This window comes from Eptesicus fuscus, chromosome 2 (genome assembly GCF_027574615.1).
Source record: "Eptesicus fuscus isolate TK198812 chromosome 2, DD_ASM_mEF_20220401, whole genome shotgun sequence".
Lineage (NCBI taxonomy): Eukaryota > Metazoa > Chordata > Mammalia > Chiroptera > Vespertilionidae > Eptesicus > Eptesicus fuscus.
This window is the reverse complement of record NC_072474.1, coordinates 78,187,503-78,331,681: the sequence shown is the minus strand read 5'-3', so window position 1 is coordinate 78,331,681 and position 144,179 is coordinate 78,187,503. Positions and strand designations below refer to the sequence as shown.

The window sequence follows — 144,179 nt, the reverse complement described above, 5'->3', positions numbered from 1 at the left end:
TTTTTTAATGTTTATATTGATTTTAGAGAGAGGGAGAGGTAGAGAAAAAGATAGAAACATTGATGAGAGAGAAACATCAACACCAGATATATATTGATCAGCTGCCTCCTGCACACAGATGGGGAATCCAGCCCACAACCCGGGCATGTGCCCTGACCTGAATCAAATCAGCGTCCTCTTGGTGCATGGGTCAGTACTCAACCACATGAGCCATTCATTGATTTATGACTGTTGATTTTCCTGGACAAAATCAAATTCTTCAGATTTTTCATGCATTAATAACACTAAGCAATATGGAAGTTTCTTAAGTCATCTCTAATTTCCATGAATCATTATTTTATTACAAGAGGCCCAGTGCACGAAATTCGTGCATGGAGGGGGATTGTCCCTCAGCCCAGCCTGTACCCTCTCCAATATGGGACATCCCTCTCACAATCCAGGACTGCTGGCTCCCAACTGCTTGCCTGCCTGCCTTCCTGATTGCCCCTAACCGCTTCTGCCTACCAGCCTGATCACCCTCTAACCACTCCGCTGCCAGCCTGTTTGCCACCAACTTCCCTCCTCTGCCGGCCTGGTCACTCCTAACTGCCCTCTCCTGCAGGGTTGATCACCTCCAACTGCCCTCCCTTGCAGGCCTGGTCCCTCTCAACTGCCCTCCCTTGCAGGTCTGATCCCTCCCAACTGCCCTCTCCTGCTGGCCATGTGTCCACATGGGGGCAGGATCTTTGACCACATGGGGGCAGCTATATTGTGTGTTGCAGTGATGATCAATCTGCATATTACTCTTTTATTAGATAGCATAGAGGCCTGGTACAGGGGTAGGGGCCAGCTGGTTTGCCTGAAGGGTGTCCCTGATCAGGGTGGGGTTCCCTTGGGGTGTGGGGTGGCCTGAGCGAGGGGCCTGTGGTGGTTTGCAGGCCGGCCACGTCCCCTGGAAACCCAAGCAGAGGCCCTGGTATCTGGAATTTATTTTCCTTCTACAATTGAAACTTTGCAGCCTGGAGCGGAGCCAAGCCTGGGGCTCCCTCCGCAGCCAGCAGCCATTTCTGTTGGGGTTATAATTGAAACTTTGTTGCCTTAAGCAGGTGGGCCTGGCCAGGGTGTGCGGAAAGCTTTGCTTCCCCTGTTGCCAGGAGCAACCCTGGCCTGCTCTCTCAAGCTCCATTCTGCTGCCGTTTCTGTTTGAATTTGTTTACCTTCTATATTTGAAACTTTGTAGCTTGAATGGAGGCTTAGGCCTGTCAAGGGCAGGCGGAAAGCTTGGCTTCCTCTGTTACCTAGGAAACCTTGCTCTCTGTGGCTGTAGCCATCTTAGTTGGGTTAATTTGCATACTCGCTCTTATTGGATGGTGTGTGTGGCTTGTGGGCGTGTTGGAGGTATGGTAAATTTGCATATTTTTCTATTATTAGGTAGGATATATTATACACCTGTTACAACTGGATTAGTGACTTAAGTTGGTCTAGTAATAAATTGGTTAAAGTCAGCCACGGCATCCATATAAATAGACTTATGCTTACCCTTTTAAAAACAATTGGTTTCAAAGGACACCCTGTAAATACAGATATGAAGGATAGTCTATAGATTTAGTACATTGAGAATTCATTCTGGCTAGATTGGTCTCCCAGGCTGCTGAATTACCTCTGAGCTACTCTCAGATTTGGTAGGCAAACCTATGAGTCAGGCAGATGAAAGGTTCTCCACTGAAATATGCAAGAATTCCTAGTTTTACTCTTGTGATGCTTCCTAACATTTTTGCAAAATATTTTTATTGGATTATGTTAAAAGAAAGCAATATAATACGTTTCAAGTAAATGAACTTTATTAACTTGTATCAATGCTATAGTGGCAAATTTGGAAGAACTAAGAGAATTTATATGTGGGAAGATCATGACTCTAGTAGGAGAGAAGCTGTATTAGATAATGTCCTCACTGATCCACTAGTTAAGATCCATTTTGCACACTTTCTAGACACGCTAAATTATCCACCTCATCTTGCTCTCATTTTATAGCTATTCCTCAGCAGAGTGTGTTGCTATTGTTTCCACTGCTTTGCCTTCACTTTGAAGGACTGGAATCTCCTTAAGTATACTGTTTCCTGACATAAAAATTCTAGGAATAAAAACTGTCAAAACCTAAAGCCCCACACATTTGCCCATTCTTGCCCATGAAGCCATAAATATCCATGCATACCAAAATTTGAGCCTTAACACAGAAGAAGAGTAATTATTAAATATTGCTCTCAAATTAAAATATATGTATCATTAAGCTGACCACTCCCAGTTTTTCCCTCATTTTCAGTGGAGGGAGCTACAGAAAGAAGCACACATGTAAAACTGGGGATCCAAGAGCAAAAACTTTAAATTAAATGGTAACTAACATTATTTTCTGTGAAAATATATAAGCAAAGAATTGTTTTTCTAATTTATGAAAGTGCTTACACAAACATTTTCAATAATAAATTTAGCTATACATGAGAATTTTAATGCTTGACCATGTCTCTATTACACTGGGCATGCATGGTGTGTCAGTCTCAGTTTAGTCAGAAAAACTGACCACTGCCTATATTAGGGGAATAAAAGGAATAAATATAGCACTGTATGTGGACAAAGCCAAATGGGTGGTGGGGTGGAGAGTCTATTCACATAGTTCTTCCCAGATCTCCTTATTATCAAATTTTCAACCTTTCTCCTTCAAGTCCTTGACCCTTCATCAAACTATTAGCCACAATTCATGAGTTAATGTAGGTTTATACTTCTGCTCATCCTTCTCTCCAAATAAAGTCAACAACCAAACATGTAGTTTAAACTACTTGGAGGATTTTCTTGCATTTGTCCACTTTCAAATTGTGCCAGCATGCTTATTAGCACCATCTGTAAACTAGATCTGATTTTATTTTCTTCTTCAGTCAAGCAAACATAGACAATCATAAAACAATATAGTTGATGTTCCATGAACATATGGGATACTTTTTTGGTACAATTTAGTTATACCTCCAATACCTGTGGCCCTGTAGACTCTCTTATTTCCAATTTTAACTTGATAATAGTGTACTGGTAATACCTGAAAATTTATGGCTTGATGGCTCAGATATTTAGAATTCAAGATGAACAGTTAGGTTGTGTGGCAATATGGAGTGTCCATGCTAAAACACTTAGTCTCTGAAAGGCACAAATGTTAATACAGATATGTTTTTCAACAAACAAATAAAACAGATTTCTACATCAGATGGCTTATATAATCTAATCCTTAGGTTATACCTTATATTTCATCTATAGAGAACTTCCTAATGCATTCCTATTTGTCACAGGCACTTCGTCTACCATAGGATCTGCAGTATCATTTGCCCAGTGTCAGAGCACTAGCCAGATTGAATCTCTTGCAAAGCTTTCTCTCCTGCTGAACTTAAAGCACATAGACCTATGGGTTACACTGTAAATAGGCTTTAGAAACATGGTGAAGAATAGAAAGACCTGATTTATTCCCCCTGTTCTTTCCCTGAAGGATTGCTCTATTTGCTGTGTCATGTGGACTTTGGTCAAAAGACACTGCTTTTTTCAAGTGGCCCTTTTGCCTACAAAACTCTCTCTCTCTCTAATATGGATATACTAGAGGCCCGGTGCCTGAAATTCATGTTGTGGGGGAGGGTCCTTCAGCCCGGCCTGCGTCCTCTTGCAATCCAGGATGCCTCAGGGGTTGTAAAGCCTAAACCAGCAGTTGGACATCCCTCTCACAATCCGGGACACTGCATGCACCAGTGACCATACTTTTCATACAAGTGAAAGGCATCTTGCTGTTGTATGGTCTACAACAAGCATGTCAAACTCAAAGGCTAACATGGGCCAAATAAACAAGGTTTACGTTTATGTGGGCCGCAAAAAAAAATAAAAACTTCAATTTTCATGGAAGAATAGGTTTATTTCGATAAAGACATGCTGAATAAAAAGGGTTGACATAAGTAAGTAATTATTTACATAAAATAATAGAATATTTTAATAAAAATTAATATTTTTTTCTTGGACATTAGGACACTGAATAACTTACCAGACACTGAATAACTGCACAAATTAATAAGTGTAACACAAATAAACCTATTTTTCTTGTTCTCCGAAAGTGAAATATTTCCTGTTGTGCACACCAAACAAGTCAGTCCAAAACTAATGACATAGTAATTGGCTGCTAAAATATTTGCTGCTAGTATTAGTGGAGAGAAACGGTGTGTCTGCGCATAAGGTGCGTAATGGAAATGAATGTAACACGATTATAGTAATCAGCCAGTGAATGTTGTAGTTCATTATTAATAATTATGTATAACAGGATATTGTAAATATTGTTATAAAATTTTTATTAAAACGTTTCTTACATAGCATTATGTTAGCTTGGTTGCAAAAATATTTGTTGTGGGCCACATGCAGTCCGCAGGCCATGAGTTTGACAAGGTTGGACTACAATATTACTGATAAAAGTCCTATTTAAATTTTGGTATAATTTGCACTTACTTGACTAATAACCATTTTTTTTTTTTTTACTTTATTGATGCTATAATTTTTCTGAACTATTATGTTCTATAATCTTTCAGAACTATAAATTTTCTAAGTTATTCTCTTGCTTTGATATTTTTGTCACAGAGGGATTTTAGTGATTGCTTTAAGTCAAATGTATAAGAGTAATTTAGATGATGAAATTATGATTTTTTTGTCATTTGAATTTCAAATAATTTTCCTTTGCATTTTGTCTGCCTTTTCAGCTCAGGTTAAGGAAGACAAAATGCAAAGGAAAATTATTCATTGTTCTCTAAGAAAAATTTTGATAATGACTTTTCCACTATTTGTTCAAGGCTATTATAGGTTAACTAGAGGCCTAGTGCACGGAATTCATGCATGGCGGGGGGGGGGGGGGTCCCTTAGCCCAGCCTGCACCCTCTTCAATCTGGGACCTCTTGTGGGCAGTCAGACATCCATCTCACAATTCGGGACTGCTGGCTCCAAACTGCTCGCTTGCCTGCCTCCATGATTGCCCCTAACCACTTCTTCCTGACAGCCTGATCATTCCATAACCACTCCCCTGACAGCCTGATTGATCCCTAACTGTTCTGTTGCCAGCCCAATTGCTCGTAACTGCCCTCCCCTGCCACCCTGGTTACCCCTAACTGCCCTCCCCTGCAGGCCTGGTCCCTCCCAACATCCCTCCTCTGCTGGCCTGGTCACCGCTAACTGCCCTCCCCAGCAGCCCTGATCACCCCCAACTGCCCTCCATTGCAGGCCTAGTCCCTCCAAATTGCCCTCCCCTGAAGGCCTGGTTCCTCTCGACTGCCCTCCTCTGCAGGCCTGGTCCCCCACAACTGCCCTCCCCTGCTGGCCTGATCGCCCACAACTGCCCTTCCCTGCCGGCCATCTTGTGGTGGCCATCTTGTATCCACATGGGGGCAGCCATCTTTGACCATATGGGGGCAGCCATCTTGTGTGTTGGAGTGATGGTCAATTTGCATATTAGTCTTTTATTAGATAGGACTAGAGGCTCAGTGCATGAATTCATGCATGGGTGGGGTCTGACAGTCCCAGTACCAATTGGGGCAGATCAGGCCTGGGACTGTTGGGAGGAGGAAACGGTGGGAGGTTGGCAGGGGGCTGCTCCAATCTGGGCCTGATCATGGCTGGGCTGGCTGGGGGGAGGAGCTGTGGGAAGTGGGCCAGCACAGCCCCTGAATGATGTTGGGGGGGGTGATTGGGGTTCAGTAGCCAGGGGAGGGGCCATGGGAGGTTGGCCAGCCAGCCCTGACCCCTGATTGGTATGTAGGGGAGAAGATTGGGGGTGGATCTGGCTGAGGGGAGGGGCCACAGGTGGTTGGCTGGCTGGCTCTGGCCCTGATCAGGGTGGGGGGACCAACCTGGAGTGGGGTCAGGCAGGTGGAGGGACTGCAGGAGGTTGGCCGGCTGGCCCCGCCCCCTATTGTGGTAGGGGGTTGATCAGGGGTAGGGCCTGCTGGGGGGAGGGCTGCAGGTGATCGGGATGAGGCCGGCCAATTGGCGACGGGACCTGCTGGAGGGAAGGGCCACGGGGGGTTGGCCGGCCACCCTGCCCTCGATCGGGCAGTTTTGCTGGCCACAGTGGGTATCATAGAGAGTGGTCATTTCAGTTGTTATGGCATTCTGGTCACTGGCTTTTTATATATATAGATTAGAAGCCCAGTGCATGAAATTTCGTGCACGGCGGGGGATGTCCCTCAGCCCAGCCTGCACCCTCTCCAATCTGGGACCCCTTGGGGGATATCTGACTGCCAGCACTTGGACATTCCTTTCACAATCTAGGACCACTGGCTCCTAACTGTTCATCTACCTGCCTGCCTGACTGCCCCCTAACTGCTCCACTGCCGGCCTGGTCACTGCTTAACTGCTCCCATGCTGACCTGATCACCCCCAACTGTCCTCCCCTGTTGGCCTGACCGCCCCCAACTGCCTCCGCCTCAGCCCCTGCCACCATGGCTTTGTCCAGAAGGAAGTTGGACATCAGGAAAATGTCTGGTCGACCCAGTCTAATTAACATATTACCCTTTTATTAGTATAGATGCCTCCAACTAGAGAATTAGATTTTTATTTTGTGTGCATATATCAATTATCATCACACATAATTTTGAATACTATGTCATTTTCTATTAAATGTCAAGAAGTGTCTTTTATTTTTGAAGTACGGATTGATTTTTTCTAGTCTCAAGTTTGCTTTCTTTAATTTTTAATATAGCAGTCAAACCTGCTATGAAAATTTAGATTTTTTGGCTTTTACTTATTTTTTTTTCGCATTTCTTCTCAGGAATTTCTTTTCATTCTGTTTTACATTATAGTGAATTCTTATTTACAGGAATATCATAGACTATTATTTTGCTGACAATAAAAAACAGAACTTTCTATTACTTTATTTTATTTCTTATAGTAAGAAAATTAAGAGAAAACCTTTGTTTTAAAGTCCTGAGACTAGAATCCCTTTCTATTTTTAAAAGGTTTTATTTTCTGGAAAAAAAAAAAAAAGAGTCTCTGGCATACTTTCCTCTCTTCCTACTTACTTATTTATTACAGAATATAAATCCCTCAAGCACCATGGACAGCCTTCATCTCCATCTGATCATGTCCTTCTCTGAGAGAATTCTCTTTTCTTACCTAAAACTCTATCTCCCTACTTCTGTATGCAGTCCACAATGGGAATATAGCCAGGGTTAATTTAGTGTAGTTATAAACTTGGACGATGTGGGTGGGTGTCTCCTGCTCCATGACTGGTTTCTCAGCTTTTGAGAAGCTCTTGGAATTACTCTGTATAGACCAGGTATAGTCAGCAGAACTATACGGGGTTTATAGCTTCTAAATCTTTTAGTCTCCATTTATTGTTATAATCCACAACCATAAATTTCCTTCTAGTCACTGACATCAAAGAGATTAGCATTAGTATTTTTGAAATAGATGCCTCAAAAGAAAAGTTGAGATTAGAAATTATTCTGGTAAATCAGATATCCCTTCTCCTTCCCCTTCCCCTTCCCCTTCTCCTTCTCCTTCCCTTTCCCCTTCCCCTTTACCTCTCCCTCCCCCTCCCCATCCCCCTCTCCTCCCCCCTCCCCTTCCCCCTCCCACTCCCCTCACCCTCCTCCACCCCCTCTCCTCCTCCTCCTCCTCCTCCTCCTCCTCCTCCTCCTCCTCCTCCTCCTCCTCCTCCCTTCTTCTTCTTCTTCTTCTTCTTCTTCTTCTTCTTCTTCTTCTTCTTCTTCTTCTTCTTCTTAATGGATTGGATCCAAATAAATGGCGGCTTTGTATTTCCAACCTACAGTGAAAGAAATGCAATGCAGTGTATCTTCTTTTTCTTAACTTTCTAATTACTTTTTTCTGCTTTCTGATACTGAATGAATAATAGGTACCTATTCTTTTTATTGCTTTGTCTATTCCAGTAACATTGTACAATATAATATGGCAATTATTCCCATATTGTAGCATAACTCAGACTCTTTTCTATTGCTTTAAAAACATTTTATTTGTTTTTGTCTTGGCAAGTTTTCAAGGATGTTTTAATGGACAGAATTCAAACAAGAATAACTAGTTTGCAAAATCTTCAGTTCTGAAATCCACCCAAGTTTTTGTCAAGCTTACATTTGTGTTTGTGACAGGTGTCCAGATTTGCAGCAAAAGTCCATGTGTCTATTTCCACAAAAGGTGTTGTGCAGGTTACCATTAAAAAGCAGACACATAAAAGATTCATCCAACAGTAGTACAAACACTAGGAACCTTATGTTCCCTAGAATGAATAGCATTAACTATTCTAGGAGCATTTCAATTTTTACAGAACAAGCCTAATGTTATAGAATGAATGCTAATTGTTACTTTTGCAGTGAAAGTTAGAGATTTGTGGGTTGTGGCTGCCTACAATGTCCAATTTCTCTGCCTAAATATAAGGCTATCACAAAATATTGCCATCTCATAAGAAAGCAATCTTTTGAACATAATAAATGAAATCAGTTTATTTTAACTTGAATAGTGCAGCAAGATAAATTGTCTAGAGAAGACAAAATTTCAGATTGATGCAAGTCTTGGCTATGCTTTTCTTTGGGGAAGTAACTGGGGAAATAAACTTTACCATTGTATTTACACTTGCATAAAGATACTGTATTATCCACTTGGGAATTTGTTTTCCAAAATAAACTAAGCCATAGATAGTATTGACAAATATTTTACATATAAAAATATGGTATCTAACTGTGTAACAATGTTAGTGGTAGAAAAAATATTTGACCAATATTAAGTTTATTAGTCATAAAATTAGCAATTATATTTGATCTTTTTTCTCAAAATGTAATCTTAGAGATCTGCATTTTAACTGTAAAAGTAATGATCCCTAATGTCTATTATTAAACGTAGCTTCTAACATTGACATAAGGTTTTCAATAAAATTATAGATTTGATGATTTTCTGAATATTTTTTCACTTATTTCTAAATAATAGACTGTTTTTAAGGAAGTTGTGGAAAGTAGAGTCCCTTTAAAAATTATTTGGAAAAATAATATTAAACAAGAATAACATTTTCTATAAATTTATATTACTGTTTATGCCTTTACTAAATAAATGTTTGAAAATGTATAATTATTTTCTAAAGTATATTTCATATTCTAAGTACTAATTATCTAAAAAGTAAAACTGTTCAATAAAAAGAGATATCAAAAATACTTAAGCAAGAAAATAAGTCTCTCTTGAAAAGAAAAGACAGAAACAAAATGTTTTCCCTAAGTTGAGATTTTTGGGATGTGTTTTAGTGAGAATCATTGGAAAAAATTTTTCATTTCTACAAGAAAATGAAACACTAAAGGGCAGTCTAATTCATTATTTTCTGTTACAAATACAAAGTATACTTACTGTTAATGGCATGTGACACTAAGTAGAGTAGATGGAATCATACATATTCAGGATTTTTCTGATCTCTAGAAAATATTACATATGTAAAATAAATTCAGAGTTAGATTTTCATTCTAGTCAAATTATTTTGTAATTTAAATTAAAAATACTCAATATTTTTACACATGGAATATATATCAATACCTTAATTATTTAGTACAGAGGTAAGCAAACTACATTTATAAACTGACTCCAACCCAACATTGGTTCTGTAAATAAAGTTTTAGTGGAACACAGGCACATCTACTTATTTAAGTACCAAAGGCCTGGTGCACGAAATTTGTGCACAGGGGTGGGGGGGGGGGGGGCTGTCCCTCAGCCCAGCCTGCACCCTCTCCAATCTGGGACACCTTGAGGGATGTCCAACTATCCATTTAGGCCCGATCCCAGTGGACATCCCTCTCACAATCCAGGACTGCTGGCTCCCAACTGCTTGTCTGTCTGCCTTCCTGATTGCCCCTAACTGCTTCTGCCTGCCAGCCTGATCACCCCCTAACCACTCCCCTGCCAGCCTGATTGATGCCTAAATGCTCCCCTGCCAGCCTGACCCCTCCCAACTGCCTTCCCCTGCTGGCCTGATCACTCACAACTGCCCTCCTTTGCAGGCCTGGTCCCTCCCAATTGCCCTCCCCTCCTGTCCATCTTGTGGTGGCCATCTTGTGTTCACATGGGAGCAGCCATCTCGTGTGTTGGAGTGATCGTCAATTTGCATATTACTCTTTTATTAGATAGGATCATTAGTGGCTGCTTTCTTGTTACAGTGGCAGAGCTGAGTCCTTACAATCTAAATTATTTACAATCGGGTCTTCTATAGGAAAAGTTTGCTAAACCCTGATTTACAATATTGTCTGGAACATAGTAGAATTCAAAATTATCTACTGTTTTGAAAAATATTAAATAAGTAAAATATCAGTATATAAAGTCTGATAATCAGACTTAACAAAAGCCTTCATAAAATGTTGTAGAATAAAAGTAATATTTTAAAGAAAGGCAATAATATATCAACAGTGGTAGAAATATGTAAAAATTTTGTTCTAATAATTATTCCTTTAAAAGCAATTTTTAAAAAACAAAATGTATAAAGATATTTATAACAGGATTTTATATATTTATAGAAATATTAAATGAAATGTGTATTAGATTTTATTCCCCACATGAGATAGTATATAGCCACTATAAATTATACTTAATAATATATAATTCTTAAGTATTTAATTAATATAAAAAGTCATTATATATAATTTTATATAGACAATTATTTCTACACCGTCAATAATTTTATATAATTCAATGACTATAACTATAAAAGTAAGTAAAATAGAATGATTATGTTAGTTATGAGGCTGGTGTTGTTGTTTTTTTTGATATTTTTATTGCATTCAAAGTGGAAGGGAGAGAGAGATAGAAACATCAATGATGAGAAAGAAAGATTGATTGGCTGCCTCCTGCATGCCCCCTACTGGGGATCGATCAAGCCTGCAACCTGCGCATGTGCCCTTGACCGGATTTGAACCCAGGACCCTTCAGTCCGCGGGCTGACGCTCTATCCACTGAGCCAAACCGGCCAGGGCGAGGCTGGTGATTTTATGGATGATTTTTTTCAAAGTTCTATTGTATACTTAAGATTACTCCTAAAATGAATGAAACATATCATTATCCTCCCAGTGTTTATAATTTTTATATTTAATATGCATAAGTATATTGACATTTGGACTATATTACATTAACTATCACAGGATTTTGTGTTAGAAATAATTGTATATCTTAAATGGTCTAATCTTCTAATGCATTTAAAACTTTTTGTGGAAAGTAACTAGTAAAGTAGTTTTTCATCCTCCCCTTCACCATTTCATTGACAAGAGCTTATAATCAAATACTAGGATCTTGAGCCAGAAAATAATTATATTTTATATATATCTGTTACTTGAAACTTATGTTGTTTATTTTTCATAGTGATGATCTTTTACATTATAAGATTAAAATAATGTATATAACTCAAATTTTCCAGTTTCTTATCTATGACATCAATGTATTTCAAGACGCATTACATGCTTTTCCTCAGTGTTTATAAGTGGATAGCATTGCAGGTTTTGATGAGACTCCATAGGCCCCAGTCATGTCTCCAAAAAATGCAGGTGATAGATGGCACTGAGGTCACTGCTATCGATCACATCTTCAAACTTACTAATGTCTACAAATCCTATTTACTGTTTTGAGATGCTTGTGATATGGTTTTCTCTTCAGAAAGACTGGATTCATGTCCTTTGTAAGTATCCATATTTGTTGTCTGGTTCTCATTTTTTTTTCCTCCTCCTTTGACACATGAGATCATCTTAAAATATTTTATGGGCAAGAGGGACTTTTGGCTCCTTATAAATTACAGAAATAGGAGTGTGGTTGCAAGTATCAGATATATCTACTTGTTTTAGATATCTGTCCTTTAAATTCTCAAGGGTATTTCTTTAAATCTGAGATTTTATGAGTAGAAAATGATTGAAAGGCCCAAACCCATAGTATAACATAAACTTACTTCAAGTTACCAGAAGTTAATGTAAACATATAGATATAGAACAAAATATGGAACTTGAGCAAATAACTAAAAACAACTTTAAACATTATTGTGAATATGTTATATACTCCATTTTTTGCAATGACAGCAAAAAACAGCTTGCAGTTAGTTGCTGAATTTGCTCCTTTCTTGTCCTGTTTAAAAACACACACAATATAATATACAGATTATTTATCATAGAATGTTATACTTAAAACCTTTATAATTTTAGTAACCAATATCACCCCCAAATTTTAATCCTATATAATAGAAGCCCAGTGACCGAATGGCGGAATGACCAGACAACTGCTTGACCAGTTGCAATAACCCGCACTGACCACCAGGAGGAAGATGCTCAATGCAGGAGCTCCCTGGTGGTCAGTGCACTCCCACAGTGGGAGTGCCGCTCGGCTGACCAGGATGAGGGACGCTCCCACAGCAGGAGCAGCTGCTCAGAGGGCAGGTCCAAAGCCACTCAGTTGACCAGAAGGAATGGCACTCCCATAGTGGGCCAATCCCCACAGGCCATTCCCCCAACAGTGCATGAATCCCATACACCAGGCCTCTAGTAAAAAAATCTATAATTATAAAAGCATAATATGGTAATTAGACAGGACAGCTGAATGACCTTCTGGATGTCATTCCAGACATCCTTCCGGACGACCTTCCCAACGAAGCTGCTGTGGGCAGGGGCTGAGAGAGACAGGCAGTTAGGGGCAACTAGGCAGGCAGGCGAGTGGATAGGGGTGATCAGGCAGGCAGGCAGAGGCAGTTAGGGGCGATCAGGCAGGCAGGTGGGACCAGGCCTAATCCAGCAGTCGGACATCCCCCAAGAAGTCCTGGATTGCAAGAGTGTGCAGGCTGGGCTGAGGGACCCCCTCCCATGCATGAATTTCGTGCACCGGGTCTCTAGTAAAAATAAAATGATAATCATTACTACATACTTTCACTTCTGCTTGTGTAATGACAAAGTTAAACTTGTTTTTTTTTTTTAAATATCAGACCTGTTAAGGAATTATGAAGTGTTCTTACTATTTTTGTTTGAAAATGTACAGTGCTGATCCTTTAAGTGTGCTTATTTTGCCTTATTTAAAAAGGCTGAACACTGTCACTATAGTGCTTGCTATTGTTATTGGTGTTAATGTTAAGTTAGACATCCAACTCAAATAGTTGTAATCCTATATAATAAAAGGCTAATATGCAAATAGACCAAATGACAGAACACCCGGAACAACTGAACAATCAATCACTATGACATGTGCTGACAACCAGGGGGTGTGCACGGAACATGGCGGGCATTGGTTGCAGCAGGATGGTGGAGCAGGTGAGCTGGGTTGCCAGACCAAGGCAAGGTGCCGGTCATTGTCATTGGGGCAAGCCTCTGGTGGTTACTGAAAATTCTTTGCCCTGCGTGCCATGGTCCAGCCCGACACTCACACCCGCTGACAGCACCAGAGCTGCTGCTTGCACCGACTGCTGGCGTTCGGTGCAGGCCCCAATTGCTTGGCAGTGTCAGTGGGTGTGAGCAGTGGCTGCTGACCCCAATCGCTCCTCAGGACTTCTCCACCTCCCCCTGCTCCTGAGGGGGAGATCGGGGCCGGCAGCTGCTTCTCGCCCCCGCTGCTGGCGATGGTCCCACTTGCACCTACTGCCAGTGTCAGAGCCACCGCTCAAACTCATTGCTGGTGCCCGGCGCCAGTCTCAATCACTTGGTACCATCAGCGGGTATGAGCAGCAGCTGTCGGCTCTGATCGCCCTGAGTGCTTCTCCACCTCCCCCTGCTCCTAAGGGGTGATTAAGGCAGCAGCTGCCGCTCCAACCCACTGACTGCACTGGCCCCACTCATACCCACTGCTGGCGCCGGCCCTAATCACTCTGCGCTTTGCATGGGAGTGGTGGCAGTGGGAGCAGGGTTGCTGGCAGACAGGGGACTATGGGCTGTGGTGGAAGGGGCCTGGCGGGGGCGGGGAGAATGGGCTAAGACCCGCCCCTGTGCCTACTGCAGCCTCACAGCCCACAGTTCCTTTCAAGGTGCATGAATTCATGCACTGGGCCCCTAGTCAAGACATAAAATTTTATTGCATATGAACCAACTCTTCAGTTTACTTTTCATTAAGAAGATATATTATTGACTTTTTGAGATGGTGGGGAAAATTATCTGCACTAAAATAGTCCTACACAATTTGTTTACATTAAATTGACTTAAATAAATTTCAGAGAGGAAAGTAGAGGGAGAGATAGATAGTAACATCAATGGTAAGACAGAATAATTGATTGACTGCCTCCTATACACCCCCTACTGGAGATTTATCCTGCAACATGGGCATGTGCCTTGACCAGGAATCAAACCTGACCTCCTGGTTCTAAATCTTAAATTACTAGTTGGGTAAAAAATATCTTAAGAAGCCAAGTAGAATTACATACATTGACTATGTATATATTTATTACATCTGAATGCATTCTATTTTATTAACACTGACAATGAAGACATATTAGTTTCCCAATAGCACTACATGTGTACTATACATTATCGACAACCTCTTTCTACATACATATATATTTAAATTAAATCTAGATTTAAAGCAAAAGTTTTGTCAAGTTTTCTCAGTGTTAAAATTGTGTTTCTATTGTGAAAATAAAACATCACTCTATACTTTGGACAAATAAATATGCATACTTGTATACTAAATGCAAAGCAAAATTTATATTTTTTATGAGCACACTCAGTTGTATAAACTCTAAATATGAGTTTTATTAAATGTGAAGACTATATGTCAAATAATTTTGTAAAATAAGAAAAATACAGGAAATATATGAGTTGTCGCTCTTTATGCACATATGTACAGAAGATATTATTTAATAAATCTAAGTCCATTTCATTTTGGTTCAGGCAGTATAAGTCAAAGAGTTTACAAATTGAATTAGAAGCAGGCACAATCATTCAAATATTTGTTATATGCTGAACAACAACAAAAACAAACAAAGAAAGAAACAAGCAAAATAGCAAACACTTGGGTGTTTGGATTATAGGTATAAATACATATTATAATTCATCGACACTGGATTTAAATGGACACTCCAACATCCACCTATTATCAACTTAGCATTGTAGTCTTATAACATTAGAGACAATATTAAAGAAACATATAAATGATACAATGGGGATTTTCTCTCCTATATACCTCCTACCTAAGTATTTAGGGTACACTCTTTGTGTTAGATATATGGTTGGAGGCAGTAGAAGTTTTATTTTGTTTTAAATCAAACAAATATCACTGAAGTTACTAGTACTTGGTTCCTTTCACATCTAAAAATAATTTTTCTGGTTTAAATTTCTATATAGTTTATTGAAAGTAGAGATGTTCTCTCCAAAATCTCTTTAATATTGTCTATATCATGCATGCTTTTACATATCAATTAATAATAGCATTAATCTCTTAGATGGGGATAATATACCGATAGTAGAAAGTGTCCAACTACTTTCCCCATCATAGAGAATTGTGAATACCACATTTTGGTTATTTCTTTTTATTATGTCTTTTCTTAAGATAACCAGATTTATATCTTAGGAAGGCCACATATTGCTGAAATGTAAGAATATCACAATGACAGATATCCATTAGTGAATGCTAACTATATGTTCAGGCTCTTTATTATACAAATAATAGAGGCCCGGTGCACAAAATTTGTGCACAGGTGGGGTCCCTAGGCCTGGCCGGCGATCAGGGCCTATCAGGGGGAGTCTTACCCAGTCCTGTTGGGTGGGGCTGCTGGGGCTGCCGTCCTGGACCTGGGGGCCTGCCAGCTGCCAGACAGGGCCTGCTGGACAGGGCCGGATGAATGAGGGGAGGGGCCATAGGAGGTTTGCTGGCCGGGGGGAGGGACCAGGGGAGGTTGGCTGGCTGTGGGAGGTTGGCTGTGGGAGCACACTAACCACCAGCGGGCAGCTCTTGCATTGAGCACCTGCCCTCTGGTGGTCAGTGTATGTCATCGCAAGCAGTTGAGCGGCCTTAGCATATCATTAGCATATCATGCTTTGATTGGTTGAACGGACGACCAGACGACTGGACACTTAGCATATTAGGCTTTTATTATATAGGATTATTTAACTTCATTTAATTCTCACAGATATTCAATGTAGGAGCAATTGTCTGCATTAGGATTTCCTAGATAACGAAACTAAGAATTAAAATGAAAATGTTATTTCATTAGAATTACAGTTTATAATTCGTGGTGTTGAATTTCAAATCTTGACAGAAAAACTCAGTGAGCATATTTTAAATGCCATGAAATGTGCTCGCTCAAGTAGGTTTTGATGATAGTTAAAGATTAGAAAGTATATAAAAATAGTGTTTCACTACTCCAGCACCTTTATGGAAGAAAAATTTCTACTGTATAAATGATTTCTTTATGTTATGATTTCTTTTGAGAAAGCTTTCCTCTATTCCTTCCTTCACCCATAACTATAAAAGTTATGTTTCTTTTCTCTTACATTCTTGGAATGAAATCATATTTCACAATATAATTGATAAGAACATCCATCAGGTAATTAACTCAAATATTTTTATTCTATGGCAAGCCACCTAATGGTGAAAAAACAAACAATATTATTGTTATTATTGTGAATTATTTTATTTGGTTCTTATTTATAGTCCAATCTGCCAAGTGTACATTTCTAAGTTATTCTTGCCTAGTAATGAGTGCATGGTAAATTAATGGATTAACTTACTTTTCTCCTCACTTAGTGTGTTGCTTACTTGTGGTGACTGATATTTTAATAAACTTCAAGTGGAAGTGCATAACAGAATGTCAGAAGCATCATGTATACTTTCTTACAATTATACTACTCATGTAGTTAAATAATAAACTAGAGGCCCGATGCACGAAGATTCGTGCAAAAATGGGCCTTCCTTCCCTTGGCTGCATGCAGCGCCTTTGCTCTGGCCGGAGCCGCCTTTCTGTCTTCCCACGCTGCCCAGAGGCCCGGAGTGTCTGGGGTGGTGCAGAACACGTGTGTCATCGCCATGGCAATGGCGCAAGTGTCCCACCCCAACCCCAGCCGCTCAGCACCTGTGTATGCAAATTAAGTCACCATCTTTGCTGGGTTAATTTGCATACTCACTCCTGATTGGCTGGTGGGAATCGCGAAGGTATAGTCAATTAGCATGTTACTCTTTTATTAGGTAGATATTTACACACATGTATTATCTTTTGTAAAAGGTATATTTTTAGGTGAAAATTCTAAATCTTCCTAGAATATAGCATTGAAAAATAGAGATCACTTATGTATATTTATCTAGCATCCTCTTGGAAAAACTATAAATTTTGAATTAGTACTACATTTCTGTATAAAGTTATACATAATTGAAGTAATATTTTTTTAAAAATTAATATTTTAGGAATACATATACTACTTTACATAAACTGTGTTGTCTATGAGACTGAAAATGTTTTAATTGAAGCCACACCAAAATTAGACTTCAATTTTCTTAATGATTATATGCAAAATTAATTCTATTATTCATAATATATAGCAACTTGAAGGCTATTATGTAATGTTTTGAATAATAGTTTAAATAATTAAGTCTCAATAAAATTATGATTCAATAAACAATGTTTCAAATTACATAACATCAAGTATAAAAATGAAAATATTCAGATTTTTAAAAATATCAAAATGGGATATATTATAACAATATTTAGGATATCCTAAAGGGTTTTTTTTTAGGACAAAAATACCCTTCTGTAAGTAAGTGGGAACTCTCTAAACTTCATTGTATATTTATGTTAGTGGCAATGAACATGAACAGATGGAGTGTCTTAAAATAAAAAAAAATAAAAAATAAAGTCCCCAGATCAAAGGAGCATATTCTCAGATGTGGAACAGAAATAAATTTGGGTGCATCATTCGAAATGATCAAAGAAAAAGGTCTCTAAGGTAAACAGAGTTATTTTTTGTTTGGTTGCCATAATATTCCTGGTAACTTGTCAGTCTTACTAAGAAAAAAGTGTAAAAATCTCTCTGTATGACACAGAAACATCATTCCTATACCTGAAGCAAAGTCACATTGAGCAAAAACAGTTTTAAAAAGAACTCAAGGAAGGATCTGAAGCTTTGGCCAGATTGAATCTGAAGGTTTAATAAAAAACTTGCCTATAACAGAGTGTTCAAACTCTAAGAAACAAGCAAGAAAGTTTTAAGGCTCAGGGATATATTTTTCAGAATATTTATTATTTTGGCCAGCTGAAGTCTCCATAAACTTTGAGTTGGGCAATGGCTCCAAGCTCTATCTTAGTTCTAGCAAATAAAATTCTACTTTTATAATTCAAAAATGCTATGTATTGGATTAAATTCTAGGATCAAGAAAATAATAATTGCTATTACAGCATAATTGGAATTACAAATGAATAAACATTTAGAAAGAGAAGTACCGCTTATATATATTTTACACTGTGTTTCTAAGAAAATCGGTGTGGGAATGATAAATATTTTTATCATCTAGGTGTACTTTATTATTCCAATATATGCAAATAAATATCTGACTAATAAATACTCTGATGTCAGATTTTTATTAATTATTAAATGTGCTTCATTTCTCAAAAATTCCAAATGAGTTAAGTTTTTCTGAATTATTATTTTAAACCCCTCTTTTCTAAAAATATTGACTCTAGAATTATCTTTTAATGAATCTCAAAAACATAATATCATTAAAACTATACATAGTTTCTCTTTATCCTTTTAAAAATATTTCAGAAAATTCTCATTGAACCTTGACTAAGTAGATTCACAGTCTTTACCATAAAACTATAAATCAATTGAGTCCAGTAAGATAATGCTGGCTACATGAAATCCATTGTCAACCATGTCACTGGTGAAATGAAAAACACACACAAATCTGTGCTAAAGGTAATATTGTAAAAAACACCCTTAAATAATGCCAAAAGAAATATGCATTGTGTATTCACGCTTCAAATGCAATCTTCAGAACATCTGTGAGCAATAAAAATCGTGATAGAACATAGCTTGTGACATTTCAATACTATTGTTGAGAACAATAAGAAAGTTGGATAAAATATTAAAACCCCCTTTCCTATGACATCTATGGAAACAGTGAGAACCAGAAGGGACAAGACTTTGCATAGTGCAGAATTATAGAAGGTAGGCTAAATTTCTAACTATTTTCTACAAGTCCTAGCTGTTTTCCTATGGACATTTGTCAAATCTTGGAATATGCAAGAGGTTAAAAATATATGGTTGTGGGTTGCTGTTCTTTTTGTTTGTTTTTTGTTTTGCCTGGAAAAGGGCTGTTACTCAAAGATACTAAAACCAATAGAACTTTAGGTGGTTTGTGCATTCTGAGTAAAGAAATTGATTACTGATAATTATAAATTCCACAGTCATTTCTCATACAGAAATCTACCAAATTCTAATAATATAAGGGTTAGAAGCAAAAACCTCAGGCAAATGCCTCTGAAAATAAACTAAATGTTTTATCAGACAACTTTCGGGAGTAAGAAGACACACAATGGAGAGTGGAAGCTAACTGAAGAAAGGGCTCCAGTAAATCAGATTTCCATTTCAAATGTGTGATTCTAGGCACAGGATAAAGGTATGCAAACTAGAATTAGAGTGAACATTGTCCCAACTATAATCCAAATGACACATCACTATTTCTGACTAGTTTAAGGTTATAACTTCCATTATATCTGCTTAACAAATTATAGGGTGAAACCTTTCTAAATAAAGAATCTGTCACTTAGAATGTCTATAAATGTATATATACAGCATCTGTCACTTAAACCAAAAGGATTAGGCCAAAAATAGAATGAAAAAAAGAAAAGAAAAAAAAAAAAAAAAACACTTAAAAATGACTACAGGCTATGTTGAAAAGGCACTATGTAATTTCCTATCATAACGAAAACACTTAGAATAGCATCAAGCAGAAAGCCAGCAATCCTACCCTCAAGTGTATGTGAAATTTGAGTTACATTTATAGAGTTATGTTGTAATCTATACTAATAAAAGGGTAATACGCAAATTGGTCAGGACCCCTCACAGTAATGACCGAACAGCAGGCTGCATGGGGCTACAAGACCGGCAGGGGGGTTAGTGAGGGACGACCAAATGACTGAACAGCAGGCTGTGTGGGGTGACCAGGCCATCAGGGGGGGCAGTGAGGAGTGACCAGGTCAGCAGGGGGAGCAGATGGGGGTGACCAGGCCAGCAGGGGGGGCAGTGAGGGGCGACCAGGATGGTGGGGAGGGTAGTTGGGGGTGACCAGGCCAGCAGAGGGGGGCAGTTGAGGGTGACCAGGCTGACAGGGGGGGCAATAAGGGGCGGCCAGACTGGTGGGGAGGGCAGTTAGGGGTGACCAGGTCAGCAGGGTGGGCAGTTGGAGGTGACCAGGCTGGCAGTGGGGGCAGTTAGGGGCAATCAGGCCAGCAGGCAGAAGTGGTTAGGGGTGATCAGGCTGGCAGGGGAGACAGTTAGGGGCAATCAGGCAGGCAGGCAAGTGAGCAGTTAGGAGCCAGCAGTCCCGGATTGTGAGAGGGATGTCTGACTGCTGGACATCCCCCAAAGGGTCCCAGATTGGAGAGGGTGCAGGCTGGGTGAGGGGACCCTCCATGCACGAATTTTGTGCACTGGGCCTCTAGTCTTAAAAAATGTTCATGAAACATCCCATTTAAATAGTTAAATATCTGGAAACTGTTTAAACCCATGGTCGGCAAACTCATTAGTCAATAGAGCCAAATATCAACAGTACAACGATTGAAATTTCTTTTGAGAGCCAAATTTTTTAAACTTAAACTATATAGGTAGGTACATTGTTATTAACTTAACATGAAGATTCGTGCAATAGACCTTCATTCACCTGGCTGCCTGCACCAGTTTTCTGCCGGCACCAGGGACCCAGGCCTTGGCTGTGGCCACTGCCTTCTGCCTTCTTTCAGGGTCGGGGCTTGGCCCCGGGTGGCGGCCTTGGGCTTGGACGCACCCAGCGTCCCTGCTACGGATCTTAGGAGCTGACCCCCTGGTTGTTGCCTGCAATCCGTGCAGGCTCCCTGCTGGTGCCCAAGGCCAGGAAAGCCTCCACCCGAGGCTTTCCCTAGCCGTGGGCTTCTCTGCACCCCAACGTCCCTGCAACGGTTTCCTGGTGGGTGTGGCTGGTGGGCGTGGCTGTGGGTGTAGCGAAGGTACGGTCAATTTGCATATTACTCTATTATTAGGTAGGATTAGAGTACCTGGTATTTTGTGGAAGAGCCACACTCAAGGGGCCAAAGAGCCACATGTGGCTTGCGAGCCACGGTTTGCTGACCACTGGTTTAACCTTACTGAGTTTAATGAAGGTCTGCAGTTCGATTCCAGTCAAGGGCACATACCTTGGTTGCAGGCTCCATCCCCTGGCCCGCTTGGGCATATGTGGGAGGCAACCAATTGATGTGTCTCACATCAATGTTTCTCTCTCTCTTTTTATCCTCTCTCTTTCACTCTCTCTCTAAAAAAAAAAAAGGAAAAAAAAAATCCTCAGGTGAGGATTAACAACAACAAAAAACCTCAGTGTATGCCACCAGTGATACTCCTTATATAAGATCAGACATCAGTCAGGCAGAGCTGTAAAAATATTGAGAGATTTTTAAAGTGTTTTTTAAAATATAATTCCTGCCATAAAAATAGTGTTTATATCAACATCACTTTAAGGCTTATATGGTAGTACACAAAAAACTAATAACTAAGATATTGCTCCTAACAAAAATTTATTCCAAATCAGAAATTTTAACTTCCTCATATTGATAAAAATAAGGAACAGAAATTTAAAATCTCACACTTGCGTTTATGAAAAATCAGTCACCTTGAAGTATTGCTATGTAAAAGTATTTTTAGTGTTGTGATAATAGGTGCAATTTATTACTCATTAATTTTCAAGGAATTGTAAACAAAAACCATTGTCAGTAATAAATTATGATTGTTCTATTCACATTAATTTTCTCCTTATTTCAAAGTAAGTTACAGAAAAGTCTTACATCATGTTTCAGATTCAGGCAATCCATTAATTATTCTTTGTTATTTCATTCATTTATCTATTTATTTTCATCACAAAGTAAACCTATCACACACAGGGTAGTTTTTGAAATGCATACCTCATGGATAAATGCCAGTATCCTTTACATATGAGAGAGGAGTTTTGTAAATAGAGGAGCTTATACATAAATATCTAGTTGTTAGTCTGCTGAAAAATGTTCTCTAGCCAGCCTACAATGATAAATGACAAAGAGATGATGCATCCAATGGCAAGATGATCAGTAGCCTGAAGAAGCATAAGAATGCAGTAGGTCACTTCCTTTATTAGAATCTTTCTCCCGCACCCCCCCGGGAATACCACTACTTGCAGCATTAGCTAAATTGTTTTTGAGCTCTAAGTCCTTGAGCAGATTTAATTTCCATGTCACCCAGTGTTCCCTTTGTGAAATTTTACAAAATTTAACCCAGTAATATTTTTAAAGTGCTACCACACTTTTTCTCCCTAAAGTAATCATATACATAGACCAGAACATAAATACAATTTCTCTCTAAAATGCAAAATGCATGAGTCATATTCAAATTAAATGAAACAATTACCTACATTTGAAAACATATCAGAGAATGTAACCTCATGTTCCCTATTCTATCCTATTTATTTATTTTTATTATTTATTCATTGTTTGTCAAGCCAGTAATTCACCTATTCATTCATTCATTCACTAGATGTAAATAAATAATGAAATAATTATTTTGGAAATGGGGATTTATCTGACATGTAGTGAATGACAATACGCTGAATTGGAATTATTTTTCTCCCCCATTTATTACATCCTTCAACTCCTGGAAACCTATCTCATGTTAGACCCAGGCTTTCCAGAAACTTCCCAATTCAAAAGTTATAGTTTTCAGCTCCTCTGTGTTGAATTAGGGCATCAGTTCACTGAGCTGCTCCTATAATTCTTCCACTAGACCTAAAATTTATAAGAATTTATGCACATTTTATTAGACCAGGGACCATTTTCCTAGCATTAACCTATTACATATACACAGTATAGTCCTGGAGTGAATGCAGTTGTCTTGGTTCATTTCCTCAGAGTGACTGAAAACAAACACGAAGTTAAGTCATCAGAACTGGGTTTGCACATTCACTCCATGATTGTGCAGATAAATAACATTTGGCAAATTATTTGACTTTGTATTTTTCTCATAAAATGTGCACTACAATACCTAATTGTATGACAGTTGAAAGGATTAAGTGAGATTATGTATGTAAAATGCCTAGCATGCTTTGAGGTTCCAGGGAATCCATTATTTCTACAGCCGCATGAGTTGCCTCATCCATAAAACTACTAAAATTGCCTCTCATGGGTGAGAATTGAATGTGATTGTGTATGGATAGATGATATTCAGACTAAAAATTGCTATATAAATGTTGGTCATTATTATTCCAGGAAGTAGCATGTGGCCTGAATGTTAAAATTGTCAACTTCATTTTCTTTTATTTATAGAAATGATTTGCATGTCAAGTATGACAATTGCCCAAGTTTGATAGCTTTCTATGTTAATTAGAGCCCCAAAAAACAACACTATTGTAAATACATGCCTTGAATTTGTTGACTACTTATTGCCATTTAATCTACTTTCTCAGCCTGTGAATATTAGATACCAATATCATTAGATTTTAATAATTCTTAAATCATATTTGATTTGATATTACATGGTTTATATGTAAATGAATTGTCCTATTGCTCAAAACATCAAATATTCACCTTCTTTTGCTATAATAAGTTCTTTTAAAATGACATATTTAACAGAGAGCTTTTGATAGTAGATTTCTTTATTCACATGTATACTCTTTAAATACCTTTACCTACCCAAGGTATTAATGTTCTCAAATATGTATATAGTAAAGGATAGGCAATATCATCTCTTGTTTAAAGAATGTTCTTAATGCCCTGGCTGTTGTGACTCAGTTGGTTGAGTGTCATCCCATGCACCAAAAGGTTACTGGTCAGATTCCTGGTCAGGACACATGCCTGGTTTGTGGGCTCAATCACCAGTAGAAGGTATGTAGGAGGCAGCAATCAATGTTTCTCATATCTATATTTCTCTCCTTCCCTCCCCCTTCCTCTCTCTCTAAAATAAATAAAAACATATTTAAAAAAATAATGTTCTTAGAATGCCTGGTAAGGCATAGCCTTATCAGTGAGGTCAACAAATAGCAAGGTTATTTTGGTAATTATGTGCTTACATTTTCCTCTGAGGATTTCGAATGCACTTGACTTAGATTGTTTTCTATATTATATTAAATAATATACAGTTAGGTTTTAATGCAGCTTTCTCTTCTATATAATTTATGATTCTTAACTTTAAAATATGCCCTGACTTATTCTCATATGGCAATACTTTAAACAAAGGCTTGAGGTAAAGGCTTTTTCTTGATTTTCCCTTTTGGCTTTTCAACATACTGTGGTAAACAGAATTCTAGTAGATAAAAAAGAATGGAAGGATTTATTTTTTTTTATATATAAGTAAATGAGACAAGGCATTATTTTAAGATATATTGTGGAGAGTACAAACATAAAATTTTATAAAATATATGTGGGAAGCCACTGCTTTCCCAATATTGTCATAAGAGTGCACCAAGGAACGCAGAAGGCTGATGGACCTTGAGCTTTAGCAGGGCTAATGCTATGCACCTATTGTTCCATGTTGAGATAGTGGTGGCTCGAAGCAATTTCCTGACCTAATAGCCTTAAAGTAAATGTTTACTGAACCTTACTGATCTTTACTGATCTTTATTGGACTCAGAGATGGTCTGTCTGCTACCTATTTGCCAGGCTTTACTAAGGGCAAGATGGGTATCTACAACTGAATAAAAAGTGGATAAGGCCAGGTTTTGGTGTGCCTCTCCAAGAGAGAGGTCTCCACCTGGATCCCCATGCCTTCTAAATTCATATTTCTTGTCTAGTGTTTTCATTTGTGCATCAGCCCTTTCTTCAGATCCTTAACCCCTGCTGTAAAAGGTCGTGGCAAATATATATGAAAAACATTTTACCAGCTAGAACATTCATAATTACCTATAGCCCTACTGGTGTGGTTCAATGGTTGAATTTCGACCTATGAACTAGGAGGTCAGGATTTGATTTCAGGTCACGGCACATGCCTGGGTTGTGGACTCTATCCCCAGTAGGGGCAGCCAATCAATGATTGTCTCTCATCATTGATATTTCTATCTCTCCCTTCCTTTCTCTAAAATGAATACTTTTTTTGAAAATTACCTATAAACCAAGGTATATTACTGACTGTCTAAAGTCGAATTATGCATGGTCACATTTGAACTAGCTAGATCACCCTCTTGAGAAAATATAGTATTTTCTGTGTCAGCTACACTGACTACGTGATCTAGATCATTATTAAACTCAATGCACCACATATTGAAATAGGTCTGCTCCTAAAGTATTATAAAGGAAAACATATTCTCCTTGATGACATTCAAAGATAAAATACACACTCTGGAGCCCATGATGACCCAACACTTAAAAAACATTGTTTAGGACTTGAAGTCTAAATACATCACACTCAATTCATTGCTCTGCTTTAAATTAAATGTACAGACCCATTTTCATTACTAAGTATATTTAGATCTAGAAAACATAATTAAGTGACGAAGTTTATATTTTTCACCTATTTAACTAAATATTTGTATAAAGTACATATGATAGTATAAATCTAAAATCTATATATATAAAACACTAATATGCAAATAGACCAAACAACGGAACAACCAAACAACTGAATAATCAGTCGGTATGATGTATGCTGACCACCAGGGGGTGCGCATGGAACATGGCAGGCATCAGCCATAGCAGGATGGTGGAGTAGGAGAGCGGGGATGCCAGACCAAGGCGGGGCACCGGTTGCTGTCATCAGGACGAGCCTCTGGTGGTTACTGAAAATTCTTTGCTCCTGCCCAGCACTCGCAACTGCTGCCAGCCCCAATTGCCCCTGAGGGCTTTTCCACCTTCCCCCTGCTCCTGAGGAACTATCGGGGCAGCAGCTGCCACTCACACCCACTGCTGGCACTGGCCCCAATCACTCCACACTGTCATCGGGTACAAGCAGGGCTGGCACCATTAGCACATGGGAGCAGCGGCGGGAGTGGGGCAGTAGGCAGACAGGGGACCAGGGGTCATGGAGGGAGGGGCCAAGTGGGGGCATGGAGGATGGGCCAAGACCTGCCCCTGTGCCCACCACAGCCTCACGGCCACAGTTCCTTTCAAGATGCATGAGTTCATGTACTGGGCCCCTAGCCTATAATAATAAAAGCATAATATGCTAATTAGATTGAACAGTTGAATGACCTTCCAGATTTCCTTCCGGACAAAGGAAGCCTCAGTGGTGGGGACTGAGAGAGAGGAGGTTAGGGGTGATAAGGCAAGCAGGCGAGCAGTTAGGGGCGATCAGGCAGGCAGGCGAGCATTTAGGGGCGATCAGGCAGGCAGGCGAGTGGTTAGGAGTGATCAGGCAGGCGAGTGATTAGGGTTTATCAGGCAGGCAGGCAGAGTGGTTAGGGGTGATCAGGCAGGCAGGCAGAGGGGTTAGGGGTAATTATGCAGGCAGGCAGAGTGGTTAGGGGCAATCAGGTAGGCAGACATGTGAGCAGTTAGGAGCCAGCAGTTCCGGATTGTGAGAGGGATGTCCGACTGCCGGTTTAGGCCTGATACCATAGGGATCCCTGCAGGATTGTGCCTAAACCAGCAGTCAGACATCCCCCAAGGGGTCCTGGATTGCACGAGGGTGGAGCCGACCCCCCTGTGAATCATTATTTTTATTCTAAGTATTAGGTTTCTATATTATTATTCTAAGTGTTAGGTTTCTTTATTCTAAGTGTCATTATTCTAAGTATTAGGTTTCTTTAACAGTACAGAATTTTTGTCTTTATAAATGAGTACTAGAGGCCTGCTGCATGAAATTCATGCATAGGGGGGTGTCCCTCAGCCCAGCCTGCACCCTCTCCAATCTGGGACCCCTCGAGGGATGTCCGACTGCCCGTTTAGGCCCAATCCCGGTAGGATCGGGCCTAAAGGGGCAGTCAGACATCCCTCTCACAATCCAGGACTGCTGGCTCCCAACTGCTCGCCTGCCTGCCTTCCTGATTGCCCCTAACCGCTTCTGCCTGCCAGCCTGATCACCCCCTAATCACTCCCCTGGCAGCCTGATTGATGCCTAACTGCTCCCCTGCCAGCCTGTTTGCCCCTAACTACTGTCCCCTGCAGGTCTGGTCACCCCTAACTGCCCTCCCCTGCAGGCTTGATTGCCCCTAACTGCCCTCCCTTGAAGGCCTGGTTCCTCCCAACTGCCCTCCCCTGCTGGCCATCATGTGGCGGCCATCTTGTGTCCAAATGGGGGCAGCCATCTTTGACCATATGGGGGCAGCCATCATGTGTGTTGGAGTGATTGTCAATTTGCATATTACTCTTTTATTAGATAGGATAGAGGCCTGGTGCACGGGTGGGGGCCGGCTGGTTTGCCCTGAAGGGTGTCCCGGATCAGGGTGGGGGTTCCCATGGGGCGTGGGGTGGCCTGGGCGATAGGCCTGTGGTGGTTTGCAGGCTGGCCACGCCCCCCGGCGACCCAAGCGGAGGCCCTGGTATCTGGGATTTATTCATCTTCTATAATTGAAACTTTATAGCCTGAAGTGGAAGCCAAGGCAGGCCAGGGCTGCGGAAACTTGGTTTCCTCCATTGCCAGGGGAAACTCAAGCCTCCTGCTCTCTCCAGCTCCGGGGCTGATGCCATTTTTGTTGGCATTTATTTATCTTCTGTAATTGAAACTTTGTAGCCTTGAGTGGAGGTCTTGGCCAACCAGGGTGTGCAGAAAGCTTGGCTTCCTCCATCACCAGGGAAACCCAAGCCTCCTGTTCGCTCTGTGGCCACAGCCATCTTGGTTGGGTTAATTTGCAGACTTGCTCCTGATTGGCTGGTGGGCGTGGTTTTTTGGTGTGGCAGAGTGATGGTTAATTTGCATATTACTCTTTTATTAGATAGAATTACTTTCTTCTTTAGATAATGAGAATGATATATAATTATGGTTTTTCCCTGGAAATACAGAACAAAATTCAATTGTTAATTATGTTAACCATATCCTTGTTCTCAATATAATTATTTGTCCACAAACTTATTTTTGTTTAATCATAAATCATGCTATTTTACATTTTATATTGTGCCTTGCTTCAAATTCTTTTTAGGAAGTAGGTAATATCTTATGTAATAAAAGCCTAATATGCTAAGTGTCTGGTTGTCGAGTCGTCTGTTCAACCAATCAAAGCGTAATGTGCTAATCATATGCTAAGGCCACTCGACCACTTGCTATGATGTGCACAGACCACCAGGGGGGCAGATGCTCTGACCGGTAGGTTAGCTTACTGCTGGGGTCTGGCCAATCGGGACTGAGTGAGACTGGCCAGACATGCTGGCCAACCTCCAGCATCCTTTCCCAACCCTGACCGTGCACTGGTGGGGTCCCTTGGTCTGACTTGTGCCATCTCACAAGAGATGTTGGAGAGCCGGTTTCAGCCCGATCCCGCAGTCCAGGCTGAGGGACCCCACTGGTGCACGAATTTGTGCACTAGGCCTCTAGTGTTTTTGTTTGTTTGTTTGTTTTTTAAATATATTTTTATTGATTTTTTTACAGAGAGGAAGGGGAGAAGGATAGAGAGTTAGAAACATCGATGAGAGAGAAACATCAATTAGCTGCCTCCTGCACACTCCCCACTGTGTATGTGCCCACAACCAAGGTACATGCCCTTGACTGGAATCGAATCTGGGACCCTTGAGTCCGCAGGCCGACGCTCCATCCACTGAGCCAAACTGGTTAGGGCTCTAGTGTAAGTTTTAAATGCACAATGAAAATTTTGGCTCAGAGTAGTAATTTGCAGACTAAATAAACTATAGCTGAATTCAACCTAAATTATAGAAACTCCTTTCTTCAAAAACAGCAACTAACATTTTAAAAATACTTAAAAAGTATTGGGGCATTGTGTTAACCAATTTATTTTAAATGTTCTAGTAAAACACTTTATAGATGTAAGAACTAATACCACCCCTAGTTTGCATACATTTAAGTAATTTTGAAGAATCTTCCACAATGTCATGAAGTGGTCCTGAATCTGAGCTCAGGCTCTTGACCATAATACCTATTGTAACCTAAGCTGCACATTCTACTTTGCATTCTTGATGCTTTGTTTGTTTGTTTTTAGATTCTCTGTGGGAAAATGTTTTCTGCTGTCCCCAATTAAAAGGAACCCTGTCTTTTAACAAAATTTTGCTCTTCCTCTAGGTCTCCTATCACATTTGCTCTCGTAGTGGAGTCCTAACCCACCCTCCAACTCTGGTCCCTGCAGACCCTCTATCCACAACAGAATCCCTTCCTCTCGCACTGTAGTTACCCCAGCAGCTTGTGCCTTCACATCTTGGTCCCCTAGCAGAATCTCTGCATTTCCGACACTGATCTCTTAGCAGGGCCTTAACCCCTCAGACTGATGATTTCTGTAGAGCCTCCTTCCCTTGTACACAAAAATCCCTCTGACCCGACTTTTTCAGCAAAATTGCTATTCTTGTATCCCAGCCAGAATCAATACTCCACAGAAAACTTTTGCAGAGACTTCTTACAAAGGTCCCATATCAAACTGTAATTAGGGCATGCTCTACCTCTCATTCCCAGCCTTCTCCTAGAATAGTGCGGGTTTCGTTTGTTTGTTTTGTTGATACTGTTTTTTCCTCAGGGAAACCTAAGTTTTGCTCATGAGAACTTTCAACTGATTGGATGAGGCTGGCCAAACTATCCAGGCAATCAACTTCATTTAAAGTCGTCTGATGGTAGATGTTAACCACATGTTAAAACATCAACCATGTGTATTATCAAAAATACTTTACAGCAACAACTGGGTTAGTGTTTAATTGAGTTACTAGTGACTGTGTGGGTAAATATAACCTATTTATCTTATTATTTAAATATTTTAAAGATAACTGACCTTCAAAAGGAAAGTAATAAGAATGTATTCAGTGACTGATTAAAAAATGAAGACAAATTGTCTGACAGCAATAAAGGCCAATACAAATGAAAAGAAAGTACGCTCTTGTAAGTTTATTTTTGATAATAAACATGAAGCATCATAATATCATTAAATTTAAATTGTACAAAGTTAAAGAATAAAAAAAGTTAAATGATTATGGTATAAATAAATTTTGCTTTGTTTCAAGCTGGATATATTCTATTTTTATAATTTAAAATATTTGTACTGGCACAGCTAGGACATTTTGGAAGAAAATGAATTTATGCTAAAAGTAAGAAAAAACAGAATGTTGTGATTTGCATACATACAAAAATAACTAGGCTTTGTAAAATTATACAAATTGCTATATTCTTATAGTAGTTTGAGTGATTATAAATTGATACCCTGTACAATTGTTTTGAAGATCTTGCTGTTGAGCACATTTAGAGAGAGGTGTAATTTTGCAGAAAAATTTTATAAATAAAAGAGCACATAAAACAATATAAAAAAAAAAAAAGAAAGCTTTAGGGTTTTGTTTGTATGCTGCTTGTATTTTAATCTGTCTCCATCTTGTGTAGATATTGTGCCTGGTTATCCAGGGCCGAAAAAGTTAGAGTGTTAAGAACCTGCAAGTTATCTTGATAGGGATCAATAGATTTTTAGCATGAGCTAAGTAGACTTTGGTATCTTACAGAAATGAATATCTTCTACATAGGTGTTCTACTTTAGAACGAGGTTATTCTTAAATGGTTCTCCTAAGCTTTTAAGTTTCAAATTATGAATGTAAGTAAAAGATCAAAATGTTGAACTGTATTAAATAGTCCCTCCAAAATATTAAATAGTCCCTCCAAATTTATTACTCTACTTATCTATTTTTACTTTGTGCCTGCATTAACAGTACTCAGATTCTGTTGAATAAAAACCAGTTGGATAGTAGCAGTCTATATAACTTAAATTACACCCTGTAAGTAATAAAGTCATAATTTAGAAGAAATTCTTATGAATTGTTTTATTAAAAGTAGTTTATTTAGTGCTTGCTGGATATTATACTATTCCAGTATTTATAAAGCTTGCTCTGCTAGCTATTAATTCATAGCCCCAAAATACAGCATATAAATTATTGTTCTTGTTGCATAGAGCATGGAAACATCTGTTGCTCATTAAATAACATTTGAATCTGACAGAATTTAGTTCTGCTTTGTAAAGTTTATTATACAAATTGTTCGCATGCTCGATTCAGAAGCTTCAGTAATATATTTCACTAGGTGTCTAAAATTATGCTTCTGAAATTTATAGTTATTTTGTCTTTAGAATTTTAAGAGTACTTTTTTTAGTGAGTTTGACATTAGACTTTAATAAAGTTATTAAAACCATAAGACACTCATCTTGAATGCCCATTTTATTTTATTTACCTTCATGAAAAACACAAAATAACATTGTAGAACAAGTGTTAGAACACTCAGTTCCCTACAGAATTATTGGTTACTTTGTGTGGTCTGAGAAAAATGATTACACATTGAGTGGCTTGATTTACCAATCTGATGGATATCTTTGAACTTCTATTTACAATGTAAATCTATTTATTTTTAACATTTTATAAATTAATTTTAAGTGTATATTTTATATTTAAATTTTTATAATTGCAATTTTTTCTAAGAGCATCAACATAATATTCTCAATATTCCAATATATTGGAATTTAGAATTAAATATCATAAATATTAAATATTATGTAAGTGCTAGTTATTACTGGACATCTGTATCAGTTTACTCTTAAGAAATAAAGTGCTTGTGTATTTGTCAATGAAGTGTAACATAGCTTGTTTTAATTTTGCTTTGTTTGTGAACCCCTCACCGTTTTTTGAGAAGAGTTCTTAGGGAAGTCCTGTCTTGCATCCATGGTGCCCTGTTGTATCATATACTACTAATACTGTGCAGCTCCATGTAGGTGTTGCTTTCCTATCTCTGGAAGGAGTAAAATGAGGAAAAAATATCAACCTATATCTCAGTTTCATAGGAAACCTTATTGTATTTATGAAAACTGTTGGCAGCATTGATGCCAGTTATATGATGTTACAAGTCAAAGAGAAGACTTCACAAATAGCTTATGGATACACTATTATTTTTTCAATTACTTTTCAGTTGAGCTCTGTTTTAGGTATATGCCAAAATGTTAACAATATCAGCACTTAATGATATCAAAAGGGGTAGGAATAAATTTGTATTTCCACTCAGGAATCATAAATTATTTTCTTAACTTTTTTTCTTGAGACATTTGCCCCTAATATCTTAGAAAATATGCCAATATTATGAAAGTCTCATAAGTATTTGAGGGTTTATAATATTTTGGTGGCAAGATCATACTTGTAGCACTCTACTAGTATAAGACTTACTTGTTATTAGTCTAAAAAAATACACTCATCTGTTATAAGTCATTCTTAAGAATGCAAAGTAAATAATAACTTCATTACCTAACAATAAGATAAGATAATTATATTTGAATCTGAAACACATTGAAATTTTAAAAATATCTCAAGACTTAATTTTTCTAAACTGAAATTGCCAATTATAAAATCATATAACCAAGAGAAACAAAAATTTAAAAAGCCCAGGTTTATTTTAAAGAATTTGTCATTTAAATCAGAAACCTAACAGGTTATCCCAATTCTGTTGTAGGCTTTCCCAATTTTAGCCTCCTTCATATTGCTCATGCACACCTCCTTTCTTTCACTGGTTACTCTCTGAAATGTAGGCTACTGTATTTTTCACACATTAAAACACTATTGTTAACATAAGCTTCTGGGAAGATAAAGTAGATGCACTACTCCCTATTCCTCCCACTGAGTACAGAGAAAAATCCTGGACATTATATATAAAACAAACAAGAAGATTCTGAGGAGTAGAGAGAAGAAGGAAAACAGCTAGGGCAATCAGGACCTTGGGGACTGCAGGGTAGTATGTTTCATAGGCTTTCTCTTCGCTTCATTTTTCTTAAGTCTTGTAGTTGAAACTACTGATAACCTTGATGTTTCTCTTTCTCTCCCCTGCCCTCTTCCCCTCGGTCTAAAATTAATGGGCATGTCCTTGGGTGAGGATTAAAATCCTACCTAATAAAATGGTAATATGCAAATTGACTGCACCTTCGCTATGCCCAAGCCATGCCCACCAGCCCAAGCCACGCCCACCAGCCAATCAGGGCAAGTATGCAAATTACCCAACAAAGATGGCGGTTAATTTGCATATGCTGAGGGAGGGAGGAGTGAAGACTGAAGACAACTTAGAAGGAAGAGGGAGGAAAAGCGGAAAGCAAGGTGGCTGCCAGAGAGAAAGCCCAGGTGGGGCAGGGCGGGGCGGAGCATGGCGGAGCGGGGCAGGTGGCAGGGGCGCTCGGGTGTAGGCGCAGCGGCCGCAACGGAAGCGGCAGCGGCAGTGCACGTGGCCGCAGCGGCTGCTTGCAGGATTCTTCCTGCAAATGGGCTACTAGTAAATATATAAACATAAATGTCACATTGGCTGGGGAGTCTGAAATCAAGCTTGGAAATGGAAAGGAATTAAGGTACTTCCAGGGAATTGAGTAATAGAAACTTCTCAACAGCCTCCTGGGATACTGACTCTAGAATGAACAAACTCCATTATGCATTGGTTCTAATACAGATAACTTGCCTCTAGGTAGCTGGCTGATTTCCCTGAGTTATGCTATTAGGAGCTCAAATGTAATTGTATTTGCTGACATATTAACTACCTCAGTGGTCTTGATAAGGGGAAGTCCATTTTGTTGATACCATCATAATCTTTAAGTCTGACTCTGTGGATGCTGTTTATGTTCCTGTCTGTAAATTCCAGTGGCGAGGGGGAATGAATGTTCAACTGGGATTCAATGATTGGACTGTTCTGATTTCCAGACTGTAAAGATCTTCTTTAACATTTACATTAGCAGAACTTTCGCTTATTCTGGACCTTTCTTAGAACAGCCAAGCTGCTCTAACAGAATCTCATAAAATGGGTCGTTTATAAACAACAGAAATGTATTACTTAGAGTTCAAGAGGCTAGAGCATCCAGGATCAGAGCACTGGTAGATTTGGTTTCTGGTGAAGTCTCACTGCCTGGTTCATGGATGGCTACTTTCCATTTGACCTCACACGTTGGAAGGGTCAGGGGAGCTCTCCAGAGCGTTTTTTAAATAAATCACGAATCTTTTTTATTCGAGTAGAGATGACCTAATCACTTCCCCAAAACCACACCTCCAAGTACCATCACTTTGGAGATTGTTTCACCATATGAAGTTTAGAGGGAAACAAACATTCAGTTTCTAGAAGGAGCTGTGAGGTCATTTTAATGTATTACCTTTTAAAAGCTCCTTGGTCATCCATATGCCAAATTCACTTTTTCATATTCCCTATCCAGTGCCTATAAGTCTGAATAGATACTAAATTTAGACAAACTGGACTCTTGGAAACATACTGAAAGTTTTTCACTTTTGTACTGCCCTTTACAGCTGCTTTCGTATTAGACTACAAGGCCAACAGAGCAGGGCCTAATTTTCCTCCAATAAAACTAGGGAGGGAAATTCCTATGTTTAAAGACAGGTGGAAGAGGCAATGGCTGTCCATGAAAGAAATTTGCATACTATCCATGCTTACACACCACTCATGCAACTTTATTCTTTCAGAACTAACTTTGATATTATTTCAAATACCCCATTATATTCTAGTAATGAGATGCTAGTTTAAACTCTGTATAGCTAGTTGGAAATCCAGTTCACAGAGAGACACTCATATCGGAGAATGTCCTTGTGTCCCATAGCAAGTCTTTCAGTTTTGTTAGAGCCTAGCAACAAGTCAGGAATCTTTCTAAAATAACAAAAAAGAAAGTTGAAAATGAAAAGAAGAAAAGGAAAAAGGAGGAGGAGGAGAAATTATTTTCCAAATTAAAGATAATTTGTTTCAATAATTAATGGACCATTGTTCCGATTCTCAACAAACGATTGCCATGGTATAAATGTATTATCCCCATTTGTTACAGATCATCCCTACATTATTGCATCTCCTGTTTCAGAAAGCAGGAAAGCTATTGACAATGAAGTCAGACACGCTAGAGTAGTCATCTTGTTTTGGTTCCTGTTAAACTGACATTCAGATAATTAGGCCATCTGGGAAATAGTACAAATAACAAAATAGCCAATTTTGTTATCTGCAAAATAAAAGTTAAGTGACTAAGATTGCCTTAACATTTTCCTCAGTTTAACTACATCTTAGACAGATTCTTTCCTGACTCTAGGCCCTGACATCACTTTTTCTTAGAAGATTTACTTTAAAAAAACAAACCTGTAAATTATTTCTCTGCCCCTTTTGAGATTTAAATATTTTTAAAAGGTCTTGCCAGTTTTATAATTCAGGAATATCTTTCTCAAGGACCTGAGCCCCATCCCTTGGAATTTTTTATGGCAGGAGAGGAGCCTAACTTCAGTCGGGTTCAATCTGCAAACACAGATGACCTTATCACAGAAGAATCTCTGTGGGAATAACTCAATGTGCTCAATACATCCACTGGCCAACCTCTCCCCTAATGTCCTCAGAACTTTTCCACTAGCTCCTCTCAGTTCTTACAACTCTGCTGTCTGTTGTTCCAGCGGAGTTGAGATCAGGCTGAGGCCTGACCTCTCTCTCTCTCCCTCATTGCAGTTAGCCTTGAGTACAATCTTCCTTGCCAGTTCAGCTTTGTCCAGTGTTTGCTTTGGGATAAGCCACCAGGAGGGTACTTCTTTCTACAGTTTTAATGCTCCATCACATATATCCCAGAGGATCACCTGAAATTTAAAAATAGATAGATATTGTTCATAACAATTTCCTGCTCTTCATTAACTTTGTTTCTACGATCCTGCTTTATCAAAAGGGTCTCATCAACACAGTGATCCAGCATGATGAAGGGTGAGATTGTGAACTCTTCAAAGTTGATGTAATTAAATTGGGGCACTGAGCAAGAGGATTAATGTTGATATGATATTAATATTGATATGTTCAAGAGTGCAGTAGTATGTTTTCTAGGTAAAAGCACCATTTTAAAATATTTTCTCTTCAAGCAATAGAGCAAAAGCCATACTAATTTATTCCAATGAAGACCACATCTGTAACAACAGCTGCAGTTTAATTTAAAGTACTACTTAATTAAACTAATTTAAAATTCACTAACATCCTTCAAATTTTATCTTTTCCCTGGTGTAGATAAATTTGTGCTTTGAGAGTCCGAGTTTTTAAAAGAATAACCAGGGAGTACTATGAGCAACTTTAATAAATTCAATAACTTAGACAAAATGAGGATATGATAAGAATAAATGCATTTTGCAAGTATTTAATGGTGACAAGAACCTGCACAATGAACACCAAGGATACATGATACTGAAATATTTTGATACTTCTTGTTAGCCTGCTCTAAGAGGAAGTAAGGTAACATGGGAACCAGTATATATTGTTGCTGAGTCCTAACTCCAGGAACATAGAGCATCGTGTAAAAACCTATAACCGTAGAGCTGAACACTTATAAAAAGATAATATGCACAGAGGACAGGATGGAAAACTGGAGGACCTTAATCGGAGAAGGGAGAGATATATAGAACCAGATGTATTTGGCTGGAGATGCAGGTGGGTGACAGAATTTGTGGTACCTTGTAGTCTATGTTAAAGTGGTTTGTTTTCATCCTAAGGCAATAGTAACTAGCAAGGAAAAGTATTAAGCATGGAAATTTTTAAAAATGAATCAGCTTGAGCTAACATAATTACACAGGTTTTTCATATCTCAGTTTAGATGCCACCTCCTCCCCAGGATCTTCTAAAGCCCATGTTATACATATACACAAAACATGATTATAGTCCTTCACTATTTACATTCAAAGCACACTGCCATTAGTCTTTCACAGAATTTAATAATAGGTAATATAATTTCGTTTACTTTTTTAGTCTCTTGCAGACCATAGTTTTCTTGAAATGATGAACTATGTCTTTCAAACACATGGTCTACAGTAGTATCTCAACATATTCTTATTAAATACATTTTTAAACCTAAAGTATGGTGTTCATTGTTGTCATATATTCTGTGCCATTACTCCAACTTCATATCAGTTATTTTCTTCTGCTAGTGACTCCCTGAATAACAGAATATGTTCTGATATTTCATATCTCTCTAGTAATCTAATGGTTACAATCTTCTACAACTTTATCAAATTCCAGGTATTTCACTTGAAAGTGAAAATGAATTAAGACAAATTAGCTTAAATGTAATTTATAAATCTTTGTGAAATGATGCAACAAGGAATTAATCAAAGTCAAATATTCTCCTATGATATGCTCTATAACACATCTTAATTATAATATAGTAAGCATATGTTATTATTTCCCAGTTTACAAGTGTTTTGTATAAAAATTTTGTCTTATTTTCTCACCAAAGTTAAAAGAGGAGAAAAAAAAACCATTAGATAGTGAGATCAAGGATTTCATTATTGATGAAAAATATTTAATGCTAAGAAGATAAGTGTGTTATGCTGTGTTTTTGCTTTGTTTCTAGTAATTTGTTTCCTGAAATGGGTTTATTTTCCCTTCAGCTATTTGTAAAATAATCACAATTATGCTTTTCCTTTGTTTGAATGTTACCATCAAATTAGGCAAATTAAAAGGCAGTTTTCATTATTGCTTATTTTGAATAATTTTTCAATCCATTTTTTATTTTAACTAATACATTCCACTTGCAAAACAACCAAAATTATATAATTTAAGATAAAAGGTATGTTAATTTTAATTTGCATTTATTTTTATGTTTACTGTTGCAAAATATCATTCAATAACCAAATCTAGATATGAATTACTTACAGTTAAATATATTACTTTTTTTTCTTATTGGATAATAAAGACTTGAGATTCTGAATTTAAAAATAACGTAGACCACAAATAATACTAGACCAACAGTGAAATCAATAAGTGAACAGTTGACTCTATCTCAAGTCCCAGACAAACTCGGTTTATGCTCTTGTGATTTTCAAATACATAAACTAGTTTGTCATAGCTCTCTCCCACTTCATGTTTGTCTTTCTTTCTGATTGCAAACTAGGCTGATCTATAGAGGCATTGGTCCAATACTAGCTGCAGATGAAACATCCTCACTTAGATTTCCCCATAAGCTCCTACAATTGCTTAAAGTCTAAACCTTATGATAAATTACTTATTCTCTGTAAGTGTCAATATATATACCAATAAATCACTTTTTAGTAATTCATTCTCTGTTCATTTCTTGGATCAAATACTAAGATATATGGAATATTTTTTTAATCAATATATGTTTCTTTATTTCATATAAAATACAAATATATGAGAGCAACATTATAAAAGCCTCTGAGGATTTCAATAATCATCTAACCTGAGTCTTGTCAATGGGACAGTATTAAATGAAGATGCAATTAGTGGAATGCTTTCATAACCATCCTATCTAATAAAAGAGTAATATGCAAATTAACCATCACTCAATGACACCCACAAGCCACGCCCACCAGCTAATCAGGAGTGAGTATGCAAATTAACCCCAACCAAGATGGCTGTGGCCACGGAGCGAGCAGGAGGCTTGGGTTTCCCCGGCAATGGAGGAAGCCAAGATTTTCGCACACCCTGGCTGGCCCAGGCCTCCAATCAAGGCTACAAAGTTTCAATTATAGAAGATAAATAAATCCCAACAAAAATGGCTGCAGCCATGGAGTGAACAGGAGGCTTGGCTCCACTCAAGGCTACAAAGTTTGAATTATAGAAGATAAATAAATCCCAGATACCAGGGCCTCCGCTTGAGTCACCAGAGGGTGTGGCCAGCCTGCAAACCACCACAGGTCCCTCGCCCAGGCCGCCCCAGGTTCCAAGGGAACCCCCACCTGGATCTGGGACACTCTTCAGGGCAAACCAGCTGGCCCCCACCCCTGCACCAGGCCTCTATCCTATCTAATAAAGAGTAATATGCAAACTGACAATCACTTCAACACACAAGATGACTGCCCCCTTGTGGTCAAAGATAGCTGTCCCCATGTGGACACAAGATGGCTGCCACAAGATGGCCAGCAGAGGAGTGCAGTTGTGGGCAATCAGGCCAGCAGGGGAGGGAAGTTCTGGGCAATCAAGCATGCAAAGAGGGCAGTTAGGGGTGACCAATCTGGCAGAGGAGGGAAGTTGGGGGTGATCGGGCCTGCAAGAAAGGACAGTTGGGAGGGATCCAGGCCTTCACGGGAGAGGAGTTGGAGGGGACCAGGCCTGCAGGGGAGGGCAGTTAGGGGTGACCAGACCTGCAGGGGATGGAAGTTAGGGGCAAACAGGCTGGCAGGGGAGCATTTAGGCATCAATCAGGCTGGCAGGGGAGTGGTTAGGGGGTGATCAGGCTTGCAGGCAGAAGCGGTTAGGGGCAATCAGGAAGGCAGGCAGGCAAGCAGTTGGGAGCCAGCAGTCCTGGATTGTGAGAGGGATGGGGCCTAAATGGGCAGTTGGACATCCCTCTATGTATCCCAGATTGGAGAGGGTGCAGGCTGGGCTGAGGGACAACCCTCCCCCCAATGCATGAATTTTGTGCACCAGGCTTCTAGTATTTTACATAATAGTTTGCCAATTAAAGTTTGGCTTAGAAGTCTTCTCCCAAGTTACTAAGCACATATAGAAAAAAGAGCCAATATAATTTAATTACATTAATTAAATTTTCAGTAGCAAAAGTAGCTATAATGAAAAAATGAATCAAACAATAAACTATGTAGCCTTACCTTGCAAAAATATTGTAACTGCAGGATAATTTATGGATTAGAAATGGTGAACTCTTTGAATATTATGATGGTTTATTCTTATTAATTCAGACCTGCCTCATATACATATACATTAAAAAAGCTTTAGATTGTTTGAAAGATATAAAAATTCTAATATTAATATAAGACAAAGATATAGAAGTATGTATTTATTACCTAAGGGCAAATGTACCATAAAAATTGTATCAATGAAATGTAATAATGACTGGTGAATTTGAAAACATTAAAATTTTAAAAATCTTTATGTAAGACAGCACCGTAAACAAAGTTCAAATATTACTGCCAACAAAACAGACAGGCTAAAATTTAGGATGAACAGTTATTAAGAGATTAGAACAAGAAGTTTTAGAGCGGCAGTGAAGGCTTGGGCAAGAGGAGGGAGCCCGGTAGGGGTGGTGTCAATGGAGAAAAAAAGGGGACATCTGTCATACTTTCAACAATAAATATAAATTTTAAAAAGAAGTCTTAAAGAAGGAATAGAATATCTTTTTTTTTTCTTTATTGATTAAGGTATTACATATGTGTCCTTATCCTCCAATAGTTCCCCCCCCCCCCATGCACTCCCTCACCCCCCTGTTGTCTGTGTCCATTGGTTAGGCTTACATGCATGCATACAAGTCCTTTGGTTGATCTCTCCCCTTTTCCCTCACCCTCCCCTACCATCCCTCTGAGGTTTGACGGTCTGATGGATGCTTCTCTGTCTCTGGACCTGCCTTTGTTCATCAGTTTATGTTGTTCATTATATTCCACAAATGAGTGAGATCATATGATATTTATCTTTCTCTGACTGGCTTATTTCACTTAGCATAATGCTCTCCAGTTCCAATTTACCATAGCTAAGATTTGGAAACAGCCTAAGTGCCCATCAGCAGATGAGTGGATTAAAAAACTGTGGTACATCTACACAATGGAATACTATGATGCTGTAAAAAGGAGGAATTCTTACCATTTGCAACAGCATGGATGAAACTGCAGAATATCTTTTTAAAACAATACTTACATTCAAAAGTAAAAAAAAAAATGCTGGTAAATCATCTAATTAATTTATTTTATAAGACTAATGTTATCAAATCTTTGTCAATGTCAGAAAAACTAAAAACTCTATATTTTAACTGCCTTGGTGGCTTAGAGGTGTTCAGGTCATTGTGATGATTCTTGAATATCAAGACCTCAGCTTGTGTGTTACTTTTGCTAGGGTAATAATTTTTTACCGTGTCCTTCATCTATCTTCTGATCTTATACATCTTAGCTTTTATCACCACAAACACATGTAACATCTACTCTTTTTCAGACCAAGAATTTCCTGGCACTATTTGAATTATTGATTTTGTTCTTACTACATGGGAATCAAGACCTATGTAGGAAAACTGAACATGACTGTCAATTTTCCATTTAAGCAGTAACCTTCCAGGCTACTGTGACAACAGCCTATAAGATCATTTTCTTCCAGGGGTCTCTAAGAACATAAAGGTAAATCCATGGGAGAATAGGGACCTCATGTTTTTTGCCTCACTATTTTTGTCTTTTCCTTCCTTTTTTTTAAACCTAATTATTTCCATTATCAGCTGTCCAAATATCTTTGCTAAGAAAGCAAAAACCACCAAACATACCTTAGTACTGAAGTAATCAGTCAGTAATTAAACTGCCTATTTAAATAATAATTTATAATCATCAGAGAAAGATAATAGAATTCAAAGCCTCAAGAATACATCATTTATAATACTAGAGGCCTGGTGCACAAAATTCATCATTTTGTGCACAGGGGAGGGGGGTGTTCCTCAGCCCAGCCTGCACCCTCTCCAATATGGGACCCATAGAGGGATGTCTGACTGCCCATTTCGGCCCCATCCCTCTCACAATCCAGTACTGCTGGCTCGCAACTGCTTGCCTGCCTGCCTTCCTGATTGCCCCTAACCGCTTCTGCCTGCAAGCCTGATCACCCCCTAACCACTCCCCTGCCAGCCTGATTGATGCCTAAATGCTCCCCTGCCAGCCTGTTTGCCCCTAACTGCACTCTGCTGCAGGCCTGGTTACCCCTAACTGCCCTCCCCTGCAGGCCTGGTCCCCCTAACTGTTCTCCCCTACAGGCCTGGGTCCCCTCCACCCCCAACTGCCCTTCCTTGCAGGCCCAGTCGCTCCCAACTTCTCTCTTCTGCCAGCCTGGTCACCCCTAACTGCCCTCCCCTGCACGCTTGATTGCCCAGAACTGCCCTCCCCTGCTGGCCTGATTGCCCACAACTGCCCTCCCTTGTAGGCCTGGTCCCTCCCAACTGCCCTCCCCTGCTGGACATCTTGTGGCGGCCATCTTGTGTCCACATGGGGACAGCCATCTTTGACCACAAGGGGGCAGCCATCTTGTGTGTTGGAGTGATGGTCAATTTGCATATTACTCTTTATTAGATAGGATAGAGGCCTGGTGCAGGGGTGGGGGCCAGCTGGTTTGCCCTGAAGGGTGTCCTGGATCAGGGTGGGGGTTCCCTTGGGACATGAGGCAGCCTGGGCGAGGGGCCTGTGGTCGTTTGCAGGCCGGCCACACCCTCTGGTGACCCCAGCAGAGGCCCTGGTATCTGGGATTTATTTATCTTCTATAATTGAAACTTTGTAGCCTTGAGTGGAGGCCAAGTCAGGCCAGGGTTGCAGAAGCTGGGCTTCCTCCATCACCAGGGAAAACTCAAGCCTTCTTTTCTCTCCAGCTCTGTGGCTGCTACCATTTTTGTTGGGATTTATTTATCTTTTATAATTGAAACTTTGTAGCCTTGAGTGGAGGCCTGGGCCAGCCAGGGTGTGCAAAAAGCTTGGCTTCCTCCATTGCCGGGGAAACCCAAGCCTCCTGCTCACTCTGTGGCCACAGCCATCTTGGTTGGGGTTAATTTGCATACTCACTCCTGATTGGCTGGTAGGTATGGCTTGTGGGTGTAGTGGAGTGATGGTTAATTTGCATATTACGCTTTTATTAGATAGGATTTTGTATAAATTAAAAATGTATTAGTCATAAAAATATAACAAGAAAATGGACCCATATGCAGAAAGGAAAGCATTTATTGGGAATTCATTCTAGGTGGCTTATAGATTGGTAAGAGCAAGCTAATAATTTAAAACAAATAATATGAATTTGTTTTTTTAATTCTGGCAAGTATGTTTAAAAATTAAAGAAAGCATTATCTTAATGATTAACCAGATAAAGAACGTCTGCAGAGAAATTGAAAGTTTATTTGTAATTAGGCAACCAAAAGGGCCTTCAAGAAATGCAATTAAAATACATTAAAATGAAAAATGTACTGAATGAGCATTATAGAAGATTGGAGATAGAGATAAAAAGGATCAATGAGCTCAAAGACAAGTTAATAGAATTTGGTGTTAAATTTGAAAATGGAGGATAAAAGGGATTATAGAAAACAAAACAGAACTTCAAAAGCAGATTGGCAGTTTCAGGACAGCTTTTGATAAAGAAAGGTATAAAGAGAAGTTCTGAAATTTATACAATGTCTTTTCTGCTACATTTCATTAGACAAAGTAAATTTTAAAGACAACCCATATCAAAGTAGCTAAAAAAATTGATTACTCCAGTGGAAGAGAATATATCAAAATGAACAATGAAAAAGAGACAGGCATACTAACAATATGTGGCCAATAAAAAAACTACATAGACTTATTTTTATAGTTATTGCAGATATGGTATTACCTCACCACAACTAAGATGGCCATTGAACCACACTAACAGTCAACAGTATATAAATCATTCATTATCAATGCTTACTTTTTATTTATTTTATTTTTTTAATCCTCACCCAGGATATTTTTTCTATTGATTTTTTTTTTTAACAGAGAGTGAGAGAGTGAGAGAGAGGGGGAATAACATAGAGGTGAGAGAGACATATATACTGGTTGCCTCCCAACGCACCTGACTAGGATGGAGCCTGTAACCCAGGTACATGCCCTTGACTGGGAAGTGAACCCTAGACCCTTCCATCTGAGGGACAATGCCTTCACCAGTGAACGAAACCGGCCAGAGCATCAATGCTTCCTTTATAAATAGCACTTATTAGAATTTATTGTCTTTTAATTTAGTGTAAACAAATAGAAACAGGTCCATCTTTGCAGGGTCTCAGGAAATGTTATTTTCCCAATAAATTTGTTCCTTGAAGAAATTATTGAATATAAGTAAAAACAATGAAGATATTCTAGAAAGCAAAATGCATGGCTCTTAATATACAACTGTTTAAATTTATAGTTGTAAGATAAAGTGTATTAAATTCAGAAATTAGGGTGATTTCTTTCCTGAAAGAAAATGTATGTAATAATTAACAGATATTCTAAACCTGAAGAATAAACAAAAAAATTGTAAGGTTTTCTAGAGAGAAAAAGTAAGTCATGAACTAGGACTTATTTATTCACTACAGCAATAATCAATACCTGACAGCAATAGAAAAGAAAATGTCTTCAAAGTTCTGAGAGAAATATATAAACTAACATTTTAATATTTACAAGCCAATCTTTTTCGTGCACTGTCATGTATACTTAAGAATTCTAAAAATTATATAATATAACACCTTTAATAATTACAAAATGAATTCAGCCCGGCCTCGCATCATTCAGTGGTTGAGTGTTGACCTATGAACCAGGTCATGGTTTGATTTCATGTCAGGGCATATGCCCAGGTTGTGGGCTTAATCCCCATTGTGGGGCTTGCAGGAGGCAGTCGATCAAAGATTCTCACTCATCATTGATGTTTCTTTCTTTCTCTCCCTCTTCCATCCTCCCTGAAATCAATAAAATATATTTAAAAATAAAAATAAATAAATAAATAAATAAAATTAATTAACCTACATGATTATATAGATGAAGAACATGTGCCAAAAAAGAAATATACAAATCAGAATTCAAAATACAGAAGAAAAACCATGATAAACATGTAATTCCACAAGTACACCAGGCAATAGAGCAAAATCTTCCCTTTAAAGCATTTAAAAATGTAAGCTATCAAGTGTATTCTTTTAGCAGTCAAGCTTATTTTATCAAGTAATGGAAACCCCTAGATCATGAAAATATTGATTTTTTAAAAATACTACTAAGCTTTTGGTTGCAGTTATATTACTGATGGGAAAACCATACATGAAATAGCCAAATTTAAAAAAAAATAGTGAAATGGAATAAAATTTGGGATAAATGTGACTATAAAGGCTGTTTTATTAACTGCTACTCAGAATGCCTCTGTTCAATGTAGTTAACTCTTTTCTGTATGTGTCAGTTCTTGTCATAATGCTAGGAATCCTTTCTTCCTTATCTGCTCTGCAATGGTGGACATGTAAGCATTTCTCCATTGTTATCAGGATTAGATTAGATGAGATTACACTTTGTTTAGAGGAGACCAAGAGATCCTTTTATGATTGCTGTGTGCTGCTTTTTATTTATTCTCAATCCTGCTGTACAGCTTTCAGTAGCATATATGTAAAAACATTCTTTATATTCAACAAATGAATGAGATCATGTGATATTTGTCTTTCTCTGACTGGCTTATTTCACTTAGCATAATGCTCTCCAGTTCCATCCATGTTGTTGCAAATGGTAAGAATTCCTTTTCTTTTTTTTTTTTTTTTACAACCATTGTGTAGTATTCCATTGTGTAGATGTACCATAGTTTTCTAATCCACTCATCTGCTGATGGGCACTTAGAGGCTGTTTCCAAATCTTAGCTGTTGTAAATTGTGCTGCTATGAACATAGGGGTGCATATATCCTTTTTGATTACTGTTTCTGATTTCTTGTTACATATTTCTAGAAGTGGGATCACTGGGTCAAATGGGAGTTCCATTTTTAATTTTTGAGGAAACTCCATACTGTTTTCCACAGTGGCTGCACCAGGCTGCATTCCCACCAGCAGTGCATGAGGGTTCCTTTTTCTCTGCATCCTGTCCAGCACTTGTCGTTTGTTGATTTATTGATGATAGCCATTCTGACAGGTGTGAGATGGTACCTCATTGTCATTTTGTTTGCTTCTCTTGGATGATTAGTGACTTTGAGCATGTTTTCATATGTCTCTTGGCCTTCTGTATGTCCTCTTTAAAAATGTTTCTATTTAGGTCCTTTGCCCATTTTTTTTTTTTATTGGATTGCTTATTTTCCTTTTGTTAAGTTGTGTGTGTTCCCTATAAATTTTGGAGATTAAACACTTATCAGAGATAATATTGGCAAATATGTTCTTCCATGCAGTGGGCTTTCTGGTTGTTTTGTTGATGGTTTCTTTTGCTGTGCAGAAGCTTTTTATTTTGATGTAGTCCCATTTGTTTATTTTCTCCTTAGTTTCCATTGTCCTAGGAGCTGTATCCCTAAAGACATTGCTACAAGACATGTCTGCTATTTTGCTGCCTATGGATTCTTCTAATATTTTTATGGTTTCCCATCTTACATTTAAGTCCTTTATCCATTTTGAGTTTATTTTTGTATATGGTATAAGTAGGTGATCTAGTTTCATTTTTTTTTTGCATGTATCTGTCCAATTTTCCCAACACCATTTATTGTAGAGACTGTCTTGACTCCATTGTATATTCTTGCCTCCTTTGTCAAATATTAATTGAACATAATGGCTTGGATTGATTTCTGGGTTCTCTTGTTCTGGTCCATTGATCTATATGTCTGTTCTTGTGCCAGTACCAGGCAGTTCTGAGGACAGTGGTTTTGTAGTATAACCTGATATCCAGTATTGTGATCCCTCCAAATTTCTTCTTCTTTCTCAAGATTGCTGCAGCTATGCAGGGTCTTTTTTTATTCCAGATGAACAAAAATAGAACCAGAGACATAGAAGCATATGAGGGAAGGTATAGGTTGAGGGGGTAAGAGATTAACCCAAGGACTTGTATGCATGCATATGAGCATACCCAAAGGACACAGACAGTAGAGGGGTGAGGGCATGTGCTGGGGGGTGGGAGCAGCCAGGGAGAGGTCAATGGGGGAAAAAGGGAACTCATGTAATACTTTAAACAACAGAGAATTTAAATTAAAAAAAACACACACACACACATTTTACAACACTGTACAAGCCATGATTATACCGTCATTTGTCACGTTCTCTGCTCTTGTCCTGTTCCAGTGACCACCTGACAACTGTCCTCTCACAGTCACTTCATGTCCTGGACCCCTCACTGCCCTATTGGTAAATGGGCTCCTAATGCTCCAAATCCCTCTGAGTACTTCCCCCCCAAACTCAGCCCAACTGTCACCTGCAAGATTGTTGTGCTGGTCCTAAAGGCAAGACATGGACACCATATACCCCAGACATTTACTGCCTGGCTGGTGAGCAGGTGCCCAATGCCTCAGCAACCTGTGCACTCCTGCCCAACAGCCTTGGCCTTCATGCACCCCAGATGGGTATTTCTGCTTGGCTGACAACCATGGACTTGCTCTGCTCATGTAACCTCAAAAACTTCTATGCCATGCAAATGATGTTTACCCCATCCTCTACAATGAACTGGAGCCTTGAAAAGGAGGATCCATTTTCAAGTTGGCCCTTCCTTAAGCACTCTCTCTTACTCTAAGGAGTTCTGTTTCTGTATTATCACTCTTCTGTTATGATTAGGAATTTTTACAGCAAATACCTCCTATCCAAATTATTGTGTACTATCAGTCTCCAGATTGGACCCAGGATGATACACACTTTTAGTCTGCAAACTCTCCAAGCACAGCCATAGGAGGCTGGTTATCCCTCCACACCTAACAACTACATGTGGTGCCCAACACAAAGCATTTGCTTCAAAAATGCTTGATTGAATTTAATCCAAAAATAAATTTATATTGCTGTATCTCATGGTTCCTCAGATTTTTTCTAAATATTAGCAAATCTTCTTCACACTAGAATCGACAGCCTCCTGATGTTTCCATCTAGGCTTCTGCAAAAATAGCATAAAGCATGAATTTTTCATTAGTTATTGGGAAAGCAAGAGATTGTTTCAAGAACTAGTGTGTAGTCAACTCTGACAAATGCTGTCAAGACTTTGAAGGGGAGAAAAGTGTCAGTTTGCTAATGTGGAAGCAGTTGTTGATTTAGCAGGAGCGATTTCAGTGGAGGCCTAGAGGCAGAAACCAGCCTAAGCATATGAAGAGTAGGTGAAGAAATGAAAGCAAGCATGGGGAATTCTTTCACAAATCCTATATAATAAAGAGGAAATATGCAAATTGACCCTCACACCCTACAAGATGGCTGCCTATGACCCAGCCGGCAGGTGGGTTAGTGAGGGATGACCAAACAACTGAACAAGCAGGCTACATGGGGCTACCAGGCTGTCAGGGGGTTAGTGAGGGATGACTAAATGACTGAACAAGCAGGCTGCGTGGGACGACCAGGCCATCGGGGGCGGGGGGAGGACATTTAGGGGTGACCAGACCTGTGGGGGCATGCAGTTGGGGGTGACCAGGCTAACAGGGGGGGCAGTGAGGGGCAATTAGTCTGGCAGGGGGGGGTAGTTGGAGGCAACCAGGCTGGCAGAGAGGGCAGTTAGGGGCAACCAGACCAGCAGAGAGGGGGCAGTTGGGGGCAATCAGGTGTCACACAGAGGCAGTGAGGGGCAATCAGGCTGTCAGGGGAAGCAATTAGGGGCAACCATGCAGGCAGGCAGGTGAGTGATTAGGAGCCAGTGGTCCAGGATTATGAGAGGGATGTCCGACCTCTGTTTTAGGATCAGGCCTAAATTGGCAGTCAGACATCCCCTGAGGGGGCCCAGATTAGAGAAGGTGCAGACTGGGCTGAGGGGACCCCCCCACCCCATGCACAAATTTCATGCATCAGGCCTCTAGTAAATGTATATTTCTGTGAAATTGAAGTGATATTGCTCCTCCTATTCTTTTTGTACTCTTCTTACTCTCTTTCTCCCCACCTCTTAGTAAAGAGTGTAACATTCCATATTTTTATTCTGAGAGAAAATACCTAGTAGAAGAAAGGTGAGATGCATGATATATAAAACTCAAGGTTTAGCAGCTGAGTGGTGGGGTCATAGAAAGAAAATATCTACAAATATCCTGTTATAGAAAGATAGACACGTGATACTTTAGAAAAACTGAAGAAACAGATGTGTGCAAAATGTACAGATGTAGTGGCAGAAATATTAGTGATTTCACATCTAATGGATTTTCTTAATAGATGGGAGAGAATAAGAAAAACCCGGATAACAATATTTATTCCTGAGAGGGAAAAAATAGCTAAGTAGGAGAATTTGATGGCAATGGTAGTGACTATTTAAGTTTTAAAATCACAAAATGTCAATAAAGCCAGTGTTTTTTGTTATTTGGCTTTTGCTGATAATCTTCAATTGCCCAAGGGCATGCAAAATAAAAGTAGTTGAATTTATGCAGGTGACTGGAAAGAAAAGTGGATGAAATTAGAACATAGTTGAAAGTATTTTCAAGAGAGTGATGAAAATGTTGGATAATGTCACTTAAGAAGGGGAAGCAGTGAACTGTAAAATGTTGTGATGCTAATGATTAGGTAAACTATCAAACATTATATACTATATATATATATATATATATATATATACACTATATATATATATATATATATATATATATATATATATACACACAAACACACTCAACTAAACCATGTTATAAATTACTGATATAAAAACAGTGTAGGAAATTATATAATAAAACAAAGACCTCTGTGTTATATCTTACCTTGCTGTCAAAATCCTTGAAGACCAATTATCCTTCCATTTCTTATATACTCACCATCAAACTTCACCACTTTTCAAAATATATGAATGGTACGTCTGTTGGATTAAATATAGTGAAGCCCTGTGTATCTCCTGCCTCAATAAATCTTTACTTTCCATAGAGATTGCCTAAAAGTCCTCAACAATAGGAAGTGAGGATTACACATACTGTTAAGTATCTAGTAAGTGAGGCACCCAGATCCCACTCCTCCAGGATAGAGACACTAAATCCCCCAGCTGCTGGGGATATTGGTGATTGATAGTGAAAGATGAAACAGAGGGCCGGAGACCATGGGATACCAGGATACAGGCTTTATTGGAGATCGCCCTGCTGGCCGCCTTCCAGAGGGGAAAAAGGGAGAGAGAGAGAGAGAGAGAGAGAGAGAGAGAGAGAGAGAGAGAGAGAGCTTGTCAGGGAGAGAGTGCCTTTTAAGGGGAGGAAAAGAGGGGACGGGGCTTAGGGCACTCAGCACATGCTGATTGGTGGTTTCATGTAAGGCACATGATTAGGCACCTAGGGACTTAGGAATCAGGGGTTTAGGGTATTTGGCAGGTGCTGATTGGTGGTTCAATGTACAGTCCATATAAGGTGTTCAGGAATGTCTGGCTAGGCTGCAGGTGGAGTTTATGTCATACTCCGTCCATCAGTTGGGGGAAGGGAGGATCTATCAGATAGTTCTCCATTGAGTCCCTTGCTGGGAATGTCCCTTGGTTGAAGAGGCCACCTTCCCCTAAGTTTATGTTCTGTTCTAGAAAAGTCCAATGCTTCGTTCATGTGGACATAAATGGCCTGGCCCCTCATCGAAGTAGAGGAGGCTGAAGGGCGATTCAGTCTCTGTATCTCCCCATCACAAAGGATGAGAGCCTTCTGCAACTGCATTGTGGTTCACACTCTTGCTGTGCCTGACTCTTACTACTCTGTTCCTTTGAAGTTTTTGACCTTGAATCTTTCCAGTAAATTTATTGAATAGAAATCTGCATCTCAAAGGCTGATTTAAGAGAAACCAGACCTGTTACTCTTAGTTCAAGGACTGGTCAGAAGAAAGCAGTTAGAAAACGGACTCTAAAATGTGTTGTTGCTGCTGGTTTAGCCAATGCCTGGCTGGCTAAGAGGCCCTTACCAATTAATGACAGGTGGATCGTGCAATAGTAGTGCATTCATCCTTAGTGATGACCTGGAATCGTACACCAGTGGGAGGGATTGCATTTAGGAAATGTGTGAGATATGATAATTACAGAGCATTGGCTGTTTGATAAATCAATGCTTCTGGGGAAAGACAAAGCTTAAGGATAATTAAGCATTCATTAGAAATTAAGTTTGAACACCAGAACATCCCCTTAGTAAATTATAGAAAGACTCCAATCTCCTGCATCAGGAGGCAGAAAATGATGAGAAGGCAAAAGATTAAATTATAAAAGAAGCAACCTACAGGATGCAGGAATGGTGGGGCCCTGTTGTATCCCTGATATAATTCACCAGTTTGTCCCCCCAACCCCCAAGAAAAAGTAATAGATCCAAAAGACAAAAGATGTCACTAGATTATGGCAAAAATCTCATTTAGACTGCTGTGGGAGAAGTCCTGTCTTTGCTAAATTACATCACTACAGCCTCAGGAAGCATTCGTTCACCTGTAAAATGCATTATTATCCATCCTTATGAGGAAAGGGAGTCATATGCAGTTTGCAGTGGGCATACTGGACAACACAGCATATTTATAGTCTTGCTCCAGTGCTATGTGAACTTGCCACTTGCTTCTGCCATAGTATAGACCAAAGGGAACTGGCACCCGGTCACTCTACGAAACATCACCTTGTTGCATTATATCAGGATCTTCATGTTAATCACATTAGATGACCAAACAGTGACAATACAACTGTGGCCTTGGAAATGCAAATGCCTTTGGAAAAGTGAAAAATAATTATAAAGTTTCAGGGGTCCAGAGGCCTGGGTTTATAGAGACATTACCAAAAATACAAACGGTGAATTATTGTATCTGATTCCTTCCACCACTACTAGTAAGAAATAACCACAATGTCCATGGGGGTTCTTTGGGCACTGGAGGCAGCATGTGCCACTGGTAGGGATATAATTTTGGCCCAAGTATCAGATGACACAAAATGCTGGTGGGGAAAATGTAAGCTGCAAGGTGGCCTTGCAGCCCATCCCATTTCACCCACAGGTGCACTGGCACCTGCCTCTCAGCCAGCTCAGACCTCTAATGACATAGGTGTCTATGATGATTAGCATATAGAGAAGGAGCAATACAAGCTTTTTAAGCAGATAGATTTACTAAGAAATTGAAAAAAAATGCATCTGAAGAGATGGCTCTGAAAAGTAACAGTGGAGGAAAAATCTCCGAGCAGGTCAGAACTTTGGGTGGTACAGCCCATCCCCCACTTGTGGAAAAACAAACAATCCAAAGTAAGAATATATGCAATTCATTTAACATGTAAAATGACTGTCAGAGTTTTTTCCAATCTCAGGGCAATTTTGGGAAGTTGTGCTTGTGTAAAATAAAATGTCTACAGTTTTGATGTAGTGGAAATTGGAAATATGATGAAAGAGGATGAAACGAAATCAAATACCTAGACTTTCAGAATTCATAATTTCACATGTCAAATCTTTGTCATATCAGCTTCAGTTTTTTATGTTCGTCTCTTTAGAAGTCACTCATGCATAGATGCCCTCCCTCAATTTTAACATGGACAAAATAAAGTATTTTCTTCCTCCAAGTTTGTATCAGTGACCAGATTGTTAATATTTCCCTAAAGGAAACATTTTCCAGATGATAAAGCATAAAGCCTTCCACAAAATAGCTTTTTTGGTATTCTCTTTAAACTTGTAGTATTTATTATATACTAGAGGCCTGGTGTACGGAATTCTTGCACAGGTATTGTCCCTAGGCCTGGCCTGCGATCAGGGTCAATCAGGTTCCCTGCCTCCCCACCTCCTTGCCTCCTCCTTCCCTAGCTCCCTCAGTACCATCGCAGCCCCCCCTCCCCCCACTGCTGCTGGTTGCCCCGCCATGTTCTGTGCTGCCCCCTGATGGTCAGCGCACATCATAGCAAGCAATTGAACTCCCATTCTCCCAAACTCCTGAGGGGACACTTTCTCTCTCTCTCTCTCTCTCTCTCTCTCTCTCTCTCTCTCTCTCCTCAGTGTGTGTGTGTGTGTGTGTGTGTGTGTGTATGGTCTCTACACCTTGCTGATAATCAGAACATCATTTGTTGAACTCTAGGACAACTAGATTTGTCTCCCAACTCTATGGAGATTACCTTAGAACTGCAATTTCAGTGATTAGTGCAGGTAACCATATGCAAATCTCCAATGGAAACTGCTCTCAGAGAAAACTAGCATTTATAAATAAAGCAGATTTGGAATTTATCTTACTAATAAGGGAACTTTATCAGGACTGTGAATAAAATTGTACAAATTAAAGAATAACACAATTCCCTTGGATGTAAAGCTTCTCGTGATGTGTTGTAATCAGTCATATTTACCATTTATTTAATTATAACTCAGGAAAAATAAAGCTCTAGATATGTATCACTTATTAAGTATTAAAGTTTTCTGACTTATCCTGTAATAATCATTGGGAGATAAAACCATCCCTATTCACAGATTAAAATAGAGAAGTATAGTGTGATCTTTTAACATCCTCATGGTCACATCATTTAGAAGAGTCAAACTATCCCTCATAAAACTGTCTGGTTCTAAACTCCCACAAGGCACTGTGTCTCTTCTCTCAGCCACACCCCTCATTTCCAGGAAGGGGTAGAGGGGAACATTTTGGCATCATATTTTTACATCATTCTTCAATGTACATTCTGTATTTGAAAGCAGATTTAAATTATCTCTTTATAGTGATTGAAGGGCTAAAGTACATTTAATACTAGTTTTTATAATAAATGTGTGTTCTGCTTCTGCAATCATATTGTACTAGCAATTCAGTTCATAAACTTTCAAAGCCCAAGGATTTTGTCCATAAAACTTATTTCGGGAGTTAATACAATGTCCTTGGCAAGTTATGAACCTCAAGTTTTAATAAAAGAGAGAGTGATTGAAGAATTTAGAAATTATTTAATTTTATTTATAAGTTCAGAACTTTCAGTATATAAATTATAAAATACACAATCTCCACATAGTAGATGATTAAACAAATTTTTATTTCTAGAATATGAAATATTTCCTGTATTGAAAATTTTAATTTAATGTAGAGCTCTTTAATGTGTGTGGTTGTTTTGTTTGTTTGTTTGTTTTTAGTCCTCACCTGAGGACATTTTTTCAATTGATTTCTAGAGAGAGTTGAAGGGAGAGAAGTGGGGGGAGAGACACAGAGAAACACATCCACATGAGAGAGACACATCCATTGGTTGGGTCCAGCAGGTGCCCCCAAATGGGCTGAGAAAGATGCAGCTGAGGTAAGAGGTACCTGCCCTTGAGTGGGAATCAAACTCATGATCCTTTAGTCTGCAGGCCTATGCTCTAACCACTGAGAAAAACTGGCCAGGGATAATGTGGTATTTTACTGTAATTTTCTTTATATTTCCTATCTTTCTAAAAGTTTTGTTAGACTTTCTCACATATCCCAATGACTCTTTAGAATTCAGTGGTTGTCAAGTTTTCCATTTCTTTTGAAGAGCACCAGATCTTGATCAAATATGAAGCTTTTTTTTTTTTTTTTTAAAGTAAGTTTTGTGTAAGCCTGCCTTGGACTGGATTGATACTTGCCCTGCTCTCCCCAGAAAGCCTCAGGATGTTAGCAGTACATTTTCATATGCTCCTGGTGTTATCAGTAACAAGCCAAATTTGAGGTATGTGTGTGTGTGTGTGTGTGGGGGGGGGGGGGTGTACATTCCTCCCCTAAGGGGTTACCACAAAAGACATGAAAATGTTTGTAACCACCTACTATAGAAAATGTAATGGGAAATCAAAAACAGCTGAAAAGGATGGAATAGGGGTAAAAAAAAAAATGCTAGTTGTTTACCATCCTATATAATAAAGAGGTAATATGAAAATTAACCATCACTCTAACACACAAGATGACTGCCCCCATGTGGTAAAAGATGGTTGCCCCCATGCGGACACAAGATGGCCACCACAAGATGGCCAGCAGGGGAGGGGAGTTGGGGGGGACCAGGCCTGCAAGGGAGGGTAGTTGGGAGTGACCAGGCTGGCAAGGGAGGGCAGTTAGGGGTGACCAGGCCAGTAGGGGAGGGCAGTTGGGGCGACCAGGCCTACAGGGGAGCAGTTAGGTATCGATCAGGCTGGCAGGGGAGTGGTTAGGGGGTGATCAGACTGGCAGGCAGAAGGGGTTAGGGGCAATCAGGCAGGCAGGCAGGTGAGCAGTTGGGAGCCAGCAGTCCTGGATTGTGAGAGGGATGCCCGACTGCCCTTTTAGGCCCGATCCTGGTGGGATTGGGCCTAAAAGGGCAGTCGGACATCCCTCTACGGGTCCCAGATTGGAGAGGGTGCAGGCTGGACTGAGGGACACACACCTCCACCCCTGTGCATGAATTTTGTGCACCAGGCCTCTAGTTTAATAATAATTGTTTTTGAAAATATCTTTATATCTTCAAATGTACTTTACTTGGAGGAAAACTATTATTAACACAAAGTATATCAATTAAAACTCTTTTGGGCTACCACATATGCCTACCATAAGTGGGCTATCTGTACAAATTATAGGTAAAAATCCTTTTGCTCTCCTTTTATACTTTGTTTTAAAGTCTATTACTAGTATATTTGGGTTTATTATTTGAATAAATTTAGCCTCACTGTTTGTGTGAAATTTGAGGGCAAAGTTTTAAGAAGGAAGGCAGGCAACCAATGATGCCAGCAAAGTAAACATTAATAAACTCTACAGTTTATTAAATTGTTGAAAGAATCAATTCCACTCTCCTTCAGTTGTTTAAATCTGTTAGCTTATGTGGAAAAATAGCCAATGTTGTTTGTTTTTATTGGACTAATTACTTCTCTTGAATTAAAAGCTTCTTAAACAATTCACCTAATCTTACTTCTTAAATCACTCTCAATCTGTGTTGCTTAGTTTTCACAGCTTCTGAGCACATAATATAATTAATTCAAATGAGCTTCCAAGCAAAAAGTATATTTTTTCATTAATATGAGATTAAAGTCTGGAAATGGTTGTTGCTGTGTAAATTATTGAGTCCCATTTATTTTATTAAATCAGTATGTAGACTTTAAGGCATATAAGAAAATCTCCTCCTTTCCCATTTTCTTTTTATTCCTTGCCATCTTTTTCTTCATATTTCCTTTCTTCTTTAAGCGTGACTTGATAGTTGCCCTGTACTTAAAAATATGCATAATTGTGGGGAAGCATGGGACTTGGTTGGAAAGTCTCTGAAGGAGGATTCTCTGAAAGGTTGGGGCCTCTAGGGGGACCTTGGTGAAGGCGGCTGCCCCTGCCTCGAATTTTCCAAACAAGTCCAAGCCCCCACATGTTTTACTAGAATCTCTATGTTTAGTCTTTAGACATGACCTTGTAGAAGCATGTGCTTTCTTAAGGCTGCTTACCCTGCTAATAGTATCTAATAGTTAATTTTAGTTCAAACTGTTGTTAAAATAAAAGCCTAAGGAGGCAAGTGAAAGGGGCTGCCTGGTTGCTATTGCCAAGCAGTCCCTTAGTCTCTCACAGAAATGTGTGTCAGAGTAATCCATTCATCCCTAGCTCAGGGTCTGCTGGTCATTCCCGGCACATAATATTTTTATTTAATTTGTCACAGTTTCTTCTAACGTCAAAAATACATGCAACTGAGAGAAGTTATACATAGCTCTATATATGTGGGAGACAGACAACAACATTGATTTGTTGTTCCACTTATTTATGCATTCTTGGTTGATTCTCATATGTGCCCTGACTGGGGAATCAAACCTGCAACCTTGGCATATTGGGAGGATATTCTAACCAAATGAACTATCTGGCCAGGGCTATATTTACTTTATACGTGGTAGTTAGTTCTTTCCCAGTTTATTGAAAATGCCATAAAATAACTATGTGAACAAAATATATATTGAAGTAGTATTACATATAAAATACTGTACTTATTACTGAAAAGCATATAGAAGATTTAGATTAAAAATAAAAAAATTGTAAACAAATGTTTTATTTTTACTCACTCAGATGTCCCTGATGTAATGAGATAAATAAATAAGGAACTGAATTCAAACCCCAAAATTTGTGAAATATATCAAACATACAAAAATTATATAAAATATAATAAAATACCTGTGCAATTTAAGGAGTAACACAAGCTCATTAAGTCCACCCTTGTTACTTGTCACTTAGAATTATATTCTTGTATCTCTCCACACTCCTTCACACCCAGAGGTCACCACTACCTTGAATTAGATATTTATCATTTCTATGCATGACTTGATACTTTTATTACATATATGTGTATATATATGTATATATATATATATATATATATATATATATATATATATATATATATGTGTGTGTGTGTGTGTGTGTGTGTGTGCATGTATGTATATACACACGTGATTACAAGCACTATGATAGATTAGTGGCTATTTTACTTTCTACAAGTGACACCATACATTGCACTTTCTTACAAAGTTTAAAGTGGTTTCTCCTGTTCTCAGGTGGGTCCTCTTTAACCATTGATTCAAGGACAAAGATTTCTTTAATAATGTAGTTCTGCCAACATGAATATGCAGTTTTAAAGACAGCAGTGTTAATATGAGTCAAGTTATGGAAGGAGGATAGATTAAGGGAGAGAGTTTGTGTATATTAAATTGTTATACCAAAACAATGGAAACTAATAGAGCTGTTAGACAAGTGAGACTGTTCTATATTGTGATGTGGATTTCTTAGAGACCATGTTAAATGAAACAGGCAAAAACACTGAACATTAAGTATGGTATCCAACATGTATAAAAGTGCCACTTTATATTGAAACCATATATGTATATATGCCCAACAGCATATAGAATATATTGTCTAGTTTGAACTTCAAACAAATGGTGTCATTCTTTGAATGTTTTTGTGACATTCATCAATGTAATTGTTGGAATGTCAGTGCATATATTTTTACTGCAGTGTAGTATTCCATTTGAACTAATATACCATGATTTATTGGTTCATACTCTTTTATCAGTGGAAATATTTTTGGTTTGTGGATCTTTTTACTCACTATTGCAATGAACATATTTTTCATATTTCCTCATACATTTTTGTGAGATTATCATGTAAAAATTACATGAAATTGCTGAGTATGTGCATCTTAAACTTTGTCAGATATAGTCATATTCAACTTACTCTCCATCTTAGTTGTATGAATGTTCATGTAGAAGATCTCTACTAGATTACATAATTAGCATTGTATCTTATTGAACCTTTATTTCTTTTATTTCTGGTCTGATTAAGTAACATTTCATGTGTTTATAATGTAACAAAATTTCCTGTTCTATTAATTGTCTTTAGGACCTTTACCTCTTAATCACTAGGTTTCAATGTTTGAAATAAAAATAAGATTTTCTAACATTACAATACATATAATTTTAAGGTCAAAAAGAGAAAAATGGTGGTAAAGTCAACCTAATTTTTATTTACTATTTCAAAAGGTTAATAGATATCCTCTGAAATTAATACAAGATGTGAAAGTGTTCATATGCTATATAAATAAATAGAATTAACACTTAGAAACAGCATCTTAAGAGTTAAAAGAATTTGCCTCTCGAGAGTAGGATTAGCACTTTATAAGGGAAGTTTCTTTCAATACACATACACAAAAAATACTTATGTACACACACTTAAACACACACATGATTATATACACATATATTATTTTTGTGAGAATACACAAGAGCTGGATGATTTGCAACCACCACTGGATCTGGAAAAAAAGAAGCACTGAGGGAGTGGGTAAGTAGAATGCTTATATTTCACTGCATGCTATTTTATTTCCTTTTGATTTTTTTTCTTTATGACTGTATTGCCCATTAAAATATAAAGAAAATACAATTTAAAAAATCTATTCAACCAAACTGTAATCAAATATGTTTTAATTATCCCTGGAGGATAGTAGCTGTTAAAATAGATTTAACAATCTTTAGAGCAGAGAAAAAAGGGAAGTGATACATAATATCTATACTTAATGAGTTATGAATTCCTGTATATTGAGAATGCAGATATCTTGCTATGTCATTAAGAATATCCATACTAGCAATAAGTTAACAAAAGACTTCTAATATTTTCTGGATAATTATTTTGTATTTGTTACACTGTAACAATGCTGAGGGCAACAGCTCATTTATTAACTTCAAAATCTTATTTTACAGGCTTTAAAGTTTGAGATCATTCATCTTTCTTAACCTAGACTCTCCACGTATTTTATAAAACGTGGTGACATTGACAATTGAGGAATTACTACTAGTCTTTTAATGTGTATTTTACATTTCATATTCATATCAGGAAAATTTAAATCCAGGATTTCATCTTCTTTCTTTATTCCCTTCTGTCACCCTATGATTTCCAACCCTTCCTCAAATTTGCATACATTGACATTTTCAACATTTCAAAAATTAGACAGTTTTATTTTGCTAAGCTGCAATATAAAAGCAACTAGCAATTATGTCTCATTGATATTCAATCCTAGTGAGTGTACTTCTCAAACAAGGGCTAGCATTTATTATTCTCAGAACAGTCTCCTGGTGTGCTTTCTCGTGATACATGTTTAATTTCCATATCTGTGTCTAATATCGATATCTTTTACAAAGTTGTGAAGTATTATACTGTGGGAACCATTCTTATGATTTCCACACAATAGATGTAGAAATTAAATTACCAGACTTTTCTGATTTTCATACCAGATTCAAAAAAAAGGATGATAATGATGAACTATTTTTGATATATATATATATATATAGTGTCTGTCATGACCAGGATGACCAAAGGACTGGCTGGTAGCCTCCCCGCAGCCCATAGGGGACTGGCGAGCTGCAGCAGGCAGCAAGCAGCAAGTGGCTTGTGCTGGGCCAGCCCCTACCTTCCCCCCTGCCTGGCGGCACAGCAGAGCCTGTGCCAGGCAGAGGCAGGAGAGGTGCGGCTCGCACCCCGCCAGGTTCTCAGACCCCTGCGCCCGCATGGAGGCCTCGGATGCCAGCACTTTGTTATCTGCCACAACTCCGCAGCACTGGTGCTGCCCAGGCAGAAGTTTTGCGGCCTCACCTATCCGGCCTGGGGCCAGTTTCTCCGTCTACTCTTGCCACCTGCTGCCCACCCACCGCTCAGACACCCGAGCCAGGGACTCGCTGTGGGGCAGGCCCAGATGCACCTTCCCACCCCCAAGGGTCTGGCGGCCTCGGCAGCACCTGAGCCCGTTACCTGCCCCTGGGAGGGTGGGTCTGGGCTAGGGATCCACAGCCCCTCCTCCGCAACATCCCACCCAGCAGTGGGGGAGGGGGCAGCCTCCATCCTTTCCAGCTCCCTCCCAGTGCAGAGGCTGGGGCATATCTCTGCCCCCAACACCCTCCGAAACCCTGGAAAGACGTGCCCACCTGCCCAGCCAGGACCGGCACCTCAGGCTCCCCACCCTCGCGAGCCCCACCTGGCCTCGCCAGTGGCTGCCACTCCCCTCAGCCATCAGCCCGCCAGCACAGGAGGAGAGGAGAGGAGGAGGGAAGCTGTTGGTGTGACTCTGTCGGGTTCAGCTGGCCCGCCTGAAAGCTCTCCCCGTGTGCCTCCCTGCTCCACCTCTGCCGAGGGGACCCCCCCCCCCCCACGCTCATTCATCAGGATTGCCACCATCTTGGGAAGGTCAATGCCTGGCTGACTGCCAAGGCCTCAGGCAATAGAAGCCCCATGGTCACCATGACAAAGAGGTCATGGAGGGTCAGGACACCGCCTCTGGTTGAAGCAGGTGCTGTGGGAGCAAACGGACAAAAAAAAAATGGTTATGTCCAAGAGCCATCTAACTCCACACGTGGTGTGCGAATTAGTCATTGTTTGAACCGAATTTAGTACTGGTGTGCCCCATTTTAAGCAGACCCCCCAAATAGACTTACCATGTTGATAATTCATTTTACTACAGAAAGAATGCACAAAAATTCTTGAAATAAGAAAAATAGTTTGCACCTCATAGTACGAAACGTTTAAACATCATTAAAAACTAGTAGCCCGTTTGCACGAAGATTCGTGCAATAGACCTTCATTCACCTGGCTGCCTGCACCGGGGACCCAGGCCTTGGCTGTGGCCACCGCCTTCTGCCTTCTTTCAGGGTCGGGGCTTGGCCCCGGGCGGTGGCCCCAGTGGTTTCCTGCGATCGGCGCAGGCTCCCCGCTGGTGCCCAAGGCCGGGAAAGCCTCGGGCAGCTTTCCCGGCCTTGGGCTCGGCCTCACCCAGCGTCCCTGCTACCGATCGCAGGAGCCGACCCCCAGTGGTTTCCTGCGATCGGCTGCAGGCTCCCCGCTGGTGCCCAAGGCTGGGAAAGCCTCGGCGGCTTTCCCGGCCTTGGGCTCCGCCACACCCCAACGCCCCTGCAACGGTTTCCTGGTGGGCATGGTTGGTGGGCGTGGCTTGGGCGTAGAGAAGGTGCAGTCAATTTGCATATTTGTCTATTATAAGGTAAGATAATCTCTATTTTTAATGAGTAAAGAAAAAAAATCAAAGTATGGGATCTAGGATTTGGAAAAAGCAACTTTGCTCTACCTGCTCATCCCCTCAACCTTATGCTTTGCACAAAAGTCTCAATAAAGAGATGGAGCAGAAGGAAACATATGCCTCATGGCACTGAAATTTATCAGTTTCCTCAACAAATATTTATAAAAGTTGTATTAACTTTGTGCCTGTATTATAGAAACACAACACAGCTCTGTCCCTCTCTTCAAAGAACTTAATGTCTCTGTGAGATCCCAGTAAGGTAAACCCATAAATAGCCAAAGAAGGAGCAGGTTCCAATACAATTCTTACTATAAAAATTACTGAGTAAGAAACTGTCCTCACTCTCCCTCTAGAACAAGAATTAAAAGGAGCAAATAAACATAATGAATGAACCCAAACTCCTTTGGGGACCCCACCCCTCAGGGACTGACACAGGTTTTGTGAGGCCTAAAGTTTACTGAACCTGAAGGACTCATTTTAGGGGAGGGGGGATTTTTTTAATAAGGTTCAAAAATGACTTTATTTAGAATAGGAAAATAAATCACAAATATCTGTAGACTTGGGGCATCTGTCCCTTTCTCTTTTAAACCGTTTCAGGCAGGTTATCCAAATGCTGCTGGTGGCAACTCGCTTGCTTTCTCCCCCAGAACAAATCCAGCCCTCACAGGGGCTCTGAAGCCTCCTTAGCTTTACCATAAAAATAAAAAATAAAAAAAAAAATAAAAAAAATTTCAACAACACTCCTTTCTGGACAAAATTCTTTCTTTCTAAATTTTTAAATTTAATCAAAGCACTAAATACATAGTTCATAATGTATCTTTTTTTTCCTAATTGGTGTGTAGTGTAGTGGTATATCATTGTTGTTTTTATTCTATTGTTGACACTATTACAGATGTCTCCCATCCCACCCCCCCCCGCCGCCTTTACCCTCCTCCACCCAGCCCCTCTACCTCTGGCCATCACCACAGTTTTGTCTATGTCTATCCTCCTCCCCTCTGACCTCTGTCAGTCCCTCTCATCCTATATAATAAAAGGCTAATATGCAAATCGACCAAATGGTGGAACAACCAGTCGCTATGATGCACACTAATCACCAGGGGGCAGATGCTCAATGCAGGAGCTGCCCTCTGGTGGTCATTGTGCTCCCACAGGGGGAGTGCCACTCAGCCAGAAGCCCTGAGCTGGGTTCACAGCTGGCAAGCGCAGCAGTCGTTGGGGGCGACCAGGCAGGCAGGCAGAGGCAGGTTAGGGGTGATCAGGCAGGCAGGGGAGCAGTTAGCGGCATTAGGCAGGCAGGCAGGTGAATGGTTAGGAGCCAGTGGTCCTGGATTGGAGAGGGTACAGGCTGGGCTGAGGGACACCCCCCCACCACCACCACCCCACCCACATGCATGAATTTGGTGCAATGGGCCTCTAGTTGTTTAATAATGAACTAAATGTATTTGTAAGACATTTGATATGTGACTTAGTAATTACTGATTGCTGCTTTAAAAATTATCCAAATTTATAGCAAAAAACAACATCCATTTATTATCTCGGTTTTAGTAGATCATAAGTGTGGGGAAAGTTTAGTGTCTGCCAGGCAGAAATCAGGTTGTCTACAAGGCTACTGTTACATCTGGAGGCTTCACTAAGAAATACTCTGTTCTAAGGCTCATTCAGGATTTTTCAGGCATTCATTTCCTTGTGGCTGTATGAATGAAGTCACCATATTCTTACTGTCAGCTAAAGACCCCTTCTCAATTACTAGCAACTACCCTTAGTTCTCACCACATGGCCTCCTCCTCTAACACTATGACACTTTTTTTTTCCACTGCTGAGTATCTACCTTTTAAGGCTTCAACTGATTCTGTCAAGCCCACCCATGAGATTGAAAAGATACATGATTAGCTCAAATATCTGGTTGAAAATTCATTCACCTTTGCTATTTAAGGCCATTTATTCATGGGGATTTTATCCTATCATATTGATAGGCCCCACCCATACTCAAGAAGATGGGGTTATATAAGGAGTGTACCAGTATACCAAGGGGCAGAAACCTTTGTAACCATTTTAGAATTCTGCCTATCATATGTTTTATTTTTACCACCTGCAATGTGAATTACCTGTTTTTGTTGTTTATTTAAATATTTATGAATACCTTGCTCAGAACACATTTATATGTCAGATACTATCCAGAAGCTAGAGTAAGTATGATCTCAGCCACTCACCTACTAATGGTCACTTGGCTGTTTCCAGATCTTAGCTATTGTAAATTGTACTTCTATGAACATAGGGGTGCATACATATTTTCTAAATTAAAATTACTTCTATACATAATATTTTAGGGTTGAGCTTTGTAGGCTCATGCATATATTATTATATGCACATCTATAAAGCTATGTTTATTGAATTTCCTTTTAAAGAAGATAGATTTCAGTGAGAGTACCTAATTTTTTCTTACAATCATTCATGACATTGCTTTAGTAAGTAGGAAGAACATTTTGAAGTTTAAAACAATGTTGTTATTTAGTAAAGCTCTTAGAATAAAATACCCTTATAAAAACTGAATGTCTTGAATTTTTTTTTTTCATGTGAAAAATTATGGTAGATTCTCATAATAGTTAATGAGTTCTCAAAAATATGAAGATAGAATCAAAGAAACAATTTACTAAACAATTTGTTTGAAATTTTTCCATTTTTATATTAATTTGTATAGGCATTTAAAAATATTTTCATGTTCCACATTATTACTTTAGTGCTCCTTTTGTTACTTTATTTAATTGTTTTAAACATTATTTATTATTTTAATATTTTATTTTATTTAAAAAGTGAAAGTTGTTTCTACAGATACATGTTCTCAATAGTATTCTTCTTATATTTTCTTTATTAATATAATAATACTGGTAAAACTATTTGGACCTTTTTTTTCTATATTTTACAAAATCTATAGTCTCATAAAATCAGTAACACGACTTTTCAATTGTATGTAGTCATCTAGTCACAGACACAGGTGACTAAGTAAACAGGCCTCATCAGGAATCTCCCGCCTGACCCAAGCATTGCAGAGAACAGAACTAACTGAGCACATAATTTTTCCAAAGACAGATCTTGCCCCTTTCCATTTCCTGTCCTACATGTTTTTTTCCCCCCACAATTATTTTACCTTGAAAGTAAGTTTATCCATCAAGAAGTGACCATTTGTTTCATTTTCCCTTGATGCTGGGTGTACTTGTAGATATCTGATCGAATTATGCTTTCGGGACTACTAGGTAGCTTCGGACATTCACTCTGGGAAAACCCACATGCCTGGACACTCCCAGGCTGGCAAGGCCGTGGGTTAGTGCTCGAGGCAGCAGCACTGCTGTATCTCCTGCCAGTAGAATGTGGCATCAGCCAACCATGTGAGAAAGCCATTATGAATGCCCAGCCTACTCAATCCTTCAGATTATTGCAGCCCCAGATGAGAGCTAACTGAACAGTATGAGACATTCCAAGTGGGAGCTGCCCAGCAGCACCTTGCCCAAATTCCTGAGCCACAATGTCCAAGAGAATGACAGCATAGTCACTTGCTTTACCCCACTAAATTGGGATGGGATGGTACTGCCATAAAGCAATTTGGAAAAATACTTTAATACTAATAGTATTTATAATGATACTATTTGTTAATAAGAATCATTAAACTCTTTCTTTCAAGGAAAATCATATACTAGTATATGCATGATGATGTGTGGTGTGGCCAGCAATTTTTATTTTTATATATCAAAGTCTTCTATGTAATTCATTTTATAACTTACTAGAGGCCCAGTGTATAAAATTTGTGCATGGGTCAGGGGAGTCCCTCAGCCTGGCCTTCACCCTCTTGTAATCTGGGCCTCCTCGGGGGATGTCCGACTGCTGGTTTAGGCCTGATCCCGCACCTGGGATCGGGCCTAAACCAGCAGTCAGACATCCCTCTCGCAATCTGGGACCACTAGCTCCTAACCGCTCACCTGCCTGCCTGATCACCCCTAACTGCCTCTGCCTGCCTGCCTGATCGCCCCTAACCACTCTCCTGCCTGCCTCATTGCCCCTAACTGCTTCTGCCTCAGCCCTCACCTCCGCAGCTTTGTCCGGAAAGACATCCGGAATGACATCCAGAAGTTCTTCATTAGCATATTACGCTTTTATTATTATAGATTATTTTAAATGGCTAACATTTATTTAAGCATTCTATTACCCCAGTATTTAAGTAACCCCGGTTCATTAATTTTCTTCTTCCATATTTACATGAAACATGAATTATGTGTTATTTTACTGATGCAGAAATAGATATTTCAGCGGATAAATGCCTTTTCAAAATCAGCACACCTGGCAAGTGACAGATCTAACTAATCTTAAAAACCTTTAGTTTTCAAACTACAGTGTATTCAGAAAAGGAAGTTATCATACCAGATTCATGTTACAGTGGATATACTATAGTAGATGTTTAGAAAATTACATTGCTTCCACCTCTTGTACATTTTTTCATTTTCTGATCCTACTCATTATAGAATATTTTATATTTTCTGCATAGAGTATGCTTACTTTATGTGCTTGTTTATTTTACACAAATGAATGACTTTTGAATTTTGTGCTGAACAGGTGGCATTAGCCAATCAGTTATGGTTTGGGATATTAAAGAGGTCCAGCTGTCAGACAGTGAGAGAATATGAAGTAGTTGCCTGTGGTAAGATTACTCATTTATCTTTGCTGCATATTTTGAAACCATGGCTTATTTAAATAATTTGTGTTCTGTGAGCCTTGACAAATGTGGCAATATAGTGTGGCTCACATACTCAAGGGTACATTTAAAGACATTTGCAAAATGAAATTTATATCTTATTTTGAATACAATTTTCTTAGTGTATATAGTTTTGAATAAAAATAAATACTAGGTATCTTGGTGGCATAAATATAACAAATGTTTCAGACTCAGACTGTATTAAATGTGGAAGGACATTAGCTGTTATCAACATCCTAAAATAACACTTCAGTAAGAATTTCTATTTGTAGATCCATTTGTGCACTTGCAAACTACATAAATATTGTTTTTACTGACTTGTTAAAATAATAAACATCTTAGAAAGTGGGTCGACTTTTTAAGAACGTGCCATAGTTTCAATTTTGCTTTGGGATAGATTGTGGTTTAAAATTTGTTCATTATACGTGTTTTCTGGACAGCAAAGAAACATTGAAATTATTTATGCTAAAGAGTTTTGTGAGAACAGATAATTTTCTAGACACAATAGTAAAATGCAATAGGAAACATATTTAATGCATATTCTAAACAGATGAAGACTTCCAATCCACAATTTTCTTATCTTTACTTTCTCTGGGGTTGTACAAAATTTCTAGGGGCTGATGCACCGACAAATCAGAGATGATTTTCAACTTTTGTCTAACTATCATATCTTTTGGTAACAGCTCATTGCTTCCTCATTACTGTAAAGGCTACTTTTATGACAAGCTTTTTCTTCCTGATTTTCATGGCACTCTTATTCACATGAGAAAGCATTCTGCTATTCCAATGCCATGTTAGAATGAGTGAAAATCTCTATTCTTATGCTTTCTACAGATATATCATACACTTCTTCTTTTTGGGGGATGTGATATTTCTAAATGTTATTGAAAAATAGAATTCACATTTTCATCTGCTTTTAAATATAACAAAATGATAATTCTGTAATTCTTTAATGTCTAACCTCTCAAATTTTTTTCTTTAATTCCTATCAGCCCATAATTCTGGATTATTTTTTTCTATTATCTGGAAACTTTTTTATATGTAACAGCAATTAACAATTTAAATTTTAAATTAAACACCCAGTACTATTTATAATTGTACCACAAAATAAAAAATTAGGTGTAAATATTACAAAATATATACATGATATATTATATACAAATATACTAGAGGCCTGGTGCACAAAATTCATGCATGGAGGGGGGGTCCCTCAGCCCAGCCTGCACCCTCTCCAATCCAGGACCCCTCAGGGATGTCTGAGTGTCAGTTTAGGCCCGATCCAAACCGGCAGTCAGACATCCCTCTAGCAATCCAGGACTGCTGGCTCCTATCTGCTCTCCTGCCTGCCTGCCTGATTTCCCCTAACCACCTCTGCCTGTGGGCCTGATCGCCCCTAACTGCTTCTGCCTGCCAGCCTGATTGCCCCCTAACTGCTTCCCTCCCAGCCTGATCACCCCTAACTGCCCTCCCCTGCCAGCCTGATCACCCCTAACTGCCCTCCCCTGCCAGCCTGATCGCCAATAACCATCTCTGCCTCGGCACCTGCCACTGTGGCTTTGTCCGGAAGATGTCCGGTCTAATTAGCATATTACCCTTTTATTAATATAGATTATATATTAATCTATATATAACATATATAGATTAATATATATTAATCTATATAGAACTCTCATCCAAGAAATCTAAGAAAATCTAAAAATATGGATTCATGGAATAAAAACTCCATGTTATGAAGATACCAGTTCTTCCCAACTTGATCAGTACATTAAACACATGAAATCCTAGCAACTTCAGGGGCTGTGGAGTCGTGGATCCTGCCGGAAGCGCCAGGACAATGGGGACCTGGGGAGTATCACTACCTATTCACAGTGGTGCTCATCAGGCACTCAGGTGTGGGGAAGAGCAAACTGCTGTCCAGCTTCACCCGCAACAATCCAACCTGGAGAGCAAGAGCACTATTGGTGTGGAGTTTGCCTTCTACAGCATCCAGGTGGATGGCAAGACCATTAAGGAGCAGATCTGAGACACTGCTGGCCAGGAACGCTGCCGCGCCATCACCTCCGCGTACTACCAAGGTGCAGGGGGTGCACTGCTGGTGTATGACATCGCAAGCACCTGACATACGAGAATGTGGCACGCTGGCTGAAGGGGCTGAGGGACCATCCTGACAGTAACATCGTCATCGTGCTGGTGGGCAACAAGAGCGACCTGCGCCACCTGCGGGCTGTGCCCACTGATGAGGCCCGAGCCTTCAGGGAAGAACAGGTTGTCCTTCATTGAGACCTCAGCCTAGGACTCCACCAACGAAGAGGAAGCTTTCAAGAACATTCTCACAGAGATCTACCGCATCGTGCCACAGGAGCAAATTGCAGGCTGCGCAGCCCATGACGAGTCCCCTGGTAACAACGTGGTGGGCATCAGTGTGCCACGCACTACTGATGAACAGAAACTGAACAAGTTGCAGTGATGCCAGAACCTGTGCCTGCCCCGTGCCTCATCCAAGTATGCATGAGAGCACATCCTCTCCTTCGCCTGCCCCTCACCATGATGTCTTCTCTGACCCAACCCTCTGTATCTCTGTGTCTGGCTCCCACCCCTCCACTCAGCTCTGCACAGTCAGCTGGGGTTTAGGGAGAACGGAGTCCAGCAGCACCATCTGTCCTCCCCCACCCCAGGGAAGCTTGAAACCTGGCTGCTGCACCTATTCTTCTTGGGTCTCAGTGGGCCTCTGGGTGGGGTGGGGTGGGGAGGGTGGCAGGATGGACCAGGCCAGCCAGAGGCAAGAGGATGGGCACACCAAGCAGGCTTTAGTTTTCCACAGCAGACTCCAGGGAGCAATTACCTCCCTTCCTCTCCGGCCAGTTGTCCCAGCTGGCCCTGGTCCCCACCCAGAACCCCACTCTGGGCTGAAGCCTGAAGAACAAGTGACCAGGGGATTGGATCAGGCAGACAGAGGCTCCGGCACCCTACCACCCACATACAGCCAGGACCTGCATACACCTTTGACCTCGGCCTCTCCTGTGCATGCGTGAATCCAGATCCTGCCTGTAGATTTATGCTGGGAGAAGACCTCCCCCAGCACCTGCTTTCTACATGCAGCACACTCCCCACCCCTCCCTGTGCCCTTCCCTCTGTCTTGTCTCCCTGTCTGGTCAGGAATTGTCTGCAAGTGAAGCAATGTCTCAGTGTTTTGTATACACAACCGCTCTTGTAGCCTTTGTTTTTTTTGTTATTGTAGAGAAGCAGATTCTTTATACACTTTGTAAGATTGACACCAAACCCCAGCTCTCAGATCTTTTATTCTCCCTGTGGCCCCTGTTGCCCCAGTGCCTCATTTCTCTGTCCCATTACAAAAATATGTAACCGGACTTCCTGGACAGAAACCTGCCTCTGCAAGAAAGAAAGGAAAGAAAGAAAGAAAGAAAGAAAGAAAGAAAGAAAGAAAGAAAGAAAGAAAGAAAGAAAGAAAGAAAGAAAGAAAGAAGAAAGAAAGAAAGGAAGGAGGAAGGAAGGAAGGAAGGAAGGAAGGAAGAAAGAAAGAAAGAAAGAAAGAAAGAAAGGAAGAAAGAAAGAAAGGAAAGAAAGAAAGAAAGAGAAATCCTAGCAACTTCTTTTGTGGTTATTTAAAACATTTAAAACTGATTTTAAGTTTATATTCAAAGGAAAAAGATGAAAAGGATCCAATACAACACAGAAAAAGAACGTCAGAGGATTGAAACTATACTAGCAGAAGTTCAACACTTACCAATTGCAAATCAGCAAAATATCTTAACAGGTTTTTCACCAAAGAAGACAGGCAAGTGGTAAATAAACATGAATGAAGCTTATAATTTGCCATCACAGAGTTGCAAATTTAAAACAAGGAGACATCACTGCACACTAACGGCAAACATGCCTAGTGCTGTGTGAGAATGTAGAGCTACAGGAAATGTCATTTATTGCTTGTGGGAACACAAAACGATGCATGCACTATCGAAGGTAGTTTGTCAGTCTCTTACAAGCTAACCATAGTTTTACCATATTATTCATAAATTATGATTCTACATATTTACCCAATAGATTGAAAACTTGAATTCACACAAATCTGCATGATGACATTCAGTCTCTTTATTTATAATCACAAAAGCTAGAAGCCACCAAGGCATTCCTCAAAAGTTCAATGGAGAAACAGACTTTGGTACATCTGTACAATGGAATGTTATTTTGTAATAAAAAGAAATGAGCTATAAAGCAATAAAAAGCCATGAAGAAAACTTAAATGAATATTTATAGGTGAGAGAAGCAAGTTTGAAAGGTTATATACTGCATGATTTCAACTTTATAACATTTTTGAAATGACATCTTATTGAGATATTAAAATAGTTAGTGGTTGCTAAGATTTGGGGTGAGAGATGAGTAAATAAAATGCTGAGGCATTTTTGGACAGTAAGTTTATTTTGTAGAATATACTACTGTATTAGTGGATAAGAGACTATGCACTTGCCAAAAGCCATAAAACTTGAAAGCACAAAGAATAATGTGTGCAAATATACAAAAAGTCATTTAGGATCAGGGAACCAGGGTCCCTGTAGCCTGAGACAAGAAAGTCTTGTGGTATTAACAACTGTATAAAAGAAACTCAGTGAAGGTCATTGGGGAAGGGGTGATGACCAGAGTCACTTTGGGAAAGAATGGAGTCAGTAAGAAACTGCACATAATGCTATACACTAGTTGATAGAGTCGTTAAGAGAGCATGAATTAACAATAATTTAGTTCTATACATTTAAATAGAAATGGAACAATTAAGGAAAAGAATGGTATATGGTAGAAGCCAGGCTTGTCACTATGGGATTGAGAGTGAATGTGCAGATAAGTAAACTGACTAAACTAAAATGATCCAAGTGATAATAAATTAGAATTGGAGGCATTAGTATGAACTCATGTTTAGCTTAATAAAGATCTAGATGTTTATGTATAGAAATATATGTATAGTCAGAATTCGCTCTCTCTGCCTGTTTATAAATATGTATATACTAGAGGCTCGGTGCACAAAATTTGTGCATGGGGCGGGGTGTGTCCCTCAGCCCAGCCTGCAACCTCTCCAATCTGGGACCCCTCGAGGGATGTCCAACTGCCCGTTTAGGCCTGATTCCGGTAGGATTGGGCCTAAAAGGGCAGTCGGACATCCCTCTCACAATCCAGGAATGCTGGCTCCCAACTACTCGCCTGCCTGCCTTCCTGATTGCCCCTAACCGCTTCTGTCTGCTAGCCTGATCATCCCCTAACCACTCCCCTGCCAGCCTGATTGATGCCTAACTGCTCCCCTGCCAGCCTGTTTGCCCCTAACTGCCCTCCCCTGCAGGCCTAGTCCCACCCAAGTGCTCTCCCCTGCAGGCCTGGGTCCCCCACAACTGTCCTTCCCTGCAGGCCCGGTCACCCACAACTTTCCTCCTCTGCTGGCCTGGTCACCCCTAACTACCCTCCCCTGCAGGCTTGATCGCCCCCAACTGCCCTCCCTTGCAGGCTTAGTCCCTCCCAACTGCCCTCCCCTGCTGTCCTGATCACCCACAACTGCCCTCCCTTGCAGACCTGGTCCCTCTCAACTGCTCTCCTCTGCTGGCCATCTTGTGGTGGCCATCTTGTGTCCACATGGGGGAAGGATCTTTGACCACAAGGGGGCAGCCATCTTGAGTGTTATAGTGATGGTCAATTTGCATATTACTCTTTTATTAGATAGGATACAGGCCTGGTGCACGGGTGGGGGCCGGCTGGTTTGCCCTGAAGAGTGTCCCAGATCAGGGTGGGGGTTCTCTTGGGGCATGGGGTGGCCTGGACAAGGGGCCTGTGGTGGTTTGCTGGCCCGCCATGCCCCCCCGCGACCCAAGCGAAGGCCCTGTTATCTGGGATTTATTTATCTTCTACAATTTAAACTTTGTAGCTTGGAGCGAAGCCAAGCCTTCTGCTCACTCCATGGCGGCAACTATTTCTACAGGGATTTATTTATCTTCTGTAATTGAAACTTTGCAGCCTTAAGCAGAGGCCTGGGCCAGCCAGGGTGTGTGGAAAGCTTGGCTTCCTCCATTGCCAGGAGCAACCCTAGCCTCCTGCTCTCTCCAGCTCTGTGGCTGCCACCATTTCTGTTGGGATTTATTTATCTTCTATAATTGAAAATTTGTAGCCTGGAGTGGAAGCCTCAGCTGGCCAGGGCAGGTGGAAAGCTTGGCTTCCTCCATCACCAGGGAAACCCAAGCTTCCCTCCTGCTTGCTCAGTGGCCGCAGCCATCTTGGTTGGGTTAATTTGCATATTCGCTCCTGATTGGCTGATGGGCGTGGCTTGTGAGCATGGCTTGTGGGTGTAGCAGAGTGATGGTTAATTTGCATATTACTCTTTTATTAGATAGGATATGTATATATATATATATATACATACATACACACACACACACACACACACATATATATATATATATCCTATCTATTAAAGAAGAAATATACCCTCATGCCATCGCAAAGATGGCGGCACCCACAACCAATAAGGAGGGAATATGCTAATTGACTGCCACACCCTCAAAGATGGCAGCACCTACAGCCTCAAGATGGCAGCGCCCAGTCCCCTTAGCTCTACTGGGGCCGCAGGCACGCGGCAAGTGTGGGCCTTCTCTGTGCACCTGCCTCTGGAGTCCCCCAGTCCCCTCAGCCCCCCAGCCGCCTAGGGCCAGCCCGAGGTGCAGGCAAGCCTCAGATGGTTGCTGCCCAGCTGCCCAGGGCCAGCCAGAGGCACAGGCAAGTTTCAGATTGCAGCTGCCCAGCCGCCCAGGACTGCCCGAGGCTCAGGTAACTAGGGCTGGCCAACCGAGGCTTGTGCTGCCAGCAGTCGCAAAAGCAGAGGTGTGATGGGGCATTGCCTTTCCCTGATCGCCAGGTAGCCTCCCGCCCCTGAGGGCTCCTGGACTGTGAGAGGGGGCAGGCCGGGCTGAGGGTCCTCCCCTCCAGTGCATGAATTTTCATGCACTGGGCATCTAGTATATATATCTTATCTAATAAAAGAGTAATATGCAAATTGACCATCACGCCAACACACAAGATGGCTGCCCCCATGTGAACACAAGATGGCTGCCACAAGATGGGCAGCAGGGGAGGACAGTTTGGAGGGACCAGGCCTGCAAGAAAGGGCAGTTGTGGGTGATCAGGCCAGCAGGGGAGGGCAGTTGGGAGGTACCAGGCCTGTAGGGTAAGGCAGTTAGGGGTGACCAGGCCAGCAGGGGAGAGCAGTTAGGGGCAATCAGGCTGGCAGGGGAGCAGTTAGGCATCAATCAGGCTGACAGGGAGTGGTTAGGGGCAATCAGGAAGGCAGGCATGTGAGCAGTTGAGAGCCAGCAGTCCTGGATTATGAGAGGGATGTCCGACTGCCCTTTTAGGCCCGATCCTGGATCGCGCCTAGACGGGCAGTCGGACATTCCTCGAGGGGTTCCAGATTGGAGAGAGTGCAGGCTGGGCTGAGGGACACACCCCCCTTGCATGAATTTCGTGCACCAGGCCTTTAGTATCTATATATATAAACAATTTATTTATTTATTTTTTGTCAGCTAAGAGGGCCTTAAATAAATGACACCCCAGAAACAGTAATTACCTGATCTTGGTTTCTAATACTGTTCTATAATAAAAGGAAACAGAGCTCTTTGGAAAAATGGCTGATTTGAGGATTAGACCAAGAAATACACAAGATGAGTCTGTATCACTGTGCAGTATAATAAAGTAAGTGTTCCAAACATTTATGGGGTACATTAAAAGAGCACAGAGTCAACTCAAATTGCTCCCAATGACCAAAGTTAGAACAATTGGAACAACAAAATAAAGAGAGTAGTATTGGGATCCAACACAAAATACAAAATAAAAATTCATGAGTCTATACTAATATAACTAAACTTGGGGCTCAGTGCACGAATTCGTGCACCTTACAAGGAACTGTGGGCCATGAGGCTGTGGTGGGCACAGGGATGGGTCTCAGCCCATCCTTCATGCCTGCACCCGGCTCCTTCCGCTGCAGCCCCCGGTCCCCTCTCTGCCGGCACCCCTGCTCCCACCGTTGCCACTTGCACTCGCTGATGGTGCAGAGCAATTGGGCCCCGCACCAGCAGCGGGTGTGAGCGGGGCCGGCACCGGCAGCAGGTGTGAGTGCCCGGTGGGACTGTGGCATGCAGGAGCAAAGAATTTTCAGTAACCACCAGATGCTTGCCCTGATGACAGCATCCAGCGCCCCACATTGGTCTGGTGCCCCAGCTCACCTTCTCTACCATCCTGCTGTGGCCGATGCCTGCCATGTTCTGTGAACCCCCTAGTGGTCAGCATACTTCATAGCAGCCAGTTGTTCGGTTGTTCTGCCGTTAGGTCTATTTGAATATTAGGGTTTTATATGTGTAGATTATTAAATACATCAGTAAATGGTAGAGAAGATAAAAATTCCGTGCAGAAGATTTACAAATAATTTATGTAGCTATCCTCCCCCTTGAGAAGGGGGAGTACAACTGTGTGAGCTGTGCAGAGTGACTTTCTTCCAAAGTGTACAGTTTGGACAGGAGAAAATTTAATAAATTAATTGTGGAGTAACTTGACAAACACTATCTCAGCATCCAAGAAAAGGTACTCTTTCCCCAATAGCCAAGATTCATGAGTTCAGAAGTTAAGGTGTGGTAAAGGGAGAGGTACCACTCACTATTACCCCAAAATGCCCCACTAGCAACATTTTTGCTTCCTGTTTTGGCAACTTTACATTCTGTTGATGCAATGGTCTTAGTTGTAGAGAGAGAATGCATCCACCAGGAGGCCAATAGGGATTCCACTGAACTGCAAGTAAAGACTGCTGCTTGGAGCCCTTCATATCTCTCAACCATGGGATATTCAGAGAGATGCCATGGGATGATTGATCCTGACTACCAAGGGGAAATTGGACTACTATCCCAAAATAAAGATAAGGACGAGTATGTCTGGAATATAGGAGGTACCTTAGAGCAGGCGTCCTCAAACTACGGCCCGCGGGCCACATGCGGGTGTTTTTGCCATTTTCTTTTTTTACTTCAAAATAAGATGTGTGCAGTGTGCATAGGAATTTGTTCATAGTTTTTTTTTTAAACTATAGTCCAGCCCTCCAACGGTCTGAGGGACAGTGAACTGACCCCCTGTTTAAAAAGTTTGAGGACCCCTGCGTCACTTAGTATTATCATACTCTCTGATTAGGGTCAATGGAAAACTAACAACCCAGTCCAGACAGGACTACTAATAACCCAGACCTTTCGGGAATAAATATTTGGGCCATGTGGCCAAATAAAGAACCACAATCAGTTGAGGTGCTTGCTGAGTGCAAAGAGAATCCGGAATGGGTACTGGATGTAGGTAATTACAAGTATCAAGTACATTCAAATGACCAGTAACAGAAGTGAACACTTTGTTACAAATATATATTTGTTTTTCTTTCCTTTTAACATTGGTATTATTGACTTCATATCATAGTATTTAAATAATGTCAATTTTACAGCATAATTTTTAGTTATGGCATATTAAGGGGAAAAGTAAACATTATTAGTCAAGGACTTTACTTCCTCTTCTACAGAAGAGGTTAGTGATTTTCTATTGTACACAGAATAACTGTATAATTTTAAGCAGAATTATGATTTTTTTATTGTATTTATTTGGAAATTAAGTATTGTTTAAGAGGATGCATATGGACGTTAAACTGACAAGGGGTGAGGTTGTAGTGATTAATTTTATGTGTCAACTTGACTGGGTCGTGAGGTGTCAGTATTTAGATAAACATTATTTCTGGGTGTGTTTGTGATGGTGTTTCTGGATGAGATTGGTAGACTTAGTAAAGCAGGATATTCTTCCCAGTGTAGGTGGGCATCATCCAATCTGTGAGGGTCTAAGTATAACGAAATAGGTGGAGAAAGGGAGAATTCACTCTCTCTGCCTGACTGCTTGAGCTGGACATGGGTCTCCTGTCCCCCAACTGGACTTAAACATTGGTTCTCCTAGTTCTCAGGCCTTTGGACTCAGACTATAACTATATCATCAGCTTTTCCAGTTTTTAATAATAAATCTATTGGTTCATTTTTTTTTTTTCTGGAGAACCCTAAAACAATGGATTGTCACTGCAAAATTTTATATATAAACATCCTATGTTCAGATCAAAGGGGAAGCAGAAATACTGTCTTATAAATCCTGTTTTCATTTCATTTCCTTTTGCATATGAGACATTTCTAAGTGCTTTATAAGAAGTTAGTAATGTACATTTGAATTTCCTCTAGTAAAGTTTTATTCAACTGTTTCTTTTAAAATTATTATTTCTTCATTATCAAAGCCATGATTGCTAAGAAATATTCTGTGCTGCAAATTATTATCAAGATGTTATCAGTTTATTTGTTCTTAAAAATATAGACATCAATATTCATATTTAGAAAAACAAATATCACTTGCAATGTAACTTAGAGTGAGAATCTTGCATTTTTATTAAAAATATGTGAAGTCCATGAATCAGTAAAATTATTTACATATTAAAAATTGTTTTTAATAATACCTTCCTGTAAAAATTTAAGTGAAATGTACTCTCAAAAGAAATAGGAGTTATAATATTCTTCCATGTGGCAGTGTGGAGCTTATACCATTTAATTTAGATCAGGAGATTTACCACTAGCCTGAGAGGTTTTGAAATTGGATTATTCATCAGCTTTACTTTCTGCCAAATTGCAATCATTACCTTTTTTTTTTTTTTTGATGGTAGTTCCAAAAGTGTATTGACTGTCTTAGCTATTAAGTATACAGAACATTTCCCACTCTCTCACTGACTGGAAGATTTTTAAAGAATATGGATTCCTTGGGAAACATAGCATTACACACAGGACTATAAAATTTCTTGATATACTCTTTGTCTTTGAGATCTTTTCAGCTTGTCATTTTATGGGCAGGTGAGGACTTCGTACATTTTTCTCACCTACAGAGTGCTAATACAACATTTGTGGGTATGTCTTTGCAAGTAGACTTGAAAGAAGCAGAGATTAATATTTACATATCCATAAAAGGCTCTAAAAATAGCAGATCAGGACTGTCACTCAATCAAAAAGGAATTTTTGGAAATCATAAGTAAAATAAACTTAAGGAGTCCAAGTGGACAAGAAGCAGAGAATAAAATTTACAGCCAAAATCTTGGTGCAGAAATGGTTTGGTTATAATATTGCAGCTGTTGGTGTGGCTATTGAATGGGCCCTTCCCTAGCACTGAGTCCTGGACACTCACTGTGGCATTTCAGACTCTGTCACTCCAGAATTCTCACAGAGGTTATACTGTGACTAAGTTGCTTTGCGGATACTTAGTTGCCTGAAACCGAACACTGAGACATTGGAAGTTAAATGTCAAAAGGTAATCCGGAATGCTGGTCAACTTTAATCGCTCTGAATGGTCAGAGCCATTCACTCATTGTTTAGTTGACATTGGTAGTTAAAGCAACTCTCACCTGTTAATCATATGTAAATTTTTGCTGATTGTCTATTATTGGAATTTCCTCGCCTAAAGGATATGGGTGTATCTCAGAACCCCAATAAAAGGGATGGCAAAGGCCAGAGCAGTAAGTAGTCCTCCCACTAGAGGTAGGCTCCCGCCTGGCCCCCCATTTACCCAAATTGATTCTTTTCTAGCTTCTCTTCATTTTGATTGCGGCCTTCTCCAGAAACCGGACCTGAACGGGAACCCTGAATCACGCAGGACGTGACAAGGGATCCCACACTTAGTGTTACAAATGTTTAAAAAAACGTTTTGATGGGGCCAAGGAACAATAAAAATAACCCTTGCCCTGGTTCCTATTTACAGCCTACTAGGATTTGGAATCACTCAGAAAAGCATAAAATCAAAATATCTTATTGTTGCACATAGTGCTTCTAGAATCCTGAGATGTTCATTAAGCAAATGTGAGGGCTCAATGTATAAAATGTGTAAGTCTTCCTGCCACTTTTTAAAACTATTTATTTATTTATTTTTGGCATTTACCATTTTATTCAAAACACTAACAGTGCTGTGAGATTAAATAACATATTAAGCCAGTATATATAGTGTGAACGGAAGGAGCCACATGCTAACCTGACAAGCTCAGGGGAGGCCTGCGTGGCAGTCTTGCAAACTTAGAGACCTGAAATAACCACAAAGGATGGTTTGAAAATTAAATATTTAACTACAAACAGGTTATAGTGGGCAGTCATGTCCTAGGCCGATATCTTCCCTGACAAAGGTCAACTTAGATCTTCTTTACTGAGCCCATTTGCCTTTTTGCCTCTAAGATAACATATCTGTGAGATGTCTGGGTAACTTGTAACTTCCTTCTTTTGCTGGAGCCCCTGGGGCACAACCAAATGTGGTGGGCGCCAGGACAGATACTTCAAATTCCTTCATTATCATGTTAATTGTTCCTGTACCCACCTAAGTATGTGTCCATCATTTTGCTTTTTATCCAATCCCAGGGGTTTCCCACCGTTTGACTTTATCCCACCTCCTTAATCTGTCACCAATGAATTTCATGTAGCTCACCTATGTCCCTCCTCTGATGGCAATGTATAAATACAGATGGAACCCACCATTTCTTCGGAGCATTATCTCAATTCATTGAGGTTCTGCTTCCCGGCATATGTCGACATTTTGGCTCAAATAAACTCACTAAAATTCTTTACAGGTTTCAATGGTTTTTTTCGTTAACATTTTTGGCGTAGTCGTGGCAGGATTCCAAAGAAAACTCACCCGGGATCATCCTTTGGACTTGGACTTGGAGCTAGGATCCAGCAAAGGGCCCGTTGAGCCCACCGGTTCTCCGCCCATTGGGTGAACGTGGGTGAGTGATCTCTTGGATCCAGGACCTCCCTTGTTTTGGTAGAGGGTCTGACTTTATTTGAGCTGTTTTAAAATCCTCGAGGTGGAACCAGGGTTGACAAAACCCCAGGTTAAGGGTTGGCAGAACCCAGGCTAAGCGGGACTGGAGGAAAAATGGGTGGCTGGTTTTGATTTTGGCTTTTCAATTGGAATTGCTGAGAGTCTGAGCAAAAATAACCTTCGCCGTATAAATGAGCTGAACTCATTCAGCTCCGAAGATAAAGGGGCAACACTTTTTTATTTTTAAAGAATAGTCCGATTCTGAGGTGTTCTTAGGTGACTAAGAATTTTGTGGAAGTGTCAGAAATGCAGGAACCCCCGTCTGGAAGTTCCGACTGTAATTAACTAAATGGCTTTTCTAGGGGGCCACCATAAAGCCTTGGTCTGCCCGGGCCCCAAAAACTTTTTTGTGGTTTTAGACAGCCGGGAGAGAAACTGAGGCCACATTTGACCTACTACATAACATATCTAAAGTTTGCTCAGACTACAGATATCAAAAAAAATAAAAAAAATTTAACATGGGAAATTGTGCCTCCAAGGCTAGAAGCTCCCAAGACCCCAGCCCTCATTTAATACTCCTGATAAGAAGCCTTTACTTGCAAGTACTTAACAGAAATGAGAACATTTAACTAGAACATATTAACTGAGGAATGGCCAGAAAGAAAAAAATGCAGTTTGTTTGGGGTACCTTTGTTAATATTTTGCATGCAGAAAAAAAATGCCGGCTCTGAAATTAAAGTGAATGAGTATATGGGAAGCGTATCTTGATTTGGAAACTAGAAGCTTCTAAGAAAAAAAAAATTGTTTTTTTCTTCCTATAGATGGAAATTAATAAAAAAGATTTTCAGGGACTGTCTCAGAACTGTTCTGAAGTTAACAAATGTCTACAGCCATTTTTTTGAATAGTCCTTTGGGAGTGGACTGAAATTCTAGAGAGGGGCAGTCCCCAAACCGGGGACAAAGACACTGCTTTGGTAATTTTAATGCTAGACATTCTCTGGTGTAAATTCTTAGTGTGTTTTCTGCGCGCCTGTATAACAGTGTTGATGTTTTTGTGTCTCTGTTGTTGTTTAATTTGTTGAAAGAAAAGGCAAGTCCCACTTCGGGGAAGCCTAGTTGTGTGTGGTGGGGTTGAAAGCGTGAGAGAGATTGCAAGAACGTCCCAGCAGCTGCCAAGAATTCTTAATCTTGGGGCCTCTTCTTGCTCTCCCTCTCAGGGTTCAGCTTCTAGAAACAGCTAGTGAGATTTCTGTCTGTTTGTCTGAAATATAATTGTGGCTGTTTATCTCTTAGGGATTTCGGTTTGCTCTTTCCTTTGTTGTGAGAATAAACAAATCATCTTTTCTGTCTAAGAATAGTTTAGACAGCCTCCATTTTGGACTGTGACTTGGCAGCCGCCATGTTGGCCGCATGGCTTGATGCTCCCCTTGAAAGAGCAAGGGCCAACCCCTCCCTTTGAATTAGCCAATCAGGAAAGACTGTGTGCCTGAGCTCCAATCAATAGCAAGGACAGGTCACGTGCGTTGCTAAGGCACTCTGCTTCAGAAAGAAACTTGCAAAGATTCTCAGAGCCAAGTTCAAACAGGAAACTTTAGGAGGGTAGCATGTGTCCAGTCAGGGACACCGGCAAGCCAAGAGTCATGATTCCCTGTGGGGGCGTCTGCCAGTGATACTCTGGGTATTTGCGTTTCACATATTGGGAGTTTATGTATTATTTTCAATGCTCAATATACTGCTTGCAATAAGCCTTGTGCCTCATTTTAAACTCTTACATATTATTCTTTATATGTTGAAATTATAATTGAATCTAAAGTTATACAAATTTTATATTATTCTCTATGTCATTTTACAGGGATTATTACTTACCAAGAAGTTGTTGTCTTGGAATGTTATATTTTATAGAAAAGCAAGGTTTTTATCAAATCTATAACCATGCTACTTTTAAATTTTTGTCATTTGTGGACTGCTTTATTCTGATGCATTTGTAGGTATATATGTCTAGAAAAATCCATGAAAAGGACTCGGATTTACTCTAACTTGCAAGCTTCTAAGCAGGTCATATTTTGAACTGGATGAAGATTTATAGAACTTCAAGGAATAAATAAACAAAAACAACTATGGGACTAAATGAATTGAGGATAATTATTCTTATGATTCTATTTAAAATATTGTTGACTCTTAAATCTTTTGTTTCCTGAATATAGGGAAAAGTAAAGAGCAGACATTCTGCATTGTAGGAACTAACAAATTGGTAACAGATTCATTTCACAGTGCGCTCCCGGGAGACGAAGGTTTCAAAGATCATGGCTTACAACCAGGAGATTTGCCGTCTTGGAAAAGACACCAAATAAAAGACTCTCCAACCTCATTGGAGGGGACCTTACCAGGTATTACTAACTAACCCATGTGCAGCTAAACTTAAAGGAGTTAGCTCATGGATTCACATTTCTCATTTAAAAAAGGCATTTGACTATGAATGGACGTCTACTCCCATCTCTGACCCCATCTCCGTCTGCAGCGGAGATCAAAGACTTTTCAAGGATAAGGAACAGCTGGGACCTTTCGAGGACGAGAAGTCGCCGACCACGGAGGCAGACAGCTATCCCAAGACGACGTCAACAAGGCCTGTATGCTCACAAACTGATATTGCTTGTTTTATATCATCTGATTGATATTGATTGAATGTACATAAAATGATTTTCATATTATTATTATCCTTATGGTTCCCTAGTGGAATCAATATCTACCTCCCCAGACCTCTTCCTTTATTAGATATGAAAATTTAACCTAAATACCTGCTAATCTTTTCTACCTACTACACAATGATGTTCTGGTTATCAGGTATGATAGTGAAATTAATGCCTTGTTGGCATACATTGGTCTTCTCCTACTATCAATATAAGCTTTGGTGGTTGTTGTTGTTTTCTGGCTCTATCTATTATAAAGGACCCACCTTAGGCAAATACCTCCAAGAATATCTCCCTGATAATTCCACTGGTAGAATTGTATATGGATGTAATCTGGATGAATATTGTATGGCTATAGAGATGGGTGATGAATAACTAAGAAAAACACCTGGATATGATGGCCAAAGGCTTGCAGCAGCCTGTGCTATCTGTCATAGCATATCATGTCCTCAGACTCACCAGCCATGCTCTTATGGCTGGATGTCTGTGAAATAAGAAAGAAATCAATGGGTCCCCATTTCAGAAATTATTGACACCACTTGGTGGGTAGATATGTTTATAATTACCCCACCGCCCTTGTGTCCTGGATGTTTGAGGAGCCCTATAAATACTCAAACTCTAGCTCATTTGGGAGTCTCCTTCACCCATTTAACTATGGCATGGGAAACTCAACATTTTTGGCTCCACTCAGTATACCCTAACTGCTCCCAAGTCATAGCTACCCAATGGCAACAACATTCCTGGTGGATCCAACAACATTGGCCCCCTAAAAGAAGCAAAAGGGGAATACTTGGAGGAGTAGGGGCTGGCCTTGGTATCCTGGGACAAGCTGAACTTGCAGCTAATGAAGAACATCATTCATTAGAAAAGGATTTTTATCTCAAATAGGTCATCTAGAGGGAATGCTGTTTCAGGAAGAAGGAAAAACAGGGGGAAGCAGCATGGAAAGACAATAAAGCCTTAGTTTCATGGATAGAACAGACTCTAAAAACTTATGCACAAACCCAACAATGGGAACGTGCCTGTGCCCTAACTCAACAGGGCCTATTGTCTATGTTAATGCAAGGAATCTGAAGTGGCTCTGCAACAATGGCCAGCTATAATGGCTGCAGGAGCCCAGGCCAGACACTTATGGGACTCATATGGTTCCCCAGGAATTTGGAAAATTTTAAATGGGAAATGTGATCTACGATATTGTGTTTTTTAAAAGCCCAGGTGTGAGTTAAATCCTAAGCTTAAAATTCCCAGTAGTTCAACTGGCTGGCGTAAGGACTATCCTCTATAATACTAGAATACTTCCAATGGGAAGTTGATGGGCCATATTTAAAAATAATAAACAATGTGAACCCATCTCACTGTCTGTGAAAATTGGAAAAGTGAATGGTTATGCCCTCAATCCATATGGAATACTGAATTCACCCAGTCCTGGCTTATTGTATCTACCCCAACAAATAACAATATAGTATATGGAAAAGGGGCATTTTTGCTGGGAAGGGTTAAAAGCAATCTTTACTGTAATGTCACCAAGTTTCCATTAAATAATACTAGAATATAGTGTAATACTGAAATTATAGGCAGAATGACTTTGCCTGATGTTCATAAAATCTGTGATAATATTGATACCAAAAAAAAAAAAAAACAATGTATTGGGAAATTGAACTCTTCCCCATGAAGCCATTTTTATGGGAACTAATTGGCCAGAAGAAAATTAGAGCTTCTAGATAATGAAATAGTGGAGTCTTAATTCATTTGGCCAAACATATCATAAGGTACGAATGACAGTGGATGAAGGAGGAAGACATATAATTAGCTTAATAAAAATTATGATAATACATGTAAAGGGTTTTTCAGTTGGCTGTGATGCTTGTTCCCCTTAGACTTTTCCTTGTCTAGTATTAGACATTTTCTGTTCCTAATCACTGTTATTGGTTTACTATTGTTACTTTTGTCCATAATATGTAAATGTTATATTAGATGCAGAAAAGCAAAACGTAAGACAAACAGCAAAAAGACTCGGATCATGGTGGCTCAAAAATTAGAAATGATCCAGAATACTTTTAACAAGGACATATAGGATCTGACTGCCTCCCATTTACCTGCCTTTTTAAAATATATATGTAATTCGACCTTAAATGCCATCTAAGGTTATGGTCTTGCCCCATCCCCAGTGGTCCACCTGTTCAGCAAGACATGCTGACACTGAGACATTCTAGGAATGAGCCTTCCTAGCACCGTGGGACTCCATTATCCAACCAAAAGGTTGGTCATCAATGCATCCTTTGGATTGATTTATGACCAAAAGGGGAATGTGTGAACGGAAGGAGCCACATGCTAACCTGACAAGCTCAGGGGAGGCCTGCGTGGCAGTCTTGCAAACTTAGAGACCTGAAATAACCACAAAGGATGGTTTGAAAATTAAATATTTAACTACAAACAGGTTATAGTGGGCAGTCATGTCCTAGGCCGATATCTTCCCTGACAAAGGTCAACTTAGATCTTCTTTACTGAGCCCATTTGCCTTTTTGCCTCTAAGATAACATATCTGTGAGATGTCTGGGTAACTTGTAACTTCCTTCTTTTGCTGGAGCCCCTGGGGCACAACCAAATGTGGTGGGCGCCAGGACAGATACTTCAAATTCCTTCATTATCATGTTAATTGTTCCTGTACCCACCTAAGTATGTGTCCATCATTTTGCTTTTTATCCAATCCCAGGGGTTTCCCACCGTTTGACTTTATCCCACCTCCTTAATCTGTCACCAATGAATTTCATGTAGCTCACCTATGTCCCTCCTCTGATGGCAATGTATAAATACAGATGGAACCCACCATTTCTTCGGAGCATTATCTCAATTCATTGAGGTTCTGCTTCCCGGCATATGTCGACATTTTGGCTCAAATAAACTCACTAAAATTCTTTACAGGTTTCAATGGTTTTTTTCGTTAACAATAGAAAAAGGATTATTTTAAATTAAGTATTTTATTTTCCTTTATTTAGGAAAAAATATTGCTGTGTAAGAATTTACTCATAACTTTATAAATTCATTCATTATAGAAGATAATAAGTTTACACATACTGATCAAAACATTGTAATAGTCTTAAACTATCTTTAAGAAAGTGGGATGGTTGGGTTTTATTTGTCAACTTGACTTTGATATCGTACCCAGTTGTATTTTCAAACACAAATCTACTAATGCTGGGAAGGTATTTTGTAGATGTGGTTAACATGTGTAATCAGTGGACTTTAAGATAATGAAGATTAACTTGGATAATGTGAGTGAACCCCATGTAATTAATTGAGTGCTTTGAAAACAAAACCTCTCATTGAACCCTAAATGAAACAAACAGGTAATATTATCCTTTGTTTTCTCTTTGCTTCTGTTATTTTATTTTGTTGTCTATTAATATTTCAGAATAATACATACTTATAAAATTTTATTTAGAACAAAAATAATGTGAAATTCTTCAATTAAAAATGTAATGCATGCCCTAACTGGTTTGGCTCAGTGGATAGAGCGTCGGCCTGCAGACTCAAGGGTCCCAGGTTCGATTCCGGTCGAGGGCATATACCTTGATTGCAGGCATATCCCCAGTAGGGGGTGTGCAGGAGGCAGCTGATCGATGTTTCTTTCTCATCGATGTTTCTAGCTCTCTATCCCTCTCCCTTCCTCTCTGTAAAAAATCAATAAAATATATTTTTTTAAAAATGTAATTCATTTTTCTAAATACATTTGCAATATCTTAAATGTATATTACTACAGATTACAATTGTGCACTTCTGTAAAAGCTATTTTAGCTTTTTGACTTCCCTTAAGTGTTACATTAAAGCTAATTGAGATTTTGGTATACAACTCTGTAGACCTCTTCTGTTCATCTTTATCTTTATGTACTTGTGATTAATTTTTAGTCAATGTACAATTATTGTTTCCCAGATCTATAGGATGTTTTTGATAATTCATAAATTATCTTAATGACCTTGATGTCTTTAGAAAGAAATGTTATATAAATAAAACATATTTATTGTCTTGAAAGGTCCCGCTTATACTATAGTTGCCACATAAATGTAACTCAATTTTACAAATTAACATTTATGACTAATAATTAAGATTCTTCTCTCCACTTGATAAAATATATCAACTAAGTTGCTTTGCCGATATGGTTGTTATGGTGGAACCACCATCTCCCTCAGCCATAACCAGTAATCCAAAAATTTCTTCCTGTGGGTCTCCACTTAAAATTGCCATTTTTAAAAATCAAATATATCTAACAAACAACTTAAGAATGTTCTGTACCTTAAAAGAAGAGGCACATTAATTGACTAATCTTTGAGATGCATTATATTATACTAGAGATCCAGTATATGAAATTTGTGCATAGGGGGAGAGGGGTGACCCTCAGCCCAGCCTGGGACCCCTAGAGGGCAATCAGACATCCCTCTCACAATCCAGGACTGCTGGCTCCCTGCCTGCTTGACTGATTGCCCCTAACCGCTTCTGCCTACCAGCCTGATCACCCCCTAACCAATCCCCTGCCAGCCTGATCAACACCTAACTGCTCCCCTGCTGGCCCAATTGCCCCTAAATGACCTCCCCTGCCGGCCTGGTCACCACTAACTGCTCTCCCCTGCAGGCCTGGTCGCCCACAACTGCCCTCCCCTGCCGGCCTTGTCACCTGCAACTGCCCTTCCCTGCAGGCCTGGCCCCTCCAACTACCCTCCCCTACTGGCCTGGTTGCCCCCAACTGCCCTCCCATGCAGGCCTAGTCCCCCACAACTGCCTGCCCCTGCTGGTCTGGTCCCCCCCTAACTGCCCTCCTCTGCTGACCTGATTGCCCACAAAAACCCTCCCCTGCTGGCCATCTTGTGGTGGCCATCTTGTGTCCACATGGGGGCAGCCATCTTTGACCTCATTTGGGTGGTCATATTGTGTTTTGGAGTGATGGTCAATTTGCATATTACCTTTTTATTATATAGGATAAATAAGGGCAGTATACTGTAGCACTTACGAGCAATTGGTCTGGAATAAGACTATACTCAGTGTTCATATTATTACCTACTCATTTTGACTTTTGAGATATTTAATTAAGTTCTAACTAAGCCTTGATTACCTCAAATGTAATAATGATGATCAGAATACTTACTAACCAAGTCTAAGTATGTACCCTAAGACCTGGCCAGGGTGAACTTCTTGCCAGGTTAATGTCATCAAACTTTCACAGTTGTGCACACAGTGCATTAGTGAGAGGTATCTATACTAACCAAAGGGTAATATACAAATTGGTCAGGACAGCGGTAATGACCAAGGGGGTAATGAGGGAGACCAAACAACTGAACAGCAGACTGTGTGGAGCGACCAGGCCGGCGGGGGGGAGGGCAGTGAGAGGTGACCAGGCTAGCAGAAGGGGGTCAGGTGGGGGTGACCAGGCTGGCAAGAAGGCAGTTGAGGATGACCAGGCTAGCAGGGGGGGCATTGGGGGTGACCACACAGGAAAGGGGGCAGTTGGAGGCAACCAGGCCAGCAGGGGGTGCAGTTAGGGGCAACCAGGCCAGCAGAGGGTGGCAGTTGGGGGCAACCAGGCAAGCTGGGGGGGGGGGCACTAAGGGGTGACCAGGCTGGCAGGGGGGACAGCTGGGGGTGACCAGGTCGAAAGGCAGAGGCGGTTAGGGTTTTTCAGACTGGCAGGGGGGGCAGTTAGGGGTGACCAGGCAGGCAGGCAGGGGAGCAGTTAGAAGCCAGTGGGCCTGGATTGTGAGAGGGATGTCCTGAGGATCGGACCTAAACCGGCAGTCGGACATCCCTGAGGGGTCCCAGATTGGAGAGGGTGCAGGCTGGGCTGAGGCAAACCCCCCTCCCCATCCACGAATTTTGTGCACTGGGCCTCTAGTCTCAAAATAAATGTCCAAATAAATATTTCCAGAAAAATCTTCCCATGCAATCATATGACTCATTTATCTCTGTAATGTGGGAACTGATAAAGCTAAGGAGTTGAGAGTGATGAGGTACAGTAAACATTCACTTAGCATCATGGGTAAGATCTTGGAAACTTCAACTTTAAGTGAAACAACATGTAATAAAACCAATCTTACAATAGGCTAATGGATATAAACAAGAGTTATGTTCCAGAGCATATTTCTGGTCAAAAAAACATCACCAAACTACTAAATAAAGACCCAAAACACTTCTAATTTTAAACATTGAAATTCATGCAAGGTCTACTTGCATTTAAGAAAGAGAAATAAAAATAAGTAAGATTATTTTTTTTCAACCCACTCATTTCAATTCAGTGTCCTAGATGGTGGGAGTCTATCTCGGCAGCTCAGGGCACAAGGTGGGAATCCCACTTTTCACAGGACGCCCTTCCATTATGGACACACACACACACACACACACACACACACACACACACATTCTCAGACTGTGACAACTTAGGCACACCAATTCACATAATGTGCACATCTTTGGGATGTAGGAGAAAACCTTAATCACTAGAGAAAACCCACACATACATGAAAAGTACATGCAAACACAAACTCCATACCAACAGTGGCCCTGGCCAGGAATTTTTTTTTTTCTTTTTTTTTCTTTTGTTTTACTCATCAGTATTATAACAAAATGATGTTGAACCAAACGTTGTTATTCTAGGACCTGTAGTATTTTTTACTGAACAAAAGTGTTTGCTGGCCATACCTGAAAAGCCCATTTATTTACCACTTTCATTGGATAGTTTTCAAACAAAGCTTAACCTCATGGTAAAGTTAGGTGAAGAAGCCACAAATAAATATATTCATATTTAGCATTCATATGTTAAGGTTTGTGTACTTCATGTGACTATTAGTCATTAGTATATTTTCACTATATTTCCCATCTTTCTGAAACTGTTTAACTTCAGTTTATGAGCATCAATATGATTTGCTTCCGTATTTCTGGAAAAAAATCAAAGGTCACAATGTTTAATGACTACATAGAATAAACAAATATGTAACTGTCTCAATGATGCTGTGCATGATGAAGTGAAGTGGTTGTGGTCTCTTTTACTGTTTTTTGTTTTGTTTTGTTTTGTTTTGTCCCCCACAGTTAAAAAAACAAGTAAAATGTACAAAATCACAGAGAAACAGAAATATTCTCTAAACATTTAACTTAGATATATGTTAAAAATTTAAAAATATCAAGTTCATTTGCAAGTTGAACTTACTAACAACAGAAAACTAACACAAATTCCAACACAACTAAGAGTCATATCTGCTTAGCTAGGCTAGTTGTTGAGGGGATAGTTGACATTATCCTGTGTAAGTCTTTTATTACAGAATTTAATATGAGCATGCTCCCTCAATAATAACTTTTTGTAATATTTGTCTACATAACTTGCTTACTTGTCTACATTTTGCCTGCAATGGATACATAATTAAAATGAGTTTACATTTACCTCATACTAGAGGCCCGGTGCATGAAATCGTGCATGAGGGGGTGGTCCCTCAGCCCGGCCTGCACCCTCTCCCCCTGCGCCTCTCAACAGCAGGGTTTATCCCCCTCAGTGGCAGCAGATCCGTGCCTCTCAATGGCTGGATAGGCCACCCCGAGTCCCGCCCCCCAGCCTCCCACTGCCCAATCGTGGGCATAGCAGAGTGATGGTAATTTACATGTTACTCTATTATTAGATAGGATAGCTTCAATGTCCAAAATGGTTTCTGAGTATACTATTTGCTACTGAGTGACATCTTAATTCATTTTCAAAACAATCTTGTAACATTGTAGTTGATATCTGTATATTAAAGAGGAAGATACTGGACTAGACCTTATTTCACTTAGCATAACACTCTTTCACTAGTGGGTATTATACTAAATGAAATAATTCAGACAGTGAAATAAGAAAGACAAATACCATGTGATTTTATTCCTGTGGAATCTAAAAACAAAATACATGAACAAACACACTCACAGGTAGAGAACAAACTTGATGGTTGCCAATTGCAAGGATGGGAAGATGGGTCAACAAGGTAAAAAGAATTAGGAGTTACAAAATTTGAGTTATAAAATTGGTCACATGGGTTTAAAGAATAGCATAAGGAATATAGTCAATAATATTGTAATAACTACATACAGTGCCAGACAGGTACTAGACTTAAGATTACTTTGTAAGGTATATAAAATGCCTAATATAAGGTACTAACTATTAAGTATTTCTCTCTTTACCATGACTAGCGTGGCTAGAGAGTGGACACGAGTCCTGAGTAGGGGTGATGGGGGATTGAGAAAACGAGACAGATGGAGAAACAGTAGGGAAAGCTGGGACCAGGTGGGGCAGCTGTCCTCTGATGGAGAGACAGTGACCCAGAGCCAGTGCAGCGCATTTATTATATACAGTATAATTCCAGGAAGTTTTACTAGTGTTTAAAACAAAGAAAATTATGTGAAATCATGTTTAATAATCAAGATATAGTCATGGTTAAAGATCAAGCTGTAATTTTTCATTCTTGTGGCTTCTTTGTAATCATCACTCTTGGCTAAGCCTGGATAATTGTGTCTGTTCCTTGCTCCTGAATGAACTTAGATAATGAAACCCATTCCCTGGCACCTGAGCTAAGGGTCAGGCTGACAATGTACCTGCCTCTGGCACGGTGTGTTTCCAGGACATGGCTCTGCCAACACCACTGGATTCAGCTGACAATAATTAAAGATATGCTCATATGCCTTCCCGGGCACTCTCTACAACTAACCAGTGTACAATGGTTATAACATTGTATGTCAACTACAATTTAAAAATAAATAAAAAAAAACACACACACACACAAAAAAAAAACTGGGCATAAAGAAAGAAAACCTAATCTCTGATGTCTACAACTGAAAAACTAAAGAGCCAGAACTAATTGACTGGAAAACATTGCACTTTTGTTTGTTTTCCTTCCCAGCTGGCACTATGCTGTACTATGTTCTTAGGGTGCAAGGTCTAATGCTATGGGGGAGAATCAATTTTTCTAGGAATGTCTCAGCAACCCAATGTTCCACACCTTCATACTAGATAATTGCCAACTGGGAAGAATATAAGGAACTCATACAACTTAACAAAAGGAAGAAAAACAATCTAATTTTAAAAATAGGCAAAAGACCCAAATAGACACTTCTCCAAAGTGGACATACAGAAGGCCAAGAGACATATGAGGCAATGCTCAAAGTAACTAATCATCTGAGAGATGCAAATTAAGATGACTTTGTTTATATAGTCAGGAAAACTAGGCTTTCTCTGTACAGTCTCTCATCCACCAGCATACTACCCAGGCTTCTTCACATGATGATTGTTACACTGTTCCCAAATACAGCAGGAGAGGGCAAGTCTCAATATGCAAAAGCTGATATTCAAGACTCCACTTACATCATATTTGCTATTATTCCACTGGTCACGCCAAGATTCATTGTGGGAGGGGATTCAGAAAGGTATGGATACAGGGAAGCAGGGGATAATTGGGATCCAATCCTGCAATAATCTGCCACAATATCATTAAGAGATAAAGACAGAATTCAAATTCAAATACACAATGGGTGGGAAGAAAATGTCTTCTAACATTCCTTCCTTGCAATCTCTGAAATATATCTTGTTGTTGCTTAGAAAATTAAGGGAAAGCTCAATATATTCACAACACCTAAGGCTGCTGTTCATCTCACCTTTATACTGTGGAATTCATAGGCTAATATGGCCCTGGGGGTAGATTCCACTTCAAGTGTAAGTGTAGCTATTGTTTTTCCATTGCCTTCACACCTATATACAGACTGTCAGCAGCAACCTGAGCTGATCTCTGAATAGAGATTGCATTGCTCTCACTGAGTCCTACCAGAGGCCAACTGTGCTTCCTTAGAGCTGCTTATCAATCTTCATGTGTGAAAAAAAATTATAAAAATGATAAATATCATGGGTATCACTTTCTCAAACATATAGATGGTAGTCAACAAGGAAAAATACAACATATGTCTGAATATGGAGAGATATAATCAAACACAAGTTCAAAATCTATAGGCATAAAAGAATCCTTTGTTACATATAAATGGCCAAACCCAACTCAAGGCTTAAAACACATACACATGTGCGCGCGCACACACACACACACACACACACACACACACACACACTGTTGTTCTCTTATGGCCATGTCTGCAATCACATCAATGGGAAAGAAGAGACTAGAGGAAAACATAGATCCACTTAGTTACAGTTCTAAGGTGCACACAATTGTTCCCTAAGGCCTACCCGGTCATAATTATGAGCTGGCACAATGTCTGCCCATGCCATCTGCTGTTCTCCAAGGCTTCTGCCTTATCTATTGCAAAGTATCCCATACGCTAATTAAACTTAGCATTGTCTCCTATGCATACAGAAGACTTCTTAGCCTAGGAACAGGTCAAGGAGACACCCACTAGCATTCAGCTAAAAAGCCACCCACTATAGAAGGAGCTGAGGTACATAGTAAAAAAGGAGAAAAGATAAAGACTAGTTTCACATTATTAGTGTTTTTCAAGATCTTCTAAGGCACCTGAGGAGAGTCATTTTGTCATGCTGCCTGTCTTTCTGTCTCTCTTTTTAAATAAAGTCATTAAGATTTGGAGCAATATTTGTCAAGCACACTATTTGTCTCTGGTAAAAAAAAAAGAGTAAAAACTATATTTTATGAGATTTTATAATACTATTTAATTAACACAACTACACTGACATATATAAACAAGTTTGTAGAAGAGAAAAATTTTATATAATTATTTTTTTCCTTTACTCTTTCTATTCTGCATTAATAGATTTTTAAAATAGGAAGTTTCCCCTCATTCAATATTTGATATTTTTGTATGTATGCATGTACATGTTTTTACTTTCCTACAGGGATTTAGAAAGTGATCTTTTGGAAACAGGTTACAGTTAACCATTTAGCTTTAATCTGCCCAAATAGCCTCTCGCCAAATATTTAAACAATAAGATTCAAAGTAAATGAGTTAGAACGTAATAAAACAGCAACATGTAAACTCAATTTTTATCAGTATTCGGTTTCCCTTATTTTCCACCTTTGACTTTTTAGATCAGTAGCTCTTAGACATCAGCTAGTTAAAATAGCCTTCAGCATTGATTCTAGCTGTTGGGGATACCCCAGTGAGCAAGACAAAGTTTTTGCTGTCATGAGATTTTATGCTAAAGAACCACAAAACCAGATTTTCTAGCTCAGTGATTTAAGAAAAGCACCATGAGAAATTCACTTTATATAATATTTTTTCAATAGCTTTAAAGGAAAATTTTATTGCTATTCAGAATATACATTATTACTCAGAAAAAATACTGAATTGATATTTAATGATAGGACATATAAGTAGTGAAAAACAAACAAATCATTTAAATCCAAAGATTTCTAAACATAAAATAGTGCTTGCCTGGAGAACAAAGTGCCCCAAAGTTAACTAGAAATAAACTACACTATATTATAGTTGTGTCAATCCTTTGCCAGCAAGAACTTGCTTATGGGGATATTTCTTATCTGCATCATTTTTTCTTATCTATATTAATAAAATAGAAGTTCTTCATCTCATTTACATTCAGTATATATTTTTACTCCAAACTATATTTAAAATAAATACTATTTTTTCATTTTTGTAATCCTACAACATCTAGTTATATCTTTCTTAGAAGTTGAGAATTAAAAAGAAATAAAAAATAGCAAGATATGATGGCATCTCCGGGTTTACTTCTTTATTCATTCTTTTTATTTTTGGTCTTTTCTTTCTTTATTAATTAAGGTATTACATATGTGTTCTTATCCATCCATTCCCTCCCACCCCCCTACCCATGCCTCCACCCCCCCCCTTCCCGTGTCTATGCCCATTGGTTAGGCTTATATGCATGCATACAAGTCCTTTAATTGATCTCTCCCCATCACCTCTGCCCTCCTCTCCCCTCCCTCTGAGGTTTGATGGTCTGATCGATGCTTCTCTGTCTCTGGATTCTTAATGACATATGATTTTTCAGGAGAACACAATACTAGTACTAAATTCAGTTTATAGAATCTTGAGTATTGAATAAAGAGTATGATATGAAAAATGTACACCAACATGGTTGAGACTTCTTATAGTCCATAGAATTATTTAATTTTTACTATACTTGATGTATATGTCTAATCAAAATTAAATTCTATATCTACAAGTATTTACAATATAAGAAAATCTCCTATTAAGGTAATTGGCTTATTAAGGTGTTATTTTTAAATACTTTTATGTATATTACGTCATTTTTATAAGCATCAAGGGAAAAAAAATTGTTTGAGTTGAGTACAAAGAAGAGTTATTTTTCTTGGAAAAAAGAGTCTATCTTGGCACTGTAGACATTAAGAATGCTTGCATTGACCAAGTTTTCCATTTAATTCTATGACCTTGTTTTTAAGTGTTTCCTAATGTTAGACAAACACTCCATTATGTCTCAACAATAAAGCAAATTCAATAAAAATATGAAATCTTAATTGTAGAGTAGGTTTTCAGAAATATTGGAATATAGTTCCAGTCTCAAAGAAAGGAAAACTATATATTCTAAAAAATTTTAAACAATAATTTTGGATTTATGTTTTATGACATTTAAAAAAATTTTTCTTCTAAATTTCAAGTATATGTTGTTTAAAGCATACTAGTAAAGAACTTTAAACTCTTTTTGTAATTATTTAGCATTTTAATTAGATTAGGATGTAAGCATAAAAACAATAACAAACAAAAAAAGGCCCCAAATAGAAGTAGTTTCAGAAGATAGTGGGCTTAAGTTTCTTTTATGTAAACATATTTTATATAAATATCCAGATAGGCTCTCTGGACTGATATGAAGCTCTACAGTTTTAGGGACCTAATCTTCTGTTGTGTTACTCTGCCAACTTGCAAGGATTCTGGAGAATTTAATGTTTGTTTGAAGAAGGGCTGAGCCCAGGTAACATTTGGAGAGCTCTAACACGCTGTGTCAGATAGCTACTTGGTCACTCCAATCTCTGCATGTACACCTCTTTCCGTACCTCCCTCATTCTCAGTGTCACATCTAGAAATTGTCACTGGATCAAATTCTGGGACACTGGAAAGCGCCTAGTCCTCTCTATTAGGCCTAGATATGTTCCCTTATGTTCTAGAATCCCATAAAAAGTACAAAACAATTTATCTGCTCCCAACACATTCAATAGACAATGCTGCAATAGAAAACATAATCATAGCAAATGAAACTTGTTTGCAAAAGGGAAGGCGAAAAAACAAAGTCATCCTCTGAAATAATTGTGATTATTTTTTTTTTTTCTAGAAAAAAATTGGCTGACATATTTAGTTATTTTCTCAGGGAGATACTCACTTGTCAATTGTCCCTCATCCTCCTTGGCCACATCAGAGAACTTCATTGGGGAACTTCCCATCATGAAAGCTCTATATGCTTTTACACCCCACATGCTGCTGACATAAGTTTGAAGGCCTAGAAAATTGCTTTAGAGATTAAAGAATTGCAGATTTTATAGGTCAGGATTGTGGTTCCTTTGTTAATACTACTCATTCAAAAACACTTAGTGAGTTACGGTCAATTTACTTCTTGTCAGTTCATGTGCAAATAAACAACGATACTTAATTTAATCATTTTTAAGGCCTGATGATTTTGACATTTTACTTTTTGACCACTGTGCCCCACTTATATTATCTTCTTCAAACTGATGATAAATTTCTTTGTACTATGTGAAACAAGAAACTTGAATTGGGTAGGAAATACAATATACTCATTTTAATCTTTGCCACTAAGCTACTCTCATTATTTGATAGAGCACTTTAAGAGAAAACTGCTTCTGCTAAGGCTGGTGTTGCTAAGTGGTTAGAGCATAGGCCCATACACCTAAGGGTCATAGATTAAATTCCCAGGCAAGGGCATGTACCTGGGCTGTTGGTTCAATCCCCATTCCCATTCAGGGCGCGTGATGGAGGCAACCAGCCCATGTATCTCTCTCACATCAATATTCCTCTCTCTCTCTGAAAAGCAATGGGAAAAATATCTTCATGTAAGAATTAACAGAGAGAGAGAGAGAACTGCTACTTCAGTGCTACTCTCATGCCATTGTTAAGTTGGGATAAGAAAGCAGCTGATATATCAGTCTAACAATGCACCAACTCTGCTACAACTAGTCACATTAAGTTAAAGGCCATAGTCCAGCTGAAACCGGTTTGGCTCAGTAGATAGAGCATCAGCCTGCGGACTGAAGGGTCCCAGGTTCGATTCTGGTCAAGGGCATGTACCTTGGTTGCAGGCACATCCCCAGTGGGGGCCATGCAGGAGGCAGCTGATCGATGTTTCTCTCTCATCTATGTTTCTAACTCTCTATCTCTCTCCCTTCCTTTCTGTAAAAAAATCAATAAAATTTATTTAAAAAAAACAAATAAAGGCCATAGTCGAACCACCTGCCTGATAAAATTTCTCTCTTTCTCTTTTTATTTTTTTTTCCATCTCCTGACTATTGCATGAGTTAATTTCTCTTGCAAGATTTTGCTAAAAGTGGCTGGAATAAGCCTACAGAATCTGAAACTCTAAATTATCTCTAAATTTCAACTATATCTATAGCATTGATTGGCCAGTCTTCAAAGGAAAAAGGGGAGAGTTTAACTAATTTTTATATTAAAAAGATCATCAATTTCTAGCATATAATTTGATTGCTTATCAATTACTGACAATACGACAATACTTCATGTTTAGTTCTGCTTTTCCATATTATTTCAATTCTAGATACCAAACCCAGTCTTAATTATGATTAGGTTCAAAAATGAGTGGCCAGAAATGATGTTTGCTCTTTCCAGGAGTACCTTCCTCCTTATTTCTTTAGCAATGATTAGATGATTCCCTAAGCATTTAATTTTAGAACATGGTGATAGCTGATGGTGATTTTGTTCCCCCTTCCCTAGGGCACATCTGCCAATGTCTTAACACAGTTTTGTTTGTGCTATTGGCACCTAGTGGGTAGATGTGAGAGATGATACTAAACATCCTACAATGCAAGGACAACCCCCCTTCCTCAACAAATGATTATTGGCCCAAAGTATCAATAGTGCTGAGGTTGAGAAATGATGCTATAGAGGAAGTTTTCACCTTATATTCTTTCTGGTAACTATCTCTTCTTTTTCTTCTTCTTTTTCTTCTTCTTCTCCTCCTCCTCCTCCTCCTCCTCCTCCTTCTTCTTCTTCTCTCTGTCTCTCTGTCTCTCTCCTTCTCTCTCTCCCTCTCCTCAACTCAAATACTTCACTTACTCCCCTCTTCCCATCCCCCTTTATAAACTCTTTAACTTATTAATTTTATAGCTCTTTAAAAGTAGAGAATTATTCTTTTATACATTACTTTGCCTAATGTTTACTAGTAATACATAGTCCAATGGATGTTCACTGAATCAAGTAATTGTAGATTAAAGATTGAACAACTTTCAAATTATCCAAGAGAGGGAAATATACATTTGGGGCACTGATTTGGAGGAAAAAATTACTTTCATTTGAAATATCAATCCATGTGTTGGTGCCATTTTAAAGATTCATAGCAGCATTTTTAGTGAAGATAATATTTGTTCTGCAACTGAAATCTGACAAATTGATTTCTGCCAGCACCAAATTTGCTAATATTTTTTATAATGTTGTCACATAAACCTTGCTTCACTCTGCCTGCATTTAGTGACACACTTTAAATATCAATGACTGCAGGATGAACACACATTTCTCAATTCATGTAATGCCTAACAATAAATAATATCCTGTTGAGCTAACACATTATTGTCCATCTGTTCTAGCTTGTTTCATATTATTCTCATATTAAGGTTAAGGAATTCTAGTTTATTTTGATGTTAATCATTCATACATACAAGCATGTGTAAATCTGAATTGAGCAACTTATCATTGAGCACTCACAATCTAGTGTATGTGCAAAATATATGTATATGAAGAAATAAATAGATGAAATCACAAAAATAAATGCCTTAAGATAACTCATGATTAAATAAAAAGACCCAGTACATGTAGGCAATCAATAAGACTTTATTTGGTAAAATAAATATAAGCTATGAGTGTTGTGTATTTGTACAATATTTATTCTTTATGTATACATATATATATTGTTTATTATAATGCTACATAGTATTGATTAAAATAAGTATAATTTTGCTTTAATTGAACTGTAATCTATTTTGGTGTGTGTGTGTGTGTACCATACTACTTTTTTACATTACTATTACAATACTACTTTTTTTTACATTCTTCCCTAAACTATAAGAGCTGGAATCTTAAAATCCTGGAATTATGGGAACTTCTTTCCCCACATCCTTTGCCAGAAAGGTTCTTGTTTAATGAGTGCTTCTTTAAGGGAGGATTAAGAATTTCGATTATATTCTCTGTGAAATGAGAACCCATTTTATAATTTTAATCAAAGGTAAAATATAATAAAATTTACTTTTGAAAATTAATATTTTTGGCTAAGAAGAAATAACTTTAAATGATAAGTGTAGAAGCAGGAGGACTACTAGGAAGCTTGTTTTAGATGAGGTAAGATGTAGTGCTGTCTTGGACTAGGATAGTGGAAGTTAATATAGAAAGAAGTAAAAGGCTATTTTATATATTTCAGGCTAATTTATCTACACCCAATAATATCGCTAGCTTAAGACAAGTAACATTTATTTTTTACATTGTAGTCCAATAGACATAAGTAAAAGCTTGGAAAGTCTTTCACATAGTCACTAGGGAACTGAAGTTCTGATTTGAATGGCCCACCATGGACTTTAAATATCTTGGCCTCTTCTTCATTAAATAAATCATGGGAAAGAAAACATAAAGAATCTCCGATGGCTCCACTAATATGTGGAATCTAATTAAACCAACCAAACAAACAAACAAAACAAATACAGACTCATAGAAAGAGACCAAAGGGATGGTTACCAGAAAGGACTAGGTGAGGGGGAGGGGGATGTGAAAAGGGGAGGGAAGTATAGTCAATAATATTGTGATGTTTGCAAGATGCCCGATAATTACTCGAATTATCTATGGGGTGGTCACACTGTAAAGTGTAAAAATGTTGGCTCATTATACTGTACAGTTGAAACTAATATAACCAATATAAAACTGTATACCAACTATACTTAAATAAATTTTTAAAATTACAATTAAAAATAGCATGTAGCTACATGGGGAAATGTTTGATACAGTGTTAAATAAAGAGAAAAGAATTTAGAGATGTGTATACCCTACAGTTACAACTACTTAATAAATTGCTGTGAAAAAACCTTGGAAGAAAGTATACCAATATGTTCAAAGTACTTGTATTTAGATGGTGAGATCTTAAGGGAGTATTGTTGTTTTTTCTCCTCTTCCTTTTTCCACAATGTTATAATGTATTATTAATAATATGTTTATAAATACTTGAAATTTTGAAAATAACAAAGTACTTTATCATAAAATATAATCACATTGTTAGTTGTCTTTTTTATTAATAGACCATTGCAGAAAGTAGTTCATTTTCATTTATGCTCACTTTCCATTGCCTAAGAACTTAGTCACTTGGCCCCATCTGCTTGCAAAGAAGGCTGAAAAATATAATTAATTTGAATTCCTAGGAGGAAATGGAAATGATTTTGGGAATAATTATATAATCTTTTCCATAGGAAGAGAATAAAATACATTCAGCTTTGAATACATTGAATTATTTACATTAAAAAACAAACAAAAAAAAAAAAAATAGTAGTAAGTGGATGTTGGCTAGAGAGACATTGTTAATCCACAGAGAAACTTGGCTTAGAGTTAGAGTTTGGGAAAGTTTGGAAAAGAGTTCATAAAAAAAGATAGAAACCAAAGTAGATTTATTTAAACCTAAGAAGACATTAAAGACATATTTTTGTAGATATTTCACATTATAAGAGCATTATCAAGAGGAAATATAAAATAGCAGGAGAATACATGTGGTATTTAAGGAATGATTACTTTTATAATTCAGTTAAACAATAAAATATGAGTTGACTTTGGAAGGACAGACTTTAAAAATAGGTGCATCATATAATAGAATTACTTGAATTACAAAAATGAAGAGTATGAACTTTATATCAGCAATTGGAATATATCAAAAGCTTTATGAAGCAGTATGACAAGATGGTAATGATATTATGAGTAGGTTACTATGGAAACAAGGAAAACTTCACTAAGTTAAAAGTCTGCTTTTAGAGAGTCATTTAAATATAATGGATACAAATGATAATGTGTATCTTAAGACAGTAAGGAACACTTACAAGAAACATAAAGGAAATACAAAGGGAAAATTGGTGGGAAGAAGTGACTCAAAGTAGAACCAGTATAACAAAAATATAAAAAAAATAATAATTACCAAAGGAATAATACCAATATTAGAAAATGAGAAGTTATGAGGTAAAGTCATTTAAACATATCAAAATTAAAATGGTAGATCTACAAAAGCTTGATTTTCATTAATTTGGGGGAGATAGGTAGAATACGCACGTATAAAATAATTTCCAATTTTATCTATTAGAAATTAAATAGACTAACAAAAATAACATATATGTTTTGGTCATAATAAGTCAAAGCAACCTATTATGGAAAAATTACCCTAAAGTTTTCACCAAATGTCTCTATAGCCTTTTACCTGCAGTGTCTGTAGGATGTGAAACACATTTTTCCTTCTGATCAGACCTTGCCACCACTATAGCCCATGGGGTGTAGATACTTTAAAACCCAAGCAATAGTTAATGGGGTTATTTGGTTTTAAAAAATGAAAAAAAAAAATACAGTGGGTGTTCTTGCCTTCATTGACCACACGTGGGCTGCCCATTTTTCCTTGTTTATCTCTGTGATATGATATGCTTACTGGATGGAATTTATTACTCTGTGTTTTGGGGAAAGATTACTTTTCTCCAGTTGCTCCTTCAAAAATGAAATGCTTAGGTTCCATTCAGAGAGAAAGAAGGAATCCCCATTTTAGATTTTGGCCCAAGTTCTTATCTCAAATTCAGTTTCATCAAGTAAATGATAATATTGATTTCCATCTGGCTTCTTGTGCCTAGAGTAAATTTGTCTCAGAACATGTAGGAGTGATAGATGGTTAACTAGCAACATGTTTTCCCATCCAATTTACACGTAACACAGAGAGACACAGTGCTCTCAGTGCCTGAAGAAAGGGTGTGGAAACCTTGAAAGTTAGAAATAAAAGGTGACATTTTGCAGTTTACAGTGACCATTGCCCCCAGATGTGCCTCTAGGTGTAGACAGTTTTAACTATGAAGCTGGTGGTTAAGTGAGACTCTATTTAATTATTAAGGCATGGCTGGGTTGAGCAAGAAAAGAAATTAAGCTTAATAGTTAAGACAGGATTGGCAAGGGCTTTTAACTAAAGGAGCTAAAATAGGTTTACTTAAATTAGAGAAAAGGCTTACTTAAAATCTGTTTCATTAGATAGAGAAACCATTCCCTGTTTGGACAATTCAGTCACATATGGAAAGCTTCAATTCCTTTCAATGACCCAAAAAACTCCCATGAAAACAGGCAAAGTGTCAATATACTGATGGGACTCGAACACACTAGCCTGAAATATGGCACCTTGGCATATTAAATCTCTTAAGCTATAGAAAAATTATAAAATTGAGGCAGAATCTCACTCTGAGATGCCCCCTCCTCACCCTTCTTCCCTGAAACAGGCCACAAAACTCCCATGGGAAGGTAGCCTCCCTGAACCAGGAACAAAGAAGACATTCTTATCATCATAAATGGGGAATTTGAGGCCAAAACAAAAAATCTGTACAGACAAACCATGTTAAACTAGCCCTCGTTTTCCTAGTAACTTCTTTATCATTAACTACATCTAGCCCAAACCTCTTTCTTTGTCAATTATTCACAAATGTGTTGCTTCTTTATCTAAAACATATAAAAGCTTCCTGCTTTGCTGATTTCTTCGGGCCTTCATTCTCTCATGAAGGCTCTCAGGTAGATGTACAAATTTAATAAAATGTGTATGATTTTCTCCTGTTAATCTGTCTTTATCAGTTTAATTCTCTGACCCAGCCAGGGACCATAAGAAGGTTGAGGATACCTGTTTTCCCTAAAATACAAGTGTTGGGGGCATAGGTAAATAGATCTCTCTTAATGTGACTCAGACAGTACATATATTATAAGGGGAAGAGAGGAAACCTGATAGATGATATTTCAATTATCAAAATAAAAAGAAATAAAACTCAATGGAATCATTCCAAACACAAATGGTTGAAAAGTCAAGTTTGCAGAGACATGAGGAAGGGTTGAAAAGAAAAGAAAACAAAAAAAGTTATCTTACCTTAATCTAAATATAACAGGACTAAAATAAAATAAGAATTAAGAAAGATAGCATATTTAACTGGTTGCAGAGAGAAGAGTCTTTAAGGAAAGAGCTGAGAAATTGCATGACCCATATCTGACTGATAACAGCTTTGTTTATTAATAAATTATTACAAATTGTATCTATTTAAATACTCTATTATTCTCTTTTGCAGTTATAAATTATACTGCAAAAGAGATTTAAGACAAGTTGAGTTTTGCTTGATATTTAGAGAATCCATTTCAATATCCAAACCTTACTAGCTAAACTATTTGCCATTTAACCAAATGACCTACATTTATTGACATAAAACCTTATGAGTCATAATTGTGTTTGTTATCCTTTAAAATTTTTAAACTTTACTCATTTTAGAAATATATGGATTTTGTAAAGAAAATATTTTTTAGTTTTCCTAATAATTACAATGTGTTTATAGGATATTAAAAAGAACTTGCCACAAAAAATATCTAGATGGCCATGAGAAGTGATAGACAGATAGATAAATGATATATGATAGATGATAGATGATAGATAGATAGATAGATAGATAGATAGATAGATAGATAGATAGATGATAGATAGAGATATTTCTTTATCCAATCATCATTGAAGGGTACCCTGGTTGTTTCCATGTCCTGGCAATCATGAATAATGCTACAATGAGCATAGGGATACATATATCTTTGTAAATACATGTTTTCAATATTTTTGGTAGATACTCAAAATAAGGTGTAGTACATATATACAATGGAATACTATTCAGCCATAAGAAAAGATGAAATATTGCCATTTGCGGCAACATGGATAGATCTTGAGAAATTATGCTAAATGAAATAAGTCACTCAAACTAAACAACCATATGATTTCACTCATATGTAGGATATCAAACTAAAAGCAACAAATAAAAAAACAAGACAAACAAATAAAAACTCATTAACACAGATTACACTAGTAAAAAGAGGTTGGGGTAGTAAAGAGGGTCAAATATATGCTGACAGATTTGACTTTGGGTGGTGGGCACAGAATTATACACTTGAAACCTATAACATTTTATTAACCAATATTACCCCAATAAATTTAATTTTAAAAAGAGAATTAAATAATTGGGGGGGAAAAGTGTGGTTTTCACCTGTTCTAAATTATTTTGGTGATGTAACTTTCTAACTTTCACCTAGAAATGTACTGTGTGTATAAATGGGTTACATATTCTGAAGGGTAGGAAATGTAGTTTATTTTTCTATACTAATACAATTTTTAAAATGGAATTTTAAAATTTTCTGGATGATTAAAAATAAAACTCAATCTCTGAGGGTCCCTTCTGATAGTAGAAACTGTCATAATAGCCCTCCCTTCCTTTTTAATATAGAAGCTCCGGACCTAGCTGTGCAAAGCAAAGATTTTGTTGTTGTTGGTCCTCTTTTACTAGCAAGTGTGGCCACATAATTTTGTCAAGTGGACATAAGAACAAGTGATGGGAGCTGAATTTGAGAAGGTTCTTAGAATTAAAGAGGGAGGCTATGGCTGCTGCACACAGTCCTCTTCTGCAGGGTACTTCTTGCTCTCTGGTCCCTAATTGCATCAGGAGGTATGCCATCAGCCTTACCAGAGGGGGGAAATACACTTTTCTCAAGGATGGCTTTTTCTCTTCCTCCATCGCCAGTGAGTGATTATTTTTCTCTAGGGCAGGAAAAATAGCATTTATTATTTTTATTCAGTCTTCCAAATCTATGGTCCTGTGTACTTCAGGGCTCAGGGTTTTGCAGCTAAAAACCATAGAATTTAATAAGCCTAAAGCTTTGGCTTCTAAATGCAAAACATTCTTTTTTCCTGTTTTTCTACTGTACCACCAGAACCTCTCTCCGAATGTGAAATGACTAAATGAAATGTGGGGAGAGGAAAAGAAAACTTTCATTTTTATCTCAAAATATTATTCTATCACAAATATAATGAGTATTCTGTAGGTGTGTGTGCTTGTGGATTTATTGTGTTTTTGTGCCGGTCTCTCTCTAAGCACATTTTATCCTCTCCTTCCCTGGAAATTAATTATAGGGATTCAACTTTTAAAATAATTTTCTATATTTTTACTTTAGTTTCAAGGATATCCAAAGGATTATTATAAAATATCCTTCCATAGCATGTGGATATTAAATCTAGATGAGAACTATATTTATCAATTGTAAATCTAATTGAATATTGTGGAATGTACATATTTTGTCCTGTAAGAGGTGTTATAGCTAGGCATATGCTAGTAAATGGTCAAGTTAAAATCTATATACTTTGGGGTCTTGTAAAGACAGCAGCTCTTGGATTTAGGAAAACAATTTTAAATTTTAAATCGCAGGTTTGCCACTTTTTAATAGTATGGCCTTGGCTAGTTTAGTTTGCTAGTACAATGTTTCCTTTATGTATATAAGGAAATAATTTCACTAAATAATTTCAAGTGATTATGGTGCAAATAACGTAAAAGGTTTTATGTAAAGTAAGTAAAATTAATCTATATATTGGGCTCACAATAAATACTATATTCTTTCCCTCTTCACTTTTATTACATTCCCAATATAACATTATATGAATAAGTTTGAGTATAATTTATTCACTACTGATTAGTGCTTAATTGAAGATTAAAGGAAAGTATGCCTGTCAATAGGGATGGTCTGGATTGGAATGAATGTTTTAATATGGCCATTTTATAATTATATAATTATATAAATTTTATAATTTATGGGCTAAGTGGAGAGTTAACAAGTAAGTTGAAGGAAATACAGGCAGTCAATACACAGTACATTTAAGTTAAGATGTATAGTTTTCAGAAATAGATAGTGGATAGCCAACACATTTTCGTGAAGAAAAATAGATAAAATATGAGGGTTACTTGGTACAGTCAAACACAACAGGACTTACTTAGAACTTGCCATTACATACAAATAAGATAAACATAGCATGGTAATATCACTAATAAAATCATGCTTTAATGGAAAGTATGAGTATGTACATAATGATTTAATACAATATGAAGAGTATAATAATTTATATAAATAATATACATGATACAAAACAAAGAGGTTATGAAGACTAGCCTTGATTTATCAAAGAGATAATATAAATCTAATAAGAAATGAAAAAAATTCATCAGGGAAATGCATGAGGTTTAGGGTTTACTATCTAAACATTACATTGTAAACAACAAAGAAAAGAAACATAATATGAAGGTCACAGAACAGTATTTTGCAGAAGAGGTTTAAAGAGTTAGGTGATCAGCAAATAAAAATTACCAGGTAAGTTTTATTAGGAGAATTGCATAATATGAATTATCTTTAGGATTTTTCCACTAGGTAAAGAAGATACTTATGAACAAATTGTAAGGAAAAAATAGTTCAATATGAGCTTTGTCATAGTGTCTTTTTAAAACAAGTGATTTGAATGCCAAATTTAAAAAAAGTACATTAATTTGAGAAAGAAAACAGAAACTCCAGTATCCATCTTCATTATTTTTTTGTGCCTTCCACTGTGGCTAGCAATTATCTGATTGCTCATTTAATATATTGCATTTAAGAACCATTATTATAATACTAGAAGCCCAGTGCAGGAAATTCATGCATGGCTGAGGTCTCTAGGCCTGGCCAGCGATCAGAGCCCTTCAGGTTCTCCGCCTCCCTGCCTTCCCACCTCCCCCTCTCCTCCTTCCCTCACCACCCATGCGCCACCACCCATCCCCGGTTCCCCATCCCAGCCAGGGGCCTGGCCCCAATAGGGCAATTGGGGTCTGCCAGTCAGGGGCAGGGATCGGGAAGTTGGCTGCTGGTCCCAAGGAGGGAGCTGGCCCTTAGCCCTCTTGGGAAAGGGGCCGCATCTGCTGCCACCCACCCCCGGTTCCCCGTCCCAGCCCCAGGCCTGGCCCTGGTTGGGTGATCGGGGCCTGAAGGACAGGAGGAAGGACCGGGAGGTTGGCCAGCAGGCCCCATCAGGCAATCGAGGCCTGGGGGCCAGGGGTCGCTCTTACATTGAGTGTCTCCCCCCTGGTAGTCAGTGCACATCATAGCAACCTGTGGTTCTGGTCATTCCAGTTGTTCTGGTCATTCCATCGTAATGGTTGCTTATATATATACTAGAGGCCCGATGCATGAAATTTGTGCAAGGGGCTTGACCCTCGCAGCCCTGGCCAGCCCTTGCAACCCTGGCTGCCTCAGCCGGCCCTCACAGCCCCTCACAGGCCTGGCCGGCCCCCACCCACCCCTCGCAGCACTGGCTTTGTCCAGAAGGTCATCCAGAAGGTCGTTCAGCTGTTCGGTCTAATTAGCATATTAGCTCTTTATTATATAGGATAGATTATTAATACTGTATTTATAACAGCTAAGATGTAATGCTTTTTGTAGGCCAGACACTGAGGAGAATATATTATATGCATTATTTTTCTTCACATACTTTGGGCCCATATTTTTATTTCAGATGTTATTGGGTCAACTAGTTGTGCATGAGTTACAGTCTGAGTAAGTGGCTTATTGGAGAGTGTAAGGGAGTTGACACCTTGTCATGTTGTGATTTATAATAAAAAATCCTGGCATGGAACTCCTAAAATCCTTGGAATTTCCTAAGTGATGAGAGCCATAAAAATATTTTTAATTAAATTATTTTTGTTACTTTGCGAAAGCTTCTATGTAATCAAGGATGGGCAGCTGGTTGCCTAGGAAACAGCCTTGATTGGAGAGTTGGAACTTTCAGTTCTACACACTGATCTTCTGACCTTCTGGAAAGAGAGAGGCTGGAGGTTGAAGCATTCACTAATGACTAATGATTTAATAAATCATGTCTATGGAAGAGACCCTCCATAAAAAAAAAAAAGAAAGAAAAAAGAAAAGAGTATTCAAAAAGCTTCCAGGTTTGTGAACACCTGGAGATTCGTTGGGGACAGTGACCCACCAAGAGACAGCAAGGAAGCTCCTTCTTCTTTTCCATACCTTTCCCTATGCATCTCTTCCCACCAGTTATTTCTGAATTATATCTTTTTATATTAAACTGGTAAACTTAAGTAAATGTTCTCCTGAGTTTTATGAGTTTCTTTAATACATTAATTAAACTTGAGGAGGGAACCTCTGATTTCTACCTGGTTGGCATCTGTAGTGGGAAAGGAGGGGGAAGTCTTGTAGGACTGAGCCCTTAACCTGTGATATCAGATGCTATATCCAGGTAAGATGGTATCAGAATTGAGTTAAATTGTAAGATACCCAATCAGTGTCCTCTGAGAAATGGAGAATGGTGGTGTGGAAAAATAAACATACATGGTACATTCAAAGGGGAAACAAAAAGTTATGCATTGGTGTACCTCTCTTTTATGTCTCAGATGGACAATTTTAAAACTTATACTATAGGATTTACTGGAGTGTCATCAGGGAAACTAAACCCCCATTGCACAGAGCTATGGCAAATTCAATTACATACCTTTAGACTACCTTTCCTATCTTCTGTTTTTGCCTCTTCTTTGTCCCACTGCTGATCCTTTGGTTCACTTGAGGCAGGCTCTGCTTGGGGAGAGCACAGGTTTTTTTTCATTGATCTGAGCAGTGGATCTATAGATCAAATTCTGGGACAAAGTCACTATGCACTTCTAGGCATGGTGAGAACCTTGGGCATACAGTAAGATCACAATTATTAGAACTCTTACAAATATTAGAACTCTTACAAAAATTGGAAAATTGTTTTGGGTTGCAGGTGTTTGGGTGAAGCATTAGCATATGTCAAGCATGAATTACATGGAGCAATCAATGTTTATTTTAAAGACCAGTGGCCCAGTGCACCCATGGCCTAAGGTGAAATTGCGTGGCCCTGTGAGGAATCGGGCTCCCTCCTCTCTGGTTCCAGGGTGTATTACCTGCCAAGTCACCACAGCTTGGCAGCTCCTGCATTGAGCATCTGCCCCCTGGTGGTCAGTGAGCATCATATGTACCGGCCAGTCAGATAATCGCTTAGCCATATATATATACATACAATTTATATATATATATATAAATTCGTGCATGGGGGGGTGGTTCTCTCAGCCCGGCCTGCACCCTCTCCAATCCGGGACCCCTCAAGGGATGTCCGACTGCCAGTTTAGGGATGGGGCCTAAACCGGCAGTCAGACATCTCTCTTGCAATCCGGTACCACTGGCTCCTAACCACTTGCCTGCCTACCGGCTTGATCACCACCTAACCGCTCCCCTGCTGGCATGATGGCCTCCAACCGCCCTCCCCGGCCGGCCTCATGGCCCCCAACTACCCTCCCCTGCCATTCTCATGGACCCCAACTGCCCTCCCCTGCTGGCCTGATTGCCCCTAACTGCCTCTGCCTCAGCCCCCACCACCATGGCTTTGTCCAGAAGGAAGTCAGATGATAGGAAGATATCTGGTCTCCCAGTCTAATTAGCATATAACCCTTTTATTAGTATAGATAGATGAGATTATTTTTCTACTGCTCTTTAACTGGGTTGACATTGCTGTTATGGCTGATCTCGCCCCTAACTGCTTACCCCCGGCGCCCCTAACTGCTTGCTCCCCTGGGGCTGGTCTGATCATCCCTAACCGCCTCTGCCTCAGCCCCTGCCACCATGGCTTTGTGAGGGAGGAAGTTGGAAGTCCGGAAGACGTCTGCTCTCCCGGTCTAATTAGCATATTACCCTTTTATTAGTATAGATATTGTAGAAATCACTGGCTTGTGGCAATACCTGGAAAGATGTGCAGTCTCAAAAAAGTCAATATAAAGTGAAGGCATATAGCCAAAGTAAAAATATCTCCATGGCAGTATGTAAAGAGAACCATAACTTGTCTAAGCACAGAAAAACCCTCTCTGGAAATCAGGCCCAGGATGTAATACCGAAAATAACAACAACAACAAAATACAAAAGGAACAGAATATATAGAGTCAAGAGTTTTCATTGTTGAGTTTTCTGACAGTGAAAGGCTGCAAATGTGGGACCTAGACTCTCCACATTTGAGTGGAAGAGCTTGGGAATATTGGGCACACACATTTCCCATAACCCTTTGAGCAAGTGAAGCACTTCCTTTATGCTCAATGGAGGAAATCAACTACTCTTCACATGGAAACCTTTCAAACTTCTAAACCAAAGCATATAAATGCCTCATTATGTTGGACTGTTTTTCAAATGAGTTGGGCCAAGTAGGATAAAATGTAGAACTTGATAGGGGATAATTAATTTTAATAAATATGTTTACTAATTACTCATGTTTAATATCTTGGGAATAACACCTGAGGAAAAATCTTAAGATGTTTCTAGGAATACCTCCATGAAACTTTGAAACAAGGTTGACTTATTGCCAATGAGGTAGAAATGTGTACGTCCTTAGCAGAGGAGGAAGCAGTGAGATAGTTCTAGACTAATGTTATAATGCAGTTTTTATTTTATTTTATTTTTTTAAATATATTTTATTGATTTTTTACAGAGAGGAAGGGAGAGGGATAGAGAGCTAGAAACATCGATGATAGAGAAACATCGACCAGCTGCCTCCTGCACACCCCCCACCGGGGATGTGCCCACAACCGAGATACATGCCCTTGACCGGAATCGAACCTGGGACCTTTCAGTCCGCAGTCCGACGCTCTATCCACTGAGCCAAACCGGTTTCGGCATAATGCAGTTTTTAGAGAGACCACAGAGCTTACCACACAACTACTAGTATGTTCCCCATAAGTACCTGGAGGATACCCTTTAATAAAGTAAAAATAACAAATAATGGAAAGCATTATCTTTAGTAAGAAATGAAAAAGTGAAGGGCACTAGCATGTGTGAAAAGCTCAGTGGTGATTGCCTTTATAAATCAAAGTTAACAGCAGGGAGATATGACAATGGAAATGTGCTCCCTACTTATCAAAATTAACAGCATTGTGAAATTTCAGAAGCCCTGAGTTCCAATTAACTGACAAGGAAATGTAGTGGTAATTATCTTAATGGGTAACAAGGCCGGCATGGAAACTGGATGCCTTAACCTGCAGGGATCACTAGCAATGCCTGAAGACCATAGTCTTCCTAGGATCAAGATACTTCTGCAGCCAACCAGACTGGTTCTTGACTTACAAGCAGAAATAAAAAATTGAGAACTGAGAACAAGATGCTGACATCAGCTGCTACAATCACATTCCCTTACTAGTTTCCACATTTGAGCCAAATCTTACATCCAGAGCCAAGGAAAATACAGTAAATAAATTACAGAAATATAAGACAAGAATTTGCCCAACCCTTCCTTAAACGTGTTTATCACCATTAATTATTGGAGTTAGGAAAAATGACCATCCAGGAATATTAGTATTAGGTAGGTCCTGACCTCAAAATGATACCATGAGACCCCAAACACCATAGTATTTCTCCATGCAGAGAATACATTTATGGAATAAGTCATCAATGGAGTCATGGTCCATGTCCATCTTAAGTGGTTTCAGTTGTTCTGGGGATTCAACCTCTGTTAATTTCCTCATTACACAATGCATAATTAGAAGGAATATAGTTAGCTGCTGACACTAAGAGGTATGTTGTAGAAAGAACCAAGTGCAATACCATCCTCTACACACAATCTAAGAGAGATAGCAGCATGTATCAATATTGTACCAAGAAATACTTGCAGGAGAAACCAAGATGGTGGCATAGGTAAACACCTAAACTGCTGCCTCACACAACAATTTCAAAACTACAACTAAAATACAAAATGTCTATCACCCAGAACCACGGGAAAGCTAGCTGAGTGGAAGTTCTACAACTAGAAGGAAAGAGAAAAGAGCATTGAGACGTGCACAAGTGCTGTAAAGCTGAGGTACGGAGGCACGCGAATCGGGCTGGTGGCGTGTGTCTGGGCGTGCTGCTTCTTTCAACCCAAAGGGAGACAAGCTCCTGATTACTCTGAACTCCAGTTTCTGGGGAGACACTGGGGACCCAAACTCCTATGGGGAGAAGCTGGACTGTCTGCCATCGGGTCAGAAAGTGAGGGTGGCTTTCTTGCAGAGATGCGCATAGCAATCATTGTTTACTGCACTAGGGTGCGGGGTGCAGGGACTTGGAAACAGGGATATGCAGAGACAGCTGACTAGAAGCCATTGCTGTTTGCCATGCCCTAGCCTAGTGACTCCCTGAGACCCCACCCAGCACAATCTACAAACTCACCCAAGCTCCATGCAGCGGCTTTTGCATATAAATGGCCTGCCCTATCGCAGCTTAACCAAACAAACTGCAGCTCTGGTCAGACAGCTCCAAAACCTCCAAACCCCAAGCAAAGAGGACCAACTAGAAATTAAACATACACTGACTGAAATAAAAAATATTATACAGACACCCAACAGCAAACTAGAGGAACACAAGAATCAAGTCAAAGATTTGAAATACAAAGAAGCAAAAAACACTGAACCAGGAAAGCAAAAAGAAAAAATAATCCAAAAATTTGAAGATAGTATAAGAAGCCTCTGGGACAGCTTCAAGCATACCAACATCAGAATTATGGGGGTGCCAGAAGAAGAGAGAGAGCAAGATACTGAAAACCTATTTGAAGAAATAATGACCGAAAACTTCTCCCACCTGGTGAAAGAAATAGACTTACAAGTCCAGGAAGCTCACAGAACCCCAAACAAAAAGAATCCAAAGAGGACCACACCAAGACACATCATAATTAAAATGCCAATGGCAAAAGACAAAGAGAATATTAAAAGTAGCAAGAGAAAAAAAGTTAATTACCTACAAATGAGCACCCATACGATTGTCAGCTGATTTCTCAATAGAAACTATGCAGGTCAGAAGGGAGTTGCAAGAAATATTCAAAGTGATGAATAGCAAGAACCTACAACCAAGATCACTCTACCCAGCAAAGTTATCATTCAGAATTGAAGGTCAGATAAAGAGCTTCACAGACAAGAAAAAGCTAAAGGAGTTCATCACCACCAAACCAGTATTATATGAAATGCTGAAAGGTATTCTTTAAAAAGAGGAAGAAGAAGAAAAAAGTAAAGATAAAAATTATGAACAACAAATACATATCTATCAACAAGTGAATCTACAAATCAAGTGAATTAAAAATCTGAGGAACAGAATAAACTGGTGAATATAATAGAATCAGGGGCATGGAATGGGAGTGGATTGATAATTCTCAGGGGGAAAGGGGTGTGAGGGGTACGGGAAGAGACTGGACAAAAATCGTACACCTATGGATGAGGACATTGTGGGGAAGATAAGGGCAGAGGGTGGGGTAGGAACTGGGTGGAGTGGAGCTATGGTGGGAAAAAGGAGAAACAATCTGAACAATAAAGACTTATTAAATTAAAAAAAGAAATACTTGCCAAGATTAGGACTAGTATCACATACTTAAGCATTACAGAATGATGGTCCTTATAATCACTATCATGGCTCCTGAAATAAGCAGATGGGCCTTGAGGAGTGATGAAGATTACTATAAGTTTATCCATGTACTTCCAATGGCAGCCATTCAGCAAGATGTGGTATCTTCGTGAAACCTATTAAAATAGCCTCTGAAATTTGATATGTAACTATTTATCTGAAAAATGCATTTATCTAAATACATTCCAAAAGGAGAATCAAAACTAACCTATTTTATGTGTTAAAGACTGAAGTGCATAGTCACTGTATTTCCCATAGATTTCAATTGTACTGCTTTCTGTTATATTACACTTGTAACAGACCTTGATATTCTTCACATTTCACATACTTCATTCTGGATCACTATATTAACTAGATTATGCTAAATAGGCCTGATAATGAGGGAGTGGCAGATAACCTGAATGCCCTAGCAAGATATGTGCATGCTAAAAGTCTGAAATGAACTTGTTACCAATTGGGGTTACTGGCTAGGACCTCAGTTCTCCTCATCTATGCAGAAAAGATTTTAAGGTCAATGAAAATGAAAGTAAAATAAAGTGGGATTTATCGAAGATACACTCCAATTGTGGGGCAGGCCAGTTGAGAGAGACAATGGCTCTGTACTCCTGCGTTATATGGTTTATATGAGGAATTTTCTGGGTGGAGACTTTTATTTGCATTCAGAGATGTTTGACAGAAAAGGCATAAAGAAAAATAATGCATAGAGAAAACCCTATGCATGTGTGTGTCAAAACTGCAATGCAAATTGTATTATAATTAGTCCAGGACCCTAGTAAGGTCGCATTGAGGTCATGTCATTTTCCTCTGAGCTTGTGCCAAGAACCAGCTGGCTCTGTACCGGCCCACTGGAACTCTGCTGGCTTCTGGGCCACCCATAGAGTGGTGCTCTGAAGGCAGTGTTGGTCCGACTCCTGTTCAGACCCTAACGCAGGCCCCACCCTACCCACTCATGTCTAACTTCCTACCTAACAAACTCAACAGAAATTCTGGTTATGCCATATAAAATATTCAGAAGTCCATTGATTTAGAGCATGTTTAACATGTCCTATAACATTCAAGACAGAATGTTGTAGTTTGCAATCTTCCTAATTTACAAAAAAAAAAAAAGACATAGCACTCAATGGACTCCTTTTGTATGCTAAAGACAGAATACACAACACTGGAAAACTTGGCACTTTTTTATTAATTAGATGACTCAGAATGTGGCCAATTTTTAGTGAGGCTCAGAGCAAAGGAGATCTCTGCAACAGATCTTGGTTGTAATCTTGGGTAAGTTTCTATCAATTATTAACAAATTAAAGGTAATGATGATGGGCAAGATTGGCATGAGGAGTCTATTGTAGGATCACAAAAACTGATCCTGATTTATTGACAAGGAATCCTTCATCAACACAAAACAAGGAATTTATTCTAGAGTGAATGGTGCATAAAAATGGTATATGATCTGAGGTTATACCAGGAGAAGCCAAGTTAATAGAATAAGAGAACTGCTTAATAAATTCTCAGATAAAGTGATAGCTAAGAGATAAGATCATGTGGGGTAAGGCTCTATCATCCAAGATGTGGCAAATGTAATGAACCAGTTGCTGATTTGTGGTGAGGAATAACTTGAATAAGTGATTCTGGAAACCAAGGATGTAGAATAGAACAATACATGTTTTGACCATCACTCCCAGCAACTAATTCGTGGTAGTTGTGTTTTCTGTTCAAGACAGGAAGGTGAATTTCAAGGCAGGAGAAGATAATGATGCTTCTGTCTAGAGACATAGTAAATATTTCAAGTGTTCTAAGGCTAAAACTATACCTGATTTTTGGACCTTCACATACTAGTGGATCAAATACTAATAAAAGATTTACTGTATTGCTAGGGGGAATTAATCTTCACAGCCAAGAGTAGATTGGTTTGCTGTTACACAATTGGAAGAGGAACTCTTTAGTGGAAAATGCATGACGTGTCTCTTGGTGCTTCCATGTCCAGTAATTATCAAGATTGGCAGAGAAACATCAATCAGACCATCAAATCTCAGAGGGAAGGCAGGGGAGGGTGGGGGTAAGAGGGAAAGATCAACCAAAGGACTTGTATGCATGCATATAAGCCTAACCAATGGACACAGACAACAGGGGTGAGGGCATGAGTGTGGGTAATGGGGGAATAAGGACACATATGTAACACCTTAATCAATAAAGAAATTAAAAAAACAAAAAAACTTGTCACCTGGCCAAGAGGAAAAGAAATCTATAATGGATAGGAGAGAATGGAGAAGATACATTATCAGTTATAGTCTTCGGACCAATTTCTGCACTGTGAAAAGTAGCTGGAAAATTCAATCTTCCTTTGTTGAGTTTTTGTTTTTGTTTTTTGTTGTAAAACTACCATGGAGGCTCTGTTTCTGATGTAGTTTGTGAAAATTAAAAGCTGATTTCCACATCTAAGGGGTAAACCTCACACCTCCTTTACCTGTCTCACTTCTGGGCCCATCTTTTCACTCTAGGCAGTGCTGTGACAGCTGGCTAGATGTAGTTTTAAACTGACAACACCTCATCTTTGTACACATTTCTCATTTTCTATCCTGAGTTTCCTATGTGGTCACTGAATGATTTTCCTGTAGGAAGCAGGTCAGCTTTTCTGATGCATATCCAAACCTGGAAGTTATAGTTAGTTGTTATATTGTACTGACTGACTACTAGCCAAGTCCAACATCAAGGGAGCAGGAGAAATAGTGTCAATTACATGACAAAGGTGCAGATATATTTCTCTATTGCATAATGGTGGAAATTTGAGAAAACATCCTTATCTACCAAAATTTTATTATTTTTTAAAAATTCTTATACTTTTATCAGAAATTATGATAAAAAATAAATGTATTTTATGAAGTTTATCCTGAACATTGAATACCATACTAAAAATGTTTTATAAGATGAAATTCCTTAAATTTAAGTATGATGGATAAAATTCTTTTGAATTATACTTTTGTTTTTTATTAACATCTTTTATCTTAATGTTATTCAAGTTAAAGTAATAAAATATATTAATATTTTATAAAAAGGAAATGTTTATAAAGAAATACATTAAAATAGTATTTATTTATACATTCATTTGGGACATATACATGATGTGCATGCATGTGCCCAGCTGTAATGAAGTGATGTATAATTTGAGAATGTAACAATAGGATTTATGGAAAGAGAAAGTTTTTGTGTTTCAGTGCAGATATTAAGCGTAGTGCAATAAAGAATTATGAGATCCTTGTTACTGCCTAAGTGGACAGAGTTGAGCTACTGAGAGGTGCCCTTGGGTTGAGTTATAGATTTTTAGACTTCATTATGAGCTCTAGATTTCGACCCATGGAGAACTGTATTAATTATCTGTCTAGGGTCCCTTAAACAAGTGATATAATAGTGTTTGGGGTTATTACTCTAACTTACCGTGTCATTTTAAAGATAGTAGATGAGGCAATTAACCATAAACAGAGAGCAGAGTGTTACCAGCTATAGATGGGTCAATAAGTATTAGTCTAAGTATATGTTAGCCAATGATACACTAAAAACAATTTGGGAGGCAAAGCAGGGTGAGTTCATATTGCCAAATATGATTTAAGTTCCACCTTACAACTTTTTTTTTGTATTTAATACATACATTATTTTTCTTTGTATTAAACTTAGGATAATAATTACTAATTATTTTTACATTTTCTTTAAACAAAAAAGTTAACACAATATTTTAAGACAGAAAAAAATAGACTCCTTTTTTAAGTTAATTAAAATAAAGCTAAAGTGGTTAAGTTATTCTCTCAACTCTTAGCATGTTTTAAATGAAGTTCCCAAAGATTTTCATGGTGAGACAAAACAAAATAAATGTTGTAAATGGATACTTGATATTATATACCTAGTAGAGTAGAAGTCATTAAACTCAGTTCCCTTGATTATTTTTAATTTTTTTTTCAATTACAGCTTGCATTCAACATTGCTTTATATTAGTTTCAGGTATAAAGCATCTTGGTTAGACAACCATATATTTTACAAAGTGCTTCCCCAATTTTCAGGTCCCCATCTGGCATCAGTTCCCTTGTTTTTAATTTTTTATGATTGTTTATTTTTAATACTCGCCTGAGGACATGCTTATTGGTTTTAGAGAGGGAAGGGAGCGGTAGGGAAGGAGAGAGAAAGGGAGGGAGGGAGGGAGGGAGGGAGGGAGGGAGGGAGGGAGGAAAAACATACATCAGTTGCCTCCTACATGCACCTGGACCTAGACTGAACCTGCAACCTGTGTATGTGCCCTGAACAGGAATTGAACTAACAAACTTTCTGTGTGTGGGATGACACTCCAACCAACTGAACCACAGCATCCAGAAAAGGTCTCTTGATTTTAAATCTTTTGATCAGTCCACTTAGTCACACTGACTTGCATGCAGCATAAAAACTTTTTTAAAAAGTCACAAATATAATAGTCTGTCAACAGACTTTTTTAAAAAGTCACAAATGTAATAGTCTGTCAAAAGGCACAAATGTAATAGTCTCTCTCTCTCTCTCTCTCTCTCTCTCTCTTTGTCTCTCTGTCTCTCTCTCTCATAAATTATTGTGGCTTATTCATGTTTTGTTTTTGCTTATATTTAATATTCTACTTATTTGCTTAAGGTGGTAGGATGCTAATGGAGTCACAAAGAGAGATATTTATCAGAATGAAGTATAATACCATTGAAATAGACACACTAAGAATTTTGATGTTATATGCTACAAGTAACATTGACAAAAGTAGGATATATGAGCCTTTATTTTTAACTTATAAAAGTGTTGTATTAATTATTTTTTCTCATAATTTAAATAGACTGGAGAAATAGTTTAACTAATTCTCTACGTTGCTATACTTCTCTTAGTACTGTGTATTAAAAACATACATACATATATTCATTTATAGGGTATTCTTGATATAAATTCCATGATGAAAATTACATTATGAAATAGTGATTATATTCCTACTATACAGTTCACACAATTAAAGAAAGGTACATCTGAGAGAACAGTTACGTGGTTGTGGAGGCAGCAGTGATTATGTAGATGTGTGTGTGTGTGTGTGTGTGTGTGTATGTCTACCTTTTTCTGTATTATATAGGTATAAATATGAGCATAGATATGTTTTATAGTATTTAACATAAGGCAAAATATTGAAAATCGAATTGTTTAACTTAGTTAATGAGAAATAAAACAAATATTTGTGGAAATAAGTACATTCATTTTCCCCAGATTTGGTGACTGCCTCACTTAAAGTTCTCACTCCATTTTGTAGTTCAAATAGCCACAGTACTGATTTCTCTTCCCTTGATTGACTCTTTCTGATCCTATCAATTTTTCTCAGTGTGATTTCCAGGTACCTGCTTTTTGCTGCTTTGACCACCATTCAGTTTCTCATTCTTGAAAATGTACAGAATGAAAACTAAGCCTACATTTGGAAAGACTGACTTGACTAATAGCTAAAAGACAATAGGAGGAAACACCAGTCCTTATTCTACTATTGGATGTCTAAATTAAATCTTTGTTGACACAGTGAATATTTTACCACCTTAATACTGCAGAGAACCAATACTTGGTTGGTTTAAAATACAATGATAATAGTGGATGGAGTGCAAAGATAGTTGCTTGAGCATGGTTCTTGGTTAGACTTGACTTATCTATCTCACTTTTACAAGTGCATTACCCTCATACACATCCCTATTTGTATGGGTGACACAGAGTGTGAGTGAGGGAAAATCAAATTCTAAAGCAAAACTTTCTACAGCTTTGTTGTTTTATTCAAATTATATTTTCTTAGTCCATCCTCCCCCACACAACTTGATTCTGATTTCACAATTTGTTTAAGCTTTGTGTTACAGACTTCAGTATTTGAAATAGACTTCTAAGCTTCTTTATTAGAGATTTTCCAGTTTCTTGCATGTGATCTTTATAGGAAATATTATTGGCTATGGATGTTTGATTTTCAGAGCTCTAGCTATAAGTTCCAACTAAATAAAAGTGAATTTATTGAGGCCCACAAAAACAAACAAGGTTCATACTGTCTGTCTTATATATCACCTAAAGTAAACCAAAACAAAGTGTACTTAGCCAATTGAGAAGTCATATTTACCTTTTAATGGTATTAGAATATACTTCTCATTATAACATAATTAATATTTTCCTAAAATTTTAAATGAGCAATTTTATGTAATTTATTTGAATCAAGTTACTCTAGAACCATTTATTTTTGTTGAAAAAAGTTTAATGTCAATGTAAGCATTCTACTTTATTTTATAACCAAAACCAGGTAGAACTTCCTAGGGTATTTTTAAGTTGTAGCTATTGTGAGACTACTCAGAGGATGAACCAAATATAACAGAAAGAAGTATAAGCAGTTTGGTATTCTTAACTTTACAAATGGTGCAGGGTTGGGGGTGGGGGGCACAAGTGGAGGTTAACCAAAGAACTTACATGCATAACCCATGGATGCAGACAATAGTGCAGTAGGCCTGAAGAGGAAGGCTCTGTGGGGTGGCGGGGGTATATGGGGAAAACAGGGAATATCTGTAATACTTTCAACAGAAAGATACATTAAAAAAGTGAAAATAAGTAAAAAAACTTAAAAAGTAAAAAGGTTTGAAGTTATACATATACAACTTCCTATATGAACTTGATATTAAACTTCCATCATATCAATAAAGTACTAAAGACCTGGTGCACGGATTCATGCACTGATGGGGTCCATCAGCCTGACCTGCACCCTCTCACAATCCAGGATCCCTCAGGGGATGTCAGAGAGCCAATTTCGGCCCGAACCCCACAGGCCAGGCTGAGGGACCCCACCGGTGCATGAATCCATGCACTGGGCCTCTAGTATGTATATAAGATCTTTCGTTAATCTCTTTCCACCCTTCCCCCTTCCCTCTGAGATTCAACAGTCTGTTCCATGTTTCCAGGCCTGCGCATTGAGTATCGACCCCCTGGTGGTCATTGCACATCATAGCTACTGGTTGGACAGCTGGTCAGCCAGTCACTTAGGCTTTTATATACATAAACTAGAGGCCCGGTGCACAAAATTCATGCACTGGGGGGGGGGGGTGTCCCTCAGCCCAGCCTGCACCCTCTCCAATCTGGGACCCCTCAAGGGATGTCCGACTGCTCGTTTTGGCCTGCCTGATCCTATCGGGCAGTCGGACATCCCTCTCACAATCGAAGACTAATGGCTCCAAACTGCTCGCCTGTCTGCCTTCCTGATTGCCCCTAACTGCTTGTGCCTGCCAGCCTGATCACACCCTAACCATTCCCCTGCCAGCCTGATTGATGCCTAATTGCTCGCCTGCCAGCCTGTTTGCCCCCAACTTCCCTCCTCTGCTGGCCTAGTCACCTCTAACTGCCCTCCCTTGCAGGCCTGGTCCCTCCCAACTGCCCTCCCTTGCTGGCCATCTTGTGGTAGCCATCTTGTGTCCACATGGGGGCAGCCATCTTTGACCACATGGGGGCAGCCATCTTGTGTGTTGGAGTGATAGTCAATTTGTATATTACTCTTTTATTAGATAGGATAGAGGCCTGGTGCATGGGTGGGGGCTGGCTGCTTTGCCCTGAAGGGTGTCCCAGATCAGAGTGGGGGCTCCCTTGGGGCATGGGGCAGCCTGGGTGAGTGGCCTGTGGTCGTTTGCAGGCTGGCCATGCCCCCCAGCAATGCAAGCAGAGGCCCTGGTATCTGGGATTTATTTATTTTCTATAATTGAAACTTTATAGCCTTGACTGGAGGCCAGGGCAGACCAGGGTGGGCGGAAAGCTTGGCTCACTCCATTGGCAGGGGCAACCCAAGCCTCCTGCTGGCTCCAGCTCTGTGGCCACCGCCATATTTGTTGGGTTAATTTGCATATTTGCTCCTGATTGGTGGGTGGGCGTGGCTTGTGGGCGTAGGGGATGTACAGTTAATTTGCATGTTTCTCTTTTATTAGATAGGATTATGAGAAGGCTGTTGACCATAAACAGAAAACTTCTGCATCTACGAGTTTTTTAAGATACATATAGATATACCAAATTTGGGGGGGCTGATGATTAAGTTATAAATAGATAATTTTTTTTTAGTACTATATAATTTTCCTACATAAAATTGTGTATTAGTCACTTCCTCTTACTAAGAAAGAACTTATGCCAAAATATTTACAATATATTAAATGGACCAACACTCTAAATGTGCTAAATAAATTTCTTCCACAAATAAATGTTAATTAGAAACTCAATGGCATTTCCTTTTGCATAAAATATTAAATCATAGATATTACATTGACACATTTTACATCCTGACCTACCATGCTCTACCATTAACGTAAGTTCAGTTCAATGAAAGCGATTCCTCTTTTTAACTTTGTTAGAAATCCCAATGCAATTGAATATTTATGTCCTTGATAACAATTTAAGAATGATTACCCAGAACTGGGTAAAAGCATTCATGTATGAAAGACCTTTAGACTCCTGAGTGTCTAGAAATTTCTAATACAATAAATGTAATTTTCATTTAAAAAGCATTTTAAAGCTGTTGGCTCAGAGTGGAGATGGGCCAAATTTTAAATTATCACTTTTATTTACTTTGATGATCACAATTTCTAAATTCTCAAATGCCAGATGTTTGCAATGTATAGATTCTAACTAAAATGCACCTGAAATGTGTTCCCAATGTCCAATGAATTTATGTGTATAAGTAAATATGGATATGTTATATAAAAGATTAATGTTGACCATGTAAGATAGAAATTGGAAAATACTCAAGAAATAGACTGATACTCTGTTGACAGGTTTTGGGCAAGCAAGCCCTTTCTTGCATTTACAGGCTCTCTTTTGCATTTAAGAAAATGAAATACTACAACAAATATAGATGAAGAATTTGACAATATGCTATATAATCAAAGCCTAATATGTTAAATGTCCTACCATTCATGAGACTGTTTGACCAGTCGCTATGACGTGCACTGGCCACCAGGGAGAAGACATTTCTACCAGTAGGATAGCTTGCTGCTGGGAGTTGGGCAGATCAGGACTGGGTGAGACAGGCTGGACACACTCCAGAGCCTTCCTGCGGTCCCTCCCCGACCCTGATCGTGCACTGGTGTGATCCCTCAGCCTGGTCTGTGCCCTCTCGCAATCCAGGACCCCTCGGGGGATGTCAGAGAGCTGGTTTTGGCCTGATCTCCACAGGCCAGCCCGAGGAACCCCACTGGTGCCCAAATCTGTGCACCAGGTCTCTAGTCTGATATATATGGCTATATTTATATAATGTACATAAATTTTATATTATACACTAGAGGCCCAGTGCATGAAATTCGTGCACGAAGAAGGGGTGTCCCTCAGCCCAGCCTGCACCCTCTCCAATCTGGGAACCCTCGAGGGATGTCTGACTGCCCGTTTAGGCCCGATCCTGGTAGGATCGGGCCTAAACGGGCAGTCGGACATCCCTCTCACAATCCAAAACTGCTGTCTCCCAACTGCTCACCTGCCTACCTTCCTGATTGCCCCTAACTGCTTCTGCCTTCCAGCCTGATCACCCCCTAACCACTCCCCTGCCAGCCTGATTGATGCCTAACTGCTCCCCTGCAAGCCTGTTTGCCCCTAACTGCCCTCCCCTGAAGGCCTGTTCACCCCTAACTGCCCTCCCCTGCAGGCCTGGTCACCCCCCAAACTGCCCTCTCTTGCAGGCCTGGTCCCCCCCCAACTGCTCTCCCCTGAAGGCCTGGGTCTCTCCCCAACTGCCCTACTATGCAGGCCCGGTCACCACCAACTTCCCTCCTCTGCCAGCCTGGTCACCCCTAACTGCCCTCCCCTGCAAGCTTGATCACCCCCAACTGCCCTCTCTTGCAGGCCTGGTCCCTCCCAACTGCCCTCCCCTGCTGGCCATCTTGTGGTGGCCCTCTTGTGTCCTCATGGGGGCAGGATCTTTGACCACATGGGGGCAGCCATCTTGTGTGTTGGACTGATGGTCAATCTGCATATTACTCTTTTATTAATAGGATAGAGGCCTGGTGCATGGGTGGGGGCCAGCTGGTTTGCCCTGAAGGGTGTCCCGGATCAGGGTGGGGGTTCCTTTGGAGCGTGAGGCGGCCTGGGTGAGGGGCCTGTGGTGGTTTGCAGGCCGGCCACACCCCTGGTGACCCAAGCATAGGCTGGAAGCAGGTATCTGGGATTTATTTATCTTCTAAATAATTGAAACTTTGTAGCCTGGAGTAGAGCCAAGCCTCCTGCTTGCTCCATGGCAGCAGCCATTTCTGTTGGCATTTATATATCTTCTATAATTGAAACTTTGTAGCCTTAAGCGGAGGCCTGGGCCGGTCAGGGTATGCGGAAAGCTTGGCTTCCTCCATCGCCAGAGGCAACCCAAGCCTCCTACTCTCTCCAGCCCTGTGGCTGCCGCCATTTCTGTTTGGATTTATGTATCTTCTATAATTGAAACTTTGTAGCCTTGAGTGGAGGCCTAGACTGGCAAGGGCAGGTGGAAAACTTGGCTTCCTCCATTGCCGGGGAAACCCAAGCCTCCCTCTTGTTCTCTGTGGCCGCATCGGTCCTGGTTGGGTTTATTTGCATATTTGCTCCTGATTGGCTGGTGAGCATGGCTGGTGGGTGTAGCGGAGGTGTGGTCAATTTGCATATTACTATTTTAATAGATAGGATGTTTACATAAATATATGTATGCTGTGATACATATAACTAACAATTTATATTTGGCACTTGAGTCATCCATCCTAATTCAGAGACTTTATTATACATGTCAAAACAATATATTATATATACAATAGATAATATACTAGTATATAATACTATTTAGTACTAAAGATTGTAAACAACTCAAATAGGAAACTGGCCTAATAAACTATAGAAATACATATATATATATGTATTTCTATAGTTTATTAGGCCAGTTTATATATGCAACTGAAAAATAATATATATATATTTCTATAGTTTATTAGGCCAGTTTATATATGCAACTGAAAAAGAATATAGCAATGTTAATTCTATAAATTGACATGGAGTGATTTCCAGATACCATTGCTAAGAGCAAAAGCAAATCACAATAGTGTATTTAGTATGTCTGATAGTTTATCTGTACAATTGGTAAAATTATGTTAACTTCAGACCTATATGTTATGCTCAAGAAAAAAATGAGACGACATGCTCTTCTTCCTTGCAGACATTGTAGAAACCAGAAATCCTGGAACATATTAATGGTATTTACTAACAGAAAGACAATGAAGAATCTTTATCTGTGAAAACATTTTAGAAGGCTGTAAGTGGTCTGTTTGTTGAGTTTATTGTAAATAAATCTGGAATATGTGAATTAATGAAGCATGGCTGGCTGGCTGTGTAATGAAAAGAACACAAAAGGAAATGTTTCATAACTGAAATGACTTCTTTTGAAGCAACATTACACATTCATTATTTAATCCTTGCATATTAAACATGAAATAGAGTATGTTCTACTCTCGGAGAGAAAAGAGAGTGTGGACGGTCCTGCACCTCCTTAAAGTAAGCATGCTTGGCCAGTATCTTCCTTTTGCTTGTCTTTTTGGTCATATGTGAATTTGAACTGAGATCCATGTGAAGTTTGATTTAACAATGAAACATTTGGTATAATCTTAAGGAAATAAATAAAAATATTTTCTTGTTCATATAGGTATCTGAGTAAATATGCAATGTATACAATTGAAAGAAGAGTCTAGACACTAATAAAAATGTTACACTAAAGAAAGTAGGTTGGAGAAGTTATGGATAAGAGTGAAATCCTCTGAGTGGATGTTCAATAGTTTATATTTCAAATAAGTAAATGTTTTGCAATTTAATTAAATCAAATAGGAAAAGGAAACAAGCCATACAATTTGAACACACTATAACAAACCCAAATGAACAGCTTATCAAAATGATCAAAGAAAAATTAAATGTTACTTAGTAGTTGTTATGTTAATAGTAGTGTTAACAATGGAATTAAAAACTGCTTTGCAACTGTAGGAAAAAGCATCTGAGCAAATGCATTGATGTTTAAGAAATATGATTATTACTATTAAATATATAATTATAGAGTAAAAGAAGCCAAGAAAAACCGTGTAACATTAGATATGAAACAGAAACAGCAGTATGAAGTATTAAATGTGTGCATGTGATTATGTTACTCCACTAGAATAGGCCAGAGCAATGTCATTTTGGTTACAAATTGCTAACCTCCTAGTCAGACTTTAAATTTAAATTACTATTGCCCATGCCCACTAACAGGACCCAAGTCTTCTTAGGTAAATTGTTTATACTACCTCTGGTGTAGGGAAAGCAAAGGCCAAATTTGGAATGCAAGCAATAAAAGTAGTGATCATAGTTTCTTATAAACAATTAATTTAAAAATTGCTTAAAAGGGATTAGAAAAGTGAAGGAGAAGTAACAAAACTCTACAGAATAATGTCAGGTAATTTATGAAAAAAATCATTAGAAAATCACTAGTTTGCAACCTCTAATACAATAAATTATTTTTACAAGAAATATCAATGTGATCTGAAACCATTGAATGACAGACTTAGAAATTAGGTCACTAATGGTTTCTAAAAGCTTCACCACACAGATTACTTACCCAACCCCAAAAGGAAAAATATACCTGTATTCTATAAAGATCTGATAGGTACCACCTTGATCAACTGTTCAAACGTATTTTCCTTAATACCAGTATAGCGATAATTTTATGCCTCCTAAGGGAAAGGATTCATAATCAGCTAGGATTTATCTGAATCTATTCTTCTGACATTTTTATGTAGATTACAGGTGATAACTTAATAATAAATTAAATGACAACATGAAGAAACAGTGAGATATATCCTGTACAGGAACTTTTTGAAAGTCAATATCAATAAAAATAAAATACATGGGATTATTGTCTATGATTTAACATGATAAGAAAAATCTTACTAATAAATTAATAAATCTTGATTAAATATTTCTAACAGCACTCTTGGGAAAGAAAATTTGAATTGAATAGTAGAGTAGATGAAAATTTATTATTAGTTTCCTTAGATGTGATAATATTGTGCTGATTTAAGACAATAATTCATTATCCTTTAATCTTCATGACAAACTAAGTATAAAGTATCATTGATGCCTGCAAATACCTTTCAAGTTGCTCCATTTAATTATATATGTAGATAAAAGGTAAAAGAGGAAGAGAGAGAATGATAGACAAAGACAGAGAGAGACAGATATGCAAATATGGCAAAAATATTAAAAAGTATTGGCCAGAGGGAATAGGGGATGGGGGCTGGGTGAAGGTGGAAAGGGGGATGGGGAAGGTGGGGATATATGTAAGTGTCAACAATAAGAAATAAACATAAATAGAAAAGAATGAGCATAGTTTATTGGAACTGTGGGAAAACATGAAGTATAACAATATCAGCATCATCAGAGTACAAAAATGTGTATTGAGTCTCATAAAGGATATTGATGTCCTTTATATTGCCTTTCAGACTCCTTTGAGAATGTTTATTTTTTTAATTAAAATTTGAAGAAAGTAGGAAAGTTAGTATCATTATTCCAACTTTACAAGCAATTGAAATTGTACCATAAATGAGCATATAATATCCCTCTATTGGATTTTGAACTTATATTTAATTTATGATCAATACCATGTCTTTGGTCAAATGAGGGATTTTGTTCTTTGCAATAGTGTTCTCTTCCACGCGTATTAGAATCAGTTTTATTTCCTCTATCCTAAATAATTTTGTCATGCTACTTAAGGCTTTCTTTCAAGAGAATATAATTTGTGCCTACTGTTCTTCTTGTTACTTAAATAAAATTATTTTCATCATCTTTCAATAACTACCATGGCAAGCATAATACCAGTTATTCTATTGGTAAGTTTTGCCCCTCATAATTATGTTGGATGACATAGAAAATAATATTTTTAATTTAATCCTCTCATTATTTTTCTTATTAGATATCTCTGTGTTTGCATGTGTGTGTATGTGTTTGTGTGAATATGTGAATTTGTGGTTTTAATGCTTGTGAGAACAGATTCTGAGAGAAATAAAAAAGTGAATAATGCAGAATAGATGTGTTCCTGAAAGTTATGACAGAAATAACTTGTTAACATGTCCCCTATGATATCTATGGTAAAGCATAAAACAACATTTATTCCTAAGAGAAATAAGAATACCGTTTTAAAAGTATAAGCAAAAATGAAGCAATTTGAAATATGTTCAACAGCATATTCTCAATAAAACATGAGTAATCTTATGGAAAAAAAACAACACATGCTCTCATGAATTTGAAAATATTGAATCACTGAGTACTTCTCATAAAGCTCAAGATCCAAATAAATCATGGAATAAATTTACTTATTTTCTTAACCCTTTAAAAATGTATAATACTTTATTATTTACAAAGCAATAATAGTAATAATTATAGATACAATGTACTAAGCATGATACAAGCAGGATATTATGTTCTGTGTACATATTTTTATTTAGGCATCACCTCTTTCTGATAAAAGTGGCTACTGCATTTGTAGGTGATGAAACTGAGACTCAGGACTGAAAATAGTTCGAAAACATACAGCTAATAAAATTGAAGACATGTTTTTTCTGACTCCAAAATCCCTGGACTATCCTTTCTGTTTCATTAGCCTTATGTTTTCTCACCTAATAAAGAGACATTGTCCTGACCCAATTCATTCATTCACCAAATAGTTATTGAACATCGACTAAGTACCAGTCATTGTTCTAAATGTGTGGAATACATCAGTGAAGAAAACAAGGATCTAGTGGAAAAAAATCAAATATTAAGAATTTTTTACAACAATAAAGTGTAATATATCATCGTTTTCCTACGTTTTTAACTTAATTTTGTTGTAACATTCTTTAGTAATGTCCATTCATTAACTGAGAGGTTTTGTGTATTAGTTTCCTATTGATGATGCAGCAATTTACCACATACACAAAGAAGAAGACACATTAATATTTTATTTTTAATAAATATATTTTTTATTGATTTCAGAGAGGAAGGGGGAAGGAGAGAGATAGAAACATCAATGATGAGAGAGAATCATTGATTGGCTGCCTCCTGCACACCCCCAACTGGGGATCGAGCCCTCAACTCAGGCATTTGCCCTGACCAGGAATCAAACTGTGACCTCCTGGTGCATAGGTCAACACTCAACTACGGACCCACACCGGCTGGGCAAAAGAAGACACATTTATTATCTTACAGTCCTGTAGATCAGAACAATGACACAGGTCTCACTAGGCTACAATCAAGTTATCAGGAGGCTCTAAGCAAGAATGTATTTCCTTGCCTTTTCCCACCTCTAGAGGCCACCCACATCTCTTTAAGGAAGCAATGTTTCCTCTGTGACCACTCTTCCATAGTAAAACCCCCTTCTGCTGCCCGCCAAATTGAACTACCCATGTAACTAGGTGGGACCAACCTTGGTACTCCAGGATAATCTCCCCACCGCAAGGTCCTTGTCTTCAATCACATCTGCAAAGTCCCTTTTGCCATGGGAGTCAACCAATTCACAGGTCTTATGTATGAGGACATTGACATCCTTGGGGGACATTAATCTGCCTATGACAATTTGATATTTCAATTCTATTTTTTATCTTTCTAAAAAATCTTAAGCAATATAAACCATGATTCAAATTCAAGGATTCTAATTTTTATTACATTTTTTACATAACCATCTGCTATTTATGTTTTTAATAATTTAAATTGTATTTTTCAATTGAAGTTTATATTATTGTATCTCATATGAGATTAAAAATCAAATTAGCCCAGCTGCTGTGGCTCAGTGGTTGAGCATTGACCTATGAACCAGGAAGTCAGGGTTCGATTCCCAGTTAGGGCATATGCCTGGGTTGCAGGCTTGATCCCCAATGCAGGGCATGCAGGAGGCAGCCAATCAATGATTCTCTCTCATCATCGATGTTTCTATCTCTTTCTCTCTCTCTTCTCTCTCTGAAATCAATAAAAAAATATATTTATAATAATAAATAAATAATAAATAAATAATAATACATGGTGTAAAAACAGCAGAACCTACTGATTAGATATAGACATATGTGTCCACATATGTACAGCTGCCTGGTCCAGGATATTAAAGCACAAGCAATGTGAAAATTGCCACCATATAAGGATGATAGCTTTGATGGTGAAAGGGGATTTTTGCATACAAGAAGACTGACCAAATAAGTAAGTGAATTGTACATAACGGAGGCCAGTTTTCTTACGGCCAAAGGTTTCAGCACCCATTGCCAGCAGAAATATTATATATGACTAGAAGCCTATTTGCAGGAAGATTCCTGCAAGCGGCCACTGCGGCTGCCGCCGCACCCACACCCACGCGCCGCTGCCGCTTGCCCTGCCCGCCACCTCCGCTGCCGCCCGCCTGGCCCGCCACAGCTGCCGCCCGCCCTGACCCGCCCTCGCTTTCCCTCTGGCAGCCACCTTGCTTTCCGCTTTTCCTCCCTCTTCCTTCTAAGTTGTCTTCAGTCTTCACTCCTCCCTCCCTCAGTGTATGCAAATTAACCGCCATCTTTGTTGGGTAATTTGCATACTCACCCTGATTGGCTGGTGTGCGTGGCTTGGGCATAGTGAAGGTGTGGTCAATTTGCATATTACTCTTTTATTAGGTAGGATAATGCACTAGAAAGCATCTTGTGCTACTAATTTGGGCTTCTCATTGTGTACTTTTACTTTTCAATATATACAAAGAAATGTAGAAAAATATAGAAGTGCTTATCTGTTTATATTTTTGTAACCTCCATTTCTACCCACAAACCAGACCTGCTAGCACCAACTCCAATAGCAGTGAGCATATATAATACTCAGTTACTGTTTTCCAAGAATTGTTATTAGATTCTAGTTATATATTCTTGGTAAGAATATCACAGAAGAGAGAGAAACCAAGATGGCGGCATAGGTAAATACCAAAACTGCTGCCTCACACAACAATTTGAAAACTACAACTAAAAGACAAAACAACATCATCCAAAACCACAGGAAGGCTGGCTGAGTGGAAATTCTACAACTAGAAGGGAAGAGAAAAGCACACTGAGACTCAGAGGAGCTGCAGAAGGCAGAGGTACAGAGACTCGCGTGTGAAGAGGGCTGGCAACTGAGTACGCAGCTGGCTTTCTCAATTGGGAGTGAGACAAAAGCTCCCAACTGCTCTGAACTCCAGTTTCGGGCGAGACTCTGGGGACCCAGACTCATTCGGGGAGAAACTGGACTGTCAGGAAAGAGAAAAGCACACTGAGACTCAGAGGAACTGCGGAAGGCAGAGGTATGAAGGTGCACACACAGAAAGGGCTGGTAACTGAGTACGTGGCTGGCTTTCTCAACCGGGAGGGAGACAAAAGCTCCCTACTGCTCTGAACTCCAGTTCTGGGCAAGACTCTGGGAACCCAGACTCATTCAGGGAGAAACTGGACTGTCTGGCAGCGGGCAAAACTCGAGGGCGGCTTTCTCTCAGAGGTGCTTGCGGCAATTACCAAGGGACGCTGAGACCCGGGGGGCCTCTTAGGGCAGGGCTGATGGGAAGCTATTGCTGTCTGCTCAGCCCTAAGACTCTGCCCCATCCAAGCTGAGCACAGATGCTTTTGCAAGTCTTGTCTCATAAGGGTGTCTCCAGCACAGAAGTTCTCCCAGCATAGACACAGCTGATCCTCACAGCCAATTGGCCTGGAGGTCAATTCGTCCCAGTGATACCAACAACAATCAAGACTTAACTACAACAAGACTGTGCACACAACCCACAAAGGGGTGCACCTAGAGTGTTCACCTCAGGTAACTGGGGAGGCTGAGCCACTGGGCCCAATAGGTCACCTAGCACACAAAGCCACTCTAACAACTCAGGAAAGCAGCCAAAATGTGGAGACAAAGAAACAGGTCACAAATGAAAGAAATGATGGAAAGCAAACAACTGGATATAGAGTTCAAAGCCATGGTTATAAGGTTACTCAAGAATTTTCTAGAAAAGGCCGATAAATTTAGCGAGACCCTTGAGGATATGAAAAAGGACCAACTAGAAATTAAGCATACACTGACTGAAATAAAAAAAAAATAATATACAGAGATCCAACAGCAAACTAGAGGATCTCAAGAATCAAGTCAAAGATTTGAAATACAAAGAAGCAAGAAACACCCAACTGGAAAAGAAAAAAGAATGCAAAAATATGAAGATAGTGTAAGGAGCCTCTGGGACAACTTCAAGGGTACCAACATCCGAATTATTGGGGTGCCAGAAGAAGAGAGAGAGAGCAAGATACTAAAAACCTATTTGAAGAAATAATGACAGAAAACTTCCCCCACCTGCTAAAAGATATAGACTTACAAGTCCAGGAAGTGCAGGTAACCCCAAACAAAAGGAATCCAAAGAGGACCACACCAAGACACATCATAATTAAAATGCCAAGAGCAAAAGACAAAGAGAGAATCTTAAATGCAGCAAGAGAAAAACAGTTAGTTACCTATAAGGGAGCACCCATAAGATTGTGAGCTGATTTCTCAGCAGAAACTATGCAGGCCAGACGGGAGTGGCAAGAAATATTCAAAAAAATATACAACCAAGATTACTCTACCCAGCAAAGCTATCATTTAGAATTGAAAGTCAGATAAAGAGCTTCACAGATAAGAAAAAGCTAAAGGAGTTTATCACCGCCAAACCAGTATTATATGAAATGCTGAAAGATATTCTTTAAGAAGAGGAAGAAGAAGAAAAAGGTAAAGATAAAAATTATGAACAACAAATACATATCTATCAATAAGTGAATCTAAAAGTCAAGTGAATAAAAAATCTGATGAACAGAATAAACTGGTGAATATAATAGAATCAGGGGCATAGAAAGGGAGCGGACTGACAATTCTTGGGGGTAAAGGGGTGTGGGTGTGCGGGAAGAGATTGGACAAAAATCATACACCTATGAATGAGGACAGTGGGGGAGGGTAAGGGCAGAAGGTGGGTGGGAACCGGGTGGAGGGGAGCTATGGGGGAAAAAAGAGGAACAATTGTAATAATATGAACAATAAAGATTTATTTTAAAAAAAAGAATATCACAGAAGAATTTTCTGCTCTTCTCATTGCATCTCAGGAGTTAGTACTCATATTGGATTTGCCCTACTACTTGGGTTATTGACTTTGGTCATTTGAATGAGGTACTACTAGGTCTCTTTGGAGGAATAGCTAATTCTTGGGCTGGTGAAAGGATGTCTTTTTATTTTAGAAAGTTAGAAAATGTTTAAAGAGTAATAGTAATATCTATAAAAGACAAAGAAGTAACTCCTATTGGCCCAAACTGGGACAATGTGGACATCAAAGTAGATATTTCTAGCAAAAGATTATAATCTATTGCATAAAATAGCAATTAATGTATCCCTCCTGATATAAATAAAATGAATGAAGACAAGACCAGGGAAGAGTAGAGGGCTATTTTCTATGGATTAGTACTAGCTAATAATTTTAAAGTAATGAAAGAATTAGAAAATTATTTTGCCAGTATCATTTACTTATATTTAACTAGAGGCCCAGTGCACAAAATTCTTGCACTGGGGTTGGGGGAGGATACCTCAGCCTGGCCTGTGCCCTCTCGCAGTCTGGCAGCCCTCAAGTGATGATCAACTGATGGCTTTGGCTTGCTCTCTGCAGGGATGTCCATCAGTCGGGCATCCTTAACGCTTCCATGGAGGTGAGAGAGGCTCCTGCCACCACTGCTGTGCTAACCAGCTGTGAGCCTGGCTTCTGGCTGTGCATCTCTCCCCCGGTGAGAGCACACTGACCACCAGGGGCAGCTCCTGCATTGAGTGTCTGCCCCCTGGTGGTAAGTGCACATCATAGTGACTGGTCGTTTCTCAGTTGGGCCGAAACCAGCTCTCCAACATCGCCCAAGGGGTCCCAGATTGAGAGAGAGTGAAGGCCAGGCTGAGGGACCCCATCATTGCACAACTGGGGCCGAGGAGTGATGTGGGAGGTTGGCCAGCCTGAGAGGGACCGTGGGAAGGCTCCAGGGTGTTTCTGGCCCATTTCACTCAGTCCCAATTGGCCAGACCCCAGCAGCAAGCTAATCTACCGGTCGGATGGAGTGCCTGCCCCCTGGTGGTCAGTGCATATCATAGCAAGTGGTTGAGTGGCCTTAGCATATCATTAGTGTATTACACTTTAATTGGTTGAACGGCTGACCAGACGACTGAACACTTAGCATATTAGGCTTTTATTATATAGGATTCAGGCAAGAAGCATCAATACTTGCTAACAATAGTAATAACATATTTGAATAAAGAATGATAGTTACATAGTCTCAAAGTATTGTCCCTTAAAATATAATTAATGACAAATTAAAAGAAAAGAAAAACTCTACAGTGGAGAAATAGAAACTAATTCAAGGGGTTAAAGTTAATATTACAATCAGTGGGACAAATCTACACTGGGTAATACTTCGTGGGATGCAGTGAGAAGAGCAGAAAGTTCTTCTGCAATATTTTTACTATGACTCTATAACCTAAAATCATATGGAAATATAAAATATACTTAAATGGAGGAATAAATTACAAAATACCTGGCTTGTAGTCATTAAAAGTGTCAAGAACATACATGTCAAAGAAAGACTAAGAAAATGTTCCAGATTGATGGAGACTGCCAAATGAAATAAGTGATCCTGGATTAGGTGTTAATGCTATAAAGAACATTACTGAGATAATTACTTTAATGGGGATTGAGGTTTACATGGTATTAATGTATCATTTTTGAAATTCTGATTTTTATGGTTATACAATGGCAATATATGAGAACATGTCCTCTTTGGTAGGTAATACTGAAGAGACAGAAAGAAGCTCGGTAGATAGGGGTGAGACCATGGGGGCGGAGATAGTAGAATCAGGGAACCCAATTAGGCAGAGTTACTAAGACATCCCAACTGGGTCGAGAAGGAAGGGTTCTCATGACAGACATGAACTTTAAAATGTATGAATGCTGCTAAAACGGCATGCAGATAACCAATCACAAGACAGTGAGGCTTATAACCAATTCCAAGGATGTTGCTAAGGCAAAATTCTTTGAAAGAATGAATCAGGAATTAACAAGCATCCTATATAATAAAATACTAATATGAAAATAGACCGAATGGCAGAACAACCAAACAACAAAACAACTAGTCGCTATGATGTCAGCTGACCACCAGGGGGCGCACACAGAACATTGCGGGAGTTGGCAGCAGTCAGCAGAGCATGGAACATGGCAGGCATCAGCTGCAGCGGGATGGTGGAGCAGGTGAGTGGGGGCACCAGACCAAGGTGGGGCGCCAATCACTGTCATTAGGGCGCACCTCTGGTGGTTACTGAAAATTCTTTGCTCCCATGTTCCACAGTCCCGCCCAGCACTCACACCTGCTGCCAGCACTGTCCCAGCTCACACCCACTGCTGGCACCAGAGCCACCACTTGCACCCACTGCTGGCGCCCGGCACCAGTCCTGATCACTCAGGTCAGTGGGTGCGAGCGGTGGCTGCTGGCCTCGATCGCCCCTGAGGGCTTCTCCACCTCCCCCTGCTCCTGAGGGGCGATTTGGGCAGCAGCAGCCACTCACACCTGCTGACAGCGCCAGCCCCAATTGCTCCATGCTGTCAGCAGGTGCGAGTGGGGCTGGTGCCATGAGTGCGTGGGAGCGGCAGCAGTGGCGGGAGCAGGGCTGCTGGCAGACTGTGGTGGGAGGTGCTGGGTGGGGGTGTGGAGGATGGGCTGAAACCCACCCCTGTGCCCACCGCAGCCTCACAGCCCACAGTTCCTTTCAAGGTGCACAAATTTGTGCACTGGGCCCCTAGTATAGACTATAAAAAAGCATGTGCACTTCCCCTTAGCTCTTCCCAGGTGCACTAGAATCTTGGGTTAATGGCAGGAGATGCATGTGCTCCATTGTCGCCCATGTGGCTATGGCCATGTGGGCCTCCACACATGGACTAATAGACTTTACTTAGCTTGGATGCTGAACTACTCCCGACTGTAACATGGAAAGGAGGCTCTGGAGACTGGCCTGCTCCTGGAGCCCCAGTGCACCTTTCCCAGGACTAGCTTCTCTCAATAAACTTCAGTTCCACTATTTTTGTCCGCAACTTCATTCTTCCATTTTGTGAGACAATGAACTCAGACACAACACCTCACATTTTGGTTCCAATACAAAGTGTCATGTATAAGGATGATGGAACATCAGGTCAAAAAAAAAAATCTCTCAAAAAAGTTTATTTTATGAGTCTTGCAACATTTTTTCAAAGACTAGTTTTTTGACTTTTTAGAGAGAGAGAGGAAGGGAGAAGAAACATGGATAGGAGATGATAATATCAAGTCTGCAAACCAGGTATGTACCCTAACTGGGAATGGAACCAAACCTGTGATCTCAGCGCACAGCATGAAGCCCAACCAACTGAGCCAGGCTGGCCAGGACTTTTTTTCTTTTTCTTTTTTTAAATGTAATTGATAGTTCTGGCACACACAACAGAAGATAAAACCAGAAAGCAGAAGGAAAGGTTGATATGTTGCTGTGGTGGTGCTTGTTTATATATTTTTGTTTTTGTTTTGTTTTTAGAGAGAAAGGAAGGGAGAGAGAGAAAGAGAACATTGATGTGAGAACAAAACATTCATCAGTTGTTTCCTGCATGCCCGCTACCCATCCAGGCTTGTGCTCTGACCACGAAGCATACCAGCAACCTTTTGGGTGCACGGGACAAAACCCAACCAACTGAGCCACGAGGGCCAGGGCAATTCTTGCAACATTATTTTTATGTTTAGTTTCTTCAACTTGAAATTACATTTAGAGGTATCAGCAGCAGAGAAAAGCATTTATATATTGATACCTATTCTATTTGTAAGATAACTATATATGAAACACATTTTTAAAATTTTAATTATTACAGGACATATTTTAGACTGATGTTGGCTTTAAGCAATATTTAAGATTTCATTTCATAGCCTATTAAAATACCATACAACCATATTAAGTCTGATTTAAATCTAACTGTACCATACTAACTTGATTTGTATTGAGTTGCAATAATTAGCAGACTTAATATTAGATATACTTTGGAAAATAAGTTAAGTCTTTATTATTATTTTACAATAATAGTATTTGATATTTTGGAACACTCAAATCTGATTATAATCCATTGAAAACACCTAGTCCCTAGACATTGTGTATTTGCTGATTTAGAATATTTTATTATGTGACAAGACAATGTAGCTAATGAAGCAAAGGTTAAGGATGTACATAATTTAAAAGATTAATCTATATCAGATTGCTGACTGTTCATTGCACTAACTAATCCAGAATATTTAAAAAATATGCCATTATTAAGTTTTGCATTTAGCACTTTACCATTTTGCATAATGATTTCCAAAACTTTAAAACACTGCAAACTATGTAAATTAATAATCCTCTTATCATTTTTATTGTTTTGAAGTTTTATCGTTAAGGCTGAATCAATTTGCTTTACTGGGTCACTTTAAAGACTTTTTAACACTATGATAATATGTATCAATGTACAATTTAGTCTGCTAGAGGAAAATTGCTTTTAAGCAGTTCCAAAAAGGATATAATTTTTCTTGTATGACTGCATTTTCAAAAACACTCCTCTTGTGGGGGTGGGGGGTCCCATTGAGCCAAGAAAGATTCACAAAAAAAAACAAGCACCATCAGTTGATGGTGCTGATTGAACAACTTTGGTGCATTCCCTAGAATTTCTGAAAATCTGTTTTATCGGTGAATTTTGCATTTGAGGCCATTTAAAAGCAATAAATGTGTTTCTTTTTACATTTAGAATCAATCCAGTGTTCTATCTGTATCCACCTCTTGCACTCCATTTACTAAATAACCTCCCTATTCATTAGCAATGCTTTGCAAATGCTGAAGCCAATGAAGTGCACTCATATAATTTGTGCTCAAATGGTAAAAATGACCTCAAAGGTACGGAGTTATTTTGTGGTTCTCCCACCTTTGAAGTCATTATTGCTTAATTTTTCACTGCTGCCTGAATGCCACAGAAACATTAGTTGTGGATTCATGAATTACTAATGTGGTGCTTAGAGGTGAAATGTAAAGGCTTCATCAAACTCTGAGTATTTGCATATACCAGTACATTGCAGATAATTAAGTGGCTGAGAGGCAATATTCCCCCCTCCCTGCTGCTGGGCTATTCAAAGATGACAGGAGATTTGATAGCATATGTTCCTCAGCATTTACCCCACTTTAAGAATGTCTAAGTGAACATATTTTAGGGTGCCTGGAACTTTATTTCCAATGTGCTGTTGCTTTGTTGTATACCTTCAGGCTAATATAAAATAGTTGGATTTTGTATAAGATCTACAAGCTGTCAACATAAAGGTAATTCTTTGGTTTTGCTTTGCTTGAGGAAGTTTAACAGTCTCTTTTGGTCAATATCAGTTGATGACATTTGCTTAATAACTAGCTAGAGAACCCACACTGTTTTTAACGATTATTTTATAAAAAATTAACAATCTGTGGAAATAAAATATAAAATGCAGGTGGGAACATTATTTTGTTCTAAAGCTGGCATGTGCCTTTTTTAAATTACATATAGTTTGCTTGCTCTAGGTCATTTGCTTTAATCTTTGAAAACAGTGACATTGAATATTTATTGCAATGTTTCAAAGTTTACAATGTATTTGCAAATGCATTATCTCATTTAATAATCACAACAAATCTGTAAGCTTAATCACTTGATGTCTAAATTTTCAGCTATAAACATTGTTATATAGAATCAAATGAGACATCAGAATTTATCTCTGTTTCTCATTTACATACATATATTAAACTTGTTTTATATAATTTCTATACAAACAGAAATTAAATCATGGATGGGCTCTAAAAGACCAGATAATTACTTTTCTATACTTGGTTGTTCTTTGTTAATTGTATGCTAATAGACAGCAAAATGACTTGCTATATACTCAGTTTGTCAGTCCATAACAGTTCCAGCATTTGTTTGCTTAAGTCTTTTCTGAAATGTCAGATTTTATTGAACAGATGTTTACCAAGCAATTATTTTAAATCATCTGAAGGGAATAAAAATATGGTCCAGAAGCATATTCTCTTTATTTTTTTATTATAGCTAACTTTTTAAAAAACATAGTAACTTAAAGATAAATGAGAAGCAAGGCTTTATAATCTTATAGTGAGCTCTACATTTTACAGAAATATATGTATTTTTTATACTTTTTGGAGGAATGGACTCCACAGCATGCCATGAACTCATGATCTTATTAAATACTAGAGGCCCAGTGCATGAAATTCATGCACAGGGGGCGGGGGGCGGGGTGGGTGTCTCCTCAGCCCAGCCTGCACCCTCTCCAATCCGGGACCCCTTGGGGGACATCCCTCTCACAATCTGGGATGGCTGGCTCCTAACTGCTCACCTGCCTGCCTGCCTGCCTGATCAACCCTAACTGTCCTCACTACCAGCCTGGTTGCTCCCAACTGCCTTCCCCGCCGCCAGCCTGGTCACTCCTCATTGTCCCCCCTGCATGCCTAGTCACCCCCAACTGCCTCCCCCGCCTGCCTGGTCACCCCAAACTGCCCCCCTGGCCTGCCTGGTCTCTCCCCACTGCCTCCCCCCCCTTGCCATCCTGGTAGCCTCCAACTGCCCCCTCCCCAACAGCTTGGTCGCCCCACACAGCCTGCTGTTCAGTCATTTGGACGTCCCTCACTAACCCCCCTGCCAGCCTTGTTGCCCCATGCAGCCTGCTGTTTGGTTTATACTGTAACGGCATCCTGGACAATTTGCATATTTCTCTATTATTAGTATAGATTATGGGACAAATTTGGCAAAAATACTATATTTGAAGGTTAATAGCTAAGGTTGAAATAATCTAAACTAATAATAGACAAATATGCAAATTGACCATACCTCCGACACACCCATAAGCCTTGCCCACAAGCCACGCCCACCATCCAATCAGAGCGAGTATGCAAATTAACCCAAACAAAGATGGCTACAGCCACAGAGAGCAAGGTTTCCTAGGTAACAGAGGAAGCCAAGCTTTCTGCCTGCCCTGGCCAGGCCTAAGCTTCCACTAAAGCTACAAAGTTTCAATTATAGAAGGTAAACAAATTCAAACAAATGGCAGCAGAATGGAGCTTGAGAGAGCAGGCCAGGGTTGCCGCTAGCAACAGGGGAAGCAAAGCTTTCCACACACCCTGGCCGGGCCCACCCGCTTAAGGCAACAAAATTTCAATTATAACCTCAACACAAATGGCTGCGGGCCTCGGAGGGAACTCCAGGCTTGGCTCTGCTCCAGGCTACAAAGTTTCAATTGTAGAAGGAAAATAAATTCCAGATACCAGAGCCTCTGCTTGCATCACCAGGGGGCGTGGCCCACCTACAAACCACCATAGGCCCCTCGCTCAGGCCGCCCCACGCCCCAAGGGAACCCCACCCTGATCAGGGACACCCTTCAGGGCAAACAGGCTGGCCCCCACCCTTGTACCAGGCCTCTATCCTATCTAATAAAAGAGTACTATGCAGATTGATCATCACTGCAGCACACAATATAGCTGCCCCATGTGGTCAAAGATCCTGCCCCCATGTGGACACAAGATGGCCACCACAAGATGGCCAGCAGGAGAGGGCAGTTGGGAGGGACCTGGCCTGCAAGGGAGGGCAGTTTGAGGTGATCAACCCTGCAGGAGAGGGCAGTTAGGGGTAACCAGGCCAGCAGAGGAGGGAAGTTGGGGGCAAACAGGCTGGCAGCAGAGTGGTTAGGGGGTGATCAGGCTGGCAGGCAGAAGCGGTTAGGGGCAATCAGGAAGGTAGGCAGGCAAGCAGTTGGGAGCCAGCAGTCCTGGATTGTGAGAGGGATGTCCCACTGCCCGTTTAAACGGGCAGTCGGACATCCCTTGAGGGGTCCCAGATTGGAGAGGGTACAGGCTGGGTTGAGGGACAACTCCCCTCCGTGCACGAATTTCGTGCACAAGGCCTCTCGTCCTACCTAATAATAGACAAATATGCAAATTGGCCATACCTCCTACACAGCCACAAGCCACACCCACCATCCAATCAGAGCGAGCATGCAAATTAACCCAAACAAAGATAGCTACAGCCACAGAGAGCAAGCTTTCCTAGGTACCAGAGGAAGCTAAGCTTTCCACATGCCCTTGCCAGGCCTAAGCCTCCACTCAAGCTACAAAGTTTCAATTATAGAAAGTAAACAAATTCAAACAAATGGCAGCAGGATGGAGCTTGAGAGAGCAGGCCAGGGTTGCCACCGGCAACAGGGGAAGCAAAGCTTTCCACAAACCCTGGCCGGGCCCACCCGCTTAAGGCAACAAAGTTTCAATTATAACCACAACACAAATGGCTGCGGCCTCGGAGGGAACTCCAGGCTTGGCTCTGCTCCAGGCTACAAAGTTTCAATTGTAGGAGGAAAATAAATTCCAGATACCAGGGCCTGCGCTTGGGTTGCCAGGGGGTGTGGCCGGCCTGCAAACCACCACAGGCCCCTCGCTCAGGCCACCCCACACCTCAAGGGAACCCCCACCTGATCTGGGACACCCTTCAGGGCAAACCAGCTGGCCCCCACCCCTGTACCAGGCCTCTATCCCATCTAATAAAAGAGTAATATGCAGATTGATCATCACTGCAACACACAATATAACTGCCCCCATGTGGTAAAGATCCTGCCCCCATGTGTACACAAGATGGCCACCACAAGATGGCCAGCAGGAGAGGGCAATTGGGAGGCACCCGGCCTGCAAGGGAGGGCAGTTGAGAAGGACCAGGCCTGCAGGAGAGGGCAGTTAGGGGTGACCAGGCTGGCAGAGGAGGGAAGTTGGGGGCAAAAAGGCTGGCAACAGAGTGGTTAGAGGGTGATCAGGCTGGCAGGCAGAAGTGGTTAGGGGCAATCAGGAAGGCAGGCAGGCAAGCAGTTGGGAGCCAGCAGTCCTGGATTGTGAGAGGGATGTCCGACTGCCCTTTTAGGTGGGATCGGGCCTAAAAGAGCAGTCGGACATCCTTTGAGGGGTCCCATATTGAAGAGGGTACAAGCTGTGCTGAGGGACAACCCCCCTCTATGCACGAATTTCATGCACTGGGCCTCTAGTGTTTTATATTAAATGAGACCTGAGGTACAACCTGGACAAAGATAAAATATATATCCTAATATATATAAAGAGCTAGGTGGCATCACAATGGAACGGGTGACCGGTCACCATGAAGTGCATGGAGCACCTCTCCATCCCCCTTCACCCCCAGCCCCTGAGCCACTCACCATGAGGGGGCATTGGAGGTGGGGTGGGACTGGGGATTGTTGAGCAGCAGTGGTGGGCTGCTTTGCAGGGTGGTCGTGAGCTTAGTGGAGCAGACACCCAGGAAGCAGCGAGTTTCGCGGAGCAGTGGTGGGGCGGGGGGAGTTTCGCGGAGCATCCAGCAGTGAACTTCGCGGGGCAGCAGCAAGCTTTGCAGAGCAGTTGAGGGGCAGGGGGAGCCTCATAGAGCAGTCGAGGGGTCGCGAGCATGGTGGAGCGTCCTGGGGCGGGGAGCTTCAGGTAGCATTGCAGGGCGGCAGAGGCCATGTGACGGAGGCCAGGTTAGGCCTAGGGACCCGAACCACGCATGATTTCATGTGTGCTGGGCCTCTAGTTATATAATAAAAGCCTAATATGCAAATTGTCCCCATCAGCGGTCCATCGACCTAGAGTTCCACCAGGAGACCAGGAGTTCAACTGCTCGCTATGACGTGTGCTGACCACCAGAGGGCGGCATGAAACATGGCGGGCATCAGCGACATGGTGCTGGCAGTGGGCAGCAATTGAGGCGCTGCCATTCCCAATGGGCCCTGATAAGAGCAAGACCTTGGCAGATGGTGGAACAGGTGAGCTGGCTGTGCCAGGTTAAGGCGGATGCAAGCGGGAGCCCAATTGCCCCGCCAATCACCCTGCAGATGGCAACCAGTGGTAGGGGGTGTGTGGGAGGGGGCAGGGCCACTGCCCGGCTCCCAGGTGCTGAGGGAGAAAGGGCAAATAACAATATTAAAATACTTCTTCTAATTATTTTCCTTTCAATGTTCATGAATCCGTGCACTGGGCCACTAGTATATTATATTGCAGTGGCTACTTCTAGCAAAAGTAGGACAAAACCTATTGCCGAAGTAATCAGTAGGAAAGTGTTTTAATAGTTGCATTTATAACTTTGCATTTTTCTGATGATAATAAAGCTGAATTCCTCATATTGTGACAAACCTGTACTGTGCCTCAGTGGATTGAAAACAAAATAAAAGCAAAATCAATCAAATGTACAAACACCATCATTACTGCCACCACCACCCATACCAACACCAACTACAAAACATAAAAAGAGGTATGCTTCTTTTTGCAGCTATGCCATTTGAAACAGACACATTATTTATTTTCTTCCCCTAGATTTGAATGCTTTAAATTTTGGAGAAATTTCCTTCATTGGTTAAAATTTTGCATCTCTCTGACATACTTATTTTCCCACCCTCCTGAGAGCTAGTGAAGAATCCTATGGCCAAGGATGTCCAATCAGAAGAATCCAGACTCAAGTCCTGGTGACAAGAAAAAAAAAAAAAAAGGTGGGGGAGGGAGGGGACAGGTAGGGTCAAGGATGGTAAGACCTAGACTTAGTAGCTTTGAAGGAAAAGTATATAGGCAAATACCTGGCAGAGAAGTGGTAACAGTAAGGGAGGTAATAGTGCTTGAGGCAAATTCAACTTCCTGGCATAGTAAAGTCAATAATACAAATAATGGGGTGTAGCTCACTGTGGTTATGGAGAGATTTTTTTTTTCCCTTTATGGAGGGATCTTAGTAGCTTAGCCTTGAGTGTAGTTCTTCAGCTCTACCTGTGATACTTTGCTCTGCCCAAAGTTCATACATCAAAACAAAAACATAATCTTTGAACATAGAATCAAATTATGAAGCTTTTTATTGATTTATTTTATCTCCTCTGAACTTTGTTAATCTTCTTTATACTTTATTTTACAGATAAGGTTCAAATTACTTCTAACAGTATATGGGGAATAGTATCTTGTATATGATCACAGTGCAGCATCATGTAAATTCTGAATTTCTAAAGTTGAATGGAAGAAAAAAAGAATTACAATAAAACAAAAAGACAATGCCAGTCTATTTGAATCCATGTGAAATTTTATCAGGCTACCCTTCTGTTATGTAATCCTCTAAGCTTGAAAATTTATTCTAAGAGAACCAAGCAATTAATATAAGAGTAAAATAAAATGTTTGTACTTTGGTTGCATAAACAAAATAACAGTTTTTGCTTTGTTTCCTGAACTTAAAGAAAAAGGGAGAATCCTTTTGAGTGTCTTTTTTCTTTCTCACTTTCATGCTTTCCATCAGGTCAAAAGATCATGGTTCCTTTTCATCCTGTGATTGTCAAGCATTTTCAGAGTTGCCAAAACCAACAAGGAAATAGCGATCACTTCACATTGCCAGCAGCCTTGGATGACGCATGTTCTAGAACTATTAAATATCAATTTAGCAAGAAATTGTAATGACAAAGATATTTGTGACAGTCAAGCCTTGACAACCACTGGGTACTATCTTTAAAGCACCACATTCAAAGATTTTTAGGTGCTTTCCCTACTGTTACAAAATCTACCAGAAGATAGAAAAGCAGAAAAGCATTGTATTCTTAGAAAAATATGAACAATTATGAGTGAAAGCTGTTACCAATGAGCTGAAACTTGATGCCATGTCACTAGGTATTTATACTTTAAAGTCTTCTTTACATTAGGAAACATACTAATTTTGACCTGACGTCTCTCCACTTTCAGCCTGCCTACCTGCCTGCCTACCTACCTACCTACCTACCTACCTACCTACCTACCTACCTATCTTTATTAGTAGTTCAGTGTTGTTGTTTTTATTAAATTTATTGGGGTGACATTGGTTAATGGGATCATATAGGTTTCAGATATAGATTTCTATATACAGTATAAGATCTATATATTACAATGTGTGCTACTACCCAAAGTCAAATCTTTTGTCACCATATATTAGGTCCCCTTTACCCCTACCCTACCCCTTCTCTCTGGCAACCACCACACTGTTGTTTGTGTCCACGAGTTTCAGTTTTATATCCAAAATATGAGTGAAATCATATGGCTCTTAGCTTTCCCTGACTGGCTTATTTCATTTAGTATAATGTCGTTGCAGATGGCAATATTTCATCTTATGGCTGAGTAGTATTCCATTGTGTATATGTACCAGATCTTTATACAGTCCTCTATGCCAGGACACTTTGGTTGTCTATATTTTTGCCACCATGAATAAGAGTCCAGAGCTGAGCTTTAATTGGGAAGGTTATTGCACAATACAGTGACTTTTTATTATGAGATTATCTTAAATCTATCGGATCAATTAATATTAATATTCTATTACAGGTGCCATTTTTTCTGAATATTGTAAACTCTCCTAGCTCCTCATCTATATAATAAAAGCCTAAGCAACCGTTATGGTGGAACTATCCATCGCTGTGATGCGCACTGGCCAACAGGGGCAGACACTCAATGCAGGAGCTGCCCCTGGTGGTCAGTGTGCTCCCACAGGGGGAGCAGCCACTCAGCCAGAAGCCAGGCGCACAGCTGGTGAGTGCAGCAGCGGTGGTGTGAGCCTCTCCTGCCTCCACAGCAGTGCTAAGGAGCAGCAAGCCTAGAGGTTAGGAGTGAGCAGGTGGGCAATAAGGAGCGAGGGATCCTGGATTGCAAGGGGGATGTCCCCTGAGGGGTCCCGGACTGCAAGAGGGCACAGGCTGGGCTGAGGGACACCCCCCGGCCCCAGTACATGAATTTTGTGCACCAGGCCTCCAGTATAGTATAATTACTTTATAATTTTTTTTTCCTGAATCTTCCCTTTCCTCATTAAGGAGCATTACTTATACATTCCTCTTTCATCATAGTTTCAAAGTTTTATTTTCATT

General features: G+C 39.4%; 1 pseudogene; it reads left to right on the top strand.

The window, feature by feature from the left end:
• The first annotated feature begins 64,670 nt into the window (after positions 1-64,670).
• LOC103285064 (ras-related protein Rab-11B-like) lies at positions 64,671-68,461 on the top strand (annotated as a pseudogene).
• Positions 68,462-144,179: the final 75,718 nt, after the last annotated feature.